At 43.9% G+C, this 144179-nt stretch overlaps 1 protein-coding gene across 2 annotated transcripts; it reads right to left on the bottom strand.

Annotated features, from left to right (window-relative positions):
- Positions 1-37939: 37939 nt before the first annotated feature.
- Positions 37940-141116, bottom strand: MFSD2B (MFSD2 lysolipid transporter B, sphingolipid). Of its 2 annotated transcripts, XR_012751524.1 has the most exons (15): positions 141041-141116; positions 129601-129723; positions 108500-108624; positions 93305-93428; positions 91526-91604; positions 87454-87641; positions 86941-87031; positions 86602-86723; positions 84083-84169; positions 64459-64539; positions 64128-64237; positions 54486-54629; positions 52946-53122; positions 49865-50051; positions 37940-37979 (listed from the first exon to the last, which is right to left on the bottom strand). XR_012751524.1 is itself a non-coding variant. In XM_075338792.1 (14 exons), exons 1-14 carry the CDS (start codon positions 141107-141109, stop codon positions 50015-50017), a joined length of 1557 nt encoding a protein of 518 aa, XP_075194907.1. In that variant the 5' UTR covers positions 141110-141116; the 3' UTR covers positions 48956-50014. The 2 variants fall into 2 exon arrangements, 1 of the variants encoding a protein (XP_075194907.1); XM_075338792.1 differs by lacking the exon at positions 37940-37979 and having other exon boundaries at positions 48956-50051.
- Between the last annotated feature and the right edge of the window lie 3063 nt (positions 141117-144179).

Raw genomic sequence — 144179 nt, 5'->3', positions numbered from 1 at the left:
GAATAGCAGAGGTTGCATCCTAGAGCCGGTGTATGGACAGTTACAGACTGGAGATCAGTGGCCCGTGGGATTGTGTGGAACTCTTTGGACTACTGTAAGGACGATTACTTTGTTATCCGGTCCGAGGATTGTCGGGAAGGGCCCCCGAATCTGTTTTACGTGGACTTATCGTGTGCTGTTCCAGTGTCCTTGTGAATAAACCTGTTGGATCGTCCCTCGGCCTCGTCCATCCTTTGCTCTGTTGTACACCCCGTCACAAACTGGTTGGCAGCGCTGGGATCAGAGCAGAAGGAATGGAGGACAATGGCTCAACATCAGGAACCAGCACTGCAGAGTACAAGACCTGGACTTTGGGGAGCCTGCAATCAAAGGCCCGTGAAGTAGGAGTTCGTTTCAAAGGACTCTCCAAGGAGCAGCTGATTGAGGCGCTAGAAGGAGTCTGCTCGCAAAATGACGTGGAGGAAGGATCCTCACAGCAAAGGGAGGAAAGACGGGAGCTGGAGGTAAATACCCAAAAGTCAATGGATTGTGTGGTATGAAGAGGAGATGGCACTGCTTGGAGATGAGGTCACCATTGAATATAAGATGGATGCTATTCGCAGAGCTCAAGAGAGGGCATTGCTGGAGAGGAGATTTGCTGTGGAAGCAGCTAGAGGCTCCAGACAAACTTTAACCACAGCACCAACTATGAGGGAATTCTCCAGAGTGTCCCGCAAGGACTTTAAGCCATTTAATGAAGCTGCAGGTGACATTGAGGGCTTCTTTCAGGACTTTGAGCATCAGTGCCGATTAATGGAAGTCCCAGAAAGAGAGCGAGTCAGACACCTGGTGGGCCTCTTGGAGGGTGGAGCTGCCGACGCCTATAGAGCTATGGACCCTCAGTGGAATTGTGAGTATGGGGAGATAAAACAGACCATTCTGGAACATTATGCCGTGACCCCAGATACTTATAGGACTAAGTTCCGTACATTAGCCTGTGATGGAGAAGTGTCTTTCAAGATGTTTGCCCACAGACTGAAACAAGTGTGCCATCGCTGGCTGGAGGGAGAGGGAGCCTTAACTTGGCAGACCTTCCTCCAGGTCATCCTAAAAGAACAATTCTTTGCCCAGTGCCCCGCTGAGATCCGGGAATGGGTGCGTGAGAGAAAACCAGCGACAGTGGAGGAAGCTGCTGCTCTAGCTGATGAGGTGCTCACTATCAAGCCTAGGTGGAGGGTTTTGTTGGAGGATGGAGAGACGCCTAACAGCTCCACAACACCGGATGCCCCCAGTTATTCTGTCCCCATTGTTCCCCGTTCTTCTAAGCCACCACATGTTGATACCCGTGTTAATGTGCCTTCAGTTGCTTCTACTGCACTTTCTGGAATACGCCGGGGAGAGGAAGTAACAGAGCGCAGGTGTTATGTTTGTAGGCATCCCGGGCATTTGCAGGCCTCATGCCCAGCCAGCCCATGGAGGAATCATCCTCAAACCCCTACAGCACCTTCAGGTGGGAGTCGGCCTCCAAGTTCCCCTACCCCTTACCCAAGAGGACGCCTTGGATGGAGGGAGACCCAGCTCAGATGCTATCAATGTGGACAGCCAGGGCATCGGCAAGTCTCCTGCCCAGCTGTTCAAATGAGGACTGATCCTGCGCCCAATCGGATTGTTAATTATTTACAGCCCAGTGCCATGGAGGAAGATGTGGCACCGCTATGTGAGGACTGGCCTAGTGACTCAGCCCCCCATGTTGCACCACCAGGAGTTTACGGGGTGCGACCTGCAGTTATGACGACTTCTGCTCATCGAGGTAAGCACTTGCAGGAGGTTGTGCTGGATGGACAGAGACTTGTTGGATTTTGTGACTCGGGTGCTTTCCTCACACTGGCTGATCCCCGAGTGGTTCGGCCTGAGGCAATCCATAGAGGACCTGGGATTGTCATTGAACTGGCTGGTGGACAATGGAGGACTATTCCCACAGCCACTGTGGATCTGAGCTTTGGTTTTGGGGTCAGGCGATGTGTGGTTGGGGTGATGGGTGGTCTGCCTGCAGCTGTTCTCCTAGGCAATGATGTGGGAGATATACAATGCCGATTTGTGGGTGCAGAAAGCAGAGTTTGAGTGAGGGAATACACAAAAGGAAGCTTGTCCTTCCAACCCTATCGCTCTACAGGGGATTACCTACACCTTTTCTATCCAATACAAGTGTGGAAGCCAACACCAGAATGCTGATGGACTGTCCCAGCCAGAAGAACCATAGACTATTCACAGCTGAGCAACATGGACGTAAGTGAGATGGCCAGAGGTCTGTGTAGACCTCGTGGCATACTCACTTATTAAAAAGGGGGGACAGGTTGTGATGGTGGGCTATGGGGGAGGTGTATCTTGCTGTACAGATTCCTATTTCAAGCTGGGTTCATTGTCTTATTTGAACTACTTCTGTGTACATTTCTATTGTTGTAGGTAATCACCCCCTAAAATGCAAGGTTGTATCCTCTTGAGGCACTTCCATCCCTGGGAGTAGGGGGAGGTGGGCCTAGAGTCCAACTAGTGTAAACTCTGCTTACCTGGGAGATTCAGTCAGTCTGTGTGAAACTTGAAGAAAGAAGATTGATCCTCTGGGAGGGAATAGCAGAGGCTGCATCCTAGAGCCGGTGTATGGACAGTTACAGACTGGAGATCAGTGGCCCGTGGGATTGTGTGGAACTCTTTGGACTACTGTAAGGACGATTACTTTGTTATCCGGTCCGAGGATTGTCGGGAAGGGCCCCCGAATCTGTTTTACGTGGACTTATCGTGTGCTGTTCCAGTGTCCTTGTGAATAAACCTGTTGGATCGTCCCTCGGCCTCGTCCATCCTTTGCTCTGTTGTACACCCCGTCACAGTGCTGTCACGCTGGACATCAATATCATAATATAGAGAAATGCAAAGTGAGAAATTGAGTGACAAAGAGAGAGACAGAGAGAAGAGAGAGAAACAGAAATTTAAAGAGTGAAACAGAAAAAGAGAGGGATGGAGAGGGATAGAGAGAGAAAGAGGGATAGAGATAAAGAGAGAGAAAGAGGAAAAAAGAGAGATGGATAGAGAGAAATAGAGTAGTGAGATAAATAGAGTAATGCAAAGAGTGAGAAATTGAGTGACAAAGAGAGAGAAAAAGATAAAAAGAGAGGAAGAAAGAGAGGGATAGAGAGAGAGAGAGACAAAGAGAGAGAGAAAGAGAGAGCAAAAAAGAGAAAGATGGATAGAGAGAAATAGAAACATGGATAGAGAGAAAGAGGAGTGAGATAAATAGAGAAATGCAAAGAGTGAGAAATTGAGTGACAAAGAGAGAGAGACAGAGAGAGAGACAGAGAAAGAGAGAGAGAGAAATAGAGAAGCGAGAGAAAGAAATTTAAAGAGTGAAACAGAAAAAGAGGGATGGAGAGGGATAGAGAGAGAAAGAGGGATAGAGAGAAAGAAAGAGAAAGAGGAAAAAAAGAGAAAGATGGATAGAGAGAATTAGAGGAGTGAGATAAACAGAGTAATGCAAAGAGTGAGAAATTGAGTGACAAAGAGAGAGAAAAAGAGATAGAAAGAGAGGGATAGAGAAAGAGAGAGAAATAGAGAAGAGAGAGAAAGAAAGAGAAATGTAAAGAGTGAAACAGAAAAAGAGAGGGATAGAGAGAGAAAGAGGGATAGAGAGAAAGAGAAAGATGAAAAAAGAGAAAGATGGATAGAAATAGAGTAGTGAGATAAATAGAGTAATGAAAAGAGTGAGAAATTGAGTGACAAAGAGAGAGAAAAAGAGATAAAAAGAGAGGAAGCAATAGAGAGGGATAGAGAAAGAGAGAGAGAAAGACAGAGAGAAAGAGAGACATAGAGAGAGAGAGAAAGAGAGAGAAAGAGCAAAAAAGAGAAAGATGGATAGAGAGAAATAGAAAGATGGATAGAGAGAAAGAGGAGTGAGATAAATAGAGAAATGCAAAGAGTGAGAAATTGAGTTACAAGGAGAGGGAGAAAGAGAGAGAGAGAGACAGAAAGAAAGAGAAAAAACAATTGAGATAAAGAATCGGGTTTGATGCTGCGCTAAAGACCACAATATCCAAGGTTGTAAAAAAACTTTTTCTTTATTTCCAAAGGTCTACGCGTTTCAAAGGCATGTCCGCCTTCTTCATCAGGACAAGGAAAAATAAAAGAACAGCCTCAAATATTTTTCCTTGTCCTGATGAAGAAGGCGGACATGCCTTTGAAACGCGTAGACCTTTGGAAATAAAGAAAAAGTTTTTTTACAACCTTGGATATTGTGGTCTTTAGCGCAGCATCAAACCCGATTCTTTATCTCAATTGTTTTTTCTCCACGGCTTTAATCGGGGCTGCAGCTGACCGCTTTCTTTACATTCAATTGTTTTGGCTTTCCCAGGAGTTGTGCCTGTCACAACCATAGCAGGTGAGTACCTGTCCTGTTTGTTATATCTCCATTTATCATCGGATAAGACCCTATGTGCGCTTTTTTCCACAGTTCTTTCTGAAGAAAGAAAGAGAGAGAGATTTAGAGAGAAAGAGACAGAGAGAGAGACAGAGAAAGAGAGAGAGAGAAATAAAGAGAGAAAGAAACAGAAATTTAAAGAGTGAAACAGAAAAAGAGAGGGATGGAGAGGGATAGAGAGAAAGAGGGATAGAGAGAAAGAGAGAGAAAGAAAGAGGAAAAAAGATGGAGAAAGGTAACGGGAATGTAGCCTACAACCCCTTCTTTTCACCATTGTGGTCTCACATTGCACCATTTCAAAAGCAAAATTTCAACCACGCCACCACACAATTAAAAAAAACTATTAATACGTGTACTGTAAAAATAATAGTTGTGTAACGCCACCAAGACACCAGAACAGTGTAACACTCAATATTTAATCACGGAAGAGAGACTAAAGGGCCTGTCACACGGAAAAATCTGCGGCAGATCTGTGGTTGCAGTGAAATTATGGACAATCACTGCCAGATTTGTGGCTGTGTACAAATGGAACAATATGTCCATGATTTCACTGCAACCACAGATCTGACAAATAATTATCTGTGTGTGACGGGGCCTTTACGCCTAAATTTAATCAAGTTGTTATATAATCTGTAGATGAAGTGACCAGCAGGATACACCTAAGCTGGTTAAGAGGACTGTGATTGGCAAGAACTGTGATGGTTGCCAGATCAAGTCTGCAGCGCCTATTGTACCTTCATGAGTAAACTAAAATGTACTTTTTCCATTATGCCAATAACTTTTATGACAGATATACTGCATTATATTATCCATGAACTGATAGTGTTACGAGTGCGTCAACATTAATTGTGAAACCATGTGGACAGATCGGGTACAAATTTCATTTGTAATATCTATTTATATATTGATTATTATTTTTCTTGCATGATGTAGTGTAATGAAATATTGCTGAGTTTTGATACTTTAAAACCTATTGAAAAAAAAACAATTAAGGCACAAAATTTTTTTTACATATTGCACATAAACATACAAAATAACATCAATGCAAATCAAAAGTAGTTGTTTGTTTTAAATTTGATGTTATAAGAAATGTTCAATACTGTTATATGCTTAGATCCATAACAAGTGAAATACTGAAATGTAATCTAATTGTATCTGTTTTTTTAATACATATATGCATTCCTGAACCACAACAAAGTAAAGTAATCTAACAATTGAAATACAGTAAATTTAGATTTTATAAAACTATCAGTATTCAAACCACAAAGGAAAAAATTCACTCTAAACACATGAATTCCGCTGGTTTCTCATTAGTCGCCTTGAATCCCATGTAAGATTCATCAGCATCTGGAAAAGCTTCACGGACTTTGTTGACTACACACGATGGTATTGGACGTCTGTTGCCTCTCCCTAGATGTCCATGTATCCAAGCTGTGAAGCTTCGATAACATGTTTTCCGTGATTTACTGTAACCAAAAAAATAAAATATAAATTTACTTTGATAATTTAATTTGTTAACTGGGAAAAAGCATGCTCAAAAAGCAGGTTATGAATAAAGGCCGCTTTACATGATGAGACATTGCTAGCATCGGCTAACCATGTCTCGTGCGATAGCACCCGCCCCCGTTGGTGGCACAATATGTGTTGATCGCTCCCGTAGTGAACATTATCGCTTCGGCAGCGTCACACGCACATACCTGTGCAGCAACGTCGCTGTGACCTTTGATGCACCTCCTTTGTGTGTTTTTGCAGCGTCACTGAACCGCCGCCCAATAGAAAAGGAGGGGAGGAGAGAACCGGACGGAACATGACACCCACCTCCTTCCTTCCTCCTTTTCCGGTGGACGCAGGTAAGGAGATGTTTGTCGTTCCAGCGGTGTCACACACAGTGACGTGTGCTGTCGCAGGAAAGACAAACAACATCGTTACTGTAGCAGCAACGATAGTTGTGAAGAGGGGGTCATGTCACCAAAGAGCGTTTTTGAATATTTTGGCAACGATTCAAGATCGCTCATAGGTGTCACCACAACGACATTGCAAAAGCGTCCAGATGTGCCACACAAATTATGTGACCCCAACGAGATCGCTTTAGTGATCTCATTGCGTGTAAAGCCACCTTAACTCAGTCTTGTATTACATAAAATGTTTCTAAAAGTTATCAAATGTTTTTAATTTTTTTTTTAGAAAGAATCAGTGCATTACCAATTAGTGAATCCAAATGTTTTTATGTTTTTGGTTCAATTGTCGAAACAATGGAGTAGTAAGCATGGGGTCTGCTCTTGCATGGTTGTCCAATTCATCAATAGTACATATTTTTTTTCCGACAAAATCTGAACAGATTTCAGTTTTATACAACTAGCGTAGCACCTTATGCTGCACCAGTGATGCATTACATAATGTTGCATGTTTGTCCCAGACTGCCACAGGTAGACTCCACAAATACCTTTATAAAATGTACTGTCACGTTTGTAAATTGATCGTTACAATATATTTCTTTTAAAATCGACTATTGTTATGTAAGGCTCTTTTTCTACAATGGAATTTTTTTGAAAAAAATTACCGATTTTGTTCCTTGGTTTGAGAAGGACCTACATTCATACCCACTATCCTTTGAATTATGTCAACCGTTTCCTCTCGCTGACAGAAAGTCAAAAAAAAATCGTAGTCCGTAATACATGCCAAGTTAGACATGTATGGCTCAACATTATCCACTTCAATACAGCATATAGATTCTTTATTTGTTGGCATTGCAACACATTTTGCACATTTGCACCAAACAATATTTCCAATTCGATTCTCTTCAGGATCTTCATTGAATTCTATAAATCTAGCATTATCAATACGAAAAGGGTTTGATGGAAAACACTCTTCGTTTGCACTGTCTCCTCCAAATTTTATTTTTAATTGGGAAAGCAGTGTTTTCATCTGTGGGGAAATAAATATGAATAGTTAGTGTTATAGATAATATCTAAAGATCTGTTACTATTATTTTAAATTATTTTATTTTTGTTCTGCATACAATGTTGGTATTAAAAACGTTAAATTGTTTGATCCTTTTTAGCCAAAATCAGTAGAAGCATAATAAATTATCAAATAACATTGTACTTGTGTTTGAAATATAACATATGCACTAACATATGTCATAAATGCTTTTAATTTACATTTGTTTTTCTATTCATGGACAATGTGCTGGGGCACAGCAACAGGGTGAGAGATGATCAAGTGGTGTTAGAGTTTGAGTCACTGAAAGTGAGGTAGCCTAGGTCTGATGAGATGAAAGGTAGCGCAACGTCTATGATGTTGATAGACGAGATAATGTGTTTCTATTGAATGAAGTGCTTTTCTGTCTGCGATCAGCAATACAGGAAACACGACTAATTTCTTAGTCTGGCTCATGTACCAAGGTTACCGTACATGTTTAGCGTGTGTGTTTTGTTAGCTGGACGGGTGTGGACGATTCAATAGCTGCAGACAGTGTGCTGTTCTATAAAGACACAGCAGCATCTCATTCTAGTGAAGAAGCAGTGTCTTCAAGAGTGACCAGGGTCTGATAAAGGGTAATTATTTTACTGGGTTTTTTTAAGGTTTGCGTTGGAATAAATATTTGTGGTGGCGTTGTTGGGTACTTGTAGAAGAGAGTGAATATAAAGTTAGTACGTTTAGGAGAGACAGCAGTAGTTTTTATTTTGATAGGTTGGATGGGGAAGATAGTCGAGTGAAGATTAGTTCAAGCTATCTTCCTGACTGCTGTGGAGGAACATTCGGTGAGGCTGAATTAGGAATTGAGTGTTATACATTTTGTGAAAGGTGAGTGGGAAATGTCAATGGTGATATTGAAGTCACCCATGATGATAGTGTGGAAAGATAACAAAACATGAAGGTATTGAAGTTCTTTGAGAACTCACAGCGATGATGTAAATATAACTGTAAATATTGCTATTTTAAATACATTTTTAACTAAGTACCTCATCATCACTGTCAGAATCATGAGTGTTGCTTTGCGCTGTTGAACATACATTGTTAATAACTTGAGTAGTCACATCATTAGTAGAAGAAGTATTAGTGGGCGAGGTATCATTGTGTTGATCTTTGACATCCTCAAATAAACTCTTAAAAATCATAAAAAAGTTTAAAAAATTATTATGATTTAGTATTGGTAAATAATCAAAGAAAGGTGTGTATAACAATTAAGCTTGTCCGCTTTGTGTTGGGTACGTTCACACACATAATAAAATTACATTTTAATTTTCACACCTACAGATTTTTCCATGGACGACTTTGTGTAATGATGGACTACCTGGGTGTATGGGTAACTAAATTAGTACGAGACAACAAACCCTAATTCTGTAATTCAGGTCAGCAATAATAATTCCGTCAATGAAAATTTGAACTAGAAATAGAAAACCAACACTAAACATTTTCTGGCTGAACGTCTTGTAATTTATGTTGACGCTTATTTGTTTAGTAGTTTTAAATTAAATAAAACATAAATCAAAGTCTTTGAGATGAAAATTGTTAAAAGGTATAATGAAGCAGACTCTTGTTTTAAATTTTTTATATCTAACAAAGTAAAAGAAACTTTAAAAGTGAATACCTGTAGATTGTAATATTGATCACCAACTATACAGCCCAAAACGGTGTAGTTTGTTTCCACCACCAACTCATTATCTGCCCTACTAGAAATTTGAATCATTAGGTCGTCTACATCGGTAATTACATGTTCTTCCTGTACCTAGAATAAATGTAAGTAGAATTATTGTAGTGAAATTTCTTTTTAATTTTTTTTTAAAAATTAGAATAACAAGATTTGTCTACCAGTATGTATTTGTAAATGCTAATAAGAATATTAAATTTTGATAAGATCACACTATAATCGTTCAATGTAGGAACAACCTCATCTCATAACACTAGTTGATACACTTAAAAAAAAAAAGAAGCCTAAACTCACATCGGCTGCTGGTGTCGTTCCATCAATATCACAATTATGTTATGGTTCTCCTGTTACATTGAAATTACATAAAAAACCTGTGACCAATCTGAACAGAATTCCAATTCCACAATGTAATAAAGTATTTGCCGCTTTACACGCTACGACAGCGCTAAAGCGAGCTCGTTGTGGTCACTGAATTTGTGATGCACATCCGGCCGCTTTAGCAATGTTGTTGCGTGTGTCAACTAAAGGCCAGGTCTCACTAAGCAACATCGCTGCTGAGGCACAACTTGCTAGCGATGTTGCTGTGTGTGACATCAAGCCACAACCTGGCCCCTGCTGTGAGGTCGCTGGTTGTTGCTGAATGTCCTGGACCATTTTTTGGTTGTCGCTCTCCCGCTGTGAAGCACACATCGCTGTGTGTGACAGCGAGAGAGCAACAACTGAATGTGCAGGGAGCCGGCTTCTTCGGACGCTGGTAACCAATCTAAATATTGGGTAACCAAGAAGCCCTTTCCTTGGTTACACGATATTTACCTTCGTTACCAGAGTCTGGTTCCATAACGAACGTTATTCCAAAGTTTGCCTAAACACACCCAAAAAAACTACAACGGGTACGGTAATGACTACTTGCCATGTTATGTATTTCTTCCTCTTGAATGTTATCCATTCTATTTCTACAATTATAGAATGTAAAATGTTATTTCAAACTTATAATGGATATATAAATTATTTATTCTAACAAAAAATATCAATCAATTTTTAAAGGGATATCAAGAAATTAAAACGATGTTTAAAAATAAATTATTTTTATGGTTTATTACGTATATGTGATTATACCTTTTGTATTTATTTATAGTTTACTTTTAACTATTCCTAGGTTATGCTGGTATTTTCCAAGCTTGTGTCCTGCTCCTTTCTCAGCTATAGGCACATAAAACTGTAGCTATACAGAGATAAATAGAGCGAGTGAGATAGATAGTTATAAACAGAAAGATAGAGATATAGATAAAGATAGATGTAGAGAAATACCTATAAAAATAGTTAGATATAGAGAGAAACATATAGAGAGAGACATATATTATGAGATAGATATACATACAAAAATATAAAGAGAGAGATACAGAAAGAGAACGAGATAGAGGGACAGAGAGACACACAGAAACAGAGAGTTAGGGGTACTTTACATGTTTTGACATCGCTACCGATATATCGTCGGGGTCACGTCGTTATTGACGCACATTCGGCGCCGGTAGCGACATCGCAACGTGAAAATACTAAGCTCCATGATGAACAAGCACAGAAGCTTAATAAAAGCACTTATCTGTGTAACGTAAATTTCAATAATGTTGCTACATCAGGAGATATAATGTTGTTTGTCGCTCCTGCGGCGTCACACATGGCTGTGTGTGACACCGCAGGAACGACAAACATCTCCTTACCTGCGTCCAACAGCAATGCAGAAGGAAGGAGGTGGGCGTGAAGTAATGTCCCGGTCCTCTACGCCCTTCCGCTTCTATTGGGCTGCAACTTATTGACGTCCCGGTGACGTCAATGTGACGCCGAACGCACCTACCCCTTTAAGTAGTTTTTGTTCGTAAGTCACAGCGATGCCGCCGACCATGGATGGGCGTGTGATGGTGCCGTAGAGATTAGGTTCGCTACGGCAGCAATCACAAGATATTTCATGTATGATGGGGGCGGGTGCTATCACGCTGGACATCAATATCATAATATAGAGAAATGCAAAGTGAGAAATTGAGTGACAAAGAGAGAGACAGAGAAAAAGAGAGAGACAGAGAAAGAGAGAGAGACAGAGAGAGAGACAGAGAAGAGAGAGAAAGAAACAGAAATTTAAAGAGTGAAACAGAAAAAAGAGGGATGGAGAGGGATAGAGAGAGAAAGAGGGATAGAGATAAAGAGAGAGAAAGAGGAAAAAAGAGAGATGGATAGAGAGAAATAGAGTAGTGAGATAAATAGAGTAATGCAAAGAGTGAGAAATTGAGTGACAAAGAGAGAGAAAAAGATAAAAAGAGAGGAAGAAAGAGAGGGATAGAGAGAGAGAGAGACAAAGAGAGAGAGAAAGAGAGAGCAAAAAAGAGAAAGATGGATAGACAGAAATAGAAACATGGATAGAGAGAAAGAGGAGTGAGATAAATAGAGAAATGCAAAGAGTGAGAAATTGAGTGACAAAGAGAGAGAGAGACAGAGAGAGAGACAGAGAAAGAGAGAGAGAGAGAGAAATAGAGAAGCGAGAGAAAGAAATTTAAAGAGTGAAACAGAAAAAGAGAGGGATGGAGAGGGATAGAGAGAGAAAGAGGGATAGAGAGAAAGAAAGAGGAAAAAAAGAGAAAGATGGATAGAGAGAAATAGAGGAGTGAGATAAATAGAGTAATGCAAAGAGTGAGAAATTGAGTGACAAAGAGAGAGAAAAAGAGATAGAAAGAGAGGGATAGAGAAAGAGAGAGAAATAGAGAAGAGAGAGAAAGAAAGAGAAATGTAAAGAGTGAAAAAGAGAGGGATAGAGAGAGAAAGAGGGATAGAGAGAAAGAGAAAGATGAAAAAAGAGAAAGATGGATAGAAATAGAGTAGTGAGATAAATAGAGTAATGAAAAGAGTGAGAAATTGAGTGACAAAGAGAGAGAAAAAGAGATAAAAAGAGAGGAAGCAATAGAGAGGGATAGAGAAAGAGAGAGAGAAAGACAGAGAGAAAGAGAGACAGAGAGAGAGAGAAAGAGAGAGAAAGAGAGCAAAAAAGAGAAAGATGGATAGAGAGAAATAGAAAGATGGATAGAGAGAAAGAGGAGTGAGATAAATAGAGAAATGCAAAGAGTGAGAAATTGAGTTACAAGCAGAGGGAGAAAGAGAGAGAGAGAGACAGAAAGAAAGAGAGAGAGATTTAGAGAGAAAGAGACAGAGAGAGAGACAGAGAAAGAGAGAGAGAGAAATAAAGAGAGAAAGAAACAGAAATTTAAAGAGTGAAACAGAAAAAGAGAGGGATGGAGAGGGATAGAGAGAAAGAGGGATAGAGAGAAAGAGAGAGAAAGAAAGAGGAAAAAAGATGGAGAAAGGTAACGGGAATGTAGCCTACAACCCCTTCTTTTCACCATTGTGGTCTCACATTGCACCATTTCAAAGGCAAAATTTCAACCACGCCACCACACAATTAAAAAAAACTATTAATACGTGTACTGTAAAAATAATAGTTGTGTAACGCCACCAAGACACCAGAACAGTGTAACACTCAATATTTAATCACGGAAGAGAGACTAAAGGGCCTGTCACACGGAAAAATCTGCGGCAGATCTGTGGTTGCAGTGAAATTATGGACAATCACTGCCAGATTTGTGGCTGTGTACAAATGGAACAATATGTCCATGATTTCACTGCAACCACAGATCTGACAAATAATTATCTGTGTGTGACGGGGCCTTTACGCCTAAATTTAATCAAGTTGTTATATAATCTGTAGATGAAGTGACCAGCAGGATACACCTAAGCTGGTTAAGAGGACTGTGATTGGCAAGAACTGTGATGGTTGCCAGATCAAGTCTGCAGCGCCTATTGTACCTTCATGAGTAAACTAAAATGTACTTTTTCCATTATGCCAATAACTTTTATGACAGATATACTGCATTATATTATCCATGAACTGATAGTGTTACGAGTGCGTCAACATTAATTGTGAAACCATGTGGACAGATCGGGTACAAATTTCATTTGTAATATCTATTTATATATTGATTATTATTTTTCTTGCATGATGTAGTGTAATGAAATATTGCTGAGTTTTGATACTTTAAAACCTATTGAAAAAAAAACAATTAAGGCACAAAATTTTTTTTTACATATTGCACATAAACATACAAAATAACATCAATGCAAATCAAAAGTAGTTGTTTGTTTTAAATTTGATGTTATAAGAAATGTTCAATACTGTTATATGCTTAGATCCATAACAAGTGAAATACCGAAATTTAATCTAATCGTATCTGTTTTTTTAATACATATATGCATTCCTGAACCACAACAAAGTAAAGTAATCTAACAATTGAAATACAGTAAATTTAGATTTTATAAAACTATCAGTATTCAAACCACAAAGGAAAAAATTCACTCTAAACACATGAATTCCGCTGGTTTCTCATTAGTCGCCTTGAATCCCATGTAAGATTCATCAGCATCTGGAAAAGCTTCACGGACTTTGTTGACTACACACGATGGTATTGGACGTCTGTTGCCTCTCCCTAGATGTCCATGTATCCAAGCTGTGAAGCTTCGATAACATGTTTTCCGTGATTTACTGTAACCAAAAAAATAAAATATAAATTTACTTTGATAATTTAATTTGTTAACTGGGAAAAAGCATGCTCAAAAAGCAGGTTATGAATAAAGGCCGCTTTACATGATGAGACATTGCTAGCATCGGCTAACCATGTCTCGTGCGATAGCACCCGCCCCCGTTGGTGGCACAATATGTGTTGATCGCTCCCGTAGTGAACATTATCGCTTCGGCAGCGTCACACGCACATACCTGTGCAGCAACGTCGCTGTGACCTTTGATGCACCTCCTTTGTAAGTGTGTTTTTGCAGCGTCACTGAACCGCCGCCCAATAGAAAAGGAGGGGAGGAGAGGACCGGACGGAACATGACACCCACCTCCTTCCTTCCTCCTTTTCCGGTGGACGCAGGTAAGGAGATGTTTGTCGTTCCAGCGGTGTCACACACAGTGACGTGTGCTGTCGCAGGAAAGACAAACAACATCGTTACTGTAGCAGCAACGATAGTTGTGAAGAGGGGGTCATGTCACCAAAGAGCGTTTTTGAATATTTTGGCAACGATTCAAGATCGCTCATAGGTGTCACCACAACGACATGGCAAAAGCGTCCAGATGTGCCACACAAATTATGTGACCCCAACGAGATCGCTTTAGTGATCTCATTGCGTGTAAAGCCACCTTAACTCAGTCTTGTATTACATAAAATGTTTCTAAAAGTTATCAGAAAGTCAAAAAAAAATCGTGGTCCGTAATACATGCCAAGTTAGACATGTATGGCTCAACATTATCCACTTCAATACAGCATATAGATTCTTTATTTGTTGGCATTGCAACACATTTTGCACATTTGCACCAAACAATATTTCCAATTCGATTCTCTTCAGGATCTTCATTGAATTCTATAAATCTAGCATTATCAATACGAAAAGGGTTTGATGGAAAACACTCTTCGTTTGCACTGTCTCCTCCAAATTTTATTTTTAATTGGGAAAGCAGTGTTTTCATCTGTGGGGAAATAAATATGAATAGTTAATGTTATAGATAATATCTAAAGATCTGTTACTATTATTTTAAATTATTTTATTTTTGTTCTGCATACAATGTTGATATTAAAAATGTTAAATTGTTTGATCCTTTTTAGCCAAAATCAGTAGAAGCATAATAAATAATCAAATAACATTGTACTTGTGTTTGAAATATAACATATGCACTAACATATGTCATAAATGCTTTTAATTTACATTTGTTTTTCTATTCATGGACAATGTGCTGGGGCACAGCAACAGGGTGAGAGATGATCAAGTGGTGTTAGAGTTTGAGTCACTGAAAGTGAGGTAGCCTAGGTCTGATGAGATGAAAGGTAGCGCAACGTCTATGATGTTGATAGACGAGATAATGTGTTTCTATTGAATGAAGTGCTTTTCTGTCTGCGATCAGCAATACAGGAAACACGACTAATTTCTTAGTCTGGCTCATGTACCAAGGTTACCGTACATGTTTAGCGTGTGTGTTTTGTTAGCTGGACGGGTGTGGACGATTCAATAGCTGCAGACAGTGTGCTGTTCTATAAAGACACAGCAGCATCTCATTCTAGTGAAGAAGCAGTGTCTTCAAGAGTGACCAGGGTCTGATAAAGGGTAATTATTTTACTGTGTTTTTTAAGGTTTGCGTTGGAATAAATATTTGTGGTGGCGTTGTTGGGTACTTGTAGAAGAGAGTGAATATAAAGTTAGTACGTTTAGGAGAGACAGCAGTAGTTTTTATTTTGATAGGTTGGATGGGGAAGATAGTCGAGTGAAGATTAGTTCAATCTATCTTCCTGACTGCTGTGGAGGAACATTCGGTGAGGCTGAAGTAGGAATTGAGTGTTATACATTTTGTGAAAGGTGAGTGGGAAATGTCAATTGTGATATTGAAGTCACCCATGATGATTGTGTGGACAGATAACAAAACATGAAGGTATTGAAGTTCTTTGAGAACTCACAGCGATGATGTAAATATAACTGTAAATATTGCTATTTTAAATACATTTTTAACTAAGTACCTCATCATCACTGTCAGAATCATGAGTGTTGCTTTGCGCTGTTGAACATACATTGTTAATAACTTGAGTAGTCACATCATTAGTAGAGGAAGTATTAGTGGGCGAGGTATCATTGTGTTGATCTTGGACATCCTCAAATAAACTCTTAAAAATCATAAAAAAGTTTAAAAAATTATTATGATTTAGTATTGGTAAATAATCAAAGAAAGGTGTGTATAACAACTAAGCTTGTCCGCTTTGTGTTGGGTACGTTCACACACATAATAAAATTACATTTTAATTTTCACACCTACAGATTTTTCCATGGACGACTTTGTGTAATGATGGACTACCTGGGTGTATGGGTAACTAAATTAGTACGAGACAACAAACCCTAATTCTGTAATTCAGGTCAGCAATAATAATTCCGTCAATGAAAATTTGAACTAGAAATAGAAAACCAACACTAAACATTTTCTGGCTGAACGTCTTGTAATTTATGTTGACGCTTATTTGTTTAGTAGTTTTAAATTAAATAAGCAATGTTGTTGCGTGTGTCAACTAAAGGCCAGGTCTCACTAAGCAACATCGCTGCTGAGGCACAACTTGCTAGCGATGTTGCTGTGTGTGACATCAAGCCACAACCTGGCCCCTGCTGTGAGGTCGCTGGTTGTTGCTGAATGTCCTGGACCATTTTTTGGTTGTCGCTCTCCCGCTGTGAAGCACACATCGCTGTGTGTGACAGCGAGAGAGCAACAACTGAATGTGCAGGGAGCCGGCTTCTTCGGACGCTGGTAACCAATCTAAATATTGGGTAACCAAGAAGCCCTTTCCTTGGTTACACGATATTTACCTTCGTTACCAGAGTCTGGTTCCATAACGAACGTTATTCCAAAGTTTGCCTAAACACACCCAAAAAAAACTACAACGGGTACGGTAATGACTACTTGCCATGTTATGTATTTCTTCCTCTTGAATGTTATCCATTCTATTTCTACAATTATAGAATGTAAAATGTTATTTCAAACTTATAATGGATATATAAATTATTTATTCTAACAAAAAATATCAATCAATTTTTAAAGGGATATCAAGAAATTAAAACGATGTTTAAAAATAAATTATTTTTATGGTTTATTACGTATATGTGATTATACTTTTTGTATTTATTTATAGTTTACTTTTAACTATTCCTATGTTATGCTGGTATTTTCCAAGCTTGTGTCCTGCTCCTTTCTCAGCTATAGGCACATAAAACTGTAGCTATACAGAGATAAATAGAGCGAGTGAGATAGATAGTTATAAACAGAAAGATAGAGATATAGATAAAGATAGATGTAGAGAAATACCTATAAAAATAGTTAGATATAGAGAGAAACATATAGAGAGAGACATATATTATGAGATAGATATACATACAAAAATATAAAGAGAGAGATACAGAAAGAGAACGAGATAGAGGGACAGAGAGACACACAGAAACAGAGAGTTAGGGGTACTTTACACGTTTTGACATCGCTACCGATATATCGTCGGGGTCACGTCGTTATTGACGCACATTCGGCGCCGGTAGCGACATCGCAACGTGAAAATACTAAGCTCCATGATGAACAAGCACAGAAGCTTAATAAAAGCACTTATCTGTGTAACGTTGTAAATTTCAATAATGTTGCTACATCAGGAGATATAATGTTGTTTGTCGCTCCTGCGGCGTCACACATGGCTGTGTGTGACACCGCAGGAACGACAAACATCTCCTTACCTGCGTCCAACAGCAATGCAGAAGGAAGGAGGTGGGCGTGAAGTAATGTCCCGGTCCTCTACGCCCTTCCGCTTCTATTGGGCTGCAACTTATTGACGTCCCGGTGACGTCAATGTGACGCCGAACGCACCTACCCCTTTAAGTAGTTTTTGTTCGTAAGTCACAGCGATGCCGCCGACCATGGATGGGCGTGTGATGGTGCCGTAGAGATTAGGTTCGCTACGGCAGCAATCACAAGATATTTCATGTATGATGGGGGCGGGTGCTATCACGCTGGACATCAATATCATAATATAGAGAAATGCAAAGTGAGAAATTGAGTGACAAAGAGAGAGACAGAGAAAGAGAGAGAGACAGAGAGAGAGACAGAGAAAGAGAGAGAGACAGAGAGAGAGACAGAGAGAGCGAGAAATAGAGAAGAGAGAGAAAGAAACAGAAATTTAAAGAGTGAAACAGAAAAAGAGAGGGATGGAGAGGGATAGAGAGAGAAAGAGGGATAGAGATAAAGAGAGAGAAAGAGGAAAAAAGAGAGATGGATAGAGAGAAATAGAGTAGTGAGATAGAGTAATGCAAAGAGTGAGAAATTGAGTGACAAAGAGAGAGACAGAGAAAGAGAGAGAGACAGAGAGAGAGACAGAGAAAGCGAGAAATAGAGAAGAGAGAGAAAGAAACAGAAATTTAAAGAGTGAAACAGAAAAAGAGAGGGATTGAGAGGGATAGAGAGAGAAAGAGGGATAGAGATAAAGAGAGAGAAAGAGGAAAAAAGAGAGATGGATAGAGAGAAATAGAGTAGTGAGATAAATAGAGTAATGCAAAGAGTGACAAAGAGAGAGAAAAAGATAAAAAGAGAGGAAGAAAGAGAGGGATAGAGAGAGAGACACAAAGAGAGAGAGAAAGAGAGCAAAAAAGAGAAAGATGGATAGAGAGAAATAGAAACATGGATAGAGAGAAAGAGGAGTGAGATAAATAGAGAAATGCAAAGAGTGAGAAATTGAGTGACAAAGAGAGAGAGAGACAGAGAGAGAGACAGAGAAAGAGAGAGAGAGAGAGAAATAGAGAAGCGAGAGAAAGAAATTTAAAGAGTGAAACAGAAAAAGAGGGATGGAGAGGGATAGAGAGAGAAAGAGGGATAGAGAGAAAGAAAGAGAAAGAGGAAAAAAAGAGAAAGATGGATAGAGAGAAATAGAGGAGTGAGATAAATAGAGTAATGCAAAGAGTGAGAAATTGAGTGACAAAGAGAGAGAAAAAGAGATAGAAAGAGAGGGATAGAGAAAGAGAGAGAAATAGAGAAGAGAGAGAAAGAAAGAGAAATGTAAAGAGTGAAACAGAAAAAGAGAGGGATAGAGAGAGAAAGAGGGATAGAGAGAAAGAGAAAGATGAAAAAAGAGAAAGATGGATAGAAATAGAGTAGTGAGATAAATAGAGTAATGAAAAGAGTGAGAAATTGAGTGACAAAGAGAGAGAAAAAGAGATAAAAAGAGAGGAAGCAATAGAGAGGGATAGAGAAAGAGAGAGAGAAAGACAGAGAGAAAGAGAGACATAGAGAGAGAGAGAAAGAGAGAGAAAGAGCAAAAAAGAGAAAGATGGATAGAGAGAAATAGAAAGATGGATAGAGATAAAGAGGAGTGAGATAAATAGAGAAATGCAAAGAGTGAGAAATTGAGTTACAAGGAGAGGGAGAAAGAGAGAGAGAGAGACAGAAAGAAAGAGAGAGATTTAGAGAGAGACAGAGAGAGAGACAGAGAAAGAGAGAGAGAGAAATAAAGAGAGAAAGAAACAGAAATTTAAAGAGTGAAACAGAAAAAGAGAGGGATGGAGAGGGATAGAGAGAAAGAGAGAGAAAGAAAGAGGAAAAAAGATGGAGAAAGGTAACGGGAATGTAGCCTACAACCCCTTCTTTTCACCATTGTGGTCTCACATTGCACCATTTCTAAAGCAAAATTTCAACCACGCCACCACACAATTAAAAAAAACTATTAATACGTGTACTGTAAAAATAATAGTTGTGTAACGCCACCAAGACACCAGAACAGTGTAACACTCAATATTTAATCACGGAAGAGAGACTAAAGGGCCTGTCACACGGAAACATCTGCGGCAGATCTGTGGTTGCAGTGAAATTATGGACAATCACTGCCAGATTTGTGGCTGTGTACAAATGGAACAATATGTCCATGATTTCACTGCAACCACAGATCTGACAAATAATTATCTGTGTGTGACGGGGCCTTTACGCCTAAATTTAATCAAGTTGTTATATAATCTGTAGATGAAGTGACCAGCAGGATACACCTAAGCTGGTTAAGAGGACTGTGATTGGCAAGAACTGTGATGGTTGCCAGATCAAGTCTGCAGCGCCTATTGTACCTTCATGAGTAAACTAAAATGTACTTTTTCCATTATGCCAATAACTTTTATGACAGATATACTGCATTATATTATCCATGAACTGATAGTGTTACGAGTGCGTCAACATTAATTGTGAAACCATGTGGACAGATCGGGTACAAATTTCATTTGTAATATCTATTTATATATTGATTATTCTTTTTCTTGCATGATGTAGTGTAATGAAATATTGCTGAGTTTTGATACTTTAAAACCTATTGAAAAAAAAACAATTAAGGCACAAAATTTTTTTTACATATTGCACATAAACATACAAAATAACATCAATGCAAATCAAAAGTAGTTGTTTGTTTTAAATTTGATGTTATAAGAAATGTTCAATACTGTTATATGCTTAGATCCATAACAAGTGAAATACCGAAATGTAATCTAATCGTATCTGTTTTCTTCAGCGCTCTATTGGGAGACCCAGACGATTGGGGTATAGCTACTGCCTCCGGAGGCCACACAAAGCACTACACTAAAAAGTGCAAGGCCCCTCCCCTTCTGGCTATACCCCCCCGTGGTATCACGGGTTCTCCAGTTTTCAAGCTTTGTGCGAAGGAGGTCAGACATCCATGCATAGCTCCACAGATTTTAGTCAGCAGTAGCTGCTGACTATTTCGGATGGAAGAAAAGAGGGCCCATATAGGGCCCCCAGCATGCTCCCTTCTCACCCGTTGATGGTGTTGTAAGGTTGAGGTACCTATTGCTGGTACGGAGGCTGGAGCCCACATGCTGCTTTCCTTCCACATCCCCCTGGGGGGCTCTGAGGAAGTGGGATCCTGCCGGCCTCAAAGCTCTGACGCCGGGCTCCATCCACAGACCCATTTGAACCTGCTGGATACGGAGCTGGAGTACCGTTCAGGGACATGGCCCTGCACCATTACAGGTACTCTGTGTCCCCGTACACACAGGCACAGCACACTCCAGACTTGCTGGGTGTGCTAGTGCGCCGGGGACAGTAAAGGGTTACAGTCACTGCAGCTTTGCTGAGTGACTTTGTGTATTGGGAACTACCGCGCCGGACGCTCCGGGAGCGGCGGCGCGGCTGGGACTTGTAGTTCGCCGGGGACTGGGCGCCGACCGCGCTTTTACGGCGGCGGCGCTTATAAATCCAGTCCCCGGCTTCTGCGGCCTAGTGCCGCTTCGTTCCCGCCCCCTCCCTGTCACTCAGGGAAGGGGACAGACGCTGAGCAATCAGCAGCGCCGAGGGCTGGAGCCTTATTTACATGCTCCAGCCCTCTCACTGCACACTGTCGGACGCCGGATTCCCGCTCTGACTTGGGGCACGCCCACGGCCCGCCCCTCCTCACACGAGCTGGGGAAGACGCCGGCAGCCATTACTGCAGTCCGAGCTCGGACTTTCGGCAACCAGGCAGGACGGTGGCGACCATACACCCGCTTATAGGCGGGCGGTAAGCGGCACACATAGTGCTGACCCCAATATATACTGCAGTGTGTACATGTGTATTTTAACTGCATAGGTCGCTATATGCCCGCTTGGAGAGCGACACATCAGCAGCAGGAAAGCAGGTGTGCTAAGGCACAGGCTTTCTAGGCTGCTTGTATTGCACGTACTGAAGTGTTCATTTGTGTTTATGCTTGTATGCTATACACTGCACTGTACAGTCGCTAGTCTTAGCTATATTCTCCTGGAATGGCTAGACTACAGCAGCAGAAAACCAAGGGTGCTGGGGCACAGGTTTTTTTTCTATGCTGCTTGTATTGCATGGGCTGCAGTGTGCATTTGTGCTTGTATGCTATACATTGCACTGTATGGTCACTCTTCTGGGCTATATTCCCCTAGATGACTAGTCTACAGCAGCAGAAGAGCAGAGGTGCCAGGGCACAGGCTTCTATGCTGCTTGTATTGCTTGTGCTGCAGTGTTCATTTGTACTTTATGCTTGTATGCTATACATTGCACTGTACGGTCACCAATCTTGGCTATATACTTCTAGATGGCTAGTCGGCAGCGGCAAAAAAGCAACACAGATTTTCAGTGCTGTTTTTACTACATGGGATGCTGTTCATGACACCGTCCCATTGTGTGCATGCTCCCCTGTAGCACTTCGTCTGCCGGGGTCTCTAGCACTTCGTCTGCCGGGGTCTCTACTAGTCGTGGCCAAAGAAACCACCTGTCATCCCTGTCCAAGGACAGGGACGGAGTTGCAGTTTCGACAGATATATTGTCATAAGATAGAGACTTGCAGTCCAGACAGGCCATGGGCAATCTTCCTGACCAACCTCATTTGGAACGGGGGGGTCCCAGGAGGACTCTCTGTATGATAAGGCAGCTCTCCAGGACTTTGATCCTGACATCGCTATCAATCCGGATACACCGGATGGTAACGCCATACGGAATGATCCTATAGCGTCCATCAATGGAAGGTTGGATCTTTCTCCCTCAGCTCCCCCAGTGGAGGAGTCAGCTTCATAGCAGGAGAAGTCCCTTTTCAGTATCTCAAACGGATATTGAGTATTTTTCTGGCCACGCTGACTTCAGAGAAGCAGTCCAGAAACACCACGCTTACCAGATAAGCGTCTTCTCCAAACGTTTTTAAGATACACGTTATCCCTTTTCCCCTGACGTGGTCAAGCGCTGGACCCAGGGTCCAAAGGTGGATTCTCCAATCTCCAGGCTTGCGTCTAGAGCCATAGTTACACTGGAGATGGGGCTTCACTTAAAGATGCCATTCACAGACAGATGGACTCTGGTTGAAATCTGTCTAGGAGGCTATCGGCGTGTCGGTTGCTCCGGCATTCACAGCCGTATAGGCAACCTAACCTTTTCAGCTGTTCTTGCGCAGCTGGCCTTGAGCACATGTACATCTGTACCGCAGAGGCTATTAATGCTGTCCTAAAAGTACAGTCGAGGTTTCGGTCCTTCCCAAGCTCGGGCAGGTCCCAATTGTCCTTGTGCAAAAGGGCTACAAAACCTCAGACGGGCTCAGATTCCGGCCGGGCTCAATCACGCCCAAGGAAGGCAGCCGGAGGAACCGCTACCAAGGCGGTCTCCTCATGACTCTCAGCTCTCTCTCTCTCTCCGCATCCGCGGTTGATGGCAGACTCCCCCGCCTTTGGCGACATTTAGCTGCCACAGGTCACAGACCGGTGGGTGACGGACATTGTGCTCACGTGCACAGGACAGTGTTCTGTTCTCGTCCTCCGACTCCAATCTTCAGAACGGCCCCACCTCCCCACCGAGCAGATGCCCTGCTGCAGGCGGTGGACGCTCTAAGAGCAGAAGGAGTGGTGATCCCTGTCCCCCCTCAGGAACGAGGGCGAGGGTTTGTACTCCAATCTCTTTGTGGCTCCAAAAAAGGACGGCTCCTTCCGTCCTGTTCTGGACCTAAAACTGCTCAATAAGCATGCGAACGCCAGGCGGTTCCGGATGGAATCCCTCCGATCCGTCATTACCTCAATGTCTCGAGGAGACTTCCTTGCCTCAACAGACATCAAAGATGCCTATCTCCACGTGCCAATTGCTACGGAGCACCAACGTTTTCTACGTTTTGTGATAGGAGACGACCATCTTCAGTTCGTAGCTCTGCCATTCGGTCTGGCGACAGCCCCACGGGTGTTCACCAAGGTCATGGCAGCAGTGGTAGCAGTCTTGCACTCTCAGGGACACCCGGTGATCCCTTACTTGGACGATCTACTCGTCAAAGCACCCTCCCTTGAGGCATGACAACGCAGCCTGAATGTTACGCTGGAGACTCTCCAGACTTTCGGGTGGATCATCAATTTGGCAAGGTCAAATCGGTCACCGACTCAATCACTAACGTATCTCGGCATGGAGTTCACACTCTATCAGCGATAGTGAAGCTTCCGCTGAACAAGCAGCGTTCACTGCAAACAGAGGTGCAGTCTCTCCTTCAAGGCCAGTCGCACCCCTTAAGGCGCCTCATGCACTTCCTAGGGAAGATGGTGGCAGCCATGGAGGCAGTTCCCTTTGCGCAGTTTCATCTGCGCCAACTGCAAGGGGACATTCTCCGCCAATGGGACGGGCAGTCAACCCCCCTGGACAGGAAAGTCTCCCTTTCCCAGACGGCCAAGGACTCTCTGCAATGGTGGCTTATTCCCACCTCATTGTCACAGTGAAGATCCTTCCTACCCCCATCCTGGGCAGTGGTCACGACAGATACGAGTCTGTCAGGGTGGGGAGCAGTTTGTCTCCGCCACAGGGCTCAGGGGACGTGGACTCAGCAGGAGTCCACCCTTCAGATCAATGTTCTGGAAATCGGGGCAGGGTATCTTACCCTACTAGCTTTCCAGCAGTGGCTAGAAAGAGAGCAGATCCGAATCCAGTCGGACAACTCCACAGCGGTGGCATACATCAACCACCAAGGAGGGACGCGCAGTCGGCAAGCCTTCCAGGAAGTCCGGCGAATCCTCATGTGGGTGGAGGACACAGCATCCACCATATCCGCAGTTCACATCCCGGGCGTAGAAAACTGGGAAGCAGACTTCCTCAGTCGCCAGGGTATGGACGCAGGGGAATGGTCCCTTCACCCGGACGTGTTTCAGGAAATCTGTCGCCGCTGGGGTGTGCCGGACGTCGACCTAATGGCGTCTCGGCACAACAACAAGGTCCCGGCATTTATGGCACGATCGCGCGATCACAGAGCTCTGGCGGCAGACGCCTTAGTGCAAGATTGGTCGCAGTTCCGGCTCACATATGTGTTTCCACCTCTGGCACTCTTGCCCAGAGTACTGCGCAAAAAATCAGATCCGATTGCAGCCGCGTCATACTCGTCGCCCCAGACTGGCCGAGGAGATCGTGGTACCCGGATCTGTGGCATCTCACGGTCGGCCGACCGTGGTCACTACCAGGCTGGCCAGACTTACTGTCCCAAGGGCCGTTTTTCCATCGGAATTCTGCGGGCCTGAACCTGACTGTGTGGCCATTGAGTCCTGGATCCTAGCGTCTTCAGGATTATCCCAAGGGGTCGTTGCCTCCATGAAACAGGCTAGGAAGTCCACCTCTGCTAAGATCTACCACAGAACGTGGAAGATTTTCTTAACCTGGTGCTCGGCTCAGGGAGTGTCTCCCTGGCCATTTGCATTGCCTACTTTTCTTTCCTTCCTGCAATCGGGGTTAGAAAAGGGCTTGTCGCTCGGCTTCCTTAAGGGGGAAGTCTCGGCACTATCCGTGTTTTTTCAGAAGCGTCTAGCACGTCTTTCTAAGGTGCGCACGTTCCTACAGGGGGTCTGTCATATCGTACCCCCGTACAAGCGGCCGTTAGATCCATGGGATCTCAACAGGGTATTAGTTGCTCTCCAGAAGCCGCCTTTCGAGCCTCTGAAGGAAGTTTCCTTTCTCGCCTGTCACAGAAGGTGGCGTTTCTCGTTGCGATCACATCGCTTCGGCGAGTGTCTGAGCTGGCAGCTCTGTCATCCAAGGCTCCCTTCCTGGTGTTCCACCAGGACAAGGTAGTGCTGCGCCCCATTCCGGAGTTTCTCCCTAAGGTCGTATCCTCATTTCATCTTAATCAGGATATATCCTTGCCTTTCTTTTTGTCCTCATCCGGTTCACCGGTATGAAAAGGACTTACGTTTGTTAGATCTGGTGAGAGCACTCAGACTCTACATTTCCCGCACGGCGCCCATGCGCCGTTCCGATGCACTTTTTGTCCTTGTCGCTGGTCCGCGCAAGGGGTTGCAGGCTTCTAAAGCCACCCTGGCTCGATGGATCAAAGAACCAATTCTAGAGGCCTACCGTTCTGCGGGGCTTCCGGTTCCTTCAGGGCTAAAAGCCCACTCAACCAGAGCCGTGGGTGCGTCCTGGGCATTACGACACCAGGCTTCGGCTCAACAAGTGTACCAGGCAGCTACCTGGTCCAGTCTGCACACTTTCACCAAGCATTATCAGGTGCATACCTATGCTTCGGCGGATGCCAGCTTAGGTAGAAGAGTCCTGCAGGCGGCAGTGACACCCCCGTAGGGGAGGGCTGTTTTGCAGCCCTAACATGAGGTATTTCTTTACCCACCCAGGGACAGCTTTTGGACGTCCCAATCGTCTGGGTCTCCCAATAGAGCGCTGAAGAAGAAGGGAATTTTGTTACTTACCGTAAATTCCTTTTCTTCTAGCTCTTATTGGGAGACCCAGCACCCGCCCTGTTGTCCTTCGGGATGTTTTTGTTGTTTGCGGGTACACATGTTGTTCATGTTGAACGGTTTTTCAGTTCTCCGATGTTACTCGGAGTTAATTTGTTTAAACCAGTTATTGGCTTTCCTCCTTCTTGCTTTGGCACTAAAACTGGAGAACCCGTGATACCACGGGGGGGTATAGCCAGAAGGGGAGGGGCCTTGCACTTTTTAGTGTAGTGCTTTGTGTGGCCTCCGGAGGCAGTAGCTATACCCCAATCGTCTGGGTCTCCCAATTAGAGCTAGAAGAAAAGGAATTTACGGTAAGTAACAAAATTCCCTTCTTTTTAATACATATATGCATTCCTGAACCACAACAAAGTAAAGTAATCTAACAATTGAAATACAGTAAATTTAGATTTTATAAAACTATCAGTATTCAAACCACAAAGGAAAAAATTCACTCTAAACACATGAATTCCGCTGGTTTCTCATTAGTCGCCTTGAATCCCATGTAAGATTCATCAGCATCTGGAAAAGCTTCACGGACTTTGTTGACTACACACGATGGTATTGGACGTCTGTTGCCTCTCCCTAGATGTCCATGTATCCAAGCTGTGAAGCTTCGATAACATGTTTTCCGTGATTTACTGTAACCAAAAAAATAAAATATAAATTTACTTTGATAATTTAATTTGTTAACTGGGAAAAAGCATGCTCAAAAAGCAGGTTATGAATAAAGGCCGCTTTACATGATGAGACATTGCTAGCATCGGCTAACCATGTCTCGTGCGATAGCACCCGCCCCCGTTGGTGGCACAATATGTGTTGATCGCTCCCGTAGTGAACATTATCGCTTCGGCAGCGTCACACGCACATACCTGTGCAGCAACGTCGCTGTGACCTTTGATGCACCTCCTTTGTAAGTGTGTTTTTGCAGCGTCACTGAACCGCCGCCCAATAGAAAAGGAGGGGAGGAGAGGACCGGACGGAACATGACACCCACCTCCTTCCTTCCTCCTTTTCCGGTGGACGCAGGTAAGGAGATGTTTGTCGTTCCAGCGGTGTCACACACAGTGACGTGTGCTGTCGCAGGAAAGACAAACAACATCGTTACTGTAGCAGCAACGATAGTTGTGAAGAGGGGGTCATGTCACCAAAGAGCGTTTTTGAATATTTTGGCAACGATTCAAGATCGCTCATAGGTGTCACCACAACGACATTGCAAAAGCGTCCAGATGTGCCACACAAATTATGTGACCCCAACGAGATCGCTTTAGTGATCTCATTGCGTGTAAAGCCACCTTAACTCAGTCTTGTATTACATAAAATGTTTCTAAAAGTTAGCAAATGTTTTTAATTTTTTTTTAGAAAGAATCAGTGCATTACCAATTAGTGAATCCAAATGTTTTTATGTTTTTGGTTCAATTGTCGAAACAATGGAGTAGTAAGCATGGGGTCTGCTCTTGCATGGTTGTCCAATTCATCAATAGTACATATTTTTTTCCGACAAAATCTGAACAGATTTCAGTTTTATACAACTAGCGTAGCACCTTATGCTGCACCAGTGATGCATTACATAATGTTGCATGTTTGTCCCAGACTGCCACAGGTAGACTCCACAAATACCTTTATAAAATGTACTGTCACGTTTGTAAATTGATCGTTACAATATATTTCTTTTAAAATCGACTATTGTTATGTAAGGCTCTTTTTCTACAATGGAATTTTTTTGAAAAAAATTACCGATTTTGTTCCTTGGTTTGAGAAGGACCTACATTCATACCCACTATCCTTTGAATTATGTCAACCGTTTCCTCTCGCTGACAGAAAGTCAAAAAAAAATCGTGGTCCGTAATACATGCCAAGTTAGACATGTATGGCTCAACATTATCCACTTCAATACAGCATATAGATTCTTTATTTGTTGGCATTGCAACACATTTTGCACATTTGCACCAAACAATATTTCCAATTCGATTCTCTTCAGGATCTTCATTGAATTCTATAAATCTAGCATTATCAATACGAAAAGGGTTTGATGGAAAACACTCTTCGTTTGCACCGTCTCCTCCAAATTTTATTTTTAATTGGGAAAGCAGTGTTTTCATCTGTGGGGAAATAAATATGAATAGTTAATGTTATAGATAATATCTAAAGATCTGTTACTATTATTTTAAATTATTTTATTTTTGTTCTGCATACAATGTTGATATTAAAAATGTTAAATTGTTTGATCCTTTTTAGCCAAAATCAGTAGAAGCATAATAAATAATCAAATAACATTGTACTTGTGTTTGAAATATAACATATGCACTAACATATGTCATAAATGCTTTTAATTTACATTTGTTTTTCTATTCATGGACAATGTGCTGGGGCACAGCAACAGGGTGAGAGATGATCAAGTGGTGTTAGAGTTTGAGTCACTGAAAGTGAGGTAGCCTAGGTCTGATGAGATGAAAGGTAGCGCAACGTCTATGATGTTGATAGACGAGATAATGTGTTTCTATTGAATGAAGTGCTTTTCTGTCTGCGATCAGCAATACAGGAAACACGACTAATTTCTTAGTCTGGCTCATGTACCAAGGTTACCGTACATGTTTAGCGTGTGTGTTTTGTTAGCTGGACGGGTGTGGACGATTCAATAGCTGCAGACAGTGTGCTGTTCTATAAAGACACAGCAGCATCTCATTCTAGTGAAGAAGCAGTGTCTTCAAGAGTGACCAGGGTCTGATAAAGGGTAATTATTTTACTGGGTTTTTTTAAGGTTTGCGTTGGAATAAATATTTGTGGTGGCGTTGTTGGGTACTTGTAGAAGAGAGTGAATATAAAGTTAGTACGTTTAGGAGAGACAGCAGTAGTTTTTATTTTGATAGGTTGGATGGGGAAGATAGTCGAGTGAAGATTAGTTCAAGCTATCTTCCTGACTGCTGTGGAGGAACATTCGGTGAGGCTGAATTAGGAATTGAGTGTTATACATTTTGTGAAAGGTGAGTGGGAAATGTCAATGGTGATATTGAAGTCACCCATGATGATAGTGTGGAAAGATAACAAAACATGAAGGTATTGAAGTTCTTTGAGAACTCACAGCGATGATGTAAATATAACTGTAAATATTGCTATTTTAAATACATTTTTAACTAAGTACCTCATCATCACTGTCAGAATCATGAGTGTTGCTTTGCGCTGTTGAACATACATTGTTAATAACTTGAGTAGTCACATCATTAGTAGAAGAAGTATTAGTGGGCGAGGTATCATTGTGTTGATCTTGGACATCCTCAAATAAACTCTTAAAAATCATAAAAAAGTTTAAAAAATTATTATGATTTAGTATTGGTAAATAATCAAAGAAAGGTGTGTATAACAATTAAGCTTGTCCGCTTTGTGTTGGGTACGTTCACACACATAATAAAATTACATTTTAATTTTCACACCTACAGATTTTTCCATGGACGACTTTGTGTAATGATGGACTACCTGGGTGTATGGGTAACTAAATTAGTACGAGACAACAAACCCTAATTCTGTAATTCAGGTCAGCAATAATAATTCCGTCAATGAAAATTTGAACTAGAAATAGAAAACCAACACTAAACATTTTCTGGCTGAACGTCTTGTAATTTATGTTGACGCTTATTTGTTTAGTAGTTTTAAATTAAATAAAACATAAATCAAAGTCTTTGAGATGAAAATTGTTAAAAGGTATAATGAAGCAGACTCTTGTTTTAATTTTTTTATATCTAACAAAGTAAAAGAAACTTTAAAAGTGAATACCTGTAGATTGTAATATTGATCACCAACTATACAGCCCAAAACGGTGTAGTTTGTTTCCACCACCAACTCATTATCTGCCCTACTAGAAATTTGAATCATTAGGTCGTCTACATCGGTAATTACATGTTCTTCCTGTACCTAGAATAAATGTAAGTAGAATTATTGTAGTGAAATTTCTTTTTAATTTTTTTTTAAAAATTAGAATAACAAGATTTGTCTACCAGTATGTATTTGTAAATGCTAATAAGAATATTAAATTTTGATAAGATCACACTATAATCGTTCAATGTAGGAACAACCTCATCTCATAACACTAGTTGATACACTTAAAAAAAAAAGAAGCCTAAACTCACATCGGCTGCTGGTGTCGTTCCATCAATATCACAATTATGTTATGGTTCTCCTGTTACATTGAAATTACATAAAAAACCTGTGACCAATCTGAACAGAATTCCAATTCCACAATGTAATAAAGTATTTGCCGCTTTACACGCTACGACAGCGCTAAAGCGAGCTCGTTGTGGTCACTGAATTTGTGATGCACATCCGGCCGCTTTAGCAATGTTGTTGCGTGTGTCAACTAAAGGCCAGGTCTCACTAAGCAACATCGCTGCTGAGGCACAACTTGCTAGCGATGTTGCTGTGTGTGACATCAAGCCACAACCTGGCCCCTGCTGTGAGGTCGCTGGTTGTTGCTGAATGTCCTGGACCATTTTTTGGTTGTCGCTCTCCCGCTGTGAAGCACACATCGCTGTGTGTGACAGCGAGAGAGCAACAACTGAATGTGCAGGGAGCCGGCTTCTTCGGACGCTGGTAACCAATCTAAATATTGGGTAACCAAGAAGCCCTTTCCTTGGTTACACGATATTTACCTTCGTTACCAGAGTCTGGTTCCATAACGAACGTTATTCCAAAGTTTGCCTAAACACACCCAAAAAAAACTACAACGGGTACGGTAATGACTACTTGCCATGTTATGTATTTCTTCCTCTTGAATGTTATCCATTCTATTTCTACAATTATAGAATGTAAAATGTTATTTCAAACTTATAATGGATATATAAATTATTTATTCTAACAAAAAATATCAATCAATTTTTAAAGGGATATCAAGAAATTAAAACGATGTTTAAAAATAAATTATTTTTATGGTTTATTACGTATATGTGATTATACCTTTTGTATTTATTTATAGTTTACTTTTAACTATTCCTATGTTATGCTGGTATTTTCCAAGCTTGTGTCCTGCTCCTTTCTCAGCTATAGGCACATAAAACTGTAGCTATACAGAGATAAATAGAGCGAGTGAGATAGATAGTTATAAACAGAAAGATAGAGATATAGATAAAGATAGATGTAGAGAAATACCTATAAAAATAGTTAGATATAGAGAGAAACATATAGAGAGAGACATATATTATGAGATAGATATACATACAAAAATATAAAGAGAGAGATACAGAAAGAGAACGAGATAGAGGGACAGAGAGACAAACAGAAACAGAGAGTTAGGGGTACTTTACATGTTTTGACATCGCTACCGATATATCGTCGGGGTCACGTCGTTATTGACGCACATTCGGCGCCGGTAGCGACATCGCAACGTGAAAATACTAAGCTCCATGATGAACAAGCACAGAAGCTTAATAAAAGCACTTATCTGTGTAACGTAAATTTCAATAATGTTGCTACATCAGGAGATATAATGTTGTTTGTCGCTCCTGCGGCGTCACACATGGCTGTGTGTGACACCGCAGGAACGACAAACATCTCCTTACCTGCGTCCAACAGCAATGCAGAAGGAAGGAGGTGGGCGTGAAGTAATGTCCCGGTCCTCTACGCCCTTCCGCTTCTATTGGGCTGCAACTTATTGACGTCCCGGTGACGTCAATGTGACGCCGAACGCACCTACCCCTTTAAGTAGTTTTTGTTCGTAAGTCACAGCGATGCCGCCGACCATGGATGGGCGTGTGATGGTGCCGTAGAGATTAGGTTCGCTACGACAGCAATCACAAGATATTTCATGTATGATGGGGGCGGGTGCTATCACGCTGGACATCAATATCATAATATAGAGAAATGCAAAGTGAGAAATTGAGTGACAAAGAGAGAGACAGAGAAAGAGAGAGAGACAGAGAGAGAGACAGAGAGAGCGAGAAATAGAGAAGAGAGAGAATGAAACAGAAATTTAAAGAGTGAAACAGAAAAAAAGAGGGATGAGAGAGAAAGAGGGATAGAGATAAAGAGAGAGAAAGAGGAAAAAAGAGAGATGGATAGAGAGAAATAGAGTAGTGAGATAAATAGAGTAATGCAAAGAGTGAGAAATTGAGTGACAAAGAGAGAGAAAAAGATAAAAAGAGAGGAAGAAAGAGAGGGATAGAGAGAGAGAGACAAAGAGAGAGAGAAAGAGAGAGCAAAAAAGAGAAAGATGGATAGACAGAAATAGAAACATGGATAGAGAGAAAGAGGAGTGAGATAAATAGAGAAATGCAAAGAGTGAGAAATTGAGTGACAAAGAGAGAGAGAGACAGAGAGAGAGACAGAGAAAGAGAGAGAGAGAGAAATAGAGAAGCGAGAGAAAGAAATTTAAAGAGTGAAACAGAAAAAGAGAGGGATGGAGAGGGATAGAGAGAGAAAGAGGGATAGAGAGAAAGAAAGAGGAAAAAAAGAGAAAGATGGATAGAGAGAAATAGAGGAGTGAGATAAATAGAGTAATGCAAAGAGTGAGAAATTGAGTGACAAAGAGAGAGAAAAAGAGATAGAAAGAGAGGGATAGAGAAAGAGAGAGAAATAGAGAAGAGAGAGAAAGAAAGAGAAATGTAAAGAGTGAAAAAGAGAGGGATAGAGAGAGAAAGAGGGATAGAGAGAAAGAGAAAGATGAAAAAAGAGAAAGATGGATAGAAATAGAGTAGTGAGATAAATAGAGTAATGAAAAGAGTGAGAAATTGAGTGACAAAGAGAGAAAAAGAGATAAAAAGAGAGGAAGCAATAGAGAGGGATAGAGAAAGAGAGAGAGAAAGACAGAGAGAAAGAGAGACAGAGAGAGAGAGAAAGAGAGAAAGAGAGCAAAAAAGAGAAAGATGGATAGAGAGAAATAGAAAGATGGATAGAGAGAAAGAGGAGTGAGATAAATAGAGAAATGCAAAGAGTGAGAAATTGAGTTACAAGCAGAGGGAGAAAGAGAGAGAGAGAGACAGAAAGAAAGAGAGAGAGATTTAGAGAGAAAGAGACAGAGAGAGAGACAGAGAAAGAGAGAGAGAGAAATAAAGAGAGAAAGAAACAGAAATTTAAAGAGTGAAACAGAAAAAGAGAGGGATGGAGAGGGATAGAGAGAAAGAGGGATAGAGAGAAAGAGAGAGAAAGAAAGAGGAAAAAAGATGGAGAAAGGTAACGGGAATGTAGCCTACAACCCCTTCTTTTCACCATTGTGGTCTCACATTGCACCATTTCAAAGGCAAAATTTCAACCACGCCACCACACAATTAAAAAAAACTATTAATACGTGTACTGTAAAAATAATAGTTGTGTAACGCCACCAAGACACCAGAACAGTGTAACACTCAATATTTAATCACGGAAGAGAGACTAAAGGGCCTGTCACACGGAAAAATCTGCGGCAGATCTGTGGTTGCAGTGAAATTATGGACAATCACTGCCAGATTTGTGGCTGTGTACAAATGGAACAATATGTCCATGATTTCACTGCAACCACAGATCTGACAAATAATTATCTGTGTGTGACGGGGCCTTTACGCCTAAATTTAATCAAGTTGTTATATAATCTGTAGATGAAGTGACCAGCAGGATACACCTAAGCTGGTTAAGAGGACTGTGATTGGCAAGAACTGTGATGGTTGCCAGATCAAGTCTGCAGCGCCTATTGTACCTTCATGAGTAAACTAAAATGTACTTTTTCCATTATGCCAATAACTTTTATGACAGATATACTGCATTATATTATCCATGAACTGATAGTGTTACGAGTGCGTCAACATTAATTGTGAAACCATGTGGACAGATCGGGTACAAATTTCATTTGTAATATCTATTTATATATTGATTATTATTTTTCTTGCATGATGTAGTGTAATGAAATATTGCTGAGTTTTGATACTTTAAAACCTATTGAAAAAAAAACAATTAAGGCACAAAATTTTTTTTTACATATTGCACATAAACATACAAAATAACATCAATGCAAATCAAAAGTAGTTGTTTGTTTTAAATTTGATGTTATAAGAAATGTTCAATACTGTTATATGCTTAGATCCATAACAAGTGAAATACCGAAATGTAATCTAATCGTATCTGTTTTTTTAATACATATATGCATTCCTGAACCACAACAAAGTAAAGTAATCTAACAATTGAAATACAGTAAATTTAGATTTTATAAAACTATCAGTATTCAAACCACAAAGGAAAAAATTCACTCTAAACACATGAATTCCGCTGGTTTCTCATTAGTCGCCTTGAATCCCATGTAAGATTCATCAGCATCTGGAAAAGCTTCACGGACTTTGTTGACTACACACGATGGTATTGGACGTCTGTTGCCTCTCCCTAGATGTCCATGTATCCAAGCTGTGAAGCTTCGATAACATGTTTTCCGTGATTTACTGTAACCAAAAAAATAAAATATAAATTTACTTTGATAATTTAATTTGTTAACTGGGAAAAAGCATGCTCAAAAAGCAGGTTATGAATAAAGGCCGCTTTACATGATGAGACATTGCTAGCATCGGCTAACCATGTCTCGTGCGATAGCACCCGCCCCCGTTGGTGGCACAATATGTGTTGATCGCTCCCGTAGTGAACATTATCGCTTCGGCAGCGTCACACGCACATACCTGTGCAGCAACGTCGCTGTGACCTTTGATGCACCTCCTTTGTAAGTGTGTTTTTGCAGCGTCACTGAACCGCCGCCCAATAGAAAAGGAGGGGAGGAGAGGACCGGACGGAACATGACACCCACCTCCTTCCTTCCTCCTTTTCCGGTGGACGCAGGTAAGGAGATGTTTGTCGTTCCAGCGGTGTCACACACAGTGACGTGTGCTGTCGCAGAAAAGACAAACAACATCGTTACTGTAGCAGCAACGATAGTTGTGAAGAGGGGGTCATGTCACCAAAGAGCGTTTTTGAATATTTTGGCAACGATTCAAGATCGCTCATAGGTGTCACCACAATGACATTGCAAAAGCGTCCAGATGTGCCACACAAATTATGTGACCCCAACGAGATCGCTTTAGTGATCTCATTGCGTGTAAAGCCACCTTAACTCAGTCTTGTATTACATAAAATGTTTCTAAAAGTTATCAGAAAGTCAAAAAAAAATCGTGGTCCGTAATACATGCCAAGTTAGACATGTATGGCTCAACATTATCCACTTCAATACAGCATATAGATTCTTTATTTGTTGGCATTGCAACACATTTTGCACATTTGCACCAAACAATATTTCCAATTCGATTCTCTTCAGGATCTTCATTGAATTCTATAAATCTAGCATTATCAATACGAAAAGGGTTTGATGGAAAACACTCTTCGTTTGCACTGTCTCCTCCAAATTTTATTTTTAATTGGGAAAGCAGTGTTTTCATCTGTGGGGAAATAAATATGAATAGTTAATGTTATAGATAATATCTAAAGATCTGTTACTATTATTTTAAATTATTTTATTTTTGTTCTGCATACAATGTTGATATTAAAAATGTTAAATTGTTTGATCCTTTTTAGCCAAAATCAGTAGAAGCATAATAAATAATCAAATAACATTGTACTTGTGTTTGAAATATAACATATGCACTAACATATGTCATAAATGCTTTTAATTTACATTTGTTTTTCTATTCATGGACAATGTGCTGGGGCACAGCAACAGGGTGAGAGATGATCAAGTGGTGTTAGAGTTTGAGTCACTGAAAGTGAGGTAGCCTAGGTCTGATGAGATGAAAGGTAGCGCAACGTCTATGATGTTGATAGACGAGATAATGTGTTTCTATTGAATGAAGTGCTTTTCTGTCTGCGATCAGCAATACAGGAAACACGACTAATTTCTTAGTCTGGCTCATGTACCAAGGTTACCGTACATGTTTAGCGTGTGTGTTTTGTTAGCTGGACGGGTGTGGACGATTCAATAGCTGCAGACAGTGTGCTGTTCTATAAAGACACAGCAGCATCTCATTCTAGTGAAGAAGCAGTGTCTTCAAGAGTGACCAGGGTCTGATAAAGGGTAATTATTTTACTGTGTTTTTTAAGGTTTGCGTTGGAATAAATATTTGTGGTGGCGTTGTTGGGTACTTGTAGAAGAGAGTGAATATAAAGTTAGTACGTTTAGGAGAGACAGCAGTAGTTTTTATTTTGATAGGTTGGATGGGGAAGATAGTCGAGTGAAGATTAGTTCAATCTATCTTCCTGACTGCTGTGGAGGAACATTCGGTGAGGCTGAAGTAGGAATTGAGTGTTATACATTTTGTGAAAGGTGAGTGGGAAATGTCAATTGTGATATTGAAGTCACCCATGATGATTGTGTGGACAGATAACAAAACATGAAGGTATTGAAGTTCTTTGAGAACTCACAGCGATGATGTAAATATAACTGTAAATATTGCTATTTTAAATACATTTTTAACTAAGTACCTCATCATCACTGTCAGAATCATGAGTGTTGCTTTGCGCTGTTGAACATACATTGTTAATAACTTGAGTAGTCACATCATTAGTAGAGGAAGTATTAGTGGGCGAGGTATCATTGTGTTGATCTTGGACATCCTCAAATAAACTCTTAAAAATCATAAAAAAATTTAAAAAATTATTATGATTTAGTATTGGTAAATAATCAAAGAAAGGTGTGTATAACAACTAAGCTTGTCCGCTTTGTGTTGGGTACGTTCACACACATAATAAAATTACATTTTAATTTTCACACCTACAGATTTTTCCATGGACGACTTTGTGTAATGATGGACTACCTGGGTGTATGGGTAACTAAATTAGTACGAGACAACAAACCCTAATTCTGTAATTCAGGTCAGCAATAATAATTCCGTCAATGAAAATTTGAACTAGAAATAGAAAACCAACACTAAACATTTTCTGGCTGAACGTCTTGTAATTTATGTTGACGCTTATTTGTTTAGTAGTTTTAAATTAAATAAAACATAAATCAAAGTCTTTGAGATGAAAATTGTTAAAAGGTATAATGAAGCAGACTCTTGTTTTAAATTTTTTATATCTAACAAAGTAAAAGAAACTTTAAAAGTGAATACCTGTAGATTGTAATATTGATCACCAACTATACAGCCCAAAACGGTGTAGTTTGTTTCCACCACCAACTCATTATCTGCCCTACTAGAAATTTGAATCATTAGGTCGTCTACATCGGCAATTACATGTTCTTCCTGTACCTAGAATAAATGTAAGTAGAATTATTGTAGTGAAATTTCTTTTTAATTTTTTTTTAAAAATTAGAATAACAAGATTTGTCTACCAGTATGTATTTGTAAATGCTAATAAGAATATTAAATTTTGATAAGATCACACTATAATCGTTCAATGTAGGAACAACCTCATCTCATAACACTAGTTGATACACTTAAAAAAAAAAAGAAGCCTAAACTCACATCGGCTGCTGGTGTCGTTCCATCAATATCACAATTATGTTATGGTTCTCCTGTTACATTGAAATTACATAAAAAACCTGTGACCAATCTGAACAGAATTCCAATTCCACAATGTAATAAAGTATTTGCCGCTTTACACGCTACGACAGCGCTAAAGCGAGCTCGTTGTGGTCACTGAATTTGTGATGCACATCCGGCCGCTTTAGCAATGTTGTTGCGTGTGTCAACTAAAGGCCAGGTCTCACTAAGCAACATCGCTGCTGAGGCACAACTTGCTAGCGATGTTGCTGTGTGTGACATCAAGCCACAACCTGGCCCCTGCTGTGAGGTCGCTGGTTGTTGCTGAATGTCCTGGACCATTTTTTGGTTGTCGCTCTCCCGCTGTGAAGCACACATCGCTGTGTGTGACAGCGAGAGAGCAACAACTGAATGTGCAGGGAGCCGGCTTCTTCGGACGCTGGTAACCAATCTAAATATTGGGTAACCAAGAAGCCCTTTCCTTGGTTACACGATATTTACCTTCGTTACCAGAGTCTGGTTCCATAACGAACGTTATTCCAAAGTTTGCCTAAACACACCCAAAAAAAACTACAACGGGTACGGTAATGACTACTTGCCATGTTATGTATTTCTTCCTCTTGAATGTTATCCATTCTATTTCTACAATTATAGAATGTAAAATGTTATTTCAAACTTATAATGGATATATAAATTATTTATTCTAACAAAAAATATCAATCAATTTTTAAAGGGATATCAAGAAATTAAAACGATGTTTAAAAATAAATTATTTTTATGGTTTATTACGTATATGTGATTATACCTTTTGTATTTATTTATAGTTTACTTTTAACTATTCCTATGTTATGCTGGTATTTTCCAAGCTTGTGTCCTGCTCCTTTCTCAGCTATAGGCACATAAAACTGTAGCTATACAGAGATAAATAGAGCGAGTGAGATAGATAGTTATAAACAGAAAGATAGAGATATAGATAAAGATAGATGTAGAGAAATACCTATAAAAATAGTTAGATATAGAGAGAAACATATAGAGAGACATATATTATGAGATAGATATACATACAAAAATATAAAGAGAGAGATACAGAAAGAGAACGAGATAGAGGGACAGAAAGACACACAGAAACAGAGAGTTAGGGGTACTTTACACGTTTTGACATCGCTACCGATATATCGTCGGGGTCACGTCGTTATTGACGCACATTCGGCGCCGGTAGCGACATCGCAACGTGAAAATACTAAGCTCCATGATGAACAAGCACAGAAGCTTAATAAAAGCACTTATCTGTGTAACGTTGTAAATTTCAATAATGTTGCTACATCAGGAGATATAATATTGTTTGTCGCTCCTGCGGCGTCACACATGGCTGTGTGTGACACCGCAGGAACGACAAACATCTCCTTACCTGCGTCCAACAGCAATGCAGAAGGAAGGAGGTGGGCGTGAAGTAATGTCCCGGTCCTCTACGCCCTTCCGCTTCTATTGGGCTGCAACTTATTGACGTCCCGGTGACGTCAATGTGACGCCGAACGCACCTACCCCTTTAAGTAGTTTTTGTTCGTAAGTCACAGCGATGCCGCCGACCATGGATGGGCGTGTGATGGTGCCGTAGCGATTAGGTTCGCTACGGCAGCAATCACAAGATATTTCATGTATGATGGGGGCGGGTGCTATCACGCTGGACATCAATATCATAATATAGAGAAATGCAAAGAGTGAGAAATTGAGTGACAAAGAGAGAGAAAGAGAGAGAGACAGAGAGCGAGAAATAGAGAAGAGAGAGAAAGAAACAGAAATTTAAAGAGTGAAACAGAAAAAGAGAGGGATGGAGAGGGATAGAGAGAGAAAGAGGAAAAAAGAGAGATGATAGAGAGAAATAGAGTAGTGAGATAAATAGAGTAATGTAAAGAGTGAGAAATTGAGTGACAAAGAGAGAAAAAGAGATAAAAAGAGAGGAAGAAAGAGAGGGATAGAGAGAGAGAGAAAGAGAGCGAGAAACATGGATAGAGAGAAATAGAAAGATGGATAGAGAGAAAGAGGAGAGAGATAAATAGAGAAATGCAAAGAGTGAGAAATTGAGTGACAAAGAGAGAGAAAGAGAGACAGATAGAGAGACAGAAAGAGAGAGAGAAAGAGAGAGAGAGAAATAGAGAAGAGAGAAAGAAAAAGAAATTTAAAGAGTGAAACAGAAAAATAGAGGGATGGAGAGGGATAGAGAGAAAGAAAGAGGAAAAAAGAGAAAGATGGATAGAGAGAAATAGAATAGTGAGATAAATAGAGTAATGCAAAGAGTGAGAAATTGAGTGACAAAGAGAGAGAAAAAGAGATAGAAAGAGAGGGATAGAGAAAGAGAGAGAAATAGAGAAGAGAGAGAAAGAAAGAGAAATGTAAAGAGTGAAACAGATAGAAAAAGAGAGGGATGGAGAGGGATAGAGAGAGAAAGAGGGATAGAGAGAAAGAGAAAGATGAAAAAAGAGAAAGATGGATAGAAATAGAGTAGTGAGATAAATAGAGTAATGAAAAGAGTGAGAAATTGAGTGACAAAGAGAGAGAAAAAGATAAAAAGAGAGGAAGCAATAGAGAGGGATAGAGAAAGAAAGAGAGAGAAAGACAGAGAAAAAGAGAAAGAGACAGAGAAAGAGAGACATAGAGAGAGAAAGAGAGCAAAAAAGAGAAAGATGGATAGAGAGAAATAGAAAGATGGATAGAGAGAAAGAGGAGTGAGATAAATAGAGAAATGCAAAGAGTGCGAAATTGAGTGACAAAGAGAGAGAGAAAGAGAGAGACAGAAAGAGACAGAGAAAGAGAGACAGAGAGAGAGAGACAAAGAAAAAGAGATTTAGAGAGAAAGAGAGACAGAGAGAGAGACAGAGAAAGAGAGAGAGAAATAGAGAAGAGAGAGAAAGAAACAGAAATTTAAAGAGTGAAACAGAAAAAGAGCGGGATGGAGAGGGATAGAGAGAAAGAGGGATAGAGAGAAAGAGGAAAAAAGAGAAAGATGGATAGAGAGAAATAGAGTAGTGAAATAAATAGAGTAATGAAAAGAGTGAGAAATTGAGTGACAAAGAGAGAGAAAAAGAGAGGAAGAAATAAAGAGGGATAGAGAAAGAGGGATAGAGAGAGAGCAAAAAAGAGAAAGATGGATAGAGAAATAGAAAGATGGATAGAGAGAAAGAGTGAGAAATAGAGAAATGCAAAGAGTGAGAAACTGAGTGACAAAGAGAGAGAAAGAGAGAGAGAGAAATAGAGAAGAGCGAGAAAGAAAGAGAAATTTAAAGAGTGAAACAGATAGAAAAAGAGAGGGATAGAGAGAGAGAGGGATAGAGATAAAGAAAGAGAAAGATGAAAAAAGAGAAAGATGGATAGAAAGAAATAAAGTAGTGAAATAAATAGAGTAATGAAAAGAGTGAGAAATTGAGTGACAAAGAGAGAAAAAGAGATAAAAAGAGAGGAAGAAATAGAGAGGGATAGAGAAAGAGAGAGAAACAGAGAAAGAGACAAAGAGAGAGAGAAAGAGAGAGCAAAAAAGAGAAAGATGGATAGAGAGAAATAGAAAGATGGATAGAGAGAAAGAGGAGTGAGATAAATAGAGAAATGCAAAGAGTGAGAAATTGAATGACAAAGAGAGTGAGAAATAGTGAGAGAAAGAGAGACAGAGAAAGAGAGAGACAGAGAGAGCGAGAAATAGAGAAGAGAGAGAAAGAAACAGAAATTTAAAGAGTGAAACAGAAAAAGAGAGGGATGGAGAGGGATAGAGAGAGAAAGAGGGATAGAGAGAAAGAAAGAGAAAGAGGAAAAAAGAGAAAGATGGATAGAGAGAAATAGAGTAGTGAGATAAATAGAGTAATGCAAAGAGTGAGAAATTGAGTGACAAAGAGAGAGAAAAAGAGATAAAAAGAGAGGAAGAAAGAGAGGGATAGAGAAAGAGAGAGAGACAAAGAAAGAAAGAGAGAAACAGAGAGAGGGAAAGAGAAAAAGAGAGAAAGAGCAAAAAGAGAGAAAGATGGATAGAGAGGAATAGAAAGATGGATAGAGAGAAAGAGGAGTGAGATAAATAGAGAAATGCAAAGAGTGAGAAATAGAGAGAGAAAGAGACAGAGAAAGAAAGACAGAGAAAGAGAGAGAAAAATAGAGACAGATAGAGGGAGAGAGACAAAGATAGACAGAGAGAGAGCCAGAAATAGAGTGACAGAGAGAAATAGAGAGAAAGAGAAATGAATATACAAATAGAGAGGGAGAAAGCGACATAGAGAGCGAGAGAAAGATAGAGAGAAAGAAATGTAGAAGGTAACAGATACAGATATAGTGAGCGAGAGATATAGACAGAGGTAGCGAGACATATAGGTGTAGAGATAGAGGGATAAATATCAAGAAGAATAGACAAAAAAAAGGAGAGATGTGCAATAAAAATAATAGTTTATTGTTTTTATTGTGTGAAAGTAGAGATGTAGACACAGAGGGAGAGTCAGAGTTGGATTGAAAGGGATAGATACAGTAATCGATTGGTAGAATGAATAAGGTATAGATAGTGGAACACATAAATAGTAAGGACATTGTGGGGAAGAAAAAAAAACAAACAAAAAAAAGTTTAATGATGTTCACTACACAGAACACAATATGTGACTGTTTGTTTTGGCTGTTTTTTTACTGTGTTCGCCGGTAATCTTCTCTCCGCGTCTCCTCATGATCGGTGTTGTGCTGCTCCGCGCTCCTCCCATCTATTTCCTGCCTCAGGGCAAGATGGGAAGGAGGTGACGTGGGGTTAGCAGCACCGCGCTTGCGCAGAACGAAGGAGGCCGAGGAGGAAAGCGCAGTCCCGCGATTATGGGCGATTGCTTGGTAATAAACATTACAGCACCGCCCATAATCTAAAGCCTGCGCGCACGTCACCAGCGGTGACACTGGGCACAGTGCTCATCCACGAGAGATAGGCACTGGGCATGCGCGGGGACCTGTGGAGCACTGGGCGGCGTCCACAGCTATGGAAATGAGCGATGGGGTACGGCCTAAAGCGGCAGGAGGCAGAATAATGGTCACCAGGCAGCCCGCCCCGTGTCACATTTACAGAATCTGAATACAAAAAGGTACCACTTTATAAAGTCTTTATTTTGGTCAGAAAGGGGGCACAATAATAACAGGGACCTTTCTAGAATGCAGCACAGGAGCTGCAGAGGGGGAATCTTTTAGGTTTTGGGCGAAATTTCTGCTGACAGGTTTCCTTTAATTGTTTTTCTTTGTTCAACCTTGTGAGTAGGTAAATTTATTCCCGATTCCTGAGGTAATGTACATAACCCGGGAACTCTGAGATCGGCGCATTGATTCCGGCTAAAAGATGAGTGTGTTAATTTCACTTTTGTGGTGCTTTGAGGGATTCTTAAGTCAGTCATTATTTATATTGAATCATACCAGTAAAGGAACCCTTGTTTATTTCTGCCTCTGTCTCGTTTTGTGACCCACTGGATTCTCTTCGGACCTACCGTCATTACATATATATAATTGCATATTGACGCCTCTTTATCTCCTGTATCTCACGGTTTCTATATTCTCTCACTGACATTAGCAGCACGTATTAGCTTAGCAGTGTAGGGATAGGGAGCGTGAGCCGTCGGTGAGCGGGGGCACCAATTCGCCTTATAGGGTGCCGACCTCCGCTGCGAGGTAGGGAGAGTTTAGGGCTATTGCCCCAATCCCTGCCCCCCTCCTTTATTGGAATATTTAATTGTGTCTATAGTCACATGGGTGTATGTTGTTTGGAATTTTAATGATTATAACATAAAAATGTAACGATCCACAAGATAACGGTGAACGCTGGCAAATCATGTAACAAATGTTCGTTTTCCTTAATAATTAGATCTTTATATAAGATATTTTTGGTTTAGCACCTACAGCGTGATTATATTTCTCATAGATACTTCAGATACAGTGTGATATCCTTACCAGTGATGTGAGCCTTATACAACTGCCTATATAGTGTGTTAAACATGTGTATCCTCCAATTCCAGATCCTAAATCAGTGTCAGGAGACTGGGTGATCCTAAAAAGTTAGAAAGCGCCAGGAGTCAGAATCAGATGGGTCGATCCAGCTTCTCCTGACCACAGCAACTTCCATGAAGCTTGAGGGAAAACTCATCTGGAGACAGCAGCCGCTGTAAAGAGTCCATCGTACCAGCAGAATGAGGGTCACAACACACATAGTGCTGGATTATCTCACATAGAACCTTATGGAGAAATTCTAGATTGGGCATGATACATGGGAAATAACCATACTAAGGGAACAATGGGTACAGGAACATTACACAAATAAGGGCTCATGGTGGGAAAAACAGTATCTGACCTGAACCAACCAATTATTTTAAGGGTTTAAGTGACTTTTTAAGGATAACATACACTTGTAGGTAACTGGTATTGTCTTATTTGCTGGTATTTGAAGCTGTAAAAGTGCTACTCTGTGTTACTGAAGGTAATCGGATCCATGCGTAAGGGAAATCTTGTTAAAGGCCTCTTGGTGGTAGATTATGGACCCGAGACAAGAAGAGATCCATTAGAGTTGTGATACAATCAGGTGTATTCAGGTAGAAAAGTCTCGAAGACGCGGACAGCACTCAGATGTTGACTGAGAATCAGTCTTTCAGAAACAGTAATGCTAAAAGCTGCAGCATAACGGTAAGAAGCTTATTCTTGCAATTGCCTTAAGCGGGCTTTACACCCTACAATATATCTAACGATGTGTCGGCGGGGTCACGTCGTAAGTGACGCACATCCGGCATCGTTAGTGATATTGTAGTATGTGAAACCTATGTGCGATTGAACGAATAAACGTTGATCGCATACACGTCGTTCAAAATCTAAAAATTGAACGTCGGGTTGTTCAATGTTCCCGAGGCAGCACACATTGCAGTGTGTGACACCCCGGGAACGATGAACTGCAGCTTACCTGTGTCCCGCGGCTCCTGACGGCTATGCGGAAGGAAGGAGGTGGGTGGGATGTTTACGTCCCGTTCATCTCCGCCCCTCCGCTTCTATTGGCCGGCTGCCGTGTGACGCCAAACGTCCCTCCCACTCCAGGAAGTGAATGTTCGCCGCCCACATCGAGGTCGTATGGTAGGTAAGTACATGTGATGGCAATTAATCGTTTGTGCGACACAGTCAACAAATTGAACGTGCCACACATACGATGGGGGCGTGTCATATCGCATACGATATCGTATGCTTAATTGTAAGGTGTAAAGCAAGCTTTACTCTTTCTAAATCGACTAATCTCAAAATCTGGGTGAGCTCTTCAGCATTAAATAGTCTGTTCTAAGGACTGGGACATTACCTGTGCCTCTGTGAACTGTGTGTGCGGGATGTGATCAACTCTCTGATCAAGTCTGTACCAGCGGGGGCAAAGGCTTAGCATTGCTTGTATAGCGGATAGAAAAATGAAAAAAGTTGCAGTTAAAGCATTAGAGCTGATGTGTTAGAGGACCACGGTAGGGTCAGAAGGTTAATAAAGTATTTATGGGGGACTGTTGAGATGAGCCATAAGATGAAATAGTTAATTAACCTCTGAACATATAGCACTGTGAAAAGTGTGTTCAAAGAAATGAATTCTCTATACATAGGCCAGTCAGTTTTCAGAGGAACCCAAGATTGCTCCCGATGACATCACAGACCAAACCATCAGCATGGATCCACCAGGTGACGTCCCTCCAATCACCATTGATTCATCCACTGAAGTCAGACCCGCCCATCAACAGCAACACAGATCTCCCCATTGGCTAGCCCATGAACTGTCCCACTAAATGGGCATATCTGAACTTGTGTACGCCCCTAGCCTATATAAAGAGGACGCATCCTATGTACTGCTCTCTCTGTTCGGTGCCATTTTTACTGTGACCAAGAAGAGATTTCATATCCGACTGTGTCTGGTGTGAATTCTTTACGCATGCACTTGGTCTATACCAATTAGAACAGGCAGTAGGCAACTAGTGATCTCTGGTTAAGAGTTCACCCTAACAGAAGCACGTCAGCTGCAAAGAAATACATAGACTTGTTCCTGCCAGAAGAGCCGTCGGACAGCCTGGGCAATGCAATGCAGTCACACGTGTGACTCCAGCCTTATCTATATAATAAGCCTAGTTCTGTTCCCATAGCTTTGTAGTAAGCTCCGCTGTTACTGTATTAATGTAGTAAGCTCAATTCTGTTCCTGTAACTATTATTATTTGAAAAAATACCCTGGAGAGAGGGAAAGATAGAAAGAGACAAAATGCAGCGCCAATCTGAGTGTAGTGAGTTTTTTTATATATAAAGGTCTTGAAATAGTGGAACTCTCACCTGGTTCAGAGGTTAGAAAGCCTGGAATAATCCAAGAGGAGTTCATCCACTTTCCAATAGGATTATAGTGCAGTATGCAGCAATCGCACTGGATACTATAGAGGAGCCCTCCAGCAGGTCCACTTAGTGAAAGAAGTTCCAAAGGCAATTACCAGTCTTGCGGCGCTCCTGCTACCAAAGGTGGAACATATTGGATGATTTTTGGTCATATGATATCACTGGACCAATATACAAATAATTAAAGAGATATTTTATTTGTACATTAAAATATGGTTAATTATACCTATACCAGTATAATTAACCATATTTTAATGTACAAATAAAATATTTCTTTACTTATTTGTATATTGGTCCAGTCATATCATATGACCAAAAATCATCCAATATGTTCCACCATTGGTAGCAGGAGCGCCACAAGACTGGTAATTGCCTTTGGATATTATTATTATTTATTATTATAGCGCCATTTATTCCATGGTGCTTTACAAATGAATAGGGTATACATAACAAACAAGTACAACAATCATCAACATTACAAAAACAGACTAATACAGGAGGAGAGAGGACCCTGCCCGCAAGTGCTCACAGTCTACAGGTGATGGGTGAGGGTACAATAGGTGAGGACAGAGCTGGTTGTGCAGTCGTGTAATAGACTGAGGGTTATTGTAGGTTGTAGGCTTGTCGGAAGATGTGGGTCTTCAGGTTCCTTTTGAACCATTCTACAGTAGGTAAGAGTCTGATATGCTGGGGTAGAGCATTCTAGAGTATGGGGGAGGTGCGGGATAAATCTTGTTTGCGATTGTGGGAAGAGGAGAAGAGAATGAGATCTTGTGAGGATCTGAGCTTGCGTGCAGGAAGGTACCGGGAGACTGTCACATATGTAAGGAGGAGACAGGTTGTGGGTGGCTTTGTAAGTCATGGTTAGTGTTTTGAACTGGAGTCTTTGGGCAATGGAAAGCCAGTGAAGGGATTGGCAGAGTGGGAAGGCCAGGGAGTAGCAAGGGGACAGGTGGATTAATCAGGCCGCAGAATTTAAGATAGATTGGAGGGGTGCGAGTGTTAGAAGGGAGGCCACAGGGCAGGAGGTTGCACTAGTCGAGGTGGGAGATGATGAGGGCATGCACCAATGTTTTTGCCGAGTCTTGGTTAAGGAAAGCACGAATCTGGAAGATATTTTTGAGTTGTAGTCGGCATGAGGTGAAAAGGGATTGAATGTGTGGCTTGAAGAATAGTGCAGAGTCAAGGGTTTGTGAGACTTGGGAGAGTGAGCAGCCTTCAACTTTGATTTATAGGCTTGTTGGATTGCTTGAGTGAGGAGGAGGAAAAATAATGAATTCTATTTTGTCCATGTTAAGCTTTAGGAATCGCTCAGAGAAGAAGGATGAAATAGCAGACAGACATTGTGGGATTTTGGTTAGTAGGGAGGTGATGTCAAGTCCAGAGAGGTAGATCTGCGTATCATTGGCATAGAGATGATACTGAAAGCCGTGGGACTCTATGAGCTGTCCCAAGCCGAAGGTGTAGATGGAGAATAGAAGGGGTCCAAGACCTGAACCTTGGGGAACACCGACAGATAGAGGGTGAGATGAGAAGGTGGTGTGACAATGGGAGACGCTGAAAGTTCGGTCGGTTAGGATTTAACTATGCAGTAAGTGCTTCTCTGTTCCTGTATCTATATAGCAAGCTCTTCCCGTATCTATGCAGTAAGCTGAGGCCTATTCCGGTAGCTATGTAATAAGCTCGGTTCTGTTCCCGTATCTATGTAATAAGCTCAATTCTGTTTCTGAATCTATTTAGTTAGCTCGGTTGAGTCCTGTATCTATGCAGTAAGCTTGGTTCTTTTCCTGTAACTATGCAGGAAGCTCCGTTGTACCAGCCACCGCTATTTTGAAAGACTTTTACCTTTAATGTAGTGGCCAGGGATTGGCCCGGCTAAAGGTGATCTGCCACCAGTGGCATGACTAGAATATGCAATGTGCCCTGGTGCAAAATTTGGACCGTCAGCATATTGATAAAATGCATGGGCTCTTGCAGCTTTAAATCATAAAAAAACCATACGACTTGCCCTCCCCTGATCTGGTAGTACTGTCCCCCATCCTGGACCCCTTCCTGGTAAATTTATCCCCCATGTGAATATAGGTGGGTTTTGGGGTCAGTGGGCCCACTTCACCTCGGGGTCCGGTCACCACGATCGTTAGGACCCTGGCTACCACAAGTCGTTGACCACTGCTTTGTAATTACCCCCCAGGCCAAAACTTGCAGTCCGGCCCCTCTACCCGGTATATACTACTATGTAGAATTAAAGACATTTATCATGGTCCGTGAGACGTTATGATGACTATGTTCTAGACATCATTCATATTACATCTCTTTAGATCCCTACCCTGACTTAGAACCTAAACGTAAGTCCATGCATTATTTTTCCAGCCAGAATTTAGATATTTTAGTTCAAACTTTGATCTGTTGCTATATATAAATGTGGTTTCCACAAACATTTTTCAGAATTACTGCATATTCAGTCATGTAAATGTACCGCCCCGTGGGCTCAGCTGCGACCGCCGAGCCGCTCGGATCCGTGCTCGTACGGTGAGTGGTGGCTCGAGCCTCTCACGGACCCGGGGGTCACGTCGCTCTGCAAGGGGGTTGGCGCTACACGCAGGGACTTGACGGGGAAGTTCCACGGCCGGGGCCGCGGTGATTTGGTTTGAGATGTAAGTTCGTGACGCCACCCACGGGTTGTGAATAGATGGACACCACCGCTGCTGTTAACTAGGTCTCACGGGGACGGTGTTGCGCAGCTTGGTGTTGACCCCTCCGTGGGTGGGGGAGTGATGGTCCCGGGGGAGGTGCTGAGGCGTGGGAGCGGGTGCGGGCGCATGCTGAAGCGGTGCGGTGCGTGGCCCGAAGGCACTGGTGTACTCACTATGCCACAATACACTGGAGTCTCTGGTAAACCAAACGGGGTGATGAACAGGGCCCGCAGCCAGCTGCAGCTTCTCCCTGAACAGGTTGGTGGTTTCCGCCTTTCTCCTGCACCTTTTATATGAACGTTTGACTCCTATGCCTAAGCAACGGTAGTCCGCTCCCCAGCTTGCTGGTTGTCGGAAGAGCCCCGTTTGCCCGCAGACGCTGGCCCTTTGGGTCTCTATGCCTTGGTGGTGGCTTTACCCTGTATGGTTGGGCTGTTGTCTTCTAACGGGTCTTGTGTGGGATAGGTCCTAAAGTCCAGTCCTCAATTAGTTGATTTGACTCGGCCCTGTTGGTTCGGGACTTTGTACCCCTCCTGGTGCTCCAGTTTCCAATCGGTTCCCCGGTTCGGTACCGGCGGGCCACTGCCCGACCCCGTTCCCTGCGGTTCCACCGGCTGTAATCCCAGCTCCTGCAGGTGGCCACCACCGTCTGCCCCCTTGCCAAAGGTGACTGGGCTCCGACCCAGCCACCTGAGTAGACTCTTGGCAGGCCTGGTCACAGGTCTGCCCTTGAACTCGTCCTCCCTCCTTTACTGTCAAGGCTACTCTCTAGACTGCTCTAGAACTTCTGTCTGAACTTCTGTGTCTTTCCCGCCTCCAGGCCTGTGAACTCCTCGGTGGGCGGAGCCAACCGCCTGGCTCCGCCCCCCTGGTGTGGACATCAAACCTGGAGGGTGGTGACAAGGGTTTCTTGGTTGGCTGCTGTCACCTACTCAGGGAGGGGGGGGGGTGTGTGTGTGTGTGTGTGTGTGACTACCTGGGACGACCTGACTAGTCCAGGGCGTCACATAAACACTCAACACATCCGTATGTTTAATTTTTCCTACAAAAGTTTAGATATTTTAGGACAAACCCTACTTGGTTGCTAAGGATCATTTTCTTTAGTTACTGTATAGTCAATCATCTATACACTCACACACCTGCATGTTTAATTTTCCTTGCAGAGTTTAAACATTTTAAGACAAACCCTGATTGGGTGCTATGGATAAACTTGGTTGCTAAGGACCATTTTCCATAGTTACTGCATTGTCAGTCATCTGAACACTCACCATTGCATTTTTAATATATAATAATATATCTTATAATAACAATTTTTCACATAAATCTTACAAATATAACAGTTTTAGGTCTGTGATAAATAATGCCAGCATCCATGTGATGGGTAGATTATAGCGATATGTGGAATATAGCTAGAGACAAGGCATTGCTAATCTGAAGGATCTCTTGACAGTTCTCACATCAGCCTCGAACTGGACCAGAGAGGGTATGGATAGCGTCGGCCGTTGCTGGATTTCATACTCCCGACACACCCAAGGTTGAGCAGATGGAGCTGAAGGTTTCACGCTGCAGAAGCTGTAGACTTGTCCCTTCAGAGCTGGATATTCAGTCTAGATGACAATTAGGGTCGCGCGTCGAGTCTGCAATCTGGGAAAAGGGATTGTGTGAAGTTATAGAAGTGACATTATTTTACATAACAGAATGATAGGGATCGGGAGCTGAGGATAAAATGGAACATTACGGCCCTTACTGGTCACACTGACGAACTGCATGTCTGAAGGAAAGGGGATTTTTACTTTCTCGTTCCTAAAAGGGGGTATTGATTGGTGGGGAGGTCCAACTATTGAGACCTACAGCGATCGGCAAAACTGAATGAATGACAGTGCACATGCTCGACCACAGCTCCCTCCAGGGCTGCAAAACACTGCACTCAACTTTTTACTGTGCTCAACTTTTTTGGTAGCCCTACACAGAATGAATGGAGGAGCCTTGAGGAGTCGACACTGGGATATGTGTTAGGCCTTGTGTGCAGGCTGCTGATTTGTGCCTTCACCGAAAAACGCACCTTGTGCCAGAAAACACAAAATATATGCATACTTTGTTGTGCATTTTTGTCACATGCGTTTTTTAAGTAAATAGTGATGGGCGGGTTAGACCCGCCATTACAGGAATTTGTGAGTCTGCCCATCACTAAAACGCTGGTCAGAAACGCACATAGAATTGACATGCTGCAGCTTTTTTCCTCACCCAAAACTGCAAGGAAAAAAGAAGCAAGCATTTCTGAATTCCCAGACCTTGCTCAAGAAGGAAAGACATGCAGTTTTGGGCAACAAACTGCTCCAAAAAGGTGGCAAAAATGCAGCGTGCGCACGAGGCCTTAGCTTGTTTTCACCGAACAACCCCTTTTATTATGTCTCCATACAGTCACTCTTGGTCATCATAAAATTACTTTATTGCAATACCTTCTTATTCTGTAATAGACTATGAAAACATCAGATAAAATCACTTGTGTTTTCAGTTCAGTTTACACCTATTCAGTAACATTAAGGCTATGTTCACACAGAGAATTTCTGGGAGTGGATCAGTTCCAAAATCCTCAGCAAAACCCGATGTAAATATGCTTGAAAAATTTTTATTTTTCATTTCTATTTTTAAATCTCCTCTACATATGAGGAGTTTATAAGTAAATTTTTCCTACAGAGGTTTGTGTGTAAAAAAAAAAAAAAAAAATGATTCAAAGAAAAAGTTCATGTCACATCTTTAAAACAGATTATGCTCTAATCTCCTCCTAACTAGATACTGTCCAGTCTAAGGCTATGTGCGCACGCTGCGGATTTACCGCAGATTTTACCACGGATTTGCTGCAGAAAATGTGTTTAATATTGCTGCAGTCATTCCCCAGCAAAACCTATGGGTTTTAAAAAATGCTGTGCGTACACTGCGTTTTTTGTTATACCTGCGGATTTACCCGCGGAATTTCCGCTGCGGAATTAATGTGCATGTCACTTCTTTTCCGCAAGTATCTGTGGTTTTTGCCATAGATAATGTAAAAAATCTGCAGGGACCAACCTGCAGAAAATCTGCGGCAAAAACGCACCAAACCGCATGCGGATTTCGTTGCGGTTTTTGTTCGTTTTTTTACCATGGTTGCGGGATTCTTTCAGAGGGTCCGGTTTTTCCTTAAGAGAAAGTCACTTTCTAGTGCGCACATGGCCTAAAAGCTGCAAAGAACGCGTAAGGAAAATACTCTTCCAAATTACTTTAAAACCTCTTCAATAAAAGAACTCAAAAAAGGAGAGTTTCCTGAAGCTTTTCTTGCTGTAAAAACTTGTCATTTTTGACTGACTGACTAAAACATACCTCATTGCCTACTGGATGTATTCAGACTGAGGGGGTTTTTTTGGAGCTGATCTGTTCCAAAAACGTTTGGAAAATTCTTTATTAATTTTTATGGGAAATCCACTTTCCTGTTTATATAAAGATTTTTTTTTCCAGAAGAGGTGGAAAACGTTTCAATAAAAAAAAAACCCGCAAATAAAAAAACCACTTCAAAATTAAAAAAAAAACTGTTATAAAACGTCTTTAGAAAAATTTAAAAAAAAAAATATACAAGCATTTTCTGAAGCCAATTTTGCTTGAAAAACTAATTAAATGCCTTTAAAAAAACAGCAAAAACATGGCCTGAAGTTATCACCAAAGTCCAGGAATTCTGCCATAATTGAAGTAACTAAGATAATTATCAGGCAAAAAAGCTATAAAAAAAATTATAATGTGAACAGTTTTTAGATTATATGCACACAACGTCTTTTTCAAGTACAGAATTTTCCTAAAAAAAGACCCCAATAAGATGAACATAATGCACAATAATGTCAAAATGACATTGCTGTGCACATGTTCAGTCTTATGTCACTTCTAGCCGCTTCAGGGTTCTGAAATCATGAAGTGGTTCAAAAAGTGACATTATGAAGTGATTAAAAGAAGTAACATGCTCATTCTTAATACCATAGAGGTAGAGCCATCACAAGAAAGACAGCAATATGGTCAGCGAAGATGTTTCAAGGAAAAAAAAACGCTAGCGCTTTCCTGAAGCTGCTTTGGCTGGGAAAATTCTACAGCTGACAGGTATCTGAAAGAGGATTTTGAGTACTCACTGTAGAATCTCTTTCTCAGAGCCTTCATTGGGGACACAAGAAACCATGCTGTGTCCCCCAATGAAGCGAAAGAGGATTTTGGGTACTCACCGTAGACCCTCTTTCTCTGAGCCTTCATTGGGGGACACCGGAAACCATGCTGTGTCCCCCAATGAAGCAAAAGAAAAAAGAGGATTTGGGGTACTCACCATAAACTTTTTTTTAGAGCCTTCATTGGGGACACAGGAAACCATGCTGTGTCCCCCATTGAATTGAAAAAGAAAAGACACCTTAGACTTTATTTATTTTTTGGACAGACTTTGACAATCTTCCTGTTGTGTTGAATTGTTTTATCACTCACGTTACAGGAGGTGCAACTGAGTGACAATGACCAGCAGACATCAGTTGTACCTTATATTATTGAGTGCCAGCTCTGTTTCCCTCCTTGTGTCCTCTGTAATTGGGTAAAAGATGAGGATGATTAGTCCTAGAATAATTAGGACCGCCGGGACCACGCCAATGAGTATCTGCAGCGTCAGCACCAAATGGTAGGATTGCCTGCACGCTCCACTGCGGTAACCTGCAAATCTGTCAACAGCCATAGTCAGTATCTAATGCATGTATTAGGCCAGAGCACATTTGACCTGGCCCTAAATGAGAACCCCACAATTCCCTAAACCCATCTGCTGACAGTGTGTGACGTCACCACATCCAGGGGCAAAACAATCGCGGTTCCAGGTATCGCGACCAGGCCCGGGGGTACAGCGCCTGTTTCAGCTGGATTTATGGCCGAATGCATGATCCAACTGAAATGCATTGCAGCACAGAGTCTTGTCGGGTCCCTGCACCGCAATGTGCCGGCGGCTGATTAAGGATATGAATATTTATTGCTCCTCACGCTCATAATCGTCCATCTCTTTACGCTGAGAGGTGTGCGGGATTATAGGTGTGGGGAGCAGTGAATCTTCATGTTCATTAATAACAGCATATGTGACTGCCCAGCAGTCGTCTTCCTGTAGCAGCTGGGTTGTCACGTGTGCCAGCAGCTGACAGTGGTGTAAGTGGGTGCGCATGACAGTGACGTCATGCGCTGCGCTGCTTATACGCTGAGGTCAGTTGCAAGCATGACAGCATCAGAGTCGGGGACCGGAGGGAAGGTGAGTATAATCGTTTATTTTTATTACTGTGTGCGGCGTGATAGGGGATCATATGTACCAGGATGCAGCCAGGATGGGGACATATACTAGGATAGGGCTATGGTGGGCACATATATACCAGGATGGGGCTATGATGGGGACATATATACAATGATGGGGACATACACAAACATGGGGCCATGATGGGGACTGTTTCCTCCAATACTAGTAGACACGGCTGAAATATTCAAGTATAGGAGCATGACGTTCTTGGCTGTTATTGCGGCACACTATTGGACCACACAAATATTTCAAGTGCCAAAAGTATACAGGAGCTAAGGGTGAATAATTTGCTCACCCCTCCTTATCAAAACTGGAGACGCACTGAATCTGTCAGAAAGCAAATCTGAATCTGGGTTCAGTCTTAATTAATTTTGGAACCTGTATTCTCTTTATCTGACATATGGGTGTGATGTTGCAGCTCTAACCCAGTTCACTTCAATGGATCTGGACTGCATTACCAGGCACAACCTGTACTCAATTCTGACCCTCCTGTATTCTTTAGGGTCTCTGATAATCTGGAGGTTTCAGTTCTATATTAATTTTTTTTCAGAATTGCTGATGGCTTGTGTGAATTGCACTACTTGGACATCTATGACACATGACCTATCTAAACTAGAGGGGGCACATGTGCATAAATAAATTATTTTCATGCAGAAAATAATGAAGGGGATGCAATGCATTCTGGTCTGAAATCATATGTTCAGGTGTCGGGGATATATGTCGGCTCACCTATTAAACATTTTAGCACTTACTGCAGGCTCAGGGTAGAAATTCCCAATGCGATCCCCGCGGATAACTTGGTGAAGAAGACAAATGAGGAATAGAAAATGGCTTCCAGTCCATTTACACGAGGATTTGTTTGCCGGAAATTATCCACTACGTCAGGAAGCATGGACCTGGAGGGATTAGATAAGAGCATAAAATATCCCATGCAAAACGTTTTTGTTTACCACAGCGCAATAGTGGAGCTGGGGGTTGTCTGTGTGTAATGGAGGTCACTGCTGATATCAAAGGCGGTGACACTTGGACCAAAATTATCAAAGTACTGTGCAATGTTTGATGAATGTTTGATATTCTACAATTATCAAAATCTAGTTTAGACCTAAAGAGAATCTGTCGCCAGATATTCAAATACAAACTAAAGCCACAATCTTTTAGAATCTCCCCAATACGTTGCTGGTCTTGCTCAGTGCCTCCTCTATCCCCGCTATCGTCATCCTCCTACCTTGCCTCATGTAGATGATGTGATGCACATGTGCCTCCCCCGTGCTAGCAGCCGGTTGCTGGTTGGATCTGGGCCTTCAGGGGTGGTGGCTCGAGGGTCTCCGGACCCAGGGGTCTCGCGGACACGCCAAATAAATGGGGGGATGTATATGTATGGGCTGGGCCGTATTAAGTTCGTGACGCCACCCACGATGTGTGGTGAGGTGGGACACTACCGCTGCTGTTACGGGGCACCTGGGGGAGATGTTGTGCAGCAACTTGTTAACCCCTCCGTGGGCAGAGATAGTGGCCCTGGGATCCGGTTGGTGCGTTCAGGGGATGGCGACCGCAGGAGGTGCTGGTGTACTCACAATTAGTAAAACACACAAGTCTTTTTGTGGCTGGTAGTCTCTATCCTTTTCCTGCACTGCTGTATGAAGATGGACTTTCCTAGTGTGAAACTCAGGAGTTCGCTCCCGGCTGGATGTGGCCTAAGGAGCCGTGCCTGCATACGCTGGCCCCTGGGATCTATGGGCCCTGGCAGTGACCTCTTATCACTAATCGGTGGGCTGTTGTCTTCTATGAGGGACTTTGGGTGGCACAGGACCTCTAGTCCTGGCCTCAATCGGTTAATTAACCAGCTCCAGTTGGCTCTGGTCCTGGCTTCAGGGTCCGAGTATCCCCCTTTGTGCTACGGTTTCAGGGTCTGTTCCCTGTGTCGGTACCGGTGGGCTAAAACCCTGGCCCGGTCCACCTCGGCTCCACCGAGCTGTCTTCCCGTCTCCTGCCGACGGAGACCACCGTCTGCGTCCTAGCCAGTGGCACCAGGGCTCCTACCCTGGTACCGTTCCACTTGGACTTCACTGCTGGAGCTACCCCTAGCTCCAGCCCACACTCCTCTCCAAACTGAACTTCCGTTCCACTTGAACTTCACTGCTGGAGCTACCCCTAGCTCCAGCCCACACTCCTCTCCAAACTAAACTTCAAAGCTTAGCTGCCTGTTTTTCCGCCCCATGGGTGTGTCCCAACCGCCTGGTCACGCCCACTGGTGTGTCTATCTTTCCCTAAGCGGGGGTGACTAGGGTTTTCTGGTTGGCCGTGTGTTTCCTAATGAGAGAAGGTGTTATGCAGGGGCCTAACTGTGACTTCCTGGTTTAGCCAGGGTGTCACACACACAGCGTCCCCAATCTCGCTCCTGTGCAGGCGTATTTTGCTCTGTCCTACTGAGACCAGAGAAAAGTACAGTAATACGCTGTGCCAGCTTTATTTCTTTGTTTTTTCATTGCTCTTTGTCCTCTCTTGGCGCATGCGCATTACATAACTTTGCAGGGCATAGGAGGGAGATTAAAAGCGCTGTGTGGGGGGGCGTGGCCTGGACCTCATGTAGAGAGGAAGCAGCGTGGGTGAGCTCCTGCCTGGATCCTGAATCATCCTGCACACCGGCCTTGCTGACACTACCGACCCTGGAGGGCTGCAACACTACTTATAACACCCGGGGAAGCGAGCACATCCAGGATATGCCGACCCGCAGCAGCAATAAAAGGGACAGAGACGCGCAGGAGCGCGCCTCTGAAGAATCCAATATGGCGCCGCCGGCATCCACACCATCCCGAGCTGGAGCAGTGGGAGTAGCAAGCAGGTTGGAGCGGTTTGCCAGAGTGGCCCCTGGCACAGAGCCTACCTACAACGAGGCACCCGATGGCAGCGCTGAACGGGCCCTGGAGCAGAGAGAAAACATACCCGACGGTGAGACTGTGAGTACCCTGGGCTCTGCATGTTCAGCAGCACAAGATATGCAGACACAGAGGCCTGCGCTGGCAGAGGGAGGAGGGGGAGATGTGGAGCAAACACCACCTGTTTTCACTGAGGCCATACTGAGAGACATTCTGGCAGCAATTAACTCTTGCAATACCACATTGGCCACTCTAAGCAGCCAGATGGGAACTGTCACCTCAGATATGGCCTGTATTAAACGTGAGCTGCAAGGGGTGACTGTCAGAATGGGGGAGCTGGAGGAAAGATTACAACAGAGGATAAATTACCACCAATGTCACGAGAGCTGGGAAAGGCCACGCAAAATATCTCCACACTGCTAAACAAGGTGGATGATTTAGAGAACCGCTCCCGCAGAAGTAATTTGAGACTGGTGGGGGTCCCAGAGAGGATGGAGGGCAATGACCCATTGAATTTCTTTGAAAAATGGCTTAAAGACACCATGGGAAAAGACATACTATCCTCTTTCTTCACCATTGAAATGGCGCACAGGGTCCCTGCGCGTGCCCCACAGCCGGGAGCACCCCCACGTCCTATTCTGATTAAACTACTGCACTATAAAGATAGGGACACTATCCTGCGCAGAGCCAGAGATATCAAAGAACTTGCAATTGATGGGAGGAAGATATCAATATTTCCTGATTTCTCCATGGAAGTGCAACGTAAAAGAGCGCAATTTATTGAGATCAAAAACGACTGCGCAACCTACAAGTGCCATATTCCATGATGTACCCTGCTAAGCTGCGGATTGCTGCGAACGGAGAGACTCATTTTTTTGATACGGCTGGGGCGGCATTGTCTTGGGCTGGATATCAATGAGAGATCCCTGAGGAGGAAGAATACCTGAGATTTCCCTTTCTGCCGCCAGGCGTTGTTTTTGTTTGGGACGCTATGCTGGTGAGCTCATTACAGTTAAATTCATCTAGGATCCAGGTTGGGAGACGGCCGGTTCATTGTGGACACACGCTGCACTAGCGAGTTGTGGACCCCCCTCCCTGCATGGACTTGGGGCGTATTTTTAGCCCTGATTCTCTCTATTTGGGAGAAATGTGTAAGATACACTTGATTTTGAGGGCAGGGGCACTGCGCACTGGTGTGCGGAGACCTATCTCTCTCCTTGTTTTTCTTGTTTATTGTTGTATGATGCAATCTGTTTGGGAAGTGTGGTGTGCCTCAGTCGTGTCGCTCAACCTAATGTTTTTGAGAATCGGTGGAGAACGCCTCTCTCCTCCAGGTATGAAGTATCCGTCCGGATCATATCTTAGTCTACGCTTATGGTGACATCTTTAAATATTGTAGCGTTGAATGTTAGAGGGCTCGGTGATGCGAACAAAAGATGTGCTATATTTACTCACCTACAGAAACTTTTACCGGCTATTTTATGTCTCTCCGAGACCCACATGGTCAAGGATAATGTTCATTGGCTGAGGAAGGGATGGATCGCGCATGAATATCATTCCACATACTCGACCCATGCACGGGGTGTGAGTGTGTTGGTGCACAAATCCATCCCGTTCTCATGAACCAAAACAGTGATTGACCCGGGGGGGCAGATTTGTATGTTTGCTTTGCACGCTGTATGGTATACAATTTATTCTGGTTGTGATATATATCCCTCCACCATATTCAGTCGAACCGGTAAAAAGGATATTGTCTATTTTAGATTCCCTTCCATCTGTGCCGACGCTTTTGATAGGGGATTTTAATAATTACTTACATCCCTATCTAGATAAATTACACTCGGGAAACATATCGGAGAACGCCGCCCCGACTTCATTTGCTAGAATGCTAACAGCTGGGTTTTGTAGATCTTTGGCGTGCCCAACACCCCACAACCAAACAATTCTCCTGTTACTCTAGCTCCCACCACACCATGTCACGGATAGACCTGGCTATTGGAAATGCACTTATGGTCTCATATACACAAAAGGTGGCCTACCTACCTAGAAGTGTATCTGATCACTCACCATTACATGTTACGCTTGCATGGGGAAACCCCCTCGCTCTGCCCAGGCCTATCTGGAAACTTAATCCCTTCTGGATCCAGCTTATTGGGGGATCTTTATATGATAACATTCTGGAATACTTTCATCTTAATGAGTGCTCTGCACCGCCACACATAGTTTGGGACTCTATGAAAGCTGTGGTAAGGGGCATATATATTAGAGAAATATGCATATGCAAAAATCAAACCAAATGTTACACCCAGAGTCTGATTCAGAAGGTATCTGATGCGGAGGCTGCGGTGGTGCTCAACCAGACAGTAGAAACTAAAAACACTCTAGAGAAGGCACAGATGTCACTCAAAGAAAATCTCATGTCGATGGCACAAAATAAACGCTATTTCCTTAAACAAAATTATTTTATGGCGGGGGAGGGCGTGGGGCACCTACTGGCCACAGTCATTAGAGCACAGGAAGGATCTTCTTATATAAATAGGTTAAAGACGGAATCAGGTGACTTTGTAACAGCAAGCGAGGATATAATAAGAGAAATAAAGAGGTATTATATGCGGCTATACACATCAGACTGTGACCTCACGGAGACTGAGATTGAGCAGTATTTGGATGCTCTCTCTCTTCCTACACTGAGTGATGTAAACAGGGAATTGCTGGACCGGGACATCTCATTGGAAGAACTGGAGGAAGCGCTTGGCCAGACACAAAATGAAAAAGCTCCGGGAACAGATGGCCTGCCTGGAGAGTTTTATAAAACGTATGCACCCTTACTGCTACCCAAACTACTTAAGGTATTTGAAGAGGCTGATAGGCAGAGGGTCCTCCCGCCCTCTATGAGGGAAGCCTTAATAGTCTTAATATTAAAACCCGGAAAAGATCCAGAGATCCCGGATTAGACGCCGCTAAGGCGTTCGATAGCCTTGAATGGGAATATATGTGGGCTGTACTTCGGAAAATGGGCTTTGGACATAGATTCATAAATTGGGTAAAACTGCTATATGACTCACCGGTGGCGAAGGTTAGGGTTAATGGCAGGGTCTCCGAGTCTTTTCCTCTTGGAAGAGGTACTAGACAGGGGTGCCCGCTTTCACCCTTGCTATTCGCGACTGCAGTGGAGCCGTTGGCAGTGGCAATACGGAAATCCAGGGAGGTAGAGGGATTTCGGTGTGGAGCCGTGGAACAAAAGATATCATTATACGCAGACGATCTACTCTTATATTTAGACAGGGTACGTTCCTCGATTTTGCCGGCAATGAATATCATTCGGGAATTTGGACAGAGGTCTGGTCTACGAATCAACTGGTCCAAGTCGGCTTTAATGCCGTTGGACCCCCTTCCGGGGGACTTTTCGGACTTACAGATTCCAGTTCTTGTGGTCCGGGAGTTTAAATATCTGGGAGTAATTGTCAGCCCAATCCCGAAGGATTTCCAGGCCCTAAATCTGGAACCCCTGTTACAGCGATTCAGAGCAAAAGTGCATACCTGGTGCCGTTTGCCGCTATCAAATATCGGCAGATCCAATTTAATTAAAATGGTAATGATGCCACAATTACTATACCTTATACATAATTCTCCAGTGTGGATATGTAGGGATTTTTTTGTAAAAATTAATACAATATTCCGGGAACTTATTTGGAAGAAAAAGCAAGCTAGGATTCGACTGGAAGTGCTACAGCGGGGAAAGGAGGAGGGAGGACTGGCGGTACCAAACCCATATATATACTATATAGCCTCCCAGATGCAACATCTGAGGGGTTGGGGCAAAGAAGGAGGGTATGATACCAGTGGTGATATAGTGAGAGAGGGATCAGTATGGAAGTACCCAGGTTGCCGGTTGGATGTGGGACAAAGACAGATAAATGGGGCACGATATCCCACACTGGCTATGATATTCCGGGTGTGGGACAGGGGTAAGTCTCTTTTGGGGATAAGCGGACCTACAGAGCTCTGGCCACTGTGGCAGAACCCCGACTTTCCAGAAATTAAAAAATTAGTAGGGTTCAGAGGATGGGAGGATAAAGGGATCCATTTAGTGTCACAAGTACTACAAAATAATACTCTTAAAAGCTTTGAACAACTGAGAACGGAGTTTAACCTTCCGCATGTCTTCTTTTATCAGTATTTGCAGCTGAGACACGCACTGGAAAGACAGGGGAGGACCAACCCGGTGACAGTGACACATAATCAAACATTACATAGGCTGCTTACATCTGAGTCCTCTAAGGGTCTTATTTCGGAACTATATAAAAAATTACTACCTGCCCATCTGGAAACACATCCATTGATTGTTAAAAGCAAATGGGAACGAGACGTCGGTCCCCTGACGGAAGGCCAGTGTCTGATATATTGGAACAAGTTCCTAAACTGGCGGTATCGGAGTGCCAAAAGCTGTCTCAAATATATCTCATCCACAGGGTATATAAAACTCCCAGTCTACTATTTAAGATGGGACTCAGACCAAACACACAGTGTGTTAGGTGTGGACAGGATAATGCCCATTTGATGCATGTTATGTGGGAGTGTGGACACATTGGTGATTTCTGGAACCAAACCCTGGGACTTATAGATCAAATATATCATATCACAATACCACCGTCGCCCCGCCTGTGCCTGTTGAGTCTGTGGGAAGGAGAAGTGGATCCGGATTCTCCAACAGCTCTGGGAATAGCCCGTATCTTGTACCAAGCAAGAAAGCTACTTGCATATCACTGGTTAGACCCTCTACCACCAACATTACCAGAGCTCAAAAACAAATTAAATAACGTCATAAGATTGGAAAGGGGAGTTTATTTAAAAAGAAAAACATTGAAAAAGTTTTACAACATTTGGCGGCCATGGATGGAGTTGCCGGGCCTACCCTCTAGTGCACTGGTTCGGGATGCAATGCTGGACCGGTTACTGTTGTGCCTGCAGTGATGGCATGTGTGAGGAAGGGAATTAAAACTAGTTTTTTCTGTGGCGAAGTGGACTTTGAATGAAGAGGTGAGAGAGGACTGGAACAGTTTCATGGATGACTGCACGGAGAGGGAGGGGCGGGAGAGTATAGCAATATGATGTGGAGCGACACGGCTGATGGAGGAGGTGTTTCTGTTAGTCTGAGGCATTATTGCATAATTTAAGTTTTGTTTATTTGTAGAGCCACGAGGTTTGTAGGCTCAAGCTATATAATATAATTATGATTTGAGAACTCTATTATTATATTTACATACATGCAGAGAAAAACACATGTGATTTATAAATCAGGTTCTATCTGTTTATTGTTATCAGTTATATGAAAAGTGAAATACTCTCTGTATTGATCCCTAATGATTTAATAAAAAAAGATCTGATTTAAAAAAAAGCGCTGTGTGGATGACATTGGACACTTTATCCACATAAAGCAAAGCAGGAGGGTAGAAATTGCCAGGATAGAGTAGGCGCAGAGGAAAACCAGCTATCTCCTTCACTCCGCGCAATGTGGGGGGATTATAAAAGTTTTTTTGGGATATACAGAGGGGCTGGGGTTACATACAAGTTGCTAGACTGCTATAAAAGAGTCATCAATGGTAGTGGCCTTAGTTAATATTGGGAAAACCGGGTGACAGGTTCACTTTATTTCCAGTTTAGTAACTGATGGCATATGATATGCCATAACTCCATAATCTTTATGGCGCAAATCAATCCTGAGAATGTATCATATAGGAAGAAATGAGAATTTTTTCATCCAAAAAGGAGTATACCACGTCTCAATAAATCAAATAATTTTATTATCATCTAAATACATATAGAACAACACCACACAATAAAATAGTAAATTGCAGTCAAAAGAGTGTATACAAGGGTAAAGCGGTATTCGTATTGCACATAATATCCAAAAAAGTGACTAGTGCTATATCTACGTTCACAAGAACCAGGCTTATCAATAAATATTGCACCAAAAGTGTTTACTCACATGTAACGTATTGAGGTTTTTCGCACAGGTTTATTATTGCAGTAGTGTAGTGCATACATGTGGTAGCATCGGATGGAGCGATCGTAATTCAGCATTTAAAGAGGGTTACCATGAGCATATTTTTGGCATATCACTGGGCGCCTTGGGGTTGTGCAATATTGATTTGTTTAATAAATTTATAAATTTAATGATTACTGCACAAACCCCGGTTCACATATTTACCTATGGCGATTTGCACCAGTCACCTTGGTAATCTAGGATTCTGGTGCAATATTTATTGATAAGCCTGGTTCTTGTGAACGTAGATATATAGCACTAGTCACTTTTTTGGATATTATGTGCAATACGAATACCGCTTTACCCTTGTATACACACTTTTGACTGCAATTTACTATTTTATTGTGTGGTGTTGTTCTATATGTATTTAGATGATAATAAAATTATTTGATTTATTGAGACGTGGTATACTCCTTTTTGGATGAAAAAATTCTCATTTTTTCCTATATGATACATTCTGATTCTTGGAGTGTCCGTAAATGAATTTGACCAATTGTGTGGTATCAATCCTGAGAATGTAGGGGTTGTAGCGCTGCTGACTACAAAATTTCTCAGTGTACAGTGATGATACCAGCAAGTGGCTGGGAATGCAGCCATACAAAAGAAAACCTGTGACGGAGACGCAGTGCTGTGGCTTATTCTCGGGTTCCCTGCAGGTCCCAGAGGTCTGTCCCTAACCAACCTTTAGATGATGGTGGGACTTGGTGCGAATTTATTCACAGAACCCACTCCACAGGCTAGATGATCGATCTGTGGCTTCTGGATGGGAGGCCTGAGAACCACCTCTATCCTGATAGCTTCCTCTGCATCTCTATTTAACAGCCAACTAGGCGCAAAGTCATCATTGCAGCATAATGCCAACACGTCTCACCAATAGTGTTAAGCGAGTAGTTGACTATTCGTACTCGCTATGCTGTTAGCGAGTACTGTCTGCTACTCGCATATTCGTTACGAGTAGCGGGCATAATGTAAGTCAATGGGAAATACTCGCTAAGTATCGAGTAACCCAAAAGCCGTATTATTCACTACTCGCATGAAAAGTACAGCTTTCAGGTTACTCACTACTTCGCGAGTATTTCCAATTGACTTACATCTTTGCCCGCTACTCGTAACGAATATGCAAGTAACAGACAATACTCACTAACAGCATATCGAGTATGAATAGCTAACTACTCGCTCAACACTACTCACCAAACTAGCTAATCTAAAGACGAGCCGCAGATACCAGAAGGTAGGAGACAGTTGTCAGGACCCCCGACCAGCAGCCACAGATTACAGATTACCATACTTGATGTGGCCAATGGACTGGGCCCTGCAAAAGGAATTCGCACCAACTCTAGTTAGATATTCTGAGACCCATTTCATCAACCTGAAAGGTGCCAGAAGTTTTGCAATTGCTAGATTGTATTTCTCATTGATAATATCAGCAAATCTCAGCAGTTTTGTTATCTTGCAGGTTAAATTGTACAAACCATGGAAGGAGCAGAGATGCCGCGATGCTGAATCCTGATGACACGGCTACCAGATATCCTACAATCACATTTGGTATGGTGACCAGTATAATGGCAAATGGGATCATCCACTGCAAAACAGACACATGCCAATATTGAGAACGAGCAGTCTTCACACCCTTCGGAATGGACGGCACATAGTAAACCCACTCAGCAGCCCTACACTTTGGCTCATAAGGGGGGAAGGGGCTAATGAGCCGTGGACGTCCCTCTATATGCCATAATGTGGCGAAGACAGTGACATCATATCCAGTACATATTTTATCACCACATATTCTTCACTGATACTTACAGAAATTCCAAAAGCTGCTGTCTTCTTGCCAAATCTTTTTAGAAACCATTGCCAGAATGGGATGCTCAAGACAGCAGAAATCTGGAAATAAAAGAAAACACAATTTTAATTGCATATAGTATATCACAAAAGTGAGTACATCCCACACGTTTGTAAATATTTTATTACATCTTTTCATGGGACAACTCTAAAGATCTGACCCTGTGATAAAATGTACAGTAGTCACTGTACAGCTTGTGCCCCACCACCGTGCGGAGCTGCCGCCCCACCACCGTGCGGAGCTGCCGCCCCACCACCGTGCGGAGCTGCCGCCCCACCACCGTGCGGAGCTGCCGCCCCACCTACACCCCACCTACTGTCTCCTCCCCAAAATCCTTTAGGATGTAAGCCCGCAAGGGCAGAGCCCTCTTCCCCCTGTGCTAGTCTGTCTATTGTAACGTGTACATGTATTCTGTATGTAACCCCCTCATGTACAGCACCATGGAATCAATGGTGCTCTATAAATAAACAATAATAATAATAATAATAATAATAATAACAGTGTAAATTTGGTGTCCTCTAAATAACACAACTGTCGCGGGCGGAGGAGTGGACGCTGCGCTCTCCCACTGCTCGGACCCGGCTGCCGCTGCTGCTGCGGCCGCTGCTGCTCGGTGGCTCGAGCGATGGGCCGGATCCCGGGGACTTGAGCGGCGCTCCTCGCCAGTGAGTGAAAAGGGGAATGGTTTTGGGGATTTATTGTCCGTGACGCCACCCACGGTTGTGGTGATTGTGTGGACACCACCGCTGCTCTGAACGGGGATCCCGGGAGCGGTGACAGGGAGCAGCTGAGTTGTTAGTTCTCCCCTCCGTGGGTAGGGGGTGGTTGTCCCGGGGCCCAGTGATGGGGTGGAGGATGAGGGATGGCAGGCCAGGTGCGGGGCCTGGTGAGGTGCAGGGTCGCGGGGGCAGCGCTGTGCCTCACGGCACGGTGGTACTCACTCAGCCTGAGACGGTGACACAGTTCTCGGTAAAACACACGGCTGGAAAGACTGTTCCCACGGACGGCTGCTGTTGCTTTTCCCCGGTAGTTAACGGTGACTGTCTCTTTCCCTGCACCTAGTACTCCTGTTGGTTCCAATGGGTTCCCACCGGTAACCCGCTCCCCGGCTTGGATATGGGCCGGAGGAGCACCTCTTTGCCCGCAGGCGCTGGCCCTGAGAAACTGGTGCCTTGGCGGTGGCGGTGTCTCTCTCATACGGTTGGACTGTTGCCTTCAATCGGGACTTAGTTGTTTGGAAACCCGGAGGTCCCCTTCACTGACGGATTTGGCAAATTCACGGCGACTCCAAGCCTTGCCGGGATCCGAAAGGCCCCTGCCAATGGTGCTGGCTTCTCCTTGTGTACCGGTCCGGTACCGCCGGGCCACCACCCGTCCACGGTCCTTACGGCACCTCCGATAGGCCACTCCTGCAGACTGTCACCGCCGTCTGCTAACCTTGCTGTCTCCGTCCGGGGCACACACCCGGATGCTCTCAGGCTCTTAAGCTGTCACTTTTCTCTCTCCACTTTCACTACACAACTGCTCTCTCTCCTCTCCAAACTCTAACTCCTCTCTGCACTCAAGCTCTGCCTGAGCTAAACTGCCTGGTTTTCCCGCCTCCAGGACTGTGAACTTCTCGGTGGGTGGGGCCAACCGCCTGGCCCACCCCCTGGTGTGGACATCAGCCCCTGGAGGAGGGCAACAAGGATTTCTGGGTCTAGCTTTGATGTGCCTAACCGGGGTGTAGGGTGTGGTGATGTCATTACCTGTGACCCCTGGCTTGTCCAGAGCGTCAAACAACCATTAATGACTAAACTGCTGGCAATAAAAGTGAGTACACCCCTAAGTGAAAAAGGACAAATTGTGCCCAATTAGCCATTTTCCCTCCTCAGTGTGATGTGACTCATTACTGTCACAAGGTCTCAGGTCTGAATGGGAAGCACTGTCATATCCAGAGGTCATCTTTCACAATAGACCTGGCAGTGGAACGCATTGATGTGTTCCATCACAGGTACTCTATGCATTCCACCGCAGGTCCTCTATGCGTTCCACCGCAGGTCCTCGCTCTCTACTGCACTGCGTCCCAGGATTCTCTGCTGGACGGAAGCAATTGGTATCGCCGTATGTCGTGAGTAGAGATGAGCGAACCGGTCCCGGTTCGGCTCGAGGCGGTTCGCCGAACGGGGGGTCTGGCTCGAGTTCGGCTCGTCGAACGTTCGACGAACCGAACTCGAGCCCATAGGAAACAATGGCAGGCAATCACAAACACAGTAAAACACCTAGAAAACACCCTCAAAGGTGTCCAAAAGGTGACAAACAACTCACAACACAACACAAACACATGGGAAAGTGACAAGGACATGTACTCATGCGAAAACAAAACAGCTGGACAAGGAAAAAGAGGAGGACACACAGATATAGGCATGGCACGCCCTTCTAAAGTCATGTAAAACACCGCAAGGTGACTCCAAGCGGAGTCTCCCTTTTTTCCAAAAATTGGGCCCCACACACCCACCCCTTCAGTGGCAGCAGTTGTGCCCCAGTTGTACACTTCACAGCTAGATTTGCATCAAGCACATTCAAAAATACGCCATTCTTATCCGTCCCCAGGATGACACCGGGGTAGGTAGCAAAGTCTTTCCTGATCCCAGCTCTGTTCATCTTGGCTTCTTTTAAAAACACAGCAAGCAAGGGTTACTCCAAGCGGAGTCTCCCTTTTTTCCAAAAATTGGGCCACACAGACACCCACCCCATCAGTGGCAGCACTTCGGCCCTAGTTGCAAACAGGATGTTTTGATTTGCATCAAGCACATTCAAAAATACGCTATTCTTAGCCGTCCCCAGGATGACACTGGGGTAGGTAGCAAAGTCTTTGCTGACCCATGACTTGTTCATCTTGGCTTCTTTTAAAAACAATGTAAGCAAGGGTTACTCCAAGCGGAGTCTCCCCTTTTTTCCAAAAATTGGGCCCCACACACACCCACCCATTCAGTGGCAGCAGTTGTGCCCCAGTTGTACACTTCACAGCTAGATTTGCATCAAGCACATTCAAAAATACGCCATTCTTATCCGTCCCCAGGATGACACCGGGGTAGGTAGCAAAGTCTTTCCTGATCCCAGCTCTGTTCATCTTGGCTTCTTTTAAAAACACAGCAAGCAAGGGTTACTCCAAGCGGAGTCTCCCTTTTTTCCAAAAATTGGGCCACACAGACACCCACCCCATCAGTGGCAGCACTTCGGCCCTAGTTGCAAACAGGATGTTTTGATTTGCATCAAGCACATTCAAAAATACGCTATTCTTAGCCGTCCCCAGGATGACACCGGGGTAGGTAGCAAAGTCTTTCCTGATCCCAGCTCTGTTCATCTTGGCTTCTTTTAAAAACACAGCAAGCAAGGGTTACTCCAAGCGGAGTCTCCCTTTTTTCCAAAAATTGGGCCACACAGACACCCACCCCATCAGTGGCAGCACTTGGGCCCTAGTTGCAAACAGGATGTTTTGATTTGCATCAAGCACATTCAAAAATACGCTATTCTTAGCCGTCCCCAGGATGACACTGGGGTAGGTAGCAAAGTCTTTGCTGACCCATGACTTGTTCATCTTGGCTTCTTTTAAAAACAATGTAAGCAAGGGTTACTCCAAGCGGAGTCTCCCCTTTTTTCCAAAAATTGGGCCCCACACACACCCACCCATTCAGTGGCAGCACTTGGGCCCTAGTTGCAAACAGGATGTTTTGATTTGCATCAAGCACATTCAAAAATACGCTATTCTTATCCGTCCCCAGGATGACACCGGGGTAGGTAGCAAAGTCTTTCCTGATCCCAGCTCTGTTCATCTTGGCTTCTTTTAAAAACACAGCAAGCAAGGGTTACTCCAAGCGGAGTCTCCCTTTTTTCCAAAAATTGGGCCACACAGACACCCACCCCATCAGTGGCAGCACTTGGGCCCTAGTTGCAAACAGGATGTTTTGATTTGCATCAAGCACATTCAAAAATACGCTATTCTTATCCGTCCCCAGGATGACACCGGGGTAGGTAGCAAAGTCTTTCCTGATCCCAGCTCTGTTCATCTTGGCTTCTTTTAAAAACACAGCAAGCAAGGGTTACTCCAAGCGGAGTCTCCCTTTTTTCCAAAAATTGGGCCACACAGACACCCACCCCATCAGTGGCAGCACTTGGGCCCTAGTTGCAAACAGGATGTTTTGATTTGCATCAAGCACATTCAAAAATACGCTATTCTTAGCCGTCCCCAGGATGACACCGGGGTAGGTAGCAAAGTCTTTCCTGATCCCAGCTCTGTTCATCTTGGCTTCTTTTAAAAACACAGCAAGCAAGGGTTACTCCAAGCGGAGTCTCCCTTTTTTCCAAAAATTGGGCCACACAGACACCCACCACATCAGTGGCAGCACTTGGGCCCTAGTTGCAAACAGGATGTTTTGATTTGCATCAAGCACATTCAAAAATACGCTATTCTTAGCCGTCCCCAGGATGACACCGGGGTAGGTAGCAAAGTCTTTCCTGATCCCAGCTCTGTTCATCTTGGCTTCTTTTAAAAACACAGCAAGCAAGGGTTACTCCAAGCGGAGTCTCCCTTTTTTCCAAAAATTGGGCCACACAGACACCCACCACATCAGTGGCAGCACTTGGGCCCTAGTTGCAAACAGGATGTTTTGATTTGCATCAAGCACATTCAAAAATACGCTATTCTTAGCCGTCCCCAGGATGACACCGGGGTAGGTAGCAAAGTCTTTCCTGATCCCAGCTCTGTTCATCTTGGCTTCTTTTAAAAACACAGCAAGCAAGGGTTACTCCAAGCGGAGTCTCCCTTTTTTCCAAAAATTGGGCCACACAGACACCCACCACATCAGTGGCAGCACTTGGGCCCTAGTTGCAAACAGGATGTTTTGATTTGCATCAAGCACATTCAAAAATACGCTATTCTTAGCCGTCCCCAGGATGACACCGGGGTAGGTAGCAAAGTCTTTCCTGATCCCAGCTCTGTTCATCTTGGCTTCTTTTAAAAACACAGCAAGCAAGGGTTACTCCAAGCGGAGTCTCCCTTTTTTCCAAAAATTGGGCCACACAGACACCCACCACATCAGTGGCAGCACTTGGGCCCTAGTTGCAAACAGGATGTTTTGATTTGCATCAAGCACATTCCAAATCCACAAGCATTTACTCTCCCCAGGATGACACAGGGGTAGTAAATTCCTTCTGGATCCATGACTTGTTCATTTTGATGAACGTCAGTCTGTCCACATTGTCACTGGACAGACGCGTGCGCTTATCTGTCAGCACACACCCAGCAGCACTGAATACACGTTCAGAGACAACGCTGGCAGCTGGACACGACAAAATCTCCAAGGCGTAACTGGAGAGCTCTGGCCATTTTTCTATGTTTGAAGCCCAAAAGGAGCAAGGCTCCAGTTGCACAGTCATGGCATCGATGTTCATTTGGAGATACTCCTGTATCATCCTCTCCAGCCGTTGAGTATGTGTCAGACTTGTTGTCTCTGGTGGCCTTGCAAAAGAGGGTCTAAAAAAATTATGAAAAGATTCCATAAAATTGCTGTTACCGGCACCAGAAAAGGTCCTACTGGTACGGGTAGACTGTTGAAGATGACGAGACCGTCCCATGTTTGTCAAGTTACAACTGGGAGATTCACTCCCTGCACCTGCACGGTTGTTTGGTGGAAAAGCCGAGCTAAGATCTAGTAACAGCTTCTGCTGATACTCCTGCATACGTGCGTCCCTTTCTATGGCTGGAATTATGTCACAAAATTTGGACTTGTACCGGGGATCTAATAGTGTGGCAATCCAGTAGTCATCATCACTTCTAATTTTGACAATACGACTGTCATGTTGGAGGTAGTGCAACAAAAAGGCACTCATGTGTCTTGCGCAGCCATGCGGACCAAGTCCATGCTGTGTTTGTGGCATAGAGGTGCTACCCGTTCTTTCTTCCTCTGACATCTGACCCCAACCTCTTTCAACTGAAATTTGACCAAGGTCTCCCTCATCCGCTGAGTCTTCCATGTCCATGGACAGTTCGTCCTCCATTTCTTCATGTTCTCCTGCACCTTGCTCAACATTTCGCCTGCTACTATGCGCCCTTGTCGATCCCTGTCCCCCATGGTCCCATGCCTGCTGCGTTGGTGATGATGAACGTCTGGACCTTCGTGATGTTGTTGTCCCTTGCGCATATGAATCCTCCTGTAGTTCCTCCCCTTCATGTTGTCCCACCCCCTGACTCCGAATAGTGTTTAGCGTGTGCTCCAGCATGTAAATGACTGGAATCGTCATGCTGATAATGGCATTGTCAGAGCTAAACATATTCGTCGCCATGTCGAAACTGTGCAGAAGGGTGCATAGGTCCTTGATCTGAGACCACTCCATCAGGGTGATCTGCCCCACCTCTGCATCTCGTTGGCCCAGGCTATACGTCATGACGTATTGCACCAGGGCTCTGCGGTGCTGCCACAGTCGCTGTAACATGTGGAGAGTTGAATTCCAGCGTGTCGCCACATCGCATTTCAGGCGATGAACCGGCAGGCCGAAAGACTTCTGGAGCGATGCAAGTCGCTCTGCTGCGGCGCTTGAACGGCGGAAGTGAGCTGACAGTTTTCGTGCCCTGTTCAGAAGGCCATCTAGGCCGGGATAGTGTGTTAAAAATTGCTGCACGACAAGGTTCAACACGTGAGCCATACAAGGTACGTGTGTCACCTTGCCCAGGCGAAGTGCCGCACCCAGGTTTGCAGCATTGTCGCACACGGCCTTACCAGGCTGCAGTTTGAGTGGAGACAACCATTTATTAAACTCGGACCGCAAAGCTGACCACAACTCCTCAGCTGTGTGACTCTTATTACCAAGACATGTCAAGCTAAAGACCGCCTGATGCCGTTGCGCTCTGCTGCCAGCATAGTAATGAGGGGTGCGTGATTCCTTCTGCGCAGTGAGAACGCTGGTGGCCTGACCAGGCAGGCTTGGGGCGGAGGTGGAGGACCCAGATGAGGTGGAGGATGCAGAAGCAGTGGCGGAACTTGGACAGACAGAGGATTGACACACAAGTCGTGGGGACGGCAAGACTTGTGCAGCAGACCCTTCACCATCTATCACCATAGTTACCCAGTGCCCAGTCAGCGACATGTAACGTCCCTGTCCATGCTTACTGGTCCAAGTATCGGTGGTGAAATGCACCCGTTCACACACAGAGTTTCTCAAGGAAGCGGTGATGTTGTGTGCGACATGCTGGTGTAGCGCGGGCACACCTTTCTTAGAGAAGTAGTGGCGACTAGGCATCTGGTACTGGGGCACAGCGACAGACATAAGGTCTCTAAAATCCTGTGTGTCCACTAGGCGGAAAGGCAGCATTTCGGTAGCCAACAGCTTACAGAGGGATAGAGTCAACCTCTTAGCTTTGTCATGGGTCGGAGGAAGTGGCCTTTTATTTGACCACATCTGAGGGACAGAGATCTGGCTGCTGTGTGTAGACGGTGTTGAGTAGGGTGTCCCTGGAAAAATGCAGGTTTGTGAGGAAAGTGCAGGCGGAGACATGATGTTGCCTTCATCCAACGTTGGTGCTATCGATGTCTGAGAGAGCTGTACACACTCACTTGTTTCCCCTTCCAAACCAACTGACGACCTTACAAGCAAACTGCCTGTTGCGGTTACAGTGGTGGAAGTTTTGCGTGGAAAAACAGGTGTGGCAGCTGTCCCCACAGTCCTAGAAGATGAAGAGCGCGCGGATGCAGTGGAAGGGGCGGGCGGTGGATGGTTCGCTCCACTAGGCCGCATTGCAGCACGGTGAGCTTCCCACCGGGACTTATGATATTTAGTCATGTGACGATTCATGGAAGAAGTTGTCAAACTGCTGAGGTTTTGAGGTTTTGACCTCTACTAACAGAATCATGACAAATGTTACATATCACATGAGTTGGGCGATCTTTTTCGATGTGAAAAAAGGACCAGGCTAGGCAAGGCTTAGAGGCCATGCGACCTGTTGATCCACCACGAATAATGCTCATAGGCAGAGTGGTGGCTGAGGATGCAGTTGTAGACGTGCTACCAGTTCTCCGACTCTGTCCAGGAAGGCGCAAGGTAACTTCGTCGTCGGTTGCATCCTCCTCCACCGCCTCTGTTGACCTCCTCGAGTGCCTGACTGGGGGTTGACAGTAGGTGGGATCTAGAACATCATCATCAATTGTTGTGTTTGCACTCCCCTCCCCCTCAGACCGAGCCTCTTCTTGCCCTGAACGAATATTTAAGTTGTCATCCCAATCGGGTATCTGCGTCTCATCTTCATCAGTATGTTCCTCATTGTCTATAACCACAGGTGTTACAGTTTGTGACAAAGGGTCAACATTATGCTCAGAAACTTGGTCCTCACGGCCTGAATCTGAGTCACAAAGGTTCTGGGCATCACTGCAGACCATTTCCTGTTCTGTACTCACTGTAGCTTGGGAGCAGACCTCTGATTCCCAGGCTATAGTGTGACTGAACAGCTCTGCAGACTCAGCCATCTCAGTTCCACCATACTGTGCAGGGCTGATGGAGACTTCAGAGCTGGGAGAAAGCAAGTTTGATTGGGATGACAACTCAGAGGACTGGTGTTTTTTGGATGCGGTACTTGAAGTGGCAGAGAGGGCACTTGTTGGACCACTTGAGATCCATTCAAGCATTTTCCTTTTTTGCCCATCATCTACCTTTGTTCCTGTTGTTCGTGTCCGTAACAAAGGGAGCACATCGGATTGTCCACGGTAAGTAGTAGACATCTTACTTTTGCTGGTAGATGGTCTATCTTCAGCAGATGATAATGGAGCTTTGCCACCTTCCCCACGGACAAAACCTTTTTTGCCTTTTACACCACGCCTCTTCCCCTTTCCACCAGCATCTGTCATTTTGCCACTCATGTTGATTGCGACAAGATTGTGGACTGAAAATGTGGTAGTAAAAATTGAGAGGTGGTGAAGATTGCAGTGGTGGTCTAGCTTTATTAACAGCAGAATAATAAAGAATAAATATCCCTGACAATGCAACTTAGTTATAATTAGTTGGAGTGTGCAACGCAGGCAGACGTGCTGCAAATGTCTTTGCACTAGTGGGACTATAGCAAAGTCCAATAGCCACGTATAGGATGCCACTAGGTACACTGAGTGTTTGCTAGTATAATGGCTTGTTTAGAATGAGTTGTAGTGTGCAACGCAGGCAGACGCGCTCTGCAAATGTCTTTGCACTAGTGGGACTATAGCAAAGTCCAATAGCCACGTATAGGATGCCACTAGGTACACTGAGTGTTTGCTAGTATAATGGCTTGTTTAGAATGAGTTGTAGTGTGCAACGCAGGCAGACGCGCTCTGCAAATGTCTTTGCACTAGTGGGACTATAGCAAAGTCCAATAGCCACGTATAGGATGCCACTAGGTACACTGAGTGTTTGCTAGTATAATGGCTTGGTTAGAATGAGTTGTAGTGTGCAACGCAGGCAGACGCGCTCTGCAAATGTCTTTGCACTAGTGGGACTATAGCAAAGTCCAATAGCCACGTATAGGATGCCACTAGGTACACTGAGTGTTTGCTAGTATAATGGCTTGGTTAGAATGAGTTGTAGTGTGCAACGCAGGCAGACGCGCTCTGCAAATGTCTTTGCACTAGTGGGACTATAGCAAAGTCCAATAGCCACGTATAGGATGCCACTAGGTACACTGAGTGTTTGCTAGTATAATGGCTTGGTTAGAATGAGTTGTAGTGTGCAACGCAGGCAGACGCGCTCTGCAAATGTCTTTGCACTAGTGGGACTATAGCAAAGTCCAATAGCCACGTATAGGATGCCACTAGGTACACTGAGTGTTTGCTAGTATAATGGCTTGGTTAGAATGAGTTGTAGTGTGCAATGCAGGCAGATGTGCTCTGCTAATGTCTTTGCACTAGTGGGACTATAGCAAAGTCCAATAGCCACGTATAGGATGCCACTAGGTACACTGAGTGTTTGCTAGTATAATGGCTTGTTTAGAATGAGTTGTAGTGTGCAATGCAGGCAGACGCGCTCTGCAAATGTCTTTGCACTAGTGGGACTATAGCAAAGTCCAATAGCCACGTATAGGATGCCACTAGGTACACTGAGTGTTTGCTAGTATAATGGCTTGGTTAGAATGAGTTGTAGTGTGCAACGCAGGCAGACGCGCTCTGCAAATGTCTTTGCACTAGTGGGACTATAGCAAAGTCCAATAGCCACGTATAGGATGCCACTAGGTACACTGAGTGTTTGCTAGTATAATGGCTTGGTTAGAATGAGTTGTAGTGTGCAACGCAGGCAGACGCGCTCTGCAAATGTCTTTGCACTAGTGGGACTATAGCAAAGTCCAATAGCCACGTATAGGATGCCACTAGGTACACTGAGTGTTTGCTAGTATAATGGCTTGGTTAGAATGAGTTGTAGTGTGCAACGCAGGCAGACGCGCTCTGCAAATGTCTTTGCACTAGTGGGACTATAGCAAAGTCCAATAGCCACGTATAGGATGCCACTAGGTACACTGAGTGTTTGCTAGTATAATGGCTTGGTTAGAATGAGTTGTAGTGTGCAACGCAGGCAGACGCGCTCTGCAAATGTCTTTGCACTAGTGGGACTATAGCAAAGTCCAATAGCCACGTATAGGATGCCACTAGGTACACTGAGTGTTTGCTAGTATAATGGCTTGGTTAGAATGAGTTGTAGTGTGCAACGCAGGCAGACGCGCTCTGCAAATGTCTTTGCACTAGTGGGACTATAGCAAAGTCCAATAGCCACGTATAGGATGCCACTAGGTACACTGAGTGTTTGCTAGTATAATGGCTTGGTTAGAATGAGTTGTAGTGTGCAACGCAGGCAGACGCGCTCTGCAAATGTCTTTGCACTAGTGGGACTATAGCAAAGTCCAATAGCCACGTATAGGATGCCACTAGGTACACTGAGTGTTTGCTAGTATAATGGCTTGGTTAGAATGAGTTGTAGTGTGCAACGCAGGCAGACGCGCTCTGCAAATGTCTTTGCACTAGTGGGACTATAGCAAAGTCCAATAGCCACGTATAGGATGCCACTAGGTACACTGAGTGTTTGCTAGTATAATGGCTTAGTTATCAGTTGGAGTGTGCAGAGGACAAGAGGGTACAGTGGCAGGATTGTGGTGCTCTGGGTAGAGGAATGGAAGCCTGCCTTTCTATTCCCTCCTAATGGTGAAATGCAGGTAGGAAATCCCTGACCTGGGCTACACAGACGCTGTTGCTGTTTGCAGGACCTGTCACCTATGGCTCTCTGACCCTGCCGGTTGGAGCCCTTAAAAGGACTGCTATAAAGTGCTCTCCCTAAGCTGTCTAACGCTGTGTATGCAGCGCATACAGCTGTATCGGCTATAGGACTCAGGAAGACGGAGCTGCGACAGTGATGTCTGACACCAAAGACGCAGAAGGCAGATAATGGCGTCCGTGAAGAAAATGTCCGGTTTTATAATGCAGGGACATGTGACATGCAGATCCTATCACACATGCCGTTGCTTCTCTGGCTCAAAGTCCACTTAGCTGTGTGTGTGTCTGGGATTGGCTGACATGCTGGCCCGCCCCACAAGACGCGCGCACTTAGGGAAGGAAGACAAGAAAAAAAAAAAAAAAAAATGGCGATCGCCATTATAGAAACAGCAGTGATCTGAAGGCGCTGTTCACGCACACTATACACTGAAATGTGATAATAGTTTGATTCACAGAGTGACTTACACTATTACAGCAGAAACCAAGCTATGATTTAGCTGTTTTTTGGCTGCTAGAACCGTTCTCGAACGTTTCTAGAACTACCGAGCTTTTGCAAAAAGCTCGAGTTCTAGTTCGATCTAGAACATGCCCCAAAATCACTCGAGCCGCGAACTGGAGAACCACGAACCACGAACCGCGCTCAACTCTAGTCGTGAGTGCTAGTGTGCATTCTGATGTGTGTGTGTATATGATTGTGTCTGTATGCAATCTAATGTGTGTGTGTGTCAGCCAGAAGCAGGGAAGAACCATGTGGAGCATACCTGCTGAGAACGCCCACCGAAGATCGCAGGAGGACCTAGGAGTGACACAGACGCCCGGGGTCTGGTAAGTATGATTCTCCTGGGGGGATCTGCATTTTGGGGGGTAAAGTTTCCCCCAACCATGTTTCCCTGAGAATAAGCCCTAAGGCCTTTTTTGTGTAAAAAAAAAAAAAACAATATAAGACAGTGTCTTAGTTTCTGGGAAACACAGTAGATCAAGGGCGTCTGGCCAGTCGTCACCATGAGATCCGTCGCACTGGTGATGTCTGCTTTTACTGAAGAAGTTTCACGCACCTGATCGGCTTCAGTCCTAAGAAGCCTGGAAACTAAACTTGAATTAAACTTGAAAAGAAACTGTCCCACAATAATTCCAGGGAGGTTTGGTCAGGAATTAAATTACTGACTGGGCTTAACGTGAGGTCTGAGCATGGGGGAGGAAAACTGGACAATGCTAATGAGATGAATGAGTATTTCAATAGATTTAGCAATACATGTGTAACGCCAACTGACAGAGGATGTAATTCTGGTGCAAATTCTGCAACATTGATATTGGAGGATGAGCAGACTAATTTCAGAGTCTCTGAAAATGATGTGAGGATGCAGGTTAAGTCACTTAACATTGGTAAAGCTGCAGGGCCAGATGGACTCAGTTCACGTGTCCTTAAAGTGTGTGCAGACCAGCTGTGTACGGTCTTTACACACCTATTTAATGGAAGTCTACAAACACAGAGGGTACCAGTGTTATGGAAAACTTCCTGTCTGGTTCCGGTACCCAAGACTACTTCTCCTGCAACCCTAAATGACTATCGTCCTGTAGCCTTAACATCTCATGCTATGAAGGCCTTGGAAAGATTAGTGCTTGCTCACTTGAGTCCGAGGGTGAGGGCTTTTATTGATCCCCTACAGTTTGCTTACCGGCATAGATTGGGGGTGGACGATGCTATTCTTTCTCTGTTACATACTGTACATTCATTTTTGGAGAATGACGGAACCACTGTGCGAGGGATGTTCTTCGATTTCTCAAGTGCATTTAACACCCTGCAGCCACTTTTACTACACAAAAAGATGACTGATATGAAGGTGGAGGAGGGGATGAGAAATTGGATAACTGACTACCTATCAGATCGGCCACAGTTTGTACAGATGGGAGCAGTTGTGTCTAGCAGATTATTAAGCAGTTTAGGTGCCCCTCAGGGAACGGTGCTAGCGCCCTTTCTATTCACACTGTATACATCAGACTTTCAGTATAAATCTGATTTTTGCCACGTTCAAAAATTCTCGGATGACTCCGTGGTTGTTGGATGTATTAGGGGGGACCAGGAGGATGAGTAATATAGAAGAGTGGTGTTGAATTTTTTGGATTGGTGCCATGGTAACTATCTACAACTTAATGTTAAGAAAACTAAGGAGTTGGTGGCCAACTATAGCAGGAGAAAGATGGAATGTTTACCGATCACTATTGCTGGTCAGGAGGTGGAGCAGGTAGAGAGTTACAAATATTTGGGGGTCCACCTGGATAGCAAACTGGACTGGAGAGGCCACTCAGAGAGGGTCTACAAGAAGGGGATCAGCAGACTGTATTTCCTAAGGAAACTGAGGTCTTTTAAAGTGTGCAACAAAATGTTAGAAATGTTCTACCAGTCTGTAGTGGCAAGTGCCATCTTTTTTGCACTCATATGCTGGGGTAGTAGTGTGCGGGTCTCTGATGCTAATAAGCTGAATAAGCTTATCAAGAAGGCAAGCTCCGCTGCTGGCTGCAATCTGGACTCTTTTGAGGAGGTAGTGGAGAGAAGAACTCTGAAAAAGTGTATGGCGATTATGAATAATAATGCACATCCATTATATGAGCTATTCATGAGACAGAAGAGCACCTTCAGTAACCGGCTGATCCTTCTGAGGTGTAAGAAGGAAAAATATAGGAAATCATTTGTGCCAACTGCTATGGGAATGTACAACAATAACATTAGTGTTAAATCATCAAGGTGAATGTCTACTTTATTTCTTCTACTTCTCAGTTTACCCGCTGTGTATGTCCTAATATAATGTATAATGTTCTTCTGTCAACTCTACTGTCTCGTCAATTATGTAATTCATATTATGATTTAAGTTGTGCTGCTGTGATACCATAATTTCCCATGGGATCAATAAAGTGTATCGTACTACATAGCCTAGGGTCAGAAGGAGAGGCTACCTTGGGTGAGAGAAAGTCCTCTTTACCCCTATATAAGACCAGTGGCGACGCCCGGTTATCTGGAACGGTCTTGCTGGACTCTGGTGCTGATGGGAATTTCATTTAGTAGGCCATAGTGCATTGGTATCAGATTCTCAATCATCAGCGTCAAGCTCCCATTACTGTGCTGTTGGTGGACAGAAAGAATCTGCCTGAGGCAATCCAGTTTATCACAGAGGAAGTTGACCTTCATGTGGGAATGCAGCAGAAAAAATTATGTGTTACCGGAAATGTCACATCCACTGTTAATGGGTCTGCCGTGGCTTTGGAAGCATGAACTAGTTCTGGACTGGAGATCTGGGGACAAGCTCAGGTAGGGTCACTTGTGCCACAAAAGTTTTCTTGTTTCCGTGCAACCTGCTCAGCCACATGTGAAACCCTCTATCCTCCTGGGTCTGCTGTCCACCTACTGGGCCTATGCAGACGTTTTTGAGAAAAAAAGAGGCTGAGACTATGCCACCACACAGACAGTACGACTGCCCTATTGACCTTCTCCCTGGGTCTACGCATCCGAGGAGTCGCATTTACCCACTGTCTCAGGCTGAGACCCAAACTATAAAATGGATACAGCCGCACACTAAATGCCATCAATGTATAAGGGAACTCTGGTACTGCATTACTGCTATATGAAAAAATGAGATTTTTAGTTTATGAATTGGCCAATGCATGTAAGCCCGGAAACCAAACGGCAAGGTAAATCTCAATATTCCGGGACCCAAACTATGTCTGAGTACAAAAGGGAGAATCTGGTAAGAGGTTTCATCTAAAAGCCTTCCTCACCGGCCGGAGCCGGATTCTTCTTTGTCAAGAAAAAGGATGGGTCTCTTTGGCCATGTAGCGACTATAGAAGTCGCAATCAAATCACGGTCAAGAACAAATATCCGCTGCAGCGTATACCAGAATTATTCGACTGACTTCGAGGTTCCAGGATTTTCTCCAAGCTCGAACTCCGTGGTGCATACTGTCTGGCTCTCCGAATATGGTTGGGTGACGAATATAAGACGGCCTTTAACACCCGTGATGGCCACTGTGAGTATCGGGTAATGCATTCAGGCTTAGCAATGCTTCGGTGGTCATCCAGGAATTCGTCAACGATATATATAGATCTGCTCTACACGTGTGGTGGTATACCTGGATGACTTTCTCGTGTTCTTCATCCTCCGGTGATGTCCTCACGCAGAGGTCAGCTACGGGTAAGACTGTAACTTGCGGATTCTTTTCTAGGGCCTTCTCTCTGGCTGAGCTCAACTACTCGATTGGCGACCAAGAATTTTTGCCAATCAAATTGGCGTTGGAGGACTGGCGATACCTTCATCGACCACAAGAACCTGGCTTATCTCCAGTTGGGTCAGAGGTTGAATCCACGCTATCTCGGTGGTTGCTGTTGTTCACCCGCTTCAACATCATTCTGCATTTCCTCCCCACTGAGAAGATTGTCAAGGCCAATGAACTGTTGCGGACGTTTCTGTCGGCTGATAAGGAGGTGGAACCTCAGCATATTATCGAGCCTTTCAGGATGGTGAGGGAGAATATAAATGCCTCTCTTCTCCTTAAGAGATTCCTGGAAAAGGGGAGGAATAAGAGAGGGGGGTACTGTAACGCCCATACCGGCATCCCCGTGCTGTTCCGCATGCCTCCCACGTCGGGAACGCCAGATCTCTTACCTTCCCAGGCTAGCCCATTCCCAGTCCATGCTGCTGTCTCCCAGGGCCTTCCCAAAGGATGTGCATGGCCACGTCGCTTTTCTTAAAGGGTTAGTACGCCCTCACCTGAAAGTGCCTCTCAGCTCAGCTGAGAGGCATCAGGTATTTAAGGCATCTTCCCCCTAAGATAGGTGCCTGCCAATGAGTTCTATACATTGCTAGTTCTCAGGTCCTCAGTGCTGCTGCTGTCATTGTGCTGTATGCTGTTACTGATTTGTATCTATTTCAGTGAATTACAAGTCTGCTGCTGCAACTATCCATGCTGACCACTTCCTACAATATCCGTTGCGACTGCTGTAAGCATCCACGCCTGTGACCTACCACGATATCCACTGCTACTGCAAGTATCCACATCAGTGGCTACTACTGCATCCATCCATCCTGGCCAAATCCACAACATCATCTGCTGCTGTTACTACAACCAGAGATTGTTTGTACCTGTGGCACCAGCTGCCGAGGTACCGTTGATCCCCTGGGGCTGCCCTCTGTCGGCTGCCTACCAGCGTGTGTACCTATCACCACCTCCGGTGGCCTTAATGATGGCTCGGCAGCTGTTCCAGTTCACTCCTCCAGGCCAGTGATCGGTACTTTCGGTCTAGTGGACCCACTAACCCCGTGCTCACCTAACACCCAAGAGACCTAAGGTAGTACTTGTATATAATGGTGGCCACACAAAATATTGACACTTTGGGCACAATTTGGCCATTTTCACTGAGGGGTGTACTCACATTTGTTGCCTTGCCAGTGATTTTGACATTAATAGCTGTGTGTTAAGTTATTTAGAAGACACAAAATTTACAGTTATACAAGCTGCACACTGACTACTTTAGATTATATCAGTGTCAGATCTTCAATGCTGTCCCATGATAAATTATAATAAAATATTTACAAAAATGTGAGGTGTACTTTTGTCATATAGTGTACACTTACATTTATCTATATGAAGCATTATATCCGGTATCCGATCCCAAACCTTAACATTTTTCATGTCTCCCCAGATCTGTTGGCTCACTGCTCCAGCATTCCGCACTCATAGGCTACAACCAACGTCAACCATATATGATGCTGGAGCTTGGCATCGTGGTGACATACCAGTGTTTTATAGGCTGCAGGTCTAAGGAGACTGAGCAGCTCCTTTCATTGTGGTTATAGAGGAATATTAGTTTTATTAGTTTTAATTTGGACAGTATTCCTTAATGAAAGCACTATGGGGCACACTAGTACTGAGTTGGGTTTATTAAGGTGCAGTATTACTTAGTAGGGAGGACACTAATGGGGCACCATTACTATTTAGAGAAATCAAGAGAATTATTATTGAGTGGTGGAGCCAATACTTAGTGAGGGCAGTGAGTTGCAGTATTAAGGAGTAGGGAGGGGGCTCCAGTACAGAATGGGGGCACTAAGGGGCATCATTATTGAGTTAAATTACTAAAGTACGACTCCAGAAGCTTTTCCTTTTTTCACCATTGGAGTGGTGCTTTAAATTAAGTCTCCTCCCCCTGTCTTATACTCATCCCCAGAGCCTTCACCTTTTTCCAGCATTGCTCCAGTTGGTCACCAGTGATTTGTGACCAGCCGGCAGCTGCAGTGTTTCATGGAGCAGGCCGCAAATCACAACTCAGTACTAGTTTATAAGAGCCTCGTTCTGGCATTGTTCTAGGCCTCATAGACTTGCATTGAGAGTTTGTGACTTACTTAACTTCTGACTTCTGGCCAGTGAGAAGTTACGGTTACAAGATGGCACCGTCAGAGTGGAGTGACTCTGAAAAAGAAGGTGAAAACATTGTTGGGTGAGTATAAGACTGGGGGGCAGTGGACTTTGATTTAAAGCCCCACTTCAGCACTGAAAAAAACCCCGCTAGAGTGGTACTTTAAGGTGCACCATTATTTATAAGGAGGCACCATTACTGACTGAGAACAAACCGACACCATTGTTGAATGGCGAATCAAGAACATTATCATTGGGGAAGCCAACAGTGAGTGAGGGCAGTAAAATACACCATTAATGAATAAGAGGGGGCACCATTAATTAGTAGTAGCACTAAAGGAAACCAATATTGATTGAATGCACCAATGCTGAAATGGGGGCACCGATATTTGGTACAGAGTGATGGTCAGACCCGGACTGTAAAAGTATACATGGGTTAACCACGCTGCGATTAACCCCTTATTACCCCAATTGCCACCGCACCAGGGCAATCGGGAAGAGCCATGTAAAATGCTGAGATTGTCACATCTAATGTATGCAATAATCCTGGGCCGCTGCAGGCTGCTATTTGTAGGCTGTGGGGGGCCCATTAAGCATTCTCGCCAGCCTGAGAATACCAGCCTTCAGCTATGTGGCTTTATCATGGCTGGGTATCAAAATTGGGGGGGAACTGCACGTCGTTTTTTAAAATTATTTATTTAAATAATTTGGGGAAAAAAACCCACATGCGGTGCCTCTAATTTGAGGAAAAAAAAGGCCATATGCGGTCCCTCTAATTTGAGAAAAAAAAGGCCACATGCGGTGCCTCTAATTTGAGAAAAAAAAGGCCACATGCGGTGCCTCTAATTTGAGGGAAAAAAAAGGCCATATGCAGTCCTTCTAATTTGAGAAAAAAAAGGCCACATGCGGTGCCTCTAATTTGAGAAAAAAAAGGCCACATGTGGTGCCTCTAATTTTGATACACAGCCATGCTAAGTGCATGGCTGGGGGCTGCAGCCTGTAGCCGAATGCTTTGTCTGTGCTAGGTATCATAATGTGTGGGGACCCTACGGCAATTTTTGTTTTTATTTATACTGTACGATATACACGCGCAAACCAGGCCTGTGATTGGAAGAGTCAGACACGCTGTCACTCAGTGTGGGGGCATATCTTGTCAATCCCGAGCTGGAACCAATTTTTTTTTTTTTTAAATCCGGTTAGGTCTGCCGGTCTCGGTTATCTGCGAGTCCGTCCATCACTAGGTACAGGAACTAATGATAAGTTAGCATCACCCTTACTGAGTAAAGGCACTAACGCTGGGTTGGGGGCACTGATATTTGGTAAAAGCACTAATGATGAGTTAGAGTCACACTTATTGTGTAAATGCATTGATTCTGAGTTGGGTGCACCAATATTTGGTACAGGCATTAATGATGTTAGGGTCGCCCTTAAGTAAAGGCACTAATGCTGGGTTGAGGCACCGATATTTGGTAAGACCACTACTGATGAGTTATTGAGTAAAAGCACTAAAGCTGGGTTGGGGCAGTGATATTTGGTGAGAGTCCTAATGATGAGTTAGAGTCACCCTTACTGAGTAAAGGCACTAACGCTGGGTTGGGGGCACTGATATTTCGTACAGACACTAATGATGAGTTAGGGTCATTCTTGCTGAGTAAAGGCACTAACACTGGGTTGGGGACACCGATATTTGGTAAAAGCACTAATGATGAGTCAGGGTCACTATTACTGAGTAAAGCCACTAATGTTGTGTTGAGGGGCATTATTGACCTGATAAGGCAACAAAGTCATAACGTCTTCCAGAAAGTTAGAAAAGACAGAAGAATTAACAGGATTATTGTAGTGGCTCAGACGTGTACAGCATGGACTGACAGAGGACAGCGGCTAAAGGAGTCACATCAACCAGCTGTAAGATTGTGATACAACTCACCAAAATGGTCAGCACCAAGTTCTGGAAGTGATCCCGTAAGTCATCTGCAGCGTGTGTGCAAAAAAGGACAAAATTGCTCTGCTGAAGCTGATCGGAGAGAAAGGATTGCCTGTGAATAATCGTGAGCACCATGCACCCTACACAGATCACTACCAGTGCTGCACTGTCCAATTCATTAGTGCAGAAATCCATGGCAGCAAAATTACCATTTGGGCACAAGTATGAACAATTGGGATTTATTAAAAATGTTGTACATTACTGGCTGCAGAATGAGTTAACTGAGACTCCATCAAAGAGCTCTGATGGCAGATTATAACCCTTATATCTATTTTTTATGTGATCTTCTTTGCTATTTTATAAGCACAGACCACATCAAAGTTGAGGTGATCTGTCATTTGGTCATAAATCAGATGACAGGAGCTCAAAAAAGCCAGATAGGAGTTAGAATACTCCCTGTCAGGCCCCATTCAGACATCAGTGATTCTTCTGTTACGTAAAAAAACAGACTGATAAGTGTTCTGGATCAATCAGTTTTTACCATTGGAGCTTCATTTGGGTTTTCTTGTATACAAAGAAAAAAAATGAATAGATTTCTCAAACTTCTATTAAATAATGTAAAACGGACAGCACGGGGATGGCATCAGAATGCTGTCCGATTTTAGTTTGATCCTTGACTCGGATCAAAATCGGACATGTGTCTTTTTGGTGCAGTGCACTTGTAGCACGCAGGGGGCAGGGGTCGTCAGGCACGGGGGATCTCGTACCTGCGTTACTCGTCACCGGGCCGGTGTGATGACCTGGAATGTCGCAGTGGCCTGCCCGGCTTTGTGCCCCGAGGTGTACACCAATAAGGAGGGAAGATGATGGGGGTAGTAGTAGGATGAATGTCGTGATGCCACCTGCGGTATGCGGCCAGAGATTAGCCGTCGCGCAGTCGCTCTCCTCCGGCCCGAATGGTAGTAGCAGCTAGATATGGTACCGCTCCCCACAGGTGGAGCGGGGCCCGGGGAGGATGATGAGGGGAGTAGTGATGGCCTTTAGCGCCGAGGGGTGGGGCTGCGCCGCCGGCGGTAATGAGAGTCCAAGTCAGTTGCTGCGGTTCCAGGTGTTTTTACTCACTCTTTAGTGCTGTTCGCCCGGGTAGTACAGGTCACCCGCTGTGATGGGCCCCGTCGAACTCAGATCCCTTCAGAGAGAGGTCAGGTGTGGTGCTCGGTGAGTCCCTTCCTCCTAGCGCCGTGTGTGTTGAATCCCTGTGGCTTAAAGCTACTTAGGGACCCCAGTTCATCTTGAGTAGTACTCTTGTCCCTATTTGCAGGTGCCGCAGCTACACACTGGGGCCTGGTGCTGTTCAAGGCCCCAGATCCTATCTGGCACTGTGCTTTCAGGATCTGTGTGGCCAGCAAAGCTTGAAACCTCCCCGTACCGGCAGATTCTGGAAAACCAACTTGGAGAATGATCATCCCTAGGGTCTTGCACCCTACATTGCGCCGGTTCCGAGGGAGCAATGAAGCTCTCCCCATGGCAACTGCATTAACTCCTGTATCCCACCAGAGCACCGGTAAGACAAGTCTCCTCCTTTCCTCTCCTGCCGGAGAACTCCCTTTAACTGTTGTGTTGGTTCCTAACTCCCCCTAAGTGACCGCCCCTCCCCGGGTCCCTGTCACTAGTGGGTGGTGCCCCCCATGTTTGAAGGCAATCTTAACACCCTACCCTAGCCCAGTCCCCATTGGGGAGGGCAACCTAGTTGTGTATTTGAGTGTGTAAAGGCCCTGTCACACACAGAGATAAATCTGTGGCAGATCTGTGGTAGATCTGTGGTTGCAGTGAAATTGTGGACAATCAGTGCCAGGTTTGTGGCTGTGTACAAACTGAACAATATGTCCATGATTTCACTGCAACTACAGATCTGCCAAAGATTTATCTGTGTGTGTGACAGGGCCTTAAGTGGTGGGAAACCGGTCCCGACCGCCTCTGGATCCGGGTGCAGCATTACACCTTAAATCAGGTGAAATACTCTGTGGACACTGGAGCCTCAGGGGCGCCACACACTCAGTCCACAAGGATATATGGATGTGTGAACAGCACCATAGAGAAGTGCGAACTGTAGAAAACGTGAATAAAAGTTGTACCTGAAATAATGACTAAATGTGTCCTTAGGGTGAGCTCACTGATATATTCTCAGTTAACTCAATTTCCACCCAGCAATGTGCAAGGAAGCAAAAAGCCTGGAAACCCAAATGGTGTAAAAAATGTAATGAAGCTGAAATGAAAAATGTATTTTTAGCTGAAAATACATTTTTTAAGTAAAAAAAAACAAAAAGGAAGGAAAACAAATGTCTCCCAAGGTGACTAGTAATTGTGTTTCACTAAAGGGTTAAAATGCATTAAGGGAACCAGAATTATCTGCCAAATAAAATAGCATGAAACAAATTAATTTTAAGATATAAAAATGACAAATTGGGGTCTACCAAAAAGTCACGGGATCAGTAGACCCCACCCCCCAAGTACCACAATACCTGAACAGCAGCTGAAATCAGCAGGAATGAAGCTGTGAGATAGCAGTACGGGACGTGCTTCAAAGACTTTTTGAAACTGCTAAAAAATGGCAAAACATTCTCTGAAGACACAGCGTACGGATCTGGAAAATATATCAAATTATTAGTAGTTAATGGTTAAAGCAGTTACAGAAGCACAGCCGCCTTCTTTTTAAAACAGCGCCACACCTGTTCAATGGTTGTATCTGGTATTGCAGCTCAGAGACAATGGAAACTAACTGCAATACCGCACACAACCTGCACACAGGTGTGGCGCTGTTTAGTAAGAACAGCCAAGTTTTTCCAATTTAAACGTCTTACCATTCCTCTCCTTGACTCCCAAAAACAGGATGGCGGCACACAGCAGGTATATGCAGCCGATCGCGCCAGCAGCGATCATGTAGACGTTCCTCTAGGCATAAATGTGACACCGATCAGACCGTGGATATTTGTCTGGGCACGTGCAATCATTAGTTAAAGGGGTACTCTACTTTCAGCCAGTAAATGGTTCTCTTCATACAGTGAAATATTACATGCCATTTTCTATAGAGATTTAATTTATAAAGATCTCCGCTTGCTGGCTATTAATGTAAAACATCACTGTTTACTTCTCGCGGAAAATAATCAATTCTGGTCCCGTGATGGGCACACAGGTCTAGGGCCTTGTCCATCCCATTATCGGGGTCATCTCTCACAGTGAGAGGATGTTCTGTGTGGCAAATCTCCTTCCTTGTGGTTACTACCGGCGGGGGCGGCCTGTCCTGTTGTGATGATAATGTCTAGGATACGGTCTCCTCCCTGTGGATGTTATTGATCCCTTCCCTCCATACTTACAGCGTGCAGCTTGTAATCTGCAGATCCTGGAACTAAGATGGTGCTGTTCACCAGGGAGTATGTGGCGTTTATGGAAACATTCATGGTGCCATTATCCAGGTGACAGTGATGAGATGTGTGAGCGCTCGCCACTATCTGCCCCTGTAGAGCCGCTCCGATGAGAGTCCCAAGCACCTCCATGGTCATTCCTAAAGAAGAACATCTGATTGGGTTAGGAATCAAAAAAATGTCCACTGTATTTCCTGGGGCACTTTCTGGCACTATTAAGGCACACTCTGGCCGGCATGTGTACTGTGACACTGTGTAAGCTGTCACTGACAGGCACTGAATAGTAGCACTGTCTGTAAAATCTGTCTCTTACCTCCGGCATTGATGCGACTTTCTGACCGCCCGCTAAATAGGCCAACAGCCACTCCATGGCACCAACCCAATGGTCACTTTAGTAAGTTCAGATGACTGAATATGGGTTACAGCAGGGGTCTCAAACACGCGGCACACGGGCCGCATGCGACCCCTCAGACTGCTTCTTGCAGCTTGCAAGCACGTGGACCTGATAACAATAGCAGCCAGTGCAGGGGCCAGAGAAGTCACTGCTTTATTTCAGATGAACGTTTCATTTTGCCGGCACTGTGCAAAGTCAAGCTCCCTCTGCACAACTCAATGGCAGCTGCCAGCCAATCAGAGACAAGCAACTGATGCGTATGACCTCAGCTGCTTGCCTCTGATTGGCCAGCAGCTGCTATTGGAATAGTTGTGCAGAGAGAACTTAAGTCTGCGCAACACCAGCAAAATGTTCATCAGAATTTCAGATGAAGTGCTGACTGTGGCTGCGATCATTACTGGGTCCACATGCCTACAGGCCGCATGTAGCAGGAAAGAGGACGCCGTGAGAACAGACCGGTAAGAAGAATGTTTTGGTGTGTGCATGTGTTGCCCGCTGAGGCTGCACAGGGCAGTGTGTGTGTGTGTGTGTGTGTGTGTGTGTGTGTGTGGAGTGGCACAATAGGGGACCAGGATGGGACATTGCTTCAAGAAGAGGACCTGCATGGGTACTTTTTTACAGGATGGGCACGAGGTTGGACACATTACCACAAGATGGGCACAAAGTTGTGGCACATTACTTCAGGATGGGAACAGGGATAGACACATTACCACAGGATGGGCACATTATTAACATTACTACAGGATGGGAACATTACTACAGGATGGGCACAAGGATGGAGCACATTACTACAGGATGGGAACAAGGATGGACACATTACAACAGGATGGGCACATTACTACAGGATAGGCACATTACTACAGGATGGATAAAGGATGGGGCACATTACTTCAAGATGGGGACAAGGATGGGCACCTTACTACAGGATGGGGACAAGGATGGGCACATTACTACAGGATGGGCACAGTACTACAGGATGGGCACAAGGATGGAGCACATTACTACAGGATGGGAACAAGGATGGACACATTACAACAGGATGGGCACATTACTACAGGATAGGCACATTACTACAGGATGGATAAAGGATGGGGCACATTACTTCAAGATGGGGACAAGGATGTGGACATTACTACAGGATGGGGACAAGGATGGGCACATTACTACAGGATGGGGACCAGGATGGGCACATTACTACAGGATGGTCACAAGGATGGGCACAGTACTACAGGATGAGGACATTACTACATAATGAGAACCAGGATGTGGACATTACTACAGAATGGGGACGAGGATGGGCACATTACTACAGCATGGGGACAAGGATGGCAACATTACTATAAGATGGGGACAAGGATGGGGCAAATTACTACAAGATGGGGACAAGGATGGGAACATTACTACATGATGAGGACCAGAATGGGCACATTACTACAGGATGAGGACCAGGATGGGTACACTACTACAGGATGGGGGACAAGGATGAGGCACATTACTACAAAAAGTGGACAAGGATGGGAACATTACTACATGATGAGGACAAGGATGGGCACATTACTACAAGAAGTGGACAAGGATGGGCACATTACTACAGGATGGAGACAAGGATGTGCACATTACTACAGGATGAGGACCAGGATGGGGCACATTAGTACAGGACGGGGACAAGGATGGGCACATTACAGCTGGATGGAAATAAAGATGAGCATATTACTACAAGGGGACAAGGATGGGCACATTACTACAAGGGGACAAGGATGGGCACATTACTACAGGATGGGGAGCAGGATGGTGCACATTACTACTAGAAGGGGAACAGGAGGGGGGAGATATTACTAAAAGATGATGATCAGGATGGGAACATTATTTCAAGAGATTGTTTTGATGTGTATGTGGCTGCGTGCGTGTGCGTGTGTGTGTGTGTGTATAAACAAAAAAGTGCACATTTCTTTTAATAAACACGGAAAATATGTTCAAAAACAGTGATCAAAAGGCATATAGAAAATAAATATGGTACTAATAAAAATGTCACTTTGTTCTAAAAATAATGTGGACACCCCAATTATTTTTTTTCTATGTGCAGCCCTTATAACCAGTCGAGGTTGAGACCCCCTGGGTTACAAGGTGAAGGATCTGCTACATGAATGGCTAAAACAAAGCCTGCCCTTGAAGCCCAATTAAGAACGGCAAAGGACTATGGGTGTCTCAGAGTCACTGATTTTGGGGATACTGTTGTCATGTGATGAAATTATGTGGTATGAAAAGTCTGAAGCAGGAGCATGGGAACTGGCTTGATGGAATACCAGGTGGCAGTGAATCACACTCTGTCTTGTGTTCACAAGTTCACTCTGCATAGGTTTCTGAAATACAGGCTGATGACCCTTAAGGTACAGTCATGGCAAAAAGTTTTGCCACCCTAGACATTGTTCCAAAAAATGAAGTATGTCTCAAAAAAAATTATTCAATTACACAGATTTATCTCCTTTGAGAGTGTGTATATTGGAGAAAAAACTACAAAGGGAAAAAAGGCAAACTGGACATCATTTTACATAAAACCCAAAAAATGGGCCAGACAACAATGTTATCACCCTCAGTGTAATATTTGGTTGCATGCGCTTTGGAATAATCAGACGCTTCCTATAACCGTCCACAAGCTTCTTACTTCGCTCACCTGGAATTTTGGATTCTTCTTTATAAACGTCTTCAGGCCTCTCATATCTGAGGGCATCTTCTCCCAACAGCAATTTAAGATCTATCCACAGGTGTTCAAGGTGTTTATTTAGATCTGGACTCATTGCTGCCTCTTCAGAACCCTCTAGTGCTTTGTTTCCATCCATTTCTGGCAGCTTTTTGAAGTATGTTCGAGGTCATTGTCCTGCTGGAAGATCTATGACCTGGGACGCAAACCCAGCTTTCTGACACTGGGCACTACATTAAATTGTGACAGAAAATACCTTGGTAATCTTCAGATTTCACGATGCCTTGCACACAGTCAAGACACCTAGTGCCAGAGGCAGCAATAAAACCCCAAAGCATTTCTGACCTCCACCATACCTAACTGAAGGTACTGAGTTCTTTTCTTTGTACCCCTCATTCCATTTTCTGTAAACAGTAGAATGATGTGCTTTACCAAAAAACATTTGTGTTGTTTCAATACACACAAAGGAAATAAATGTGTATGACAAAATGTGTAATTTCCAAAACTTTCTAGGAGAAATACTTCATTTTCTGGAATAATTTCAAGGGTGCCAACACTTTTGGGTATGACTACATATTACAAAGCCAGATATGTTCACAGATACAACTGATGTATGAATATATATACTGTATATATATATATATATATATATATATATATTACACAGTATATGTTTGAAGCTTTATTTTATCTAGACATTTACATTGTGTATATATATTTACGTAGAATATATATATATATACACATATATATATAATATAATTAGAGGATATATATATATATATATATATATATATGTATATATATATATATATATATATATATATATATATATATATATATATATATATACATATATATATACATACACACACACACACACACACACACACACACAAAATTAGGTTATATCGAATATATGTGACACTTACGGTATGCAGTAGCTGAATCTCTTTCTGACTGGTCTGTGCTAAGAAACATGGTCAAAGTTGTGTATGGGACGTGATAAATCTAAGGGAAGTATAAAAGAAAAATCAAGCTTTGAGATCCCAAGATGCAAATGTGCGACTCTATGGCAGCAAAAATGCTTTATTGGAGTGGATTATTAATTAATTCATTCATTCCTACATGATGGCTTCTTGCAGTTACCACCAGAGGGCGCTAATATTTTTAGTTCAATGTATACAGTAGAAAATATGCAGTGAGCTCCCTCTAGTGGTATATGAAAGCATTAAAATAAATAAATAATGTATAACAGACATTTACAATTATTTTCTTCTTGTAGTACAAATGAACTACTAGTACTACAATCACAAAAATATTAAGAGGATGCCATTTATACAGTTTTGTTTTTTTTTTTATTTAAAAGTGTTCCCAGATCTGTTGACCTATGCTTGAACCCCCAATTAATTATAATATGTAGGGGATACAGGCAGCAAGAGTTCTCTTTCCCTGCAGTGCCACCATAAGAATGGGTTTCCAAACCAATTACCTGTGCTGAGATCATACCCATATGACCAGAAGGGGCGGGGCCGCAGCCAAGAGAAAAATGTTGCTTCCTAGTATCAGCTGTGTTAGCTGAGGCCCAACTCCTCCTAGTCACATGGGTATGACATCAGCATAGGTCCTTCAAGTCATTAAGTCGATTGTATAATACTTATGCTAATTCTAATAGGGGAGGGGATAACTATGAATACCCCCCAGATATTATCTGATCCTCAGCTGCTGTCACTCAAGACGTTGCTGATTTTATAAACCTTATCATCTTGGATTTCAAAACCTATACATCCGAGCTGACCACTAAAGATATGTATAGAATCAGCCTGATAGTGCCAGCATAGCACTGGCTTTAGGTTATATAGGAAAATCCTGGTGATTGGTGCACTTCAATGCTTCATTAAAAGACCTGGAGAACAATTGTAGCTTCCAACTTTATGGGAACAGTTTGGAGAAGGTCATTTTCTATTCCCCAGTGCACAAGGTCCATACAGACATGATTGTGGGAGTTTGGTGTGAAAAACACAGCCGCACAGAGTCTGGACCTCAGCCCCATCCAACTAGAGGGGGGGAACTAGAACGGAGACTAGATGGGAGAAACTAGAACCCTGAGGTCAGGGTCTGACCTCACAAATGCCTTTTTGGATGAAGGGGCAAATATTCCCACAGTTTTAGAAAGTCTTCCCAGAGGAGCGGAGGCTGTTATATATGCAAAGGGACCGAGTCCATATTAATGTATATGGATGAAGAATGGCAGGTCAGTGTGGAGGCGGCACATACTTTATACTTCAGAAAGATTGTGGTTATGTGACAACCTCTGGAACTGGCAAGTGCTGTCAAATCCTAATTGGGTGTACATTATACACTGCTAAGGTGTGGTCTGTCTTTTTAAGATTTGTGATGGTCACAGGAACCGAGGACTAAGATTTTAGCAGGGGTGGCTGATCAGCCCTCTATGTCCACATGATAGGCACATACCACAAAAACCTCCGTTGTGACCTCAGGGATGAAGTAAACATAATCTTCACATTTACGCATGTGATTCAGGTAAATAACCACTAGATGGCACCAAACCACTGCGGTCTGCATTTAGCTACTTGCAAGGATTGATCACTGAATTTTATGTCTGTCAGGCGCTAAGAAAATGTGTCAGTGGGTGGAGTCAGTCTTGGTGGGTGGAGCCATTTGACAGGACAGGTACGTATGATGCTCACCGTGCTCAGTGCTTGGAAGGAGCAGTAAAACAGCAAATACCACAGGACCGTGCCGGTCACAAAGGGAGGCACAAACCACAAGAAGAAGTAAGAGACCACGAGAAATGGAGTGCATCCCAAAATCCTGAAACACAGAGAGATACTGGATTACACAGCATGTAACGATCTGATAAAACATGTTAGGTTATCTGCTACCTACAAACACATCAGAAATGATTTGCTCTAGGTTCCCTGCCATCTGCAATGCCAGACCTAACCGGGGTGCATCAGTCCGGCAGGACTTTACAGTTTAGGGGTGTATGATTCGAATAGGGGGTGAGATGACAGCTACATAGGAGCCCAGAAGAGGGCAGCAGGAAGGGAGCAACTGTCAGGTGACGGTCATGTATCATAAAGGAGCGGATGTCACTTGGCAGCTGTTCCATTGTTTCCTTATTGTACAAATGGAAGACCAACATAGATATCAGAGGATGCCGCCTCAACCCCCGAAGATCAATGGCAAGGACAGGGGCAACAGATACATCAGGGGTAACACACAGGTGAAGGATCAGGAAAGAGGAATTCTAGAGATGACGAGTAACAAAGAAGATCAGAAATTGGGGCATAAAATGGGCACCAGGGACAGGGGCAACAAAGACAGACACAAGAAACAAGGAAAAGATGAAGAATAGGCACAGGGTAACAAAGAAAAACACCAGAGACTAGGACAAAAGGACACATGGGACAGGAGCAAAGACAGACGAAAGAAAGGTGAAGACTGGGACAGTGGCAACAAAGATGGATACCAAGGACCGAGCAACAGAGACAGAAATCAAGAACACAAGTACACGAGGCTAGGCAACAAAGATGGCTTATAAGGAAAAATTAAAAATATAATCGGGGTCAAAAGTGATGGATTATAGGGGCAGCAGAGACAACAGTGACAGGAAATGGATATCAGAGACAGGGCAGCAAGGACACAAGAGACAAGAGTAACCAAGATGACGATTAGAGAGGGTATCGGAGATGGATACCATGGGCGGGACAACAGACACACACATCAGAGATAGAGGCAACAGAGATGGACACAAGGGCAAGAGAGATGGAAGCCTTGTAAAGAGGAAACTGATATGGAAGCCATGGACAGGGGCAACAGAGATGGATGACAGGGGCAACAGAGATGGGTGCCAGGGACAGGGGCAACAGAGATGGATGAGAGGGATAGGGGCAACAAAGGTGGACACCAGACAGAGGGGAAACAAAGGTGGACATCAAGGGTAATAAAGATGGATGCCAGAGACAAGGGTAACAGAGATCGCCACCAGGGACAGGAGCAACAGAGATGGATGCCAGGAACAAGAGCAACAGAGATGGATGCCAGGTACAGGGGAAACTGAAATGGAATCCATGAACAGGGGCAACAGATATGGATGCTAGGGACATGGGCAACAGAGGAGGATGACAGGGGTAGGGGAAAAAAGGTGGACACCAGACACAGGGGAAACAGACGTGGACATCAGGGGTAACAGAGCAACATAAATGGATGCAAAGGAGAAGGGCAACAGAGATGGAAGCCAGGTATAGGGGAAACAGAAATAGGCACCAGAGACAACAGAGATGGATGCCAGCGACAGGGGCAACAGAGAAGGATGCCAGAGACAAGGGTATCAAAGATGAGCATCAACTCCAGGAACCTGATTCGTATCAATGATGACTTTGTGTTTGATCACTCTGGAGTTAATTATTTTCCAAATGAGGAGCAGTTTATAAAAATAAATCCAAATACAAAGAGACAATGCTGGTCACATTGTGTGTAACAATGGTGATGCTGTGAGAGAGGTTCTACAGCCCTCTGCGGGATAATGGGCTGCAGGGGTTTCACCTCGGATGATTGTGCAGTGATAATGAAAACAGGATGTTCTCGCAGTGTCTGTCCAGGTTCAGCCGGTGCCACGTCTGCTGCATATACCCTGCCCCTAGTCAGGACAGACAACTGGAGCAGAGCACTGCAGAACCTATACTGAGCCCAATTCCACCGGCTGTTTTCAGCATCTTATTCCTTAAAGGGATTTTCTAGGTTACAAAACCCACTTTTCTATGCCCCATTAGGAGGATTCAGTGTCTCATTTCAAACAACTTGAGACATGAAACATAACTGTGTAATACTTCATTTCCCTTGTGTTGGAGCTACAGAGAATCACAACACTTACTGCTAGGTTTCCACATAGTTATGAGCTGATTGCTGTGATCAGGACACTTGAAGACTTTTTTTGTCCTGAAACAGCTCTGATAAAGATTGTTGAAAGGCTGCAGAACAGCCAATCAGCAAGCTTTTAGGCTGTGTGCACTTCCGGAGCCATTGCAGCCATGCCAGGTATTGGCATTGCGGTGATTGGCCAGCGCACCCCGTGACTCGGCCTGTAGAAAGGCGAGATCACGGGCCGTGGCACCATTTTGGCTTCATCAGAATAGGCAGAGTATGCTGTTGGAGTGAGGGACAGTGATAGGTGCATTTAATTTAATTGTAAATCAAATACAGCGGTCAAAAATAGCAGCGTACAGGCCGTGTAATCTATTCCCTCAGAGTTTTTTACAGCGATTCTTGCTGTGCAAATAGCTCTGCAACGTAATACTGTGTTACATTCCACAGCTTTGCGTAGCGTTACCAAACAGCATACACACAGTGTAATCTCTTAGTGGCCACAGAATTACCAAACCCCAAAATGGAAGCAGAGTTTTAGTTCATTATTTAAAGCCGTCGTATTCAGACAAAGGTGTCTTCTGTGAATATTTCTTTTTCCATAATAAATGCTTCGGATTCCTGGGATAGACACTGAGTAGCATTGGTGAGCCGCTTCTTGTATAAATGGCTGGGACTGGCAGTAGTAAATCTAGCTGACGTACCTCCTGCTTGATTCCAAATCCAACTATGAGCTTTATAAATGCAGCAACCTAGACTGTCCACCACTGAACAGAAAATTGGCTCCTGTGTGGGAACTGTTAAAACAGGCAGTCAAAGAATCGGTGTCCTGCTGAAAGTTGAGATTTGGCATCTGAGGAGCTTGGCCATCTTTTTTAACATCACCCCTTTTTCAAACGAGCAAAGCAGTGTGAACTTCAAGTCAGGCACTTGTCACTTCTGTTTTTTGAGCAGTCTGTTGAATGGGGTTCCGGGGCCCATCTCTGTTTTAATTGGGTGCTGTGTGGTGGATATCGGGCATTGAGAGCTGTGAGGGTCCACTGTGTAAAGAGGCTGTTTAGGGGCCTTTTTTTTACAATTCAGTAATCTGTGGTGGAACTCTGTCAATCTTGGCTCTGTCGGGAATTGGGAATACAGGCTACATAGGGCAAAATGGTTAAACATACTGCTGTGTGAGGGAAGTCTGCAATCTTGGCTGTGAGGGACAACTGTTTAAAGAGATTCTGTTGTGGCTTAGATTTGAAATTTACACTCTTTGGTTAAACTGGAAAGTGTGATTGTGGGTGAACCGGGAATACAGGATCTGTAAGGGCCTTTTTTAAATTGTTTGTCTTTGGAGAATCTCTGAAATCCATCTCTGTGGGGTCACTGCTAAAAAATTGGAGTTTCTTCATTTACTTGCTATGTAACCATAATTACTAGGGTGACAAAAGCCCTTTATGGCATTTACCTATTAACATTTGTTTGCAGGGCAACTGTGCTTCCATTCAGGATCTTTTTGCAGCCCCCTACCCATTACTACAACCATTTTACAGCCCTGAACCTGGGCTCCCCATTGACTTGTATGGGGTTCGTTGTTTGGGATTAAGCTCGGTGTCAAGCTCGGTCGCCGATCCTGATTTCTTTTTTTTCAGTGTTGGCTCGCCGAACACGAAGATCCAAGTCAGGAGATTTTAACGTTTATATACAATACAGACCAAAAGTTTGGATACACCTTCTCATTCAAAGAGTTTTCTTTATTTTCATGACTCTAAAAATTGTAGATTCACATTGTTGAAGACATCAAAGCTATGAATGAAAACATGTGGAATGAAATACTTAAAAAAAAGTGTAAAGCAACTGAAAATATGTCTTATATTCTAGGTTCTTCAAAGTGGCCACCTTTTGCTTTGCTTACTGCTTTGCACACTCTTGGCTTCTCTTGATGAGCTTCAAGAGGTAGTCACCGGAAATGGTTTTCCAACAGTCTTGAAGGAGTTCCCAGAAATGCTTAGCACTTGTTGGCCCTTTTGCCTTCACTCTGCGGCTCACCCCAAGCCATCTCGATTGGGTTCAGTTCTGATGACTGTGGAGACCAGGTCATCTGGCGTAGCATCCCATCATTCTCCTCCTTAGTCAAATAGCCCTTACACAGCCTGGAGGTGTGTTTGAGGTCATTGTCTTGTTGAAAAATAAATTATGGTCCAACTAAACGCATACCAGAAGAAATCGCATGCCTCTGTAAGATGCTGTGGTAGCCATGCTGGTTCTGTATGCCTTCAATTTTGAATAAATCCCCAACAGTGTCACCAGCAAAGCACCCCCACACCATCACACCTTCTCTTTCATGCTTCACGGTGGGAACCAGCCATGTAGAGTCCATTCGTTCACCTTTTCTATAAAGGCACGGTGGTTGGACCCAAAGATCTCAAATTTGGACTCATCAGACCAAAGCACAGATTTCCATTGGTCTAATGTCCATTCCTTGTGTTCTTTAGCCCAAACAAGTCTCTTCTGCTTGTTGCCTGTCCTTAGCAGTGGTTTCCTAGCAGCTATTTTTTTATTTTTTTATTGGTCCCTCTAGTGAACTTGAACATGCGATCGCTAGTATAATACTCTGCTATACTGTAATAATGTTGTGTATTGTAAAATGATCAATTATCTATGAAGCTAATCCACAGGCTAGGTGTCACGATTCCTCTGTGCAGAGCATCTTGCACATTAGGAGATGCACTGCTGTGTTTTCATGAGCTACTGAGCTGGCAGGTTAATTGACAGTGCAGGCTTCCATGCAGGTTCTAGGAGGTACTGATTACTCAGTATCTCTTAGAACCTTACTTATCTTCCTGGTAATTGCTCTGCTTCTTTACTGAGCATGCTCCCCCAGAGCCTCGCCAGTCATACATTCTGGTTCTGTAGTTGTGCTTTCTGCATATGTTCTGACCTTGGTTTCTTGACCCCGGACCGTTGTTTGACTCCTCTCTGCTCACTCCTTTTTCCTTTTGTGACCTCCTGGCTTTTGAACTCGGACTATTACCTGACCATGTCTCAGTTTTCTTCCTGAATCTATACATGCCTTCCTGGAATTCTGACCCTAGGATTGTGATCTGACTACACTTTTGTGTACTCCCTGTATCCATAAGTGTCCTCCTGTTACCACACCCCGACTTGCCTGACTACTCTCTCGTCTGTACTATCCGTAAGTAGTGACTTCCATTACACTAGGCTTCTCAGGTATACAAACCAGGCAGACAGAGGTCTTCAGTGCCACCATAACTATGCCATTGGCACCATTGGCAACATTGTAGTGAACTCTTCCTCTATTTCCAACCTCCTAAATGACACTGCCTTCTTTGACAGCGGTGTCACAGAGGTTAATCGGAGGCGCTCACTAGTATTAGAGACAGTTGCCACCTACTGGACTGTATGGGTAGGTTCATACAAACGTATAAAATGTCACCAATTTCATTCAGAAAACTTGGATGATTTTTTTTCTCACATGTCATCGTTGTACTATCAGTTTTTTACAGTAGCAGCTATTACACGTTTAGCAGACCATTTACGGTTTCTTTTGTTTAAGAATTGCAAAAAAAAAAAAACAAAAAAAAAAAGATGCTATACTCTTACTCCATATTTCATGTGATTTTTTTTTTTTAACACCCATAGGCTTGTGTGGGTAAGTCTCATCCAATTCACAGAAGATACCAGATTTTTTCATACACAGATTCGGTCCATGATGAAAAAGAAAATCACAAATTTGTACTGCTCTATTGAATAATATGGGTCCATGTACGGTCATTTTTTTGTCGGACACCACTCGTACCAAAAAATATGGTTGTATGAGCAAGCCTTATGAAATAAGTTTAGATCCTGAGCTTGCCCCATACATACGGTGAATAAAAGGCCAAGTGGGTCCCAGAAGTTTCACTGCTTCTCCAGGTACTGGCCCTTCGCCTCCCTATATCACATACAGTACATACACTCATGTTCAGAAGTGTTGACACCCTTAAAATTTTTCTAGAAAATGACATTTTTCCCCCAGAAAATTATTGAAATCACACGTTTTGTTATACACACGTTTATTTCCTTTGTGTGTATTGGAACAACACAAAAAAAGGAGGGAAAAAAGGCAAATTTAGCATAGTTTCACACTAAACTCCAAAAAGGGGCCGGACAAAATAGTTGGCACCCTCAACTTAATATTTGGCTGCACACCCTTAGGAATAAATAACTGCATCAATCGCTTCCTATAACCGTCCACAAGCTTCTTATACCTCTCAGCTGGAATTTTGGACTCTTCTTTAAAAACAGCTCCAGGTCTCATCTTTGAAGGCGTCTTCTCCCAACAGCAATATTAAGATCTCTCCACAGGTGTCAACGGGATTTAGATCCGGACTCGAAGTATATTTGAGGTCATTGTCCTGCTGGAAGACCCATGACCTATCACGCAAATGTAGTTTTCTGACACTGGGAACTACATTGTGGACCTTTAGTAATAAATACCTTGAGATCCAAGGTACCGAAACTCCTTCTGTATACATAACATATCTTTTTTTTTTTCTAATTTAAAATTTTTATTGAATTTTCAAAAAACATACATGAGAAGAACACAAAACCATGCTGCATCAAATAGTATTCATCGATAGTCTGAACAGTAAACTATCATGGGCTTCATAATGGAATATGGATGATTACAAGAATACATGGATAATCATTTTTAAACCATAGAAAATAGTGAAACAAAGATGAAAGCTTAAGAATAGAGGCAGTCATGAAGAGTAGAGAGGAAAGAGCGGGTCAGAGAGAGAAGTGGAAGGGAAGGAAGAGGGCGCGGCGACCGGGACTGATACATTGTCTGTTGGACCAAAACTTGTCCAAAGGGTAGTATATTATCTGAAGAATAAAGGGGGCCTGGGTACCTGTCCTCCGGAGGTTAAATTAGTTCCAGAAATTTTTTACCCGACAGAAATGATTCCCACTGAAACCATTTGGTGGCTATCTCTACCGTCTGCCCACGTGACTGGGCCATTACCATTTCCATTCGGTGAATCACAATCACCTCCATTACCCACTCATCCAGCGTAGGGGGGGTAGGATCCTTCCAACGTCGTGGGATCACTGTCTTGGCAGCCTGGAGGAGGTGACCTAGGATAGATTTTTTATAGACCTTTTCGGATATGTTAAAGATGTACAGCAAAACTGCTTCTGGGCGGCTGGGAACCACAATCCCGGTGACCTCTTGAATGGCCACCAATACTTTACATAACATATCTTTATTGGTCCCAGCATACACTAAAGAAAAATACAAAAGCATGCAAAGATTTCACCCTTTATCAAGGCCATAAAAAGGTATGCTAATTTTTCTTCAGTATATGCTGATATCGATTAAGATATATTTTTGTATAGAAAAGGTGTTTTGGTGTCTTGGATCTCATAGTATTTAGTGCAACTTTACAGCCAAATGGAGGGTTGTATCAAGTTGCGCAAACAGTGGAGTAGTGCATGGAATACGGCTGCTTGTACCAAAATCCTTTGATAATCTTCAGAGTTAATGATGCTTTGCACACAGTCAAGGCACCCAGTGCCAGAGGCAGCAAAACAACCCCAAAACATCTCTGACCCTCCCCCATATTTGACTGTAGGTACTGTGTTCTTTTCTATGTAGGCCTCATACTGTTTTCAGTAAATAGTAGAATGATTTGCTTTACAAAATAGCTCTTTCTTGGTCTCTTATGTCTACAAGACGCGTTTCCAGTTTTGGTTACTCATATACATTTTGGCAAACTGCAGATTAGCTTTTTATGTCTCAGTGGGGTCCTCATGGGTCTCTTTCTATAGGTTTTGCATTTCATTCAAATGTGGATGGATAGTTCACTCTTCCACTGATGCACCCTGAGTCTGCAGAACAGCTGGAATGTCTTTGGAAATTGGTTGGGGCTTATCCACTATCCGGACTATCGTGAGTTGCAACCTTTCATCAGTGTTTCTCTGAGATCCACGTCCAGGGAGATTAGCAATGCGTTGTAAACTTCTTGATTATGTTGCACACCGTGGACAAAAGAACGTCTCTGGGGATGGACTTGAAAAATATCAACAATCTCAACGTTACAACAATTTTAGTTGTAAAATCCTCAGACTGTTCTCTTCTCTTTCCGTTCTCCAGACTTAGTGTGGCACGCACAGACACAATGCAAAAATTTAGTCAACTTCTCCCTTTCTTACTTGCCACAGGTGAGTTTGAATGAGCATCACAAGTTTGAAACAAAGTTGTGTTCCCACAATTTTGGAAAGGTGCCAACAATTTTGTCTGGCTCATTTTGGGGGTTGTGTGTGAAATTATGTACAGTTTGCCTTTTTTTTATTTTTATTTTCTTAAATAAGGCTGTTTACATTTTCGGCCATGACTGCATATAATTTATGGCCAATTTTACAAGAAACCAATTAACCCTCTAATAACGGAACACATTTTTTCTTTTTTTTGTTCTGACATTGTTTTTTTGTTGTTGTTTCTTTGCATTAACGCAATTAAATTAGGCCTTGTTTGTTATAAGACAAGCTGTACATCCTATTAGTACAACTTTGGTGTTAGGGTACACCAGTATACAATATTTTTTTTTATTTTTATTCTCATTTCAAAATAGTTTGTCTTTTAAAAACATGGCTATCCCAGATGGTTGTACACGGATTGTCAGCGTCAAATACTTGTAGCCCACCTCCATTACAGTGCATAGGGCTGAGCTGCAATACTACACTTGCCATTTGAACAGATTTAGCACTGTTTCTGGAAGAAAGCAGCCATGTTTTTGCAATACTGAACAACCCTTTAAATTTTGGATCAAATTGTATACCAAAAAATAAGATTGTTTGTTTGTTTTTTATTGCTGACAAACTAAGTATATATACTGTATATATACTGCATATATATATTACACAGTTGTGTGAAAAAGTATTTGCCCCCTTCCTGATTTCTTATTCTTTTACATGCTTGTCAAAAATAAGTTTCAGATCATCAGACAAATTTAAATATTAAACAAAGATAACACAAGTAAGCACAAAGTACACTTTATAAATTTTATAAACTAAGATCTTTATTATTAAGGGGAAAAAGAAATCCAATCTTACAGGGCCCTGTGTGAAAAAGCGATTGACCCCCCTGCGTGGTCTTGTCAAAGTCCTGACCTTAATCAGATTGAAACGCTGTGGCATGACCTAAAAAAGGCAGTGCATGCTCGGAAATCCTCCAATGTGGCCTAATTACAACAATTTTGCAAAGATGAGTGGGCCAATATTACTCAAAAGCGTTGGAAAACCCTCATTGCTTGTTAACGCAAACGCTTGATTGCAGTCGTTGCCAAGGGTAGCCCAACCAGTTATTAGGCTTAGGGAGCAATCACTTTTCACACAGGGCCTTGTAGATTCGGATTATAATGACCTTAATTTATAAACTGCATTTTGCGTTTACTTGTGTTATCTTTGCCTAAAACATAAATTTGCTTGGTGATCGGAAACATTTAAGTGTGACAGACATGCAAAAGAATAAAAAATCAGGCAGGGAGTAAACACTTTCTCACACCACTGTGTCCATACACTGTGTGTATAATATATATAATATATATATATATATATGTGAGCAAGGATGGTTGACCTTAGGGAGATCAACATCCACCACTGCGGAGACACCATCACGTGTTTCTCAACGCAGTGATTCTAGAGCAATGCCCCCTGGGAAATATTCAAAGCAAGAAAGCCTGCGGAGACACCATCACATGTTTCTCAACGCTGGCAGCAAACTAGCCAGGTCTTTCACCGGGAAGGAACAACCACGGGAAGGGCAGTCTCCAGTCAAGGAGACCACCTATGCCAAACATGGTATCCATCCACAGACAGCCGTTTTGGGGTATTTGCCCCTCATCAGTGTGGAGTAGGAATCTGGCTAGTGGGACATTGCCTAGTAAAAGACTATGTGAGCAAGGATGGTTGACCTTAGGGAGATCAACATCCACCACTGCGGAAACACCATCACGTGTTTCTCAACGCAGTGATTCTAGAGCAATGCCCCCTGGGAAATATTCAAAGCAAGAAAGCCTGCGGAGACACCATCACATGTTTCTCAACGCTGGCAGCAAACTAGCCAGGTCTTTCACCGGGAAGGAACAACCACGGGAAGGGCAGTCTCCAGTCAAGGAGACCACCTATGCCAAACATGGTATCCATCCACAGACAGCCGTTTCGGGGTATTTGCCCCTCATCAGTGTGGAGTAAGAATCTGGCTAGTGGGACATTGCCTTGCTCACATAGTCTTTTACTAGGCAATGTCCCACTAGCCAGATTCCTACTCCACACTGATGAGGGGCAAATACCCCGAAACGGCTGTCTGTGGATGGATACCATGTTTGGCATAGGTGGTCTCCTTGACTGGAGACTGCCCCTCCCGTGGTTGTTCCTTCCCGGTGAAAGACCTGGCTAGTTTGCTGCCAGCGTTGAGAAACATGTGATGGTGTCTCCGCAGGCTTTCTTGCTTTGTATATATATATATATATATATATATATATATATATATACACATATATTATATATATATATATACATATATATATACATACATATATATATACATATATATATATATATATATATATATATATATATATATATATATACACACACACACACTTTATATATATATTACACACACACATACATATATATATAATATTTATTTATTATATAATGTGTGTCTGTATATAGAATATATTGTTGTGTCTTACATTACTTTTATTTACAACACTATGTTTTGGGTTTTTTTGTATGTAAAATACGGTGACTTTACAATTTTTTTTTTACTAGGTTTAATGTCTATTAGGGTTATTTGCACTAAAAGAGATATGTCATGTCCTGGCCTATCTCTATGGCAAAACCAAACCCATGTAATTGGGCGATTGCAACCAGTGATCACCATCATAATGAGGCTCCCTTCATTTTGCAGCTTTGCAATCATGAAGAGGTTTATGGTGGGAATGGAGTGATTTTTTTTAGTTTTTACAATCTTGGTTGTTAGGGAATATTTATAACATGGGACTGGAAGGAAGTACATTTTTGGTGTTAGGATGATACTTATTCATCTTAATGGAGAACATAATGACTCCATCCTGAAGTTTCGCCCACTTGAGTACCAACCCAGGATCTTGGTTCTGGAAGGTAATAAATGGACCACAGAGCCACCTTATGTGATAGGTACACTTTATGTTGGGGGCTATAATTTGAGTCTTTATTGTCTTGTGTAATAAGAATCTGTCTTCATCGCTGTCCACCCACGTGGTGCTGAAACTGCCCAAACCATGCGCTCAGACTATAGTCAAGCAGATTCAGTCTTCTCTGCTCGAGAACGTCCCTATAATAGGTGACCATATACAGTCATGGCGGAACGTGTTGGTACCCTTGAAATTGTTCCAGAAAATGAAGTTTTTCCCCTGGAAAATTATTGTAACCACACATTACGTCATACAAGTTTATTTCCTTTGTGTGTATTGTAACAACACAAAACATTTTGAGGGGAAAAAAGGCAAATTGGACATAATTTCACACAAAACTCCAAAAATGGTCCAGATAAAATTGTTGGCACCCTCAACTTAAAATTTGGTTGAACTCTTCACCCTTCGAAATAAAAAAAAACTGCAACCATCAACAAGCTTCTTACTCCTTTCCCCTGAAATTTTGGACTTTTCTTTATAAATTGCTCCAGGTCTCTCATATTTGAAGGTGCCTTCTCCCAACAGCAATTTTAAAATCTCTCATGGGTACAGCGGGATTTAGATCCGGACTATTTGCTGCCACTTGAGAACTATGCAGCACTTTATTCCCATCCATTTTTGGGGGTTTCTTACAGTCTGTTTGGGGTCATTGCCTTGCTGAAAGACCCATGACCTAGGATGCAAACCCAGCTTTTTGGCACTGGGCGCTACATTACATTGTGACCCAAAATTCATTGGCAATCTTCAGATTTCATGATGCCTTGCACACAGTCAAGGCGCCAAGTGCCAGAGGCAGCAAAACAACCCCAAAACATCTCTGACTGCCACCTCATATCTGACTGTTCTTTTCTTTGTAGGCCCCATTCCATTTTTTTTTTTTGGTAAACAGTAGAATAATGTGCTTTACCAAATAGTTGTATCTTGGTCTCATCTGTCCACAAGACACTTTCCCAAAAGGATTTGGCTTACTTGCATACATTTTGGAAGACTGCAAGCTAGCTTTTTATGTATCAGTGCCAGCAGTGGGGTCCTCCAGGGTCTCCTTCATAGCATTTCATGTCATTCAAATGTAAACAAATAGTTTGCACTGACACTGATGCAACCTGAGCCTGTAGGACAGCTTGAATTTCTTTGGAACTTGATTTGGGCGGCTTATCCACCATCTGGTCTATTCTGCGTTGCAACCTTTCATCAATATTTCTCTACCATCCACGTCCTGTGAAATTATCTACAGTGGCATGGGTTGTAAACTGATTGATTGTGAACTGTTGATTAGGTTGACACTGTGGACAAAGGAAATCAAGATCTCTGGAGATAGACTTGTATTCTTGAGATTGTTGATATTTTTCAACAATTTTGGTTTTCAAGTTCTCAGACAGTTCTCTTCTCCTCTTTCTGCTCTCCAGGCTTAGTGTGGCACACACAGACACACAATCAAACATTAAGTCAACTTCTCCCTTTTTTATCTGGCTTCTGGTGAAATTTTCATATTGCCCACTTACGTTGAAACAGGCAAGTTTGGATGAGTATCACATGCTTTAAACAAAGTTATTTACCCACAATTTTAGGAAGGTGCTAACAATTTTGTCCTACCTATTTTTGGGGTTGGGTGTGAAATTACGTCCTAGTTGCAGTTTTTGGCAAACAGACATGTATAGCAAAACTGGAGCAATTGCATTAATTTTCTGAGATAAAAACTTAATTTTCTGGAACATTTTCATGGGTGCTAACACTTTCAGCCATAACTGTACATGAGACAGACATTAGGTGAACCTGTCATTTTTAGCTGGAGTAGCTACCATAACTAATGTGTATGGGCAGTCGCCAATTTTACCCAAAGAGCTGATGTAAATTCACCATACAAACCCCATTTTCAACAGACAAACTGCTGTTAGAAAGTCTAAGAGAGCTTTATAGCAGTCTGTAAAGGGTTATTGCCAAAATAGTAAGTTATCTCCTATCCATGGGTATAATTTGCTGATCACAGAGGGTCCAGCAATCCCAATAATGGATGTCTGCTTGACCTCTGTTCTATTCATTGTCTATGGGACTTCCAAAGAAAGCTGTCCAACCGACAATAAATGGAGTGAAAGTCAAGCATGTATCGTGGGAACCACCAACTGTGACCTCAGGTGAATTCACTGAAAACACCTCTCTCACAGATGCAGCTCCGTCAGTGTGTCCCGAAGGCTGCAGTGCTCGGTCACATTTTCTGAAGTGACTGTGCTCTGCGACCTCAGGATGTAGCAGAACCAATAGCACAACTTGTCTGTGGATTACATTGGACCTGCAGGGATGTTTTGGGGGGTTAATAAATTGGAGAAAGAAGATGGCTTTTTTTCCTTTAAAAAAAAAAAAAAAAAAGGATTTTTCTTTGTGTTTATTTATTGTTACTTACACGATTAGTAATGGTGGGTCTCAGAGTCCTACCCATTACTCATCCAGGTCTTCACGGCAGCTATGCTTTTTTTTCTTTTTTTTGACAAATCACAGCTGTGATCACATTACCCCTTAGTTTACTCCGATTGCCACTGCACCAGCACAATCGTGATGAGCTGGGTAAGCGCCAGGACTGGAACATCATCTAATGGATGCGCCAATTCTAGAGTAACTGTCTTCTGCTATTTTTAGGCTGCGGAGGGCCCATTAACCATGGGCCTCCCTAGCCTGAGTGTACCAGCCCCCAGATTTATCTTGGCTGGGTGTCAAAATTGGGGGAGACCATGCACCTTTTTTAAAATTATTTAAATAATTTACAAAAAAGAGTGTAGGGTCCCCTGTATTTCCACACACAGCCCAGATGAAGCAACCTCCAGCTGGCTGCTTTATCTGCGCTGGGTATCAAAATATGGGGACTAGTTTTCCAATTATTCATTTATTTTTAAACTGCACTTCAGAGACCCAGACAGCTAATGTGAGGGCAACCTATCACCGGCGCCAGCACCGAGGGTGGGAATGCAGTCTGACTGCAATCAATCACAAACACTGTCACAGAGGGTGGGCGGGGAAGCAGTGAATATTCATAAGATTTAATGAGCGCACCCTGAAGCAGTGTGACAACCAGACAGAAACTCAGTAAGTATAATTGTCCTGCTTTGCAGACCCCCAGCCCTTACTGACAGCATTTTATAGCACTAAAGTTCAAGTCCTCATAGAGTTATTTGAAGTCTGGGGTCAAGTCCGGTCTCAAACCAGACACTTTTTTTTTTTTAAACATCTGTGGGTACACCCATCTCTAATGACTACCTTTGACTTCTATTTGACAATGCGACTAAACTGAAGCAGCTTATTAAGGTGCATACATCTTTTTGGTCAGAATGAGGAGTACCTAATGGTCATCTCATCACCTGGAAATTATGACAAGTGACGGACCCTTAGACTAAATTCACACTGTATTTAGGACTAAAAATATTACAGTTAAAGTGTAACTAAACTTCTGCTTGCTGAAGTGAGTGCATCAGAGCAGTATTTTGAGCGGTCGGTGGGGGTCTCAAGACTCATAACCTCCAGTGATCTGCAGGATATTTGATGCCACTAAAACATATATAAAAACTCCCAAACGTTTTGTTACCCAATAAGGATTTATTTGACCTTTGTAGGGCAGATATATGATGCCCAGCAAGCCTATTGATCCTGTTTTTTTCTCTTTCCCTATCATTGAGATATTAACCATTGGTATCTGGTGGTCATCAGTTCATTGCCATCTATATTCAGTCAAGGTCAAAGACTTAGAACAGGAGTGTGAACGCAAAAACCTAATTAAGAATTAAGACAGATCTCACCCACCATGGCATTAGTCGTCCAATTATGGTCCATTTGCTTTTGTTAATGCAAAATCCGACTATAGGATCTGTGATTCCACCCCAGATTTTGCCAATACTCAGCACCAGAGAGGCCTCGAAAGGAGTAATCTAGAAAAAGAGAGAGAAGACTTTATTATTATTCAAGGTTGTAACTTGAAGCTCCTTGACCCTAATTTAAAATATGTAATTGGTAGCTGCCATGCACCATATAAAAAATACTAGTGGCTTCTTATGTAGTAGAAAAGTCTTTAAGGAGAGACCGGAGATGTCTCAAGGATGAGTTTGCAAATCTGCAGTACATAGGTGGTATAGCGGAGCAGAGAGCCTTCTTCTCTTTGCCCCACCATTTCCTACGACCACCAACAGGCTGTCTTAGATCTGTTCTCTGCCGGAGGTCCGGAGCGCTAGGGTATGTGAGGCAGCATGATGACGTCAGGATACTGAGAAAAGCAAATTATTGTTATTATTACTATGTTAATAAACCAAGATGGGGGTATGGATAAACTAGTGATAAATTATAATCTGAGGGGAAGATAAATGGCAGATTAGTGCAATGTTTACTGTGATTACATATGTAGTTCATTCACTACTGCCTGCTGATATAGTTATGTGCACGGTTTACTCATTGCTGTATGCAGTTATATACTTGCACTGGAGATCAAAATTAGAGGACAATGTACGATCACTTTCTTTTTTCAGAAATAATGTAATCTACATTGATTAATAATTGAAGGTATTTTTGTAAGGGGTGCACCATGCCACTAGAACAGGGTTTACAAAAGAGCCAAAGTTTATCAACAGAAAACCTTTATTTTGCCCACAATGTGATGATGATAATTAGAGAACAGCAATGACTGTAGCACAGAGAAAGATTATAAGTAAATTTTCTGAAGGTAACAACAGTCACAATCGGTAGGACGTGTACAGGTCTTTGCTTTGAATGACTTCAGCACATCTGTGGCCACAGGACATCACTAGTCTCTCACACTGCTGTGGTGGGATTTTGGTGCACTCTTCTTCCAGTCTCTTCCACAGATCTTTTTGGGTTTCTTGACCATAGCTTTGTCACCAAGGATTTTCCAGAGGTTTTCTATTGGGTTTAGATCAGGACTCTGGGCGGCCATTTCATTGTTTCAATGTTTTCTGTTTCAAATAACTGCTTTACCCGTTTTGCTGTGTGACAGGGGGCATTGTCCTGCATGAAAATTGCTGGCTGATTGAGTAAGGAACCACGTGTTGTTGAAAAAGGTTCGTATACACACTTGCATTCACTCTGTCATGTACAGTGCTGGCCAAAAGTATTGGCACCCCTGCAATTCTGTCAGATAATACTCAGTTTCTTCTTGAAAATGATTGCAATCACAAATTCTTTGGTATTATCTTCATTCATTTATTTTGCTTGCAATGAAAAAACACAAAAGAGAATGAAACAAAAATCAAATCATTGATCATTTCACACAAAACTCCAAAAATGGGCCAGACAAAAGTATTGGCACCCTTAGCCTAATACTTGGTTGCACAACCTTTAGCCAAAATAACTGTGAACAACCGCTTCCGGTAACCATCAATGAGTTTCTTACAATGCTCTGCTGGAATTTTAGACCATTCTTCTTTGGCAAACTGCTCCAGGTCCATGAGATTTGAAGGTGCCTTCTACAAACTGCCATTGTGAGATCTCTCCACAGGTGTTCTATGGGATTCAGGTCTGGACTCATTGCTGGCCACTTTAGTAGTCTCCAGTGCTTTCTCTCAAACCATTTTCTAGTGAAAATTAGGTTTTATATTTCTTGGGGCTACATAATTTTAGGTTTTATATTTCTTGGGGCTACATAATTTTAGGTTTTTTATTTTTGAAGTGTGTTTTGGGTCATTGTCCTGCTGGAAGACCCATGACCTGAGGGAGACCCAGCTTTCTCACACTGGGCCCTACATTATGCTGCAAAATTTGTTGGTAGTCTTCAGACTTCATAATGCCATGCACATGGACAAGCAGTCGAGTGCCAGAGGCAGCAAAGCAACCCCAAAACATTAGGGAACCTCCGCCATGTTTGACTGTGGGGTCCGTGTTCTTTTCTTTGAATGCCTCTTTTTTTTCCTGTAAACTATGTTGATGGCTTTTCCCAGGGGGCAATGCACCCTAGGATTTCACTGTATTGAGCGCCCTCGTTGGCTGCCGGCAGTGTTTTCTCTGGCTGGTCTCCCCGAGATCAGTGATTGTTTTGTCTTGTTGGTCTACTAGGCATTGCTCCCACCTGGCCAGAATCCTACTCCACACTGATGAGGGGCAATACCCCAAAACAGCTGTCTGTGGATGGATACCTGGCCTTGGTAATTCCCTTGTCATATCTTTAAACTTGTCAAAGAGTTGGATATTGACTAAAAGGGCCACTTAATATGGTGGTTATGGTGGTCTCCTAAAAAGAGCCACTCCTTGGCTAGGTCCTTCTCGGAGGGATATCTGGCTAGTTTCTGTGATGAGACTCCTAACAGAGGCTCCACGGACTTTTCTGATTTGCATAGTACGGGTTGACACTGTTGTACCCTCGGACTGCAGGGCAGCTTGAACTTGTTTGGATGTTAGTCGAGGTTCTTTATCCACCATCCGCACAATCTTGCGTTAAAATCTCTCGTCAAATTTTCTTTTCCTTCCACATCTAGGGAGGTTAGCCACAGTGCCATGGGCTTTAAATGTCTTGATGACACTGCGCACCGTAGACACAGGAACTTTCAGGTCTTTGGAGATGGACTTGTAGCCTTGAGATTGCTCATGCTTCCTCACAATTTGGATTCTCAAGTCCTCAGACAGTTCTTTGGTCTTCTTTCTTTTCTCCATGCTCAATGTGGTACACACAAGGACACAGGACAGAGGTTGAGTCAACTTTAATCCATGTCAACCGGCTGCAAGTGTGATTTAGTTATTGCCAACACCTGTTAGGTGCCACAGGTAAGTTACAGGTACTGTTAATTACACAAATTAGAGAAGCATCATATGATTTTTCAAACAGTGCCAATACTTTTGTCCACCCCCTTTTTTATGTTTGGTGTGGAATTATATCCAATTTGGCTTTATGACTTTTTTTTTTTTTTTCTCATTGAAGACAAATTAAATGAAGATAATAATACCAAAGAATTTGTGATTGCAATCATTTTCAGGAAAAAAACTGAGTATTCACTGACAGAATTGCAGGGGTGCCAATACTTTTGGCCAGCACTGTAGCTATATGAGAGGTCCAACGGCTCCTGCAGAAAACATTCCCCAAACTATGACACTTCCTGCACCACCTTTCACTGACTTCTTTACACACTTTGGGGTCAGTCTTTCTCCAGTTTGTCAATGAACATAATGTTTCCCATCAAACCCAAATAAATTAAACTTGCTTTCATCACTAAAACGAATTGTGGACCACTTCTCTGTCCAAACAACATGCTCCTCCCCAAAGGTAAGTCTAGCCTTTTGATTCTTTCTGCTAGTGAGAGGTTTGGTCGCTTTGAGTCCAAATGCTCTTAAACGTCATGACACGATGATGAAACAGATCCTTACCCTGTTTAGTGCTGAATTGCCAATCCATTCCAGCTGCAGTGTTGAAACGATTACCCATGGAGATTCTCTGCATAATCCAGCCCTCTCTTGCATTTGTCTTTTGAGGGTGCCAGTCCTCTTGGGGGACTTGAAAAAGTTTGTGATGTTGTAAAGATGCAATATTCTCAAAATCACAGACTTGGAATGTCAACTTCTCTTGCTATGGCTGATAGGGTCACCCATTTGGCCTTCATCTGGACAACCTGCTGCCGGAGGGTTTCAGTCACTTTGGAACGGCACACCATTTTTGCAAAGTCAGTGCAAACTGGAAAGTTATGCTGCCAGTTACATAGGGTTTGTCAGGTAAATAAGGAAATTTGCACCAGGTGCCAGATTAACACCAATAACTTGCAGGTATCTGAAAGTGCTCTAATTTTGATCAGTGTCTTTATCATTTATCTCATTTACATTTTTATTATGTGCTTTTGAATAAATTCAATTTATGAAATAAGCTTAAAATACTGCATATATAATCACAAAGGACTATACAATGACCTTAACATTTAGGAAACTGTGTGTATATATAGTTTCATCACTGCTGATATATATTAGATATAAAAAGTCTACACACCCCATTAAAATACCAGGTTTTTGTTAAGGAAAAAAAAATATGCCAAAAAGAAATAATTTAAAAATTTTCCACCTTTAAGGTCACCCATAATCTGTACATTGATAAATAAACCAAATAATTTTGAGGAGGAAATAAAAATAACACTAAAATTACTTTAGTTGCATAACACCTTCTTATAATTGCGGATGTGGTTATGTTCACAACTAGCCAATCACAGTTTCACTCATGTTACATAGTAGTCAGTACACAGCCCCCATTATTTACAGCTATTCTGATTAACCCCCATATAAAGTTTATCTGTTTTTGTAGGATTTTCTGACATTTTCTTTTTCATGGTCCATAAACAGCTTACAACAAAGCAAAGGGACCTAATTGTTGATGTGATGCTACTACTAGGGGGCGCAGGGACTCAGGAAGGATGTAGTGCTCCTAAGTGCAGTAAGACATAAGCCCACTAGAGATCACTAGCACCAGTACAAGGATAGTCGATTAAGCCAGGGTCTATGCCGGGATATTGCATCAGTACAGAGGAGTAAACAAGCCGAAGTCATGTGGAAGCAGGGGGTTCAAAAGCCAAGAGGTCACATCAGGAGTCGGAGGGAAGCAGAGCCATAGTAAGAGGAGTAAACAAGCCGAAGTCATGTGGAAGCAGTGGGTCGAGAAGCCAAGAGGTCACATCAGGAGTCGGAGGGAAGCAGAGCCATAGTCAGAGAACAAACTGACTACGTAAGGCTGCTTTCACACATCAGTTTTTTGGCATCAGGCACAATTTGTCAAAAACCGGATAAAACGGGGCCGGCGCCAGATCCATTTTATTCCCCATAGACTTGTATTAACGCCGGCTTGTGCCGGATGGCCTTGTGCTGCATCCAGCGAAAATTCGTTTTCCACCGGCTGGAAAGGACGCAGCATGCAATGTTTTTTGGCTGCCGCGAAAAAACGGACCACGCCGAATCCGACGCCATACTCCATGTTGTATAATGAAAGCCTATTGGCGCCATCCGGCACATGCCGGAAACCAACGATGGATCCGGTTTTTGTTTCTGGGCATCCCCAGTCTCTGTCTCTCTATCTCTGTCGATGTGTCGGTCGGTCGGTCCGGTCTCTCTCTCCCTCCCTCCTTTATACTTGCCGATCACCAGTGCGGCGCTGCACAGCTGTCACATTGCTCTGGCGGCTTCTCCTGCTTTTGAAAATGCCGGCCGCTCATTATTCCATCTCTTATTTACTGCTTACCCCGCCCACCGGCACCTATGATTGGTTGCAGTTAGACGAGCCCCCACGCTGAGTGACAGCTGTCTCACTGCAACCAATCACAGCCGCCGCTGGGCGGGTCTATACAGTGCAGTAAAATAAATAATTTAAAAAAACGACGTGCGGTCCCCCCCAATTTTGATATAGCCAAGGTAAAGCCACACGGCTGAAGACTGGTATTCTCAGGATGGGAAGCTCCACGTTATGGGGAGCCCCTCAGCCTAAAACTATCAGCCAGCAGCCGCCGCCCGGAATTGCCACATCCATTAGATGTGACAGTCCTGGAACTCTACCCATCTCATCCCGAATTGCCCTGGGGCATGTGGCAATTGGGGTAATAAGGAGTTAATGGCAGCCCATAGCTGCCACTAAGTCCTAGGTTAATCATGGCAGGCGTATATGAGACACCCCCATGATTAATCTATAGTGAAAGTAAATAAACACAATGAAAAATTCTTTATTTGAAATAAAAGACAAAAAAAACACCCTCTTTCCCCACTTTATTAACCCCCAAATACCCCTCCAGGTCCGACATAATCCACACGAGGTCCCACGATGCTTTCAGCTCTGCTACATCGAAAGCTGACAGGAGCCGCAATAGAACACCGCCACTCGTGTGAGCTCCACAGAGCAACTGAAGTGAGTCGCGCTGTGAGCGGAGACGTCACTCAGGTTGTGCCGGTGTGTGCGGTGATGATGGGTGGGATAGTGCCGGTGTGTGCAGTGATGATGGGTGCGGTAGTGCCGGTGTGTCTGCAGTGATGATGGGGGCGGTAGTGCCGGTGTGTCTGCAGTGATGATGGGGGCGGTAGTGCCGGTGTGTCTGCAGTGATGATGGGGGCGGTAGTGCCGGTGTGTCTGCAGTGATGATGGGGGCGGTAGTGCCGATGTGTGTGCGGTAATGATGGGTGCGGTAGTGCCGGTGTGTGTGCAGTGATGATGGGTGTGGTAGTGCCGGTGTGTGTGCAGTGATGATGGGGGCGGTAGTGCCGGTGTGTACAGTGATGATGGGGGCGGTAGTGCCGGTGTGTGCGGTGTTGATGGGGGCGGTAGTGCCGGTGTGTGCGGTGTTGATGGGGGCGGTAGTGCCGGTGTGTGCAGTGTTGATGGGGGCGGTAGTACCGGCGTGTGCAGTGTTGATGGGGGCGGTAGTACTGGCGTGTGCGGTGATGATGGGGTCTCTCTCTCTCTTGGCATGAAAAAGAAAAAAAAACAAATCCGTTTTTTGCTGGATCCGTCGCATCAGTTTTTACACAATCTGCGACGGATCCGTTGAATCAGGCACAAACCAGATTGTGCCTGATGGCAAAAAACTGGTGTGTGAAAGCAGCCTAAGTAAAGAGGAGGGAGTGGAGATGGGGGGGACACAAAACGGAACCAGGGTCAGGAAGACAGGGAGGTCAGGCAGGACGGGACGGACGGAGGTCAGGTAGAGAAGTACTGGGTAGTGGGACAAGATCAGAGCAGTCTCACAGGAACCAGTTGCGTACGCTGCAGAGCAGGAACTATTTCTGCCAGCGTTCCAGGGGTAACAAGTCTAAGATATGGCGGTGTGACCTCCGAAACGAGGCAACACGGAATAGGCCCTCCCATCGGACCTAACCCCGGAGATCTCAGACACAAAGAAGACCAATACATACACAGGCTCAGCAGCGGCAGAGCCATGCGTGAATCATGACTGTTGAATGAGAAGGGTACAAAAATAACCTATGTATTAGAACATGGCTTAAATTTGGCAAAAGAGTGACATTACCTAGTACTGGATGTCCCTCAAAAATTGATGAAAAAAAACCCAAGAAAATTGGTCTGGGAGGCTGCCAAGAGTAACACTAAAGTAGCTGCAGGAATTTTTGGTTGTGTCCTGAATGTCACAACAATCACTATATTGTTCATATTTCTGGCCTATGGGGTAGGTTGACAAGATGGAAGCCTTTTATTACAAAGAAATACAGCCAGGCCTGGTTATTTTTTGCCAAAACTTTCAAATGTGCCAAAAGCATGCAGTAAAACATGTTTGGTATACACCTGTCCCAGGTATCTCAGGCTCCACTTACTTCCCTTTTCTTCGCTGCCCTGTTTTGTGCTTAGCATCAGATTTTGTAAATTGCTCAGGCTGGATCAATGGCATTTAAGGTCGATCATATCAGTGTTTGGGATTAAGATTCTAGAATTTTATGTTGGTCTGCTCAGTAGCGGACACAGCCAGATAAGGCTGCTTTCACACCTCCGGTTTCTGCAATGCGGCACAATCCGTCACTTTGCAGGAAAATCGCAACCGTTTTTTTTTGCTGCCGGTTGCGTTTTTCCTGCATAGACTTTAATTAGTGCCGCATTGTGCCGCATGGCCTTGCGTTCCATCCGTTTTTTCCCGCATGCGGCAGATTTAGCCGATGCGGCGGCCGGATGGAACGTTGCCTGGCACGTTTTTTCGTGCGGCAAAAAAAAACCGCATTGCGCTGCATCCTGCCGATGCGGCGCATTTTTCAATGCATGCCTATGGCGGCCGGATGCGGCACGATGCGGCAAAAAACGCATCCGGCCGCCGCATGCGGTTTTTGCCACTGTGCATGCTCAGTAGCATGCCGCAAGCAGCAAAAACCGGACGGGCCGCATGGGAAAAACTTATGCAAAGGATGCGGTGTTTTCACCGCATCCGTTGCATAGCTTGCACAGCCGGATTGAGCCGCACAGCTCAAGCCGGATGTGTGAAAGCAGCCTAAGGGCTCCTGTGCAAGACAATATATGGGCCCTTTACAGCCCAAAAGCTAAATTGCACCTGCTTGGAGGTAAAAATGGGCCCCCTTACCTCGTGGGCCCCTGTGCGGCCACATAGATTGCACCAATGATATGGCTGCCCCTTGGTGTGCTCCACCTCCTGTACAAACTGTGGTTCAACTTCCTTTCATTCCTGTTGAGTTAAACCTCACCTGTCCCACTGCTCTTGAGAGTTCAGAGTCTTATTTTTCGTGTGGTCCGCAATCTGTGCTTTTTGGGTTTGTGTTTGCGTTCACTCCTACTTGGTTCATTTTCTTCAGTCCTGCTACTCCTGAGATTTTGGTGTTTGCCTAGTCCTTACTGCCCACCTGCCTTCCTGCTTGCTGCAGGGCTCCGTGTGCCCACCCGCACCTGAGGTTTAGAAAATCCACCTCAGTCGCATAAAATCCTCATAAAACACATTTAAGCTTGTGGGTGTACTGTTGAAAAGTTCACGGGGTATGAATACTTTTGTCAAGGCACTTTATATACTAGTCTACCACCCATACACAGGGCTTGTTTACACATTATAAAGCCTGTGCTTTTACACTATGTACATCAGGTGAGATAACAATATATGGACAGTACCATAAAGTGAGAATACAGACAGCATCAGGTGAACAAATAAGTCGTCACGGGTAACCCTATAATTGCCTGCAGCAATGTCAGCACCAGGACTGCAGGAGGAGACCTTCAAATCGAAGACTTCTCCTTTAAGGACTGTTAGAAATTCCATCGTGAATTTTTAATAAAATGAGCCCCGAACATATTTTGTGTTTATTCAGAAAACTTCCAACCATTAAACATATGGATTCGATATAGATAAAAGTGCAAAGTTTTATCTTAATAATCATTTTAAGGGTATGTTTACATATAGTTTTTTATGTGGACTCAGCTCCAAAATTCACATCAAATACAGTGGAATGCAAAGTTTGGACACCCCTGGTCAAAATTATTGCTATTGTGATCCATTAAACTTTTAAAGGGAATCTGTCATCAGGTTTTCCCCCTATAAGCTGTGGCCACCAACAATGAGCCCTTATATACAGCATTCTGGAATACAATGTATAAGAGCCCAGGCCGATCTCTATAATTTAAAAATCATCTTTTATAATACTCACCTGCTGCGCGATCGGGTCCAATGTGTTTCGCTGGTCTTGGTCCAGCGCCTCCTCTCTTCCTTCCATTGCCGTCCTTTTTCCCAGCTCTGTGTGGATGACGCATCCTACATCATCCACACAAAGGCCGCCATTGTGCTCCTGCGCACTCGCATTTCTCTCTGCCATGTTGAAGACAGATCAAAGTACTGTAGTGCGCATGTGCGGGGGCGGTCTTCGACCTTTCCCTGCGCATTACAGTACTTTGCTCTGACCTCAGCAGAGAAGAGAAAAGTGACCGTGCACAGAAGTGCAATAGCGGCCTCTGTGTGGATGACATAGGATGCGTCATCCACATGGAGCTGTGAAGGAGAACAGTGATCACAAGAAGAGAGGAGGTGCCAGACTAAGACCAGCAGCACCCTACCGCCCCACAGGTGAGTATAATAAAAAATGTTTTTTACGTTCTACGGCGTGGCCTGGGCTCTTATATACACTATTCTAGAATGCTGTATATAAGGGCTCAATGGTGGTGGCCACAGCTTATAAAGGGACAAATCTGGTGACTGGTTCCCTTTAAGTTGAAGAGGAAATTATCTCTGAAAGCATAAAGTTAAAGATTACAAATTTCCTTTGTAATTAGAAAATATTTTCATCTTTTACATTTTAAAAATTACAAAAAGGAAAATGGGTGGATGCAAAAGTTTGGGCACCCATGGAAATTTGTGTGCTCAGAAAAATGACCAAGATTTCAGACCTTAATTAGGCTGTTGGGGTTATGGCTTGTTCACCATCATCATTAGGAAAAGCCAGGTGAGGCAAATTTCACAGCTTTATAAAAACTCATCCTACTCTAATCTTGTGCCAAAAGAGAGCAGCCATGGGTTCTTCTAATCAGCTGCCTAGTATTTTGAAAATGGCAATGGTAGAGGCCCACAAAGCAGGAGAAGGTTATAAGAAGAAAACATTTTCAAGTTTCCCTTTCCTCAATTTAAATGTAATTATGAAATGGCAGCTAACAAGAACAGAGGAGGTCAAGATAAAGTCTGGAAGACCAAGCAAAATTCTGTAAGAGCTGCTCGTAGGATTGCTAGAGAGGCAAATCTGCACTCCTGCTTGACTGCAAAAGACCTTCAGGAAGATTTAGCATACTCTGGATCTGTGGTACAATGTTCTACTGTCCAGAGACACCTGCACAGATGTGGCCTTCTTGGAAGAGGCATGAGAAGAAATCTCTTCTGTGTCCTCACCATAAAATTCAGCATCAGAAGTCTGCATGGCACCCTTCAAATGTGCTGGAGAAGGAGGTTATAAATACCATGGATGGCAAGATGAACAAACAAATTAACTGTGGAACAAATCAAGCCAGACATGTCACTCGAAGCAAGGATCACCAAGGTACGACTTGCCTACTTTGGACACATCATACGAAGAGAACAATCACTGGAGAAGGACATCATGATCGGAAGAATAAAAGGAACAAGGTCAACAGGAAGACCAGTAACCCAATGGCTTGATACAATCAAGAAAGCAGCAGAGAAGACCCTGGTGGACCTATCTAGGCTGCACAAGATCGATCTTCCTACAGAGCGTTCGTCAATCAAGTCGCCATGGCTTGAGATTGAGTTGAAGGCCGTTAAAAGAAAGTAAAGAACTGAGATTGTGAAGCCAGCTTCTCCCCAACATCAGTGTCTGACCTCACAAATGCTTCTCTGGACAAATGAGCATAAATTACCAGAGACGCCTTCCAAACCTTGTAAAACACCTTACCAGAAGACCAGAAGCTGTTATATCTGCAGCGGGGCTGATGCCATATTGATGACTATGGATTCCAATCATCATCCGATCCTGCTCATGCTAGAGATAAGCAAACCCAAGGTTCGGTGCTACGTTTTCGGCCAAACATCAACTTTTTGAGTTTGAGCTCAGCGTTCAAATGCTTTATGTATGCTGACCACTTGCATGAGCATCGCTGTGCTCAGGTACGCTCGGTGGTCAGCTCAGTGTGATCCGCTTGCAATATTTAAACAGCTCACACTGGGGATAAGAACAACGTGATCAGATATAGTGTGTAAACCACCCCTCCCTCCCCCCCCAAAACAAAAATGGAAAAATCCCGCCCACCCACTCCAGGAAGTGATCTGCTTATGGCTGGCTGTGTGTTGGCGGAGACTGGAACTGTCAATCAGTTACTTCCATTGGGGTTCGGGCCAAGTCCGAACCTATGGAGGTACGGTTCGGCTGCACCCACACAACTGAACTTCCATGGGTTCGCTCATCTGTACTCATTGCAAAACTTTAATGCAAAGTATTTGGGTCCTTTAACCCCATAGCGACGGCCTAACGTCTCAAGACGTCGGAAAAACAGGGTACTTATTCTGTTCCGACGTCTTGAGACGTCAGGCCGGAAAAAGCTTGTAGCGCCCCCCAGTGACGAAAAATCTCGGGGGTTTCAGCTACCGGAGGTAGCTGAGACCCCCAAGATTATGAATCGGGGTGGTTTTTTTGGACCCCGATAATGTGATCGCCGGTATACACCGTATACTGACGGTCACATTAAAAAAATAAAGGCAAATAATACTGATTTCTTTCTCATCTGACATGATCAAACATGTCAGATGATAAAGAAATATAAGCCCCTAGTGCCCCCAAAGCCCCCGGTACCGGAGAAATCAACCCCCACCCCCGCCACCCCTACCGGACATCCAAAAATGGCGCCGACGCGCGGCGAAAACTGCCGCCGCCGTCGGCTCTGCATTCATTTCCCTCCGATCTGAAATAATCAAACATTTCAGATCGGAGGGAAATGTCCTCACCCTGATCCCTCCCTCCGGTACACCGGAGATTTCTGGTCCCCCGGAGCACCCTCCGGTTCTCCAGAGCTTGCAAGATGGCGCCGACGCGCGCTGAAAACTGCCGCTGCCAGTGTATTCATTTCCCTTTGATCTGAAATGATGAAACATTTCAGATCGGAGGGAAATGTCCTACCCCTGACCCCTCCTCCGGTCCACTGGAGCCCTCTGGTTTACCGGAGCCCCCTCCGGTTCTCTAGAGCGCTCCCCCCCCCCCCCACCTCCGGAGCAAGCAAGATTGCGGCGCACAGCGCGCGGCCGCATTCATCCTGCTCTTTCTGCCGCATGTGACACATCACATGCGGCAGAAAGTTGTCTCCAGGTCCTGCCGTCACCCCCCCAGCCCCCGGTTATACGTTACCTGGCTGCTGGTGCTCCGTCCCCGCGATCACGCCGCCTCCTTCTTGAAAGCTGGCGGCGCATGCGCAGACAGCGGCTGTCAGCTGGATCCCTGCAAGCAGGGACACTGACGTCGCTGCTGCACAGGCTGCTGCACTGTGGACCGGGGGAGGGTGAGTGCAGTGATCTGCAGCCACACTCCTCACATGGAGAGGCTGCTGTTCCAGAAAATGGGGGGTACGTTCTGTGAGCGTCCCCTCATATTCTGTAATGAGGTTACTGCAGGTCACTCTGCCCTAAGTTGGACCGGGGCAGTGTGAGTGCAGTATTCTCAGATTACTGCACCCACACTGCTCATGGAGAGCTTGCGCTTCCAGAAAATGGGGGATACGTTCCCTGAACGTGCCCCCCATATTCTAGAAGGTCCAGAGTCGCCGAGGGACGCTGACGTCGCTGCTGCACAGGCTGCTCCACTGTGGACCGGGGGAGAGTGAGTGCAGTGATCTGCAGCCACACTCCTCACATGGAGAGACTGCTGTTCCAGAAAATGGGGGGTACGTTCTGTGAGCGTGCCCCTCATATTCTGGAATGAGGTTACTGCAGGTCACTCTGCCCTAAGTTGGACCGGGGCAGTGTGAGTGCAGTATTCTCAGATTACTGCACCCACACTGCTCATGGAGAGCTTGCGCTTCCAGAAAATGGGGGATACGTTCCCTGAACGTGCCCCCCATATTCTAGAAGGTCCAGAGTCGCCGAGGGACCTCCAAAATGGATTACAGCGACCGAAATTTATTTATTTTCAATAAATTGGTGAAAGAGGAATGTTTCGGGGAGTTTTTTTTTCAAATAAATTTTTTTTTTTGTCTTTATTTTTTTCTATTACTTGACTGGGTTAGTGATGTCAGTAGTGATGTCGGGTATCTGTTTAGATGCCGTGACATCACTAACCCCAGGGCTTGATGCCAGGTGACATTACAGCTGGTATCAACCCCGTATATTACCCCGTTTGCCACCGCACCAGGGCGCGGGATGAGCTGGAGCGAAGCGCCAGGATTGGCGCATCTAATGGATGCGCCACTTCTGGGGCGGCTGCGGCCTGCTATTTTTAGGCTGGGAAGAGTCCAATAACCATGGCTCTTCCCACCCTGAGAATACCAGACCCCAGCTGTCCGCTTCACCTTGGCTGGTGATCTAATTTGGGGGGGACCCCACGTTTTTGTTTTTTTAGTTTTTTTTAAAAAAAAACGCCTGGGGAGCCCTCCAAATTGATCACCAGCTAAGGTGAAGCTGTCAGCTGTGGTTTGCAGGCTACAGCTGTCTGCTTTACCCTAGCTGGCTATCAAAAATAGGGGGGACCCCACGTCGTTTATTTTAATTATTAATTTTTTGGGGGGCTAAATGCAAGGCTAGGCACCCTTTAGTGCCACATGAAAGGCACTAAAGGGCGCCAGCTTAGAATATGCAGGGGGGTGGGACGTTATATATGTTTGACATCTATCCATTCATCCATTGTAGCATTTTAGGCTATGTGCCCACAATCAGGGTTTGCAGCGTTTTGGGCGCAGAGTGTTTTCCCTGCATCCATAGCGCTGCATTGTGCAGTAGAAGCACAGTGGAAGGATTTTTAGAAATCTCATGCCCACTGGGCTCCTTTTCTCCGCAGCATAAACCGACCTGTGGCGCAGCTTCCTGAGCCTCAGCATGTTAATTTATGCTGCGGAGACAAGAGTATTCTCTGCAGGTAGCATAGAGCTCCACAGCAGCCTGAACCCAAATCGTGGGCATGGGCAGCTGCATTCTCCCGTGGACAACACTCACATCTCTGCAGGAAGGTTGACACTCTGTACTAGATGCCGTGTCGCTGGATCATGGCCACATAGCCTAAAAGTGAGAAATTTGTTGCTACAGCAACATTTTTGTGAAGTACTTACTATACTCCTGAATAAAATCCAGTTTCCAAAATGGGGTCACTTGTGGGGGGTTTCTGCTGTATAGGTACCCAAGAGGCCCTGCTAATGTGACATGGTGCCCGCAATTTATTTCAACTTTCCAGAATTCAAATGGTGCTCCTTCCATTCCAAGCCCTCCCATTTATCCAAACAGAGGTTTTTGGCCACATGTGGGGTATCCCTGTGCTCATACGACATTGGATAACAAGCTGTGGGGTCCATGGTTTGTTGTTGCTTCTTGAAAAAGTAACAAATATGATGCTAAAGCAACATTTTTGTGAAAAAAATGAAAATTTTCAATATGGCAACCTAAGCTTATCAAATTCTGTGAAGTACTCTTGGATTCAAACTGCTCACTATACACCTAGATAAAAGCCTTGAGGTGTCTTGTTTCCAGAATGGAGTCACTTGTGGGGGACCGCCACTGTTTAGGCACCTTAGGGGCTTTCCAAATGCAACATAGCGTCCGCCAATGATTCCAGCCAATTGTGCAGTCAAATGGCGCTCCTTCCCTCCCGAGCCCTGCTGTGCACCCAAACAGTTGATTTTCATCACACAAAGTATCAGCATACTCAGGAGAAATTGCACAATAAATTTTATGCTGAATTTTTTCCTTTTACACTTGTGAAAAAAAAGCTACCTGGTTGAAGTAACAATTTTGTGGTAAAAATGTATTATTTTATTTTCACAGCTCAACATTATAAACTTCTGTGAAGCACCTGAGGGTTCAGGGTACTCACCAAACATCTAGATAAATTCCTTCAGGGGTCTATTTTCCAAAATGGGGCCACTTGTGGGGGACCTCCACTGTTTAGGCACCTCAGGGGCTCTCCTAATGCAACATAGCGTACGCTATTGATTCCAGCCAATTTTGCAGTCAAATGGCACTCCTTCCCTTCCGAGCCCTGTCATGCGCCCAAACAGTTGATTTCCACCACATATAAGGTATCGCCAAACTCAGGTGAAATTGCACAATAAATTTCATGGTGATTTTTTTCCTGTTACCCTTGTGAAAAAAAAAGCTACCTGGTTGAAATAACAATTTTGTGGTAAAATTTTATTTTTTTATTTTCATGGCTCAACGTTATAAAATTCTGTGAAGCACCTGGGGGTTCAGGGTACTCACCAAACATCTAGATAAAATCTTTGAGGGGCCTAGTTTCCAAAATGGGGTCACTTGTGCGGGGTTTCTGCTGTTTAGGTACCTTAGGGGACCTCCAAATGTGACATGGTGCCCGCAATCTTTTTCAGCCAAATTTCCTTTCCAAAATTCAAATATTGCTCCTTTCGTTCCAAGCCCTCCCATTTGTCCAAACAAAGGTTTCAGACCACATGTGAGGTATCACCGCGCTCATAAAAAAGTGGTTAACAAACCTTGAGGTCAAATTTTTGGAATTACCTCTTGAAAAAGTGAGAAAATTGATGCTAAAGCAACATTTTTGAGAAAATTTATTAAAATTTTCAATATGACAACGTAACGTTAACAAAATCTGTGAAGTACCTGTGGATCTAAAATGCTCACTATACCCCTAGATAGAAGCCTTGAGGGGTCTAGTTTCCAAAATGGTGTCACTTGTGAGGGGTTTCTTCTGTTTAGGTACCTTAGCGTACCTGTAAATGCAACATAGTGCCCGCAATCTATTTCAGCCAAATTTGCTTTCCAAAATTCAAATATTGCTCCTTCTGTTCCGAGCCCTCCCATTTGTCCAAACAGAGGTTTCTGACCACATGTGGGGTATCGGCGCGCTCATAAGAAAGTGGGGAACAAGTTTTGGGGTCCATTTTGTTGTGTTATTTCCTCTAAAAGTGAATAAATTTGGGTTAGAGCAACATTTTTAGGTAAAATTTAATTTTTTGCTTTTTTTCATTCCACACTGCTTTTGTTCATGTGAAGCACCTGAAGGGTTAATAAACTTCTTGAATGTGGTTTTGAGTACTTTGGGGGGTGCAGTTTTTAGAATGGTGTCACTTTTGGGTATTTTCTATCATCTAGGCCTCTCAAAGTCACTTCAAATGTGATGTGGTCCCTAAAAAAATGGTTTTGTAAATTTTGATGTAAAAATGAGAAATCGCTGATAGACTTTGAACTCTTCTAACTTCCTAACAAAAAAAAATTTTGTTTCCAAAATTGTGCTGATGTAAAGTAGACATGTGGGAAATGTTATTTATTATCTATTTTGTGTCACAGAAATCTCTGGTTTAACGGTATAAAAATTCAAAAGTTGAAAATTGCTAAATTTTCTAAATTTTTGCCAAAATTCAATTTTTTTCATAAATAAACGCAAAAAATATTGTCCTAAATTTGGTACTAACATGAAGTCCAATATGTGACGAAAAAACAATCTCAAAATTACCAGGATCCGTTGAAGCGTTCCAGAGTTATAACCTCATGAAGTGACACTGGTCAGAATTGCAAAATTTGGTCTGGTCATTAAGGTGAAAATTAGCTCCGTCACTAAGGGGTTAATTGTACGAATGAAGGAAACTTTAGCTTTGGTCTTGGATGTGACTTCTCCAATGTTTGGATAATTTGCTGAGTTATCTCTATGGAAAGTTTGCCCAGATATTAACATTTCTCCTGTGATTTACAGTAGAAACATCATACTAAGAATTGTTTTCAATTGTTGTCATAATCTTAATATTTATCCAGTTTCTTATTTTAATCTTTTGCATCGGACGCAAATAGTTTTATTGCTTTTTTGCTTATTTTTGGCCAAAACAAATCTTTCCTTTTTTGCCTTTATTTTTTTACATTGTTTTGTGAACACTTCATTTTCAGGCTTTATACAATATAGTTCTGATGACACGAATTTAAGGTACATACACTCTTTTACATTCAAATTTCAGCACCAAGAAGGAAAACTTTGTGGACTTCTCGAAATTATAGGATGGATAGACATGTTAATGATATGCAAATTACAAAAAAGTATGCGCGTCACGTGCAGAAATCCCCACACTTACAGCGTCAACTGCTATCAATGAGGTTATTAATGGTTGCCTGAGGAATGTTCTGCTGTGCTCAATGTATTTGGCAAATAATCAAGATCCTCTGCTGGCAGCTCCTGTCTAATTACTGACAAACAATGTTCCAAATGTGCTCGATGGGAGACAAGTCCGGAGACGCTGCAGACCATGCTAGTACATTTAGGCCACACAGACTGCTCACAGTAAGGCTACTTTCACACATCAGTTTTTTTCCATCAGGTACAATCCGGAAAAAAACGGGTTAAACGGATCCGGTACCGCATCCGTTTTATCCCCATAGATTTGCATTGTTACCAGATTGTACCTGATGGCTTTGCATTGCATCCGTTTTTTTCCGGATGTGGCAAAATTAATTAAAGTGGCGGCCGGAGGCAACATGTCTTGCAACGTTTTTTGCTCCGGCAAAAAAAAACGCATCGCGCCGCGGCACATTTTTCAATGCATGCCTATGGACGCCGGATGCGGCGCGATGCGGAAAAAAACGCATCCGGCCGCCACATGCGGTTTCTTCCACTGCGCATGCTCAGTAGCATGCCGCAACCGGAAAAAAACGGACGGGCCGCATGTAAAAACTTATGCAAAGGATGCAGTGTTTTCACCGCATCCATTGCATAGGTTTCACAGCCGGATTGAGCCGCAGTGCTCAAACCGGATGTGTGAAAGTAGCCTAAGACAAGCAACATGTGGATTGTCATGTTGAAAGATGACTCCTTGGATGCTTTGGAGAAATGATCGCACAGCTGGTTTCAGGTAAAAATCAATATATTGCTGAGCTGTTAGTGCACCTAGAATGAAGACTACAGGGGTGCAACCATGGTATATTACGCCACCTAACACCATAATCCTGGCTGTAAGACTGTATGACGTTATCTTGTGAAGCTCTCTTCATGGAATTGCCCTCGTGGCTTTCAGAACAATATCTGGCTATCATTTCATCCATGAAAAAAGGAGAACTCATTGCTTAAGGGGATAGATCTCCATTCCAGACTCCATTGCTGTCTTGCTCAGCACCATAATAGCCTTTGAGGTCAATGGAACATCTGTAGCTGGCCGTCTGGCTTGTAGGTCAATGTTGTGCAGATGCCGTCTGATGGTTTGTGTAGACACTATTTGAGGCTTTGTATGTCATATAAAATTTCACTTGCAGTAAACAGTAGATAAAGGATTAATTGTGGAACCAGTAGTCTCGCGATTTCTCTAAAGACAGCAGGCCGCACGGAAACTGTACAGCTGCTGCCTTCCTGATCATTGTATACACAGCACTAAACAAGCACTATGTATGCAGTATAAGAAACGCTGTAAGCGATTCCTCCTCCAGACTCAGCGTTCAAGTGATCACCAGGATTAAGGAGTGAGCAGGAGCTGTAAGGTTTTAGCAGATCAGATCTGCCGTTCAGTCAGGAGGCGGAATTGCACCTGTCTGCCCAAGTTGCAGCAAAAATCAGCAATAAAAAAATGCATTTTATTGTTGAAATGCCCCTTAAAGCACTTTATCTCCTTATGGAAGTGAGGTGGGCAGCACAAGGTGTTAAATAATGAAAAAAAAAGCTACTGGCAGTCTGAAACGCTGTTTCTAGCCTGAGAAACATAAAAAACGTATATCTAATATATAAAGCTGAATGTGTGTGTGTGTGTGTGTGTGTGTGTGTGTGTGTGTGTGTATGTGTGTGTGTGTGTGTGTGTATGTGTGTGTGTGTATGTCCGGGATTGGCATCTGCACCGTCGCAGCTACAGCCACAAAATTTTGCACACTCACACGTCTGGACCCCGAGAGTGTCATAGGCTATGTTGTGAGGAGAAATTTTAACCCCACGCGTTCCAATTTACCAATCAATTTTGCCCCTATCTATATAATGGGGGAAAAGTGAAACAAAAAGTGTATCCGCACCGTCACATTTACAATTACGAAATTTTGCACAGACACCTCATGTGACCCAGTTACTCTCCAAAAAACATGCCTCTATTAAAGTAAATGGAGCCTAGAACTACAGGTTATTAGTAGGAGCTGTGATTGGTTGCTATAGAAACAAAAGACATTCATAGCATAAGAAGTTTATATGTGAGGTAATAAGATGTGGGTGGGGAGACAGAGAGAGAGAGGCAGACCTGGAAAGAGAGAGAGAGAGGCAGACCTGGAAAGAGAGAGAGAGAGGCAGACCTGGAAACACAGAGAGACAGACGGGCAGAGAGACAGACGGGCAGAGAGACAGACGGGCAGAGAGACAGACGGGCAGAGAGACAGACGGGCAGAGAGACAGAGCGGGGAAAGAGACAGAGCGGGGAAAGAGACAGAGCGGGGAAAGAGACAGAGCGGGGAAAGAGACAGAGCGGGGAAAGAGACAGAGCGGGGAAAGAGACAGAGCGGGGAAAGAGACAGAGCGGGGAAAGAGACAGAGCGGGGAAAGAGACAGAGCGGGGAAAGAGACAGAGCGGGGAAAGAGACAGAGCGGGGAAAGAGACAGAGCGGGGAAAGAGACAGAGCGGGGAAAGAGACAGAGCGGGGAAAGAGACAGAGCGGGGAAAGAGACAGAGCGGGGAAAGAGACAGAGCGGGGAAAGAGACAGAGCGGGGAAAGAGACAGACGGAGCACATTACTTGGCCAATTTAGTTAAATCTGTGTGGAATATCTGTGGTGTTGAAATATACGTTGTGAAATGCTTCTATTAGCTTAGTTTTTGCCTCTTAATAATTACATTTATATCTATTTGTTTTGTGGTTTTTGTGTGCAGAATACATTTTTGTTAATACATTCTATTTTGTTAACAACAGTTATTAACCCGGGCGAAGCCGGGTAGTACAGCTAGTTCAGTAAATAAAAATGATCTTGCAGAAAGAGTATCATAAAATGAATTTTAGGGGTCTGTAAAAAAAACCAAACATTAATATAAAAATTATGCTCATTGACGGAGAAGTTCATTAAGATATGGAGAACATTTATATTAAAGCAGTATTCCGAATGCTCCCTTTACCTATACAGAGTGGTATCTTTTAGAAGATATACAGGGCAAGTGGGGGAAATTAAAAGTCCAAACTTAGGGGAAATTAAAATGGTACCATGAAACTTGGGTGTCGAATAAAAAAATAAATAAATCTTTATTTTTATATAGCGCTAACATATTACGCAGCGCTTTACATACATCAAGAACACTGTCCCTATTGGGGCTCACAATCTAAATTTCCTATCAGTATGTCATTGGCATATGGGAGGAAACCCACGGAAACACGGGGAGAACATACAAACTCCTTGCAGATGTTGTCCTTGGTAGGATTCGAACCCAGGACCCCAGCACTGCGAGACTGCAGTGCTAACCACTGAGCCACCGTACCTCCCACTGTGGGTAAGAGGGATTGCATGGTGAACTATGGAGGTGATTTTTTTTTTGTTGGTTATATATCTGTAGAGGTTACTGGTTACCGATAGGGGTCAATGGATTTGGATGGATTTATTGACTATAATGTTGATTGCCCTCAAAGGAGGAATTTGTTTATTACGCATTTTGTCCGGTTTTCCTTATGATGTTTGATAATTTGAATAAAAATTTGTGATTAAAAAATTCTCAAAGTATCATGAAAAAAAAGATTTCAGTGACTGAGTAAACAAATGTAGAGATCATAAAGCCGCATGTGGGAACAAAAAAACATAAAATGCGCCTGGTCAAGAAAAAAAGAAAATAGCTCAGTCTTCTAATGGTTAAAATCTTACCTGAGCTACATCCAGGAGGTAAATTTGCAGGAAAAACGCTGCTGCACTCCCTGCTACCTGGTTGGGGGCTCCACCTATGGCATAAGAAACCTTCCTGAAGATGGAGAGTTTGTAGCGTTTGACCTGAAAGTGAAAAAAGGAAAAATATTATAAGAAACTACAAAGAAAGAGTTCTTTACAGTAAAAGAAGTGAAACAGTGGAATTCCATAAGACAGAAAAGGAAAAAAGAACAAACAAACAATAGAAGATGCATTATATTATAGGTACAGGTCTGCTTATCTGGAGAGCCAAATTGAAGATACTAAAAAAAAAAAAAAAAAAAAAAGTGGTGAAACAATGCTGGAAGTGTAAAGAACCCAGGACATTTCCTTCACATTCAGCAGCAATAAAATGTATGGATTTGTCCAGACAGCATTATTTTAAATTCTACCTCCAGCACAGAAATAAAGGAAATAATGGAGCAGTGAGTATTCAATTCTCCTGTATTACCGCCGTTATAAAAATGAAGATGTCCATGGAATAGGAAACATAGCTATAAACTTTTTTTTTTTTCTTTTGATCATGGCTTCAATGTAAGCCATTTAATGCCTATGCAGTGTTACTGGTCATACCCTGACAATACTATTTTTTTTTCTTTTAGAAGGGATTCTATCATTTACACAAGCAACTACCCAAAAATGTCAAAAGTAGAAAAAAAAACATCTGCTAATACGAAGATAGTAATTCTAAAGTGTCCTGGATCTGCATCCTTTATGTGACAGTAAGATGACCATGCCAACTCCGGGAGCAGGCGGAGCAGTGTGGGCACCGTTATCTGTCCGCCCCATAGAGGCAATTCACAGAAATACACCATAAGATTTCCTCTCTAGGTCAGTGTAATGGAAGGTGCAGCCGAAAGATAAGAGAAGGACGCAACCTATCTGCTGCCTGCATTTCCCAGAATCTATAGTAATGGTGTTTAGTAAGCAGTCACTACATAACCACATGGGGAGTCAGCAGCACAGCCGGTCACAATCCAGCTTACTGCATGTGGCCAAAACTGCGTGCTCATCCAGGCTTTAAAAATGAATGGCCACTGTATGGACTAGTAGGCATCTGACTATTGGCACCTTCACTGATCAGCTGATTGAATGGGCCCCTGACTTTTGGCATTGTCACTGATCAGCTGATTGAATGGGCCCCTGACTCTCGGCACCTCCACTGATCAGCTGATTTAATGGCCCCTGACTCTCGGCACCTCCACTGATCAGCTGATTGAATGGACCCCTGACTCTCGGCACCTCCGTTGATCAGCTGATTGAATGGGCCCCTGACTTTTGGCATTGTCACTGATCAGCTGATTGAATGGGCCCCTGACTCTCGGCACCTCCACTGATCAGCTGATTTAATGGCCCCTGACTCTCGGCACCTCCACTGATCAGCTGATTGAATGGACCCCTGACTCTCGGCACCTCCACTGATCAGCTGATTGAATGGACCCCTGACTCTCGGCACCTCCACTGATCAGCTGATTGAATGGACCCCTGACTCTCGGCACCTCCACTGATCAGCTGATTGAATGGGCCCCTGACTCTCGGCACCTCCACTGATCAGCTGATTGAATGGGCCCCTGACTCTCGGCACCTTCACTGATCAGCTGATTGAATAGGCCTCTGACTCTCGGCACCTGTTTAGCAGAATTAATGTACAATTTTAGAAACAAAATGACATGGGGTCCCCCCAATTTTCATAACCAGCACAGGTACTGCAGCAGATGCAGACTGCAACCCTCAGCTGTCAGCTGTCCTTTGGCTGGTTTTGAAAAAATAGAGTGGATACCACTCTGATTTTTTTTTTTAATTATTTGAACAAATCATTTTTAAAAAAATGACATAGGATACCCACCATTTTTAAAAGCCAGCCAAGGGAGAGCAGACAACTGGGGACTGATATTATTAGCGTGTGAAGGCCCATGGTTCTTTGACCCTTCCCAGCCTAAAAATAGCAGCCTGCAGTCGTCCCAGAGATGGTGCATCTATTAGATTTTATTTGAACGAACACCAATCTGACTGCAGCCCCTGTTCACCAATTTATAAAAAATTTATTTAAAAAAAAAAGATGCCGTAATCCATAACGATGTCTCACGACATTCTCCAAAAGTGAATCTAAAAGATATAAATAGAGAAACTGATTAATGAAAGACCAAAGACACCCTCATTCACCAATTTATTTCCCTGCAAAACGCCTAATCTGCTGTCCCACGTAATCCAAAAGGGGTTTCCACGACGTTTCAAGACTCACTGTCTTAGCCAATGAAGAACAGATGGTTCCTCATTGGCAGGGAAAGCAGGTACTGCAGACTGTGCTGTTTGAGAATCACTGCAGTGAACTGAGATGACCTTATGAGGTCACCTCAGGTCACTGCAGCAGGTCACACAGTAGTGTGTGAGCGGCCATAGGCAGAGATGAGCAGTGATAGCATGAGTTCATCGCAGTTCAATGGCCACGGTTCTCCTCATGCCAAGTATCCCAAAAGCCCTCTTGCAATACTTGTCGTGACAACTGCCGCGAGCAATGAACTGAAGCGTACTTTACACACAGAGATAAATCTTTGGCAGATCTGTGGTTGCAATGAAATCATGGACATATTGTTCCATTTGTACACAGCCACAAACCTGGCACGGATTGTCCACAATTTCACTGCAACCACAGATCTGCCGCAGATTTATCTCTGTGTGTAAAGTGGCCTTGAGTTGAACTCACGAATTTGCCGAAGTTCATTGCTGCAGGCTTTCTTGATACTTGGCACGAGAGCCGCAAGCACTGACCTGCGGTGAACTCATGCTGTCACCGCTCGTCCCTACCCATGGCCATTCACACACTGCTGTGTGACCCACTGCAGTGACCTGGGGTGATCTCATGAAGTCATATCAGTTCACTGCAGTGATTCTCACACAGCACAGTGCGTGAGGCTGCAGCAACTGCTATCCCTGGCAATGAGGAACCTTCTGGGACTGTGAGTCTTGGAATATCATGGGTCCCCTTTTGGATTATGTTGGTCCGTAGATTAGGGTTTTGCAGGGAAATAAATTGGTGAATGATGGTGTCTTTATTTCTTTAATAATTTTCTCTATTTATGTCTTTCAGATTCACTTACAAGGAACGTCGTGGGACGCCGTTATGGATTATGGCCGGCGGATTGTTTTAAGATACATTTTTAATAAATTGGTGTACAAGGGCTGTAGACGGGGGGGAAGGGGTGTTTGTTTGTTCAAATAAAATACTAAATAAATTATATATATATTATATATATATATATATATATATATATATATATATATATCTATATATATATGTATTGTGAGACTCATGTGGGATTAGTGGATGAGGGCAGGTATATCTCACCCCGGTATCGGTCCTATGTGACTTAGGGTACCTTAACACTTTAGCGATGCAGCAGCGATCCGACCAGCGATCTGACCTGGTCAGGATCGCTGCTGCATCGCTACATGGTCGCTGGTGAACTGTCAAACAGGCAGATCTCACCAGCGACCAGTGAACAGCCCCCAGCCAGCAGCGACGTGCAAGCGACGCTGCGCTTGCACGGAGCCGGCGTCTGGAAGCTGCAGACACTGGTAACTAAGGTAAATATAGGGTATGGGCCGGCTTGCTTGCCTCGTTTTTTGGCAGGTGAGGCGCAAAAGGCCTACTTTGATCTCGAGCCTGAAGCAGCGCATGACTTTGATAAACTAAAAGCCGAGATCCTTGCCCGGCTGGGAGTGCCGACGGCCGTGCGAGCACAGAGAGTTCACCAATGGACTTAGCCCGATAAACCACCACGGTCACAGATGTTCGACCTTATTCACTTGACCAAGAAATGGCTACAGCCCGAGGTTTTGACAGCGCCAGAGATGATACAAAGAATTGTCCTCGAGAAGTACCTAAGAGCTCTACCGCCATCTCTGAGAAAGTGGGTAAGACATGGAAACCCCACGACAGCGGATCAGCTAGTGGATCTAGTGGAGCGTTATTCCTTGGCAGAAGGACTTATGGACGATGCTACACTTCCTCGCTCTTCCCCTTCTCGACGAGGATCTGGTAAGACTGTTCCAGGGTCATGGGGAGGAGGAAAAAATCCTAAGGCAGTGGAGGAGGAAAACAGGACTGCTGGCCCTGTGAGGGCTAAGGTGCCAAACTATGGTCTTAGCAAGGGGCCCGTGAGGTGTTTCCGCTGCCAGGAGGTGGGCCACATTGCTGCGAACTGCCCTCTAACTACAGAACCGATGCAGTGCGATGTCACGGACTTTGAAAAACGCAGGGCTATGGTTGCACGGGTAGTGTGTGTTGCTGCATGTCAAGGCGATATAAAAAAACACCTGTGTGAAGTGTCCATTGATGGCAATACTGTTGTTGCGCTGTTGGACTCGGGGAGTGTGGTGACTCTGGTAAAGGCCAGTCTGGTAACAGTCCCGATGGGACAGTCAGATACATTTTCTATGACATGTGTGCATGGACACCCCTGCTCGTACCTCACAACGGTCTCCTGCATTACTACGCCCTATGGGTCTGTGCATCATCAGGTGGGACTAGTCCCAGAGTTATTACATGATGTCATTTTGGGCAGGGATTTTCCCCACTTTTGGCAGTTGTGGGAGAACCAATTAGTACCCCAGGGTAGCTGCACGGATGATCCTTCTCCCACACCTTGTGTGGGCCCGGAGCCACTAGAGGATGCCCCACAAGAGGGTTCAGAGGAGGAATCCGCTGAAAACAACCCCCTGTTCCCCTTTTCAGTTCTGGCGGGTGATTCCGATGAACCCGGGGCAGAGGTGGACACGGGTGGCTGTCCCCCTTCCTCTTGGCTGAATTCGGAAGTCCAGAAAGATGACTTCCAAAGTGAGCAAATGAGAGATCCTACCCTTTCTCAGGCTATAAAAAATGTTAAAATGATAAACGGGGTGCAGGTGGATGCAGGTACTAGGCTGTCTTACCCCTACATGGCCCTGGAGAATGACTTTCTCTATCAGATAGAGAAGAAGGGGGATGACACAGTACAACGATTGGTTGTGCCGAGAGCCTACAGGCGGAGAGTGCTGGACCTGGCACACGGACACGTGATGGGGGGACACCTGGGGGTCCAGAAAACTACCGAAAGGATATTACACTGTTTTGTTTGGCCAGGCATGCATCACGATATTCGCACCTATTGTGAGTCTTGTCCCGACTGCCAATTGTCTGCACCTAGGCCCAGTTTCTGTAGCCCATTAGTACCTCTGCCTATCATCGAGATCCCATTTGAGAGAATTGGGATGGATTTAGTTGGACCCCTCCCCAAGTCTGCACGAGGACACCAGCACATCCTTGTCATCTTGGATTATGCCACTCGTTCCCCCGAGGCCATCCCTTTGCGTAACACGGCCACCAAGACCATTGCCAAGGAGCTGGTCCATGTGTTTAGTCAGGTTGGTGTCCCAAAACAAATACTCACAGACCAAGGAACCCCCTTTATGTCCAAAGTAATGAAAGAACTTTGCAGGCTGTTACAAATAGCAGAGTTACGCACCTCCGTGTATCACCCTCAAACGGACGGACTGGTCGAACGGTTTAACAAAACTTTGAAACAGATGCTCCGTAAGGCGATAGACAAGGACGGGAAGAACTGGGACTACTTACTCCCGTATTTGCTTTTTGCCATCCGGGAGGTGCCCCAGTCTTCCACCGGGTTTTCTCCTTTCGAGCTTCTGTACGCCCGACGTCCCCGTGGACTGTTAGATGTCGCTAAAGAAACCTGGGAGGGACAGGTCACCCCGTTCAAAAGCGTAATAGACCATGTAACCCAAATGCAGGACCGTATTGCGGCTGTGATGCCCATCGTTAAAGAGCATATGATACAGGCTCAAGGAGCACAGAAAAGGATTTATGATAGGGGGGCCAAGATCCGTACTTTTGCACCCGGAGATAGGGTGTTGATCCTGGTCCCCACGGCAGAAAGCAAATTTTTGGCAAAGTGGCAAGGCCCCTTTGAAATTATGGAACGGGTGGGTGAGGTAAACTACAAAGTGTACCAGGCTGGTAAAAGGAAGCCTGAACAGATTTATCACGTGAATCTGATAAAACCCTGGAAGGACCGTCCAGCTCTGTCAGCAGGTCTGGCCCTCCCGGTCTGCAAGCAGACCATACCGGAGGTCGGGACTGCGGAGACTCTGTCGTAGCGGCAAAAGACAGACGTCAAGCAGTTTGTAATCAACAATCACGAGTTTTTCTCGGAAAAGCCCGGGCAGACCACTCTCATTAAACATGACATCATAACAGCGCCTGGGGTAACAGTTCAGGTAAAGCCCTACCGAATACCGGAAGCTCGGCGGGAAGCGGTCTCCCGAGAAGTGAAGACAATGTTAGAGTTAGGTGTAATCGAGGAATCGCATAGTGCCTGGTCGAGTCCGATTGTGTTAATACCGAAACCAGACGGCTCCATTCGATTCTGCAATGACTTCAGGAGATTAAATGCGGTCTCCAAATTTGATGCATACCCTATGCCACGGGTCGATGAATTAATAGATCGGCTTGGAAAAGCCCGGTATATCACGACCCTAGACTTAACGAAGGGCTATTGGCAGATCCCGCTAACAGAGGCCGCTAAAGAGAAAACTGCGTTTTCTACACCGGAAGGTTTATACCAGTATGTGTATATGCCGTTTGGACTACACGGGGCACCGGCAACCTTTCAAAGGTTGATGGACCGAGTCCTGAGGCCCCATAGGCAGTATGCTTCTGCGTATTTGGATGACATAGTCATATACAGCCTGGACTGGGAGACGCACCTCCAGAAACTACAGGCCGTGATTGAGGACCTGCGGGAGGCGGGTCTAACAGCAAACCCCAAGAAATGTCATATCGGGCTGGAAGAAGTCCGGTATTTGGGATACGTAATTGGGAGGGGAATTGTTAAACCCCAGATTGACAAGATACAGGCCATTCAGAACTGGCCGCAACCAGTCAACAAGAAGCAGGTGAGAGCTTTTTTGGGAATAGCCGGCTACTACCGACGGTTCATTCCCAATTTTGCGGCTACCGCTGTTCCCCTGACGGACCTTACCAAAGGCAAAGACTCTGTCATGATCAAATGGACCTCGGCAGCCGAAGAAGCCTTCCATAACTTAAAACTAGCTCTTTGCTCTCAACCTGTGCTAATGACTCCTGACTTCCGCAGCGAGTTCGTGGTCCAAACGGACGCTTCTGATGCCGGTATAGGGGCTGTATTGTCACAACTGAAGGATGGAGAGGAACATCCGGTCCTTTATCTTAGTCGGAAACTTAATAAGCATGAACGCAACTATGCCATAGTGGAAAAAGAATGCTTAGCCATTAAGTGGGCTCTAGAGTCCCTTAAATATTACTTGATTGGAAGGAAGTTCCGGCTGATCACTGACCATGCCCCTCTCAAGTGGATGCACTTGAATAGGGAACGGAATGGCCGAGTGACCCGGTGGTTCCTTGCACTTCAGGCCTACCGTTTTACAGTGGAGCACCGCCCGGGGGTGCGGATGGGGAATGCTGACGCCCTGTCTCGTGTGCACTGTTTTGTGGGTGCCGTTGCTCAGCTGCAGTGGTCTGAGCAGAGGGGGGGGGATATGTGAGACTCATGTGGGATTAGTGGATGAGGGCAGGTATATCTCACCCCGGTATCGGGTCCTATGTGACTTAGCCTGGTCAGGATCACCTGGCTACTAATGGATTAATGGGATGTGAAGGACGGAGGTAAAAGGAATCTGGGAAGTTGGGGGAGGGTCTCCATCTGGGCAACACAGTAAGCCTGTCTGTGTAGGAGACACTCGTAAGTTGGAGCAATGCTTGATGTTTGTATGGTTTAGCTGGAAGGGAGAAGCCCTCCAGTTGGTAGTTAGGATATCATCCTCTATAGTTAGTGCCGGACAGGCAAGGATTTGTTTTGTTGGTGTTTTTTTTTCTTTTGTTTATGCTTCACTGCAATAAACCTGACCAAGCGTCAGTTACACCTTGAATTCGGCTGTCTGCCTGAGGTGAATACGTGCCCTTTGAACCCAGCAAAGGCGATCCCGGAGCGTGTTATCACAGTGTGTATATATATATATATATATATATATATATATATATATATATATATATATATATATATATATATATATATATATATTTCTGCTGGATTATTAGTGGGGGTGTCTTCTAGATGCCCACCCATTACTACTACCAGGACTTGGTGCCATCTATTTTTTGTTCAAGAATAAATGTGGATTGTTGGTCATGGAAAAATAATAAGACATCCCCTGAAAAGAAGCCTTAGCCCATGTTTCCAAGCAAAAGACTCTTTCTTACTTTCAGAGAAACAATGGTATGCATAACTGAAGCTCTACTCTAATACCCGGGACCATGAATAACATCTGTTCTCAGTTTTTACTGAAATGGGCACCCAAGAACTCTAACAGAGGTAAAAGGATCCGGGAGTAAAGATGGGGAAGGGTATGTGCGCACGCTGCGTTTTAGGTTTGAGAACAAAACTGCACCCTCTGCCAGACTTTGACAACTGTAAACACTGCGTTTCACAAAAAAATGCAGTAAAAATGCATGTGTTTCTGCCGTGTCTTTGCTAATGCGTTTTTTAAAGGAGAAAAAAATGATAGGATATTTGATAGATATCTAGAATAGATGGATAGATAGAAAATTAGATAGAAAGGATAGATAGAAAGAAACAGAATAGCTTGATAGAGGGATAGCTAGTTTGGCCAGCTGTCTTTTTAATTTTTTGGCATGGGGTCCCCCCATTTTTCATATACAGCACAGGAACAGCAGCAGCTGCAGGCTGCAACCCTCAGCTGTGTGCTGTACCTTAGCTGGTTATGTAAAATAGAGGGGATCCCACGCATTTTTAATTATTTGATTAAAAAACCAAAGACATGGGGTCCCCCATTGTTTTAAACCCAGCCAAGGTACAGCAGACAGCTGGGGGCTGATATTATTAGGGTGAGAAGGGCTATTGTTATTTGGCCCTTTCCAACCTAACAATAGCAGCCCACAGCCACCCCAGAAGTGGCGCATCCATAAGATGCGCCAATTCTGGCGCTGGGCCTGGCTATTCCCGTTGCCCTGGTGCGGTGGCAACCAGGGTAATAAAGAGTTAATAACAGCCCACAGCTGCTAAGTCCTAGATTAGTGGTGGCAGGCATCTATGAGACCCCACCCCTTCACTAATCTGTAAGTGAAAGTAAATAAACACAAACCAAAAAATCCTTTATTTGAAATGAAAGACAAAAAAGCACCCTCTTTGACCACTTTATTAACCCCCAAACACCCCTCCAGGTCCGAAGTGATCTACATGAGGTCCCATGACGCTGCCAGCACTGATACGTCTGACGCTCACAGCGAGTGCCATATAACAAGACTGCCCGCTGTGAACTCCACACAGAAACTGAAGTGAGTTGCGCTATCACCGGTGACGTCACTCAGGTTAGCTGTAGCCACAGCTTGAGTCCTGCACCTGTGACAGCAAATCACTCGAGTGACTGAAGTGAGCCGCGCGATCAGCGGTGCTGTCATTCAGGTGATTTCCGGTCACAGGTGAGACCTCCACTTGTGAGCGCAAATCAGGCTGTGACTGAAGTGAGACGCAGATAGAGGACCCACCTGAGAGTGACGTCACAGTTGATAGTGCGGTTCACTTTCATTTCCGGCCTGAAGCTCACAGCGGTGAACCCGTGATGTCACTGCCATGACACATGTCGTACTATGGGGCTCGCAGCCGACATCAGGGGTTCACCAGAGTTAATTCTCATCATGCAGCTCTGTCTGCACTCACAGCAGGCAGTTTTGCTCCATGACGCTTGCTGTAACAGGACAGAGATGTAGCAGAGCTGAATCGCTGTAGGACCTCATGTGGGTTACTTCAGACCTGGAGGGGTGTTTGGGGGTTAATAAAGTGGTGAAAGAGGGTGCTTTTTATTTTATTTCAAATAAAGGATTTTTTGGCTTTGTGGTTATTTACTTTCACTTACAGATTAGTAAAGGGGGGGGGGGTGTCTCAGACACCTGACATCACCTAACCTAGAGCTTAGTAGCAGCTATGGGCTGCTATTAACCCCTTATTATCCCAATTGCCACCGCAACAGGGTAAAGCAATGAGGAAGCGCAAAAATGCTGCAAAAAGTATGCTCATGTGTTTTTCCATCTTTTTTAATAAATTAAACTAAAAATTTATGAAACATGTATTGTAGGCAAAAGACACAAATCTGCACCAAAAATGCAACAACAAATAAAACGGAGAAAAACCTGCTTTTGCAAGCAGCTTTTTTATTGACAAGAGGGCAGGCTGCAGAGAAAAAACACAGGAAACAAAAAAAACAACTGTTCAGACGTTGCTTTTTGCTGCTTTCCCTTCTGCAGGCAAAATATGCTCTTTTGGCAATAAAAAAAAACCTACTTACAAAAAAAAAAAATTCTGCTTTTTTGTTGCACTTTTGCAGTAGGTATATGTGTTATTTGTCTGCAGGACATGTTTAATAAACTTAATTCACCAAAAATGCATTAAAAATGCAGCAAAGTTTTTGTAAAGTGGTGAAAAAAATGCCCAAAGAACGGACATGATGCAGTTTTCCAAATCAGTAAGGAAAAAAAACAATTGTGCAGATTTCTGAAATCTCATTGATTTTGCTGGTTCTGTAAAAAGCAGCTTTAAATTTGCATTAAATATAGCAGCAAAAAATAAAAATGCTGCACAAACGCAATGTGTGAACATAGCCTAAGGGGTTTTCTGGTTTCATCAAATAAATCAGATAATTCTTATTGAGATTTCATTTTCTAATATCCTTGTATCACAAATGTCCACATCTCTGCTTGCTGCAGTAATTAACTTTCTAGTGATCATCATGCTCAGTACATACAGGGGCACAGATTTGGGAATCTGCCCCCCCCCCTTCCCCGAGCCCATCAAAAAATGAGGACAAAGAGGAGTTTTTCGTTCTTAGTAAACAATGTATAAAATGACAGCAAGCAGAGATCCTGAAGACCAGAAGATACCAAAATAATTACATTGGGAAACCGAGACATTTTTCACCAAAGAATAAAAAACTCCTTTAAGCGATTAGGCAGATGGTGGAGGGTGGGTTTGGGGGATTTTAACTTTTGGGGTCTGGGTCTTTTCACTGAAATCTATTGATGACCCTAATTGATCTCATCTAGATATACAGAACTTCTCATCTGTAAGACCTCTGCTTGCTGTCAGGCAATTGGAACTTCTTCCAATTCTTCTATCTTTTAAAGCACTATACAGAGCTAACACTTCTCACAGCCTACAAATAACCAGAGATGTCCTGTATACAGCTGATAGTGTGTGCAGCGCTGTACTATATAGGGACTATTAGTCGCAGCATGTACCTCACTGTATTATAAGGCTTTGAGAACACAGACACAGACTGCAGATGTGGCACCCACCTGTCTCCGGGGCAGCAGCCTCTTGGTGTTGGGGGTCAGTGAATTCAGCTCCTGGGCTCTCTCTTCCATGTCAGGAGTGGAGTGAGCAGGACAAGTGCAGTGCGCCGTGCAGCCACTAGAGGGCGAGGAGGAGGCGCTGTGTATAGGAGTCCAGCAGCTCCTGTGCAGGTCTATGATGAGCCATGACAGTTCCACACACTGCAGGGATGACCGGGACATATCCTACAGGGTCATTACATATCCTACAGGGTCATTACATATCCTACAGGGGCATTACATATCCTACAGGGGCATTACATATCCTACAGGGTCATTACATATCCTACAGGGGCATTACATATCCTACAGGGGCATTACATATCCTACAGGGGCATTACATATCCTACAGGGTCATTGCATATCCTACAGGGGCATTGCATATCCTACAGGGGCATTGCATATCCTACAGGGGTATTGCATATCCTACAGGGGCATTGCATATCCTACAGGGGCATTGCATATCCTACAGGGTCATTGCATATCCTACAGGGTCATTACATATCCTACAGGGGCATTACATATCCTACAGGGGCATTACATATCCTACAGGGTCATTACATATCCTACAGGGGCATTGCATATCCTACAGGGGCATTGCATATCCTACAGGGGCATTGCATATCCTACAGGGGCATTGCATATCCTACAGGGGCATTGCATATCCTACAGGGGCATTGCATATCCTACAGGGGCATTACATATCCTACAGGGTCATTACATATCCTACAGGGGTATTGCATATCCTACAGGGGTATTGCATATCCTACAGGGGCATTGCATATCCTACAGGGGGCATTGCATATCCTACAGGGGCATTACATATCCTACAGGGTCATTACATGTCCTACAGGGTCATTACATATCCTACAGGGGCATTACATATCCTACAGGGTCATTACATGTCCTACAGGGTCATTACATGTCCTACAGGGTCATTACATGTCCTACAGGGGCATTACATATCCTACAGGGTCATTACATATCCTACAGGGGTATTGCATATCCTACAGGAGCATTGCATATCTTACAGGGGCATTACATATCCTACAGGGCATTACATAGCCTTCAGGGGCAATATATATCTCACTGGTATTACATATCACACAAGCATTACATATCCTAAAGGGGCACTACATAGCCTTCAGGGGCATTACATATGCTACAGGGGCATTACATATCCCACAGGGGCATTATGTCACACCCCAGGTCTATGGTGTACTTGTGGCGCCCTGGCCTAGCCAGGTTGTCACAGAATAACATACAAACACCCCCACCCCCATTAGACAGGGACACCAGCCAAACAAAAACCCTTGTTGCCTCCCTCCAGTGTCTGATGTCCACACCAGGTGGGGCGGAGCCAAGCAGTTAGCCCCACCCACCGAGGAGTTCACAGGCCTGGAGGCGGGAAAAGTGTCAGTTAGAAGTGAGGACTAGAGAGTTCAGTGTTGGAGTTTGAAGTGAGAGGAGTAAACACTTGGGTGTCTGAGTTTGTGGCCCAGGCACTAACAGCAAGGATGGCAGACGGTGGTGGCCGTCTGCAGGAGTGGTGGAGCAACGCGGAAGCGTAGGACCGGGGTCGGGCGACGGCCCGCCGGTACCGACCGGGGAGCGAAGTCAAGCCAGCACACACAGGCAGGGCCATCGGACCCCGACCAGGCTTGGAGCCGCCGACAATAGTCAGATCCGAATGTGACTGGAACCCCAGGGGTTTCACAACAGCAAAAGTCCCAATTGAAGGCAACCGCCCACACCGTGAGGGTATACAGCTACCGCCTAAGGCTAGAGACCCAAGGGCCAGCGCCTGCGGGCAAACGGGCTCCTCCGGTACCCATACACCAGGGAGCGGACTACCGTTGGGAATCCATAGTAGTCAGAAGGAGAACATCAAGGTGCAGGGAAAGACAGCCGCCATCACCTGTCCGGGGAGAGACACTGCAGCCAGCTGCGGGACCCGTCCATCCAGCCGTTTGGTTTACCGAGGACTTTGTACCTTTCTTGCTGAATGAGTACACCCATGCCATCCGGCACCGCGCCGCGCTGTCCCTGCAACCCTGCACCTCGCCAGCCCTGCCTCCCCGTCACAACATCACAGGGCCCCGGGACCACCAACCCCTACCCACGGAGGGGGAAAACAACATCCCAGCTGCTCCTTACCATCGCTCCCGGGATCCCCGTCATCAACAGCAGTGGTGCCTATCTTCACCACGACCCGTGGGTGGCGTCACGGACTAAATCCCCCAAACTAACCACCGATTTCACTCACGGGCGAGGAGTTCCGCTCGAGTCCCCGGATCCGGCCCACCGCTCGAGCCACCGAGCAGCAGCGCCGGACCCGAGCGTTAGCGAGAGCGCGACGGCGCCCTCCCCGCCCGCGACATACTTTGTCCTGGTCCTGGTTTCACTGGGAAGTGTCACGGGTGTAATGGCCGGTGCCCGATTCCATGACCCCGGGGGTCGCTTTTAAAAGGGGGTATTTACAGGTATTGTTAATAAAGTTTCTGTTGTGACACCACTTGCAGCTATATGGATGGAGCCGCCGCTGCACAGTCCCTTACTGCTGAGGGCGGTGTTAATAGCAGCCTGGATGTTGTGGCCCTCCGCAAGTAGGTCCAGGCCCCAGGGGATGGATGATGGTGTTTGCTGTGTATGTCCGTTAGTGATACTGGGGCGCGGAAAGAAGGTAGGTCACACAAGGGATTGCAGTGTAACTGGTTCTTTACTCACTGAGCTGTTGCTGGCAACCCGATGGAGGCTGGTCCTCACCACTGGTCCCCGTAGTTCCAGTGCTGGTGTGATGACCTGGTGGCTTACTTCCCCTGCACCTTTCTCTGGTTGGAGGATCCCTGTGGCTTGGAGAGTATGGGGGTCCCCTCCTGGTAGTCTTGAACCCTGTTGGGTCGGTTCTCTGTTCCCATTCCCAGGTTCTCCCGTCGCTACTGTGTCCTGGACTGTATGGTCAATGAGGTCCTGGATGGTCCCCTCACCGTGCAGATTTTATCAGGTCAGCCTGGAGCGTTTTCCTGACCTAGGGTTCTGCACCCCGCCGGTGCTATGGTTTCGAGAGTACTCCGCCGTACTCCCTCGGCAACCACACGCCTGA

The sequence above is a fragment of the Anomaloglossus baeobatrachus genome, chromosome 3 (assembly GCF_048569485.1).
Source record: "Anomaloglossus baeobatrachus isolate aAnoBae1 chromosome 3, aAnoBae1.hap1, whole genome shotgun sequence".
Lineage (NCBI taxonomy): Eukaryota > Metazoa > Chordata > Amphibia > Anura > Aromobatidae > Anomaloglossus > Anomaloglossus baeobatrachus.
This window is presented reverse-complemented; position numbering and strand designations above follow the sequence as displayed.

Coding starts and splice junctions, on each gene's coding strand:
- MFSD2B (XM_075338792.1), bottom strand. CDS start 141,109: ATGGAAGAGAGAGCCCAGGAGCTGAATTCACTGACCCCCAACACCAAG. Junction 129,724..141,040: donor GGCTGCTGCCCCGGAGACAG/GTGGGTGCCACA, acceptor TTTCACTTTCAG/GTCAAACGCTACAAACTCTC. Junction 86,724..86,940: donor GGGAGTCAAGGAGAGGAATG/GTAAGACGTTTA, acceptor TATATTTTCCAG/ATCCGTACGCTGTGTCTTCA.